This window comes from Etheostoma spectabile, chromosome 17 (genome assembly GCF_008692095.1).
Source record: "Etheostoma spectabile isolate EspeVRDwgs_2016 chromosome 17, UIUC_Espe_1.0, whole genome shotgun sequence".
NCBI classification, from domain to species: Eukaryota; Metazoa; Chordata; class Actinopteri; order Perciformes; family Percidae; genus Etheostoma; species Etheostoma spectabile.
Window position 1 is genome coordinate 24,214,949 of NC_045749.1, and position 144,179 is coordinate 24,359,127.

At 42.1% G+C, this 144,179-nt stretch overlaps 7 protein-coding genes and 1 long non-coding RNA gene across 11 annotated transcripts in view; 3 read left to right on the forward strand and 5 right to left on the reverse strand.

The window, feature by feature from the left end:
* atp6v1ba (ATPase, H+ transporting, lysosomal, V1 subunit B, member a) overlaps positions 1 to 493 on the reverse strand; it is a 34,367-nt gene extending 33,874 nt beyond the window's left edge. The window contains exon 1 of the mRNA XM_032542010.1: positions 226 to 493. Within this exon, the coding sequence (XP_032397901.1) occupies positions 226 to 334 (109 nt within the window). The 5' untranslated portion in view covers positions 335 to 493. The remainder of the gene's footprint in view (positions 1 to 225) is intronic.
* Positions 494 to 10,116: 9,623 nt separating this feature from the next.
* On the reverse strand, positions 10,117 to 17,400 carry vax1 (ventral anterior homeobox 1). Its single transcript, XM_032542027.1, has 3 exons — positions 16,125 to 17,400; positions 14,150 to 14,337; positions 10,117 to 11,233 (listed from the first exon to the last, which is right to left on the reverse strand). Exons 1-3 carry the CDS (start codon positions 16,336 to 16,338, stop codon positions 10,709 to 10,711), a joined length of 927 nt encoding a protein of 308 aa, XP_032397918.1. The 5' UTR covers positions 16,339 to 17,400; the 3' UTR covers positions 10,117 to 10,708.
* A 14,713-nt stretch (positions 17,401 to 32,113) lies between these two features.
* On the forward strand, positions 32,114 to 42,769 carry kcnk18 (potassium channel, subfamily K, member 18). The gene is made up of 3 exons (XM_032542016.1): positions 32,114 to 33,279; positions 33,460 to 33,603; positions 40,952 to 42,769. Exons 1-3 carry the CDS (start codon positions 33,051 to 33,053, stop codon positions 41,785 to 41,787), a joined length of 1,209 nt encoding a protein of 402 aa, XP_032397907.1. The 5' UTR covers positions 32,114 to 33,050; the 3' UTR covers positions 41,788 to 42,769.
* Positions 42,770 to 43,089: 320 nt separating this feature from the next.
* Positions 43,090 to 57,593, reverse strand: pla2g4f.1 (phospholipase A2, group IVF, tandem duplicate 1). Its single transcript, XM_032541961.1, has 21 exons — positions 57,442 to 57,593; positions 57,304 to 57,334; positions 55,848 to 55,920; positions 55,464 to 55,600; positions 54,238 to 54,369; positions 53,173 to 53,213; positions 53,022 to 53,064; positions 52,723 to 52,777; positions 51,968 to 52,092; positions 51,642 to 51,737; positions 51,311 to 51,345; positions 50,564 to 50,702; positions 49,864 to 50,000; positions 48,653 to 48,872; positions 48,409 to 48,526; positions 47,183 to 47,320; positions 46,982 to 47,089; positions 45,929 to 46,108; positions 45,055 to 45,227; positions 44,775 to 44,961; positions 43,090 to 43,721 (listed from the first exon to the last, which is right to left on the reverse strand). Exons 1-21 carry the CDS (start codon positions 57,462 to 57,464, stop codon positions 43,507 to 43,509), a joined length of 2,406 nt encoding a protein of 801 aa, XP_032397852.1. The 5' UTR covers positions 57,465 to 57,593; the 3' UTR covers positions 43,090 to 43,506.
* A 1,646-nt stretch (positions 57,594 to 59,239) lies between these two features.
* LOC116705684 (uncharacterized) lies at positions 59,240 to 75,646 on the reverse strand. The gene is made up of 3 exons (XR_004335993.1): positions 75,409 to 75,646; positions 66,185 to 66,190; positions 59,240 to 59,250 (listed from the first exon to the last, which is right to left on the reverse strand). It is a non-coding gene; the product is annotated as an uncharacterized LOC116705684 (long non-coding RNA).
* Positions 61,025 to 99,429, forward strand: LOC116705643 (synaptic vesicular amine transporter). Of its 4 annotated transcripts, XR_004335982.1 has the most exons (18): positions 61,026 to 61,142; positions 61,252 to 61,431; positions 62,990 to 63,326; positions 64,736 to 64,794; positions 64,894 to 64,977; positions 67,802 to 67,894; positions 68,222 to 68,311; positions 68,492 to 68,535; positions 70,402 to 70,462; positions 71,594 to 71,689; positions 72,820 to 72,898; positions 75,874 to 75,925; positions 77,567 to 77,630; positions 78,257 to 78,376; positions 78,600 to 78,733; positions 79,756 to 80,568; positions 83,076 to 83,079; positions 99,420 to 99,429. XR_004335982.1 is itself a non-coding variant. In XM_032542005.1 (16 exons), the coding sequence occupies exons 2-16, from the start codon at positions 61,299 to 61,301 to the stop codon at positions 79,780 to 79,782; spliced, it is 1,473 nt and encodes a 490-aa protein (XP_032397896.1). In that variant the 5' UTR covers positions 61,026 to 61,142; positions 61,252 to 61,298; the 3' UTR covers positions 79,783 to 81,407. The 4 variants fall into 4 exon arrangements, 3 of the variants coding, with proteins under 3 accessions (XP_032397894.1, XP_032397896.1, XP_032397895.1); XM_032542005.1 differs by lacking the exons at positions 83,076 to 83,079; positions 99,420 to 99,429 and having other exon boundaries at positions 79,756 to 81,407; XM_032542003.1 differs by lacking the exons at positions 79,756 to 80,568; positions 83,076 to 83,079; positions 99,420 to 99,429 and having other exon boundaries at positions 61,025 to 61,142; positions 78,600 to 78,971.
* Positions 93,850 to 119,806, forward strand: LOC116705646 (synaptic vesicular amine transporter). The gene is made up of 16 exons (XM_032542008.1): positions 93,850 to 93,952; positions 94,062 to 94,241; positions 100,262 to 100,598; positions 102,984 to 103,042; positions 103,142 to 103,225; positions 105,016 to 105,108; positions 105,550 to 105,639; positions 105,820 to 105,863; positions 108,106 to 108,166; positions 109,284 to 109,379; positions 111,406 to 111,484; positions 112,575 to 112,626; positions 116,480 to 116,543; positions 116,636 to 116,755; positions 117,320 to 117,453; positions 119,076 to 119,806. The coding sequence occupies exons 2-16, from the start codon at positions 94,109 to 94,111 to the stop codon at positions 119,181 to 119,183; spliced, it is 1,554 nt and encodes a 517-aa protein (XP_032397899.1). The 5' UTR covers positions 93,850 to 93,952; positions 94,062 to 94,108; the 3' UTR covers positions 119,184 to 119,806.
* Positions 119,807 to 130,847: 11,041 nt separating this feature from the next.
* Positions 130,848 to 144,179, reverse strand: part of pdzd8 (PDZ domain containing 8) — a 42,940-nt gene continuing 29,608 nt past the window's right edge. The window contains exons 4-5 of the mRNA XM_032541945.1: positions 135,797 to 135,959; positions 130,848 to 135,698 (exon numbers count right to left, since the gene is read on the reverse strand). Of these exons, the coding sequence (XP_032397836.1) occupies positions 133,339 to 135,698; positions 135,797 to 135,959 (2,523 nt within the window). The 3' untranslated portion in view covers positions 130,848 to 133,338. The remainder of the gene's footprint in view (positions 135,699 to 135,796; positions 135,960 to 144,179) is intronic.

Sequence of the window (144,179 nt, forward strand, 5' to 3'; positions counted from 1 at the left end):
TGCGCTCCTGTTCTGATCCAATATCAATTTTTCCCAACTGAAAAGTAAGAAGAATGGTGTTTTTTAGGTGCAAAGTACTATAAAAGCTTGGGATAACGTGGGAATTCTAAGAAGAGTGTGGTATTCCTCACCGTTCCCTTGTCACTGAATGCAGCACAACAACCTTGTTAGCAACTAGCTAGCTCCAGCTGCAGCTACCCTGAGCAGCCCGCTAACGTTACATACTCAGCCTGGGTTGAGAGATGTAATTTCGGGTCACAGCCTGTGTGTGTGTCCTCGCCGCTGCTGCCAAGCCGTTGACGTCCATCGCCCTGTTTGCCACCAGTGTTGCCATCGTTGGGTAAAGAACAGTGAACCTGGGGAAGCTAACGTCGGTCGATGTGCTGTTCTAGCCGGTGCTGATAAATGACAGCAGAGACCTAGTCACATGACACTGAGGAACCGGATGGAGCCATGGACGGTTAGAGAAAGGATGGAGCAGCCGACCGAGCGCTCGGCGGGCGCGCGTGTTGTGTACGCGCAAATATGGGTAAGCAATGCTTTTGGCATTAACGTAAGATTTTTTAACTATAAAACGTTGCCAAAGCATAGTGTGTAACCACAACATTGAACAATATCATTATTAAAAAGCACTTGCACATAGGTCGCAGTTATTAGATATTCTGCATTAAAAATGAAAAGTAATTTTGGATTCTTGGGGAAATAGTATCAATTATTAATTTGTTGACGTGATTTGCTTGCTGCATTTGAGAGCCATATATGTCTTTTTCACGTTTTGTCAACATCACAGCTTGTATTCTTTTGTAATTAATCACAATATGCCAGTTGGTACCGAATAAAAAATAATTAATGAATTAAGACATAATTAATATGTGATCTAATGCCTGTTACTATATGTTCCTAAAACCTGTCACTGAAATTAATATTACTGCAAAAGTAACATCAAACACGTAATGGAAAATGATTATGGAACCTATGTAACTTCTAGGCAGGACCTGCCCTTCAATAGCAGTCACACACTACTATTGGCCAGGCTCCATGTTTACGCAAGGCAACATAACTCAATTTGTTCCGGTCCTATCCTCTGACCAATCAGCAATCATATGGTTCATATATTCATCATATGCTCAGAGATTTGCAACTCTAAGAACTGGATAGCTCTACTGTAGCTTGTAGAGCTATATATGTGTTCCCTATGTGTTTGTCTCTCTCAGTCACACACACACACACACACACACACACACACACACACACACACACACACACACACACACACATTTACCAACACAACGTCATGGGGAGTGAACTGTAGAGTGACAGGTAAAATGACATGATTGCACACATTTTCCCCTTAAAAACTCGTAGTTTGCTGTTTTCTTGTTCTTTGAAGCTCTGATCCATTCCCATTTGACGCAGCATGCTCTGCACAATGGCTTGTAAGCGACTGTTGGAAGATGATTTTGAACCGTGCCCCCTGCACAACCAACACACTGGCAGTCACACATCGCACACAGACACGCACCGTACTCCGATGCTGGAAAAGCACTACAGACTCAAGTGGTAAGCACTGCCATGGTGAGGCTGACGGCAACCCCTAGAGAGCTCATCCAAACGTTTCAGGCCGCATGCAAAAAATAGCAAATTAATGCAAGTGAAGGGCTTCTGCCTACAGGAGCAGTAACCTCATTTTTCGAAATACCGTTTTTTTTTACCAGTCTTTTATGTTGAGTTCAAAGGGATATGATTTCCCTCAAACTCCTCAGATCCAGCCATCTAGGCAAATATGTATCATAATAGTCATGCATTCATTTTCTATGTCAGCTGTTGCTGTTGTTAAAGGGCTGACACAGTGTTCTAATGTATAAACTGTAGGTTAAATTCTACATTCATACTGAGTGATTCCACAGCGTATACTACATGTCCAGGTAATGTGTCCTTTAACAGATCTGAAAGGAAGGGTGTGTAGAACACCTGACCTTCATGCAGGAGACTGGAGATCACACCCAGTGCAGACAGGTCACTTTTATTTTTAAATCCAAATCTTTTCACAAATCAAGATTTTTCATTATGAGGGAAATGACTATAAATAATATAAAATTGTGATAGCTTTAGTCGTAATAGTCAACAAACAGTGTTGAGTTCCAGGAGTCATTCTATGGTGTTAGTTGAAATGTAGTTCATACTGACCACGTTACACTTCCAGGATTGTTCAGGTGCTGCAGGAAATTCCTTCCTCTTTCTTTCTGTTGGCGTTCTAAACTCCGGTGGGTTTATTTTATTACAGATTTTATTTTGGATATTATCATTTTTTTTAGGAAATACTCCTGTTGAAAGTCCAATGACCGATTTGATTACATATCTTATTAGTATTATGTCTGTCATCACACTTAGTAGATCCTTGGCTTGCACAATTCTTTACCGATGTTCAGGTTTCCGCGAGGTCTTTAAAAGTCTAGAAAATGTTTACAATTTCAATATCAAAATTTGAGACCCTAAAAAAAACTGTGCATTCTCAGATCTGCTGCCAACGCCTCCACGGCTCCTTGTAATCTCGCTCCTTGTAATCGGTTTCATTTAACTGTGTTGGTTTGTACAAACTGATAAATGATTACTCACATCGGTCATCACAATCCTACCTACTACTTTTCCATCCGTGGTATTTGCATAAATATTATCAACAACTTTATTTAATGTGTTTGTCTCTGTGTGCTTATGTGTTGTTGATGGGTTTTAATGTGTGTCTCTGTCCTTTTACCTGTGTCTAGTGCATATGCTCCCTGTCGCCAGCTGTCATGATCCGGATTAGTGTCATTTTACTTGTGTGTGCCTATGTGTTCCTATGTGTATGTGTTGTATTGTTGTCTCTATCTATTGTTTTAAGTCATCAACCTGCCAAGGGACGGCTGATGAAAATTAGCCTGTATGGCTAAATCTGGCACATTTACACGTTGGACTCGGCACTCATTTTGATTTATGTGCGTTGTCCCTTTCAAAAAAATAAAGAAAAAAATAAATAAAAAAACCTGTCTTGATTAATATCAAGCCTGACCAAACCAAGTTGTCCTTTAAATTGATACATTACCTCAACACATGAAGTACCATTACTGTGTTCTAGTAGATGTGGCCAGGCTTCAGAATGATTGGAGATGGAAACCGTCTGCTGCCCAGGAAGTTTAAGCCCATGGTTGCTAATGAAGGTTTGGCTGGGTATGTTAAGTTCAGTGACTTTTTGACTCTTTTTGTTTGAAGTATTGTTATGGTTTAACATTAAGACTTAAGAATACTTTGCACCTCTATTTTGCGAGGCAGGTGCATAGGAGGGGGATAAGTAGGTCAATACTGGCAACAGGTCTGTCTGTTACTGAATTGACACTAATAAATGCATATTTTCTAGTTAGGCAGTGTGGGGGAGTTTGTTTGCATGCTTGACATTAATAATTATCCCATAACCTTAACTTGTGGGCACAGTTCCTGTACAGATAAAGTTATGTAGAATAGTCGGAATTCCTCCATGCCTTGGAGTAATTTAGAGGATCCTCAACATAAGAACAATCCTTTGACGGATGTCGATGACGTAGCATCTTCCAAATTCTGGCTTCGGAGGATGCTTCCTTGGCATTGAGAAACGGCTATAGTCTAGCTTTAACCTTTTTGAATCACTTCCTATAATGATGTAGCCATGAGTGACAGCTACCTGCTGGTAACAGGAGCCTGCAGCTATCTATGCAGCCAGGAGTGCTTGGCTCTTACCATCTCTATACTACTGCTGGTGCAGCCTGAGTGGCCTTCCAGTGGGTCACGCTATGGCACTCGCTCCACTGACAGGGTGAGGGGAGCCAAAGGTGACCAGCACAGAAGGGGAAAGATTTGTCAAAATCTGGCTCTTGCACAGGGTCCAGGATGTCCAGTGCCTAGTCCAGCGAGTAGGTCCGACTGCGCTGGCCACTCTCTGCACTCATCAACTGATTTGAACCAAAGCAAACATAGTTTAGGTGTGAAAACACCCTTAACATCCAGCAGCTCCATGTTCCCAACGTTTTTATTTCTCTCAGCTGTAGGGACCCTAATATTTGCGACATCTATTTGACTCCTGTCCTCCAAGACGATGAACCCCAGGAATGCAAAGGAGACACGGCACTTGCACTTCTTAGCTTTTCCCCATGTTGATCCAAGCCTGTATCTCAGTGGTTAAAATGAATGTGTTACCCAGGATTAGTTTTGTGAGCTCTATGCTACCTCTCTCCCCTCCTTCTGGTTATTGGCATAAATTACAATCAGCTGCATTTAAATTAATCTGGAAAGGCAAGCGGCCGGGATTTAAGATGTCTACTCTACAGAGGAGGAGAGAGGATGGTGGCCTCTCAGTTCACTTTAAACATAATTTCTGTCCTTTGAATTGAGACCCATTCTCACCTGGTTTAACCCAGATGTGTCTGTCTGCTGGGGTACCTTAGAAAGTACTCTGACAGAGCCGCGGTCCCTCCATGATGTTCTTTTTGCCGATATCTCTAATAAACAGTGCCAGCTACGCTTTGGCCCCATTATCTCTCATCTTATCAAAACTTGGAGATTGGCTGAAACTACTGCCATATAGAAGGTAACTGGGACACTTTTTCTCCATTACTCTATAGTACAGCACTCCTGATTGGCGGGAGGCTGATGATAGCCCCACAATGGGAACAAAGGGGAGTTTGTCGTCTAAAAGACATTTTTGGTGAGGATGGCTTGTTACCCTTCTTTTTTCACTTCAATTTTCACTTACAAAATGCATTCAGTCTACCATGTTCCTCTTTTTCTTTTACCTTAAATTAAGTTAAGGTTACCAGTTAAGGTCAGGGCTCAAGGTGTACGGTGTCCCCTGGCAGAGGCCTATGTCCATCCATCCTATCCGGAAGTTATTTACTGTGCAGCCTAAAAACCATGGTATGGTATCCAGGCTTTATCAGTTCTTAGTGATATCAATATTGCATCCAAAATGTCTGCCTTGATTAAATTTACTGTACACATTACTGTCAGTGTTTTGACTTGTCTTGTGTCTGTCTGTGTGTGTGTGTGTGTGTGTGTGTCTGTTTATGTATGTGTTTGTTAATGTCTGTTTTTTGTATGTATAATTTTTAAGCTGTGGACGTCACTCTTTTTGTTGCGTTCTTTTTATGTTTCCCTCCTCCCAGTCTTTCCTCTCTGTCATTCTCGGCCCCGGGACACATTCTTATGTCCCAGTTTTTGCATATAATTGTTGTTGTTTTTTAAAATTAAATTTTTTTTAAAACTGCCTTGAGATTTCTAACCGATCATGTTTGTGGTACACATCATTATATTTTATAACTATCACACTACCCTAGAGAACTTCTCTGTCACTCAGGACCAGACCTGCTGACTGGCCTTTACTTCCTGTTCCAGGAGCTCATTCTCAACTTGGAAAAAGTTCTTTTAATTTTAGTTAAAATTAGTCTGGGTTAGAACATGAGAAACGGAAATCCAAATCCTAAAATTGAAACAAACCATATTTGGGTCAAGCCCTACACTATTCTATGTAAAATATGTCATAGTAATACAGTTAGTACAGTAATATCTGCCATGCAGTTGGCACTTCATCCCCTTTAGAAGCATTAAAGAATAACAAATATACTGTGATGTATATCATTAACGTCTTTGCTTCAAACTAGACTGAGGTGTACTATTTAGGCCATACTTCCATAGTGTGATCTATTGTTAACATGACAATATTGCCAGTGCTGCTTAAAATGGTTCCATAAGAAAATCAGTAGGTAAGAAGCCAGTAAATAACTAATCAATCTGCCTAATAGGGACGAGGCTAAATGACAATAGCTTTGCTGATTTTACTGCGCACTTCCACTGCAAATATTACTGCTAATTTGCCTGCGTCCTGGGATTTTGTGCTGCTTCTGTGTTGCCAGTGACAGCATTGGTGTAAGTATAAAAGCAACATGGAAATACCTTAATATGCTAAGCTGCAAACTATGTGCCAATATGGTACAGTAGCGAGGGTGCTGCAGATGTAATTAAACATTGTAGTATTTCAACACATTTGGTAATTACGGTGATTTCATGGCTTTATGCTAAGTGTTTTACAGAATACACAAGTGGAACCCTTGCTTTCGAGGGGTTTCCGCTCCCCTCACTCTTTGATTACTTAATGGGATTAATTATTCTGTGAAGAAGCAGAGGGACTAAGCTGTGCAGGTTTTTCACAACCTGTGGATCCGTAGCACTGCAGAGATTAAAGTTGCTGGATCAGTGTGCTAGAAGAGGGTCACTTCTTTAGTAAGACTTGTTATTGCATGTTGATCCCCACGTCCACTGTGTGGCACAAAAAGGACAAGACCAAAAACAAGACAGGATGTAGCCTTTCTTTCACCTCCTAAGACCTGAGCTTAGAGACTGGACCATGTGATGGGACAAAATGTGTTGGTGGTCTACAGTGCACACACACATACCCCCCTCCCCCCCCCCGAAACCCCCCCACTTACAAAAACCTCCCTGACCTTCCTGCTAATTGGACTTGGGGTGAAGGAAGAGAATGGGTGGAGGTGGCTGTGGGGGGGCGGAGAGGGGGAGGCCTTTTTTTCCTCCGGGGAGATTCCCAAGACACAGTGGGGAGGATTGGTTTCTTTGGCTCAGCTCACAAAAGAGCCTCAGTTTTCTCTGCTTCTGGACAGTCGCTGCATTTCTGCTGAGATAACTTTGCCAGAACAAAGAAGCACAACCAAACTCGGACTAGATCTGAATCATATTATATTGTCTAAATAATACAGACAGGCTTAAACGTATGGGAGCATTTTTGCAACCTATTGTGCGCCTGCTATGGAAGTCCATTTTTTTCAGTATTATCAGCAAAATGTATGTCACGTATACTACTGCATAGAGATAGACCGATTATCGGCCCTGGCTGGTTTTTTGGGCAGTTTGCAGATGATCTGTATCTGTGTTTTATTGGCCTCATAACCGATAAAGTTGGCTCGGCTTCAGCTCTGTGTCTGTCCCTCAGCCTCGGCTTCACTCACCACTGAGTCTGACTTAATGCCCCCCCCCCCCCCACACACACACACACACACACACACACACACACACACATACACACACACAACACTATCTGACTCACTGTTACTGGGTGTTGTGTTGAAAGTTGAAACCATTTATGAAACAGTTGCTGAAAGCATTTAAACAAAACTTAGTATTGGAGTTTGTAACGGTCCAAAAAACTTAATTTTGATTTAAAGATTTTCATTTTCACTGTAAATGCATTTTGGTTCCAAATCTGGGTTATCGGTTTAAAACTGAGCATATGGTTTATATGTCAAATCTTAATCTGCAAATGAAGTAGAGTTGTCAACATAATAATAGTAATATTTAGATTTTTGTCTCTTACATGTTGTGGAATTAAAGTATTGCATAAATTGAATCTGAAGTACCTCAAAATGGTATTTCCATTACTAGCAGCAGCAGACACCCCCCATAATGCACCATGGGACAGAACTACACCAGTCCAGATGTTCTTAATTGATTCCTTTGAATGATTCTATTCATCTGTTTCTTAGAGTATTTTACTGCTTGTGTCTTTCCATAACCAATGCAACTTGTTGGGTCAAAATTGAAAATGATAACTTTAGTCTTTTTTAGCTGGTCTGTTCCTCCCTACTTCCACCAGTATAGACACCACTAACACCAGCTTAGCATCACGAGTTTTACCCTGACCTTTGGAATTCATGGTCAATAAATCTCATTTACATGAAATTAGATTGCATTTTTAAGTTTAAAAAAAGCAAAAAATACTAACCATTTTGACTAATAAGATCAGAGGAATGCATGTTGATGGATAATCACAGAGGCCGAAGTTTAGTTTTAAAACCATTTCAATTTTTTTTCCAAATGCTGTAAAATTATATATAACGTCCAAAATTCAACAAAAGTGATGAACCTGTCCTACATTTTACTTGTGAAGAGATTTGAAGAAGACAATTTGGTTGAAGAAACACAAATTTCTGATATAGAAACTTTGAAAACAGGACAAATGACCCAGAGGACAACAAAAGGGTTAAGTCTTAGACTGGTCCGTAATGGTCCCCGTACATCCTCTCAGATCAGTCCTAGTCCAGGATTACGTGTGCATAGTTTGGCTGACTATGAATATGAAAATGCACACGCTGAGGGTTACAATTCATTAAAAAAATGTCTTTTTCCAGAACTTTCAACAACATTTCACAGTCTCCATCAGCGGATGGAAACTAATGACTAAGACCTAAAGATCGGAAAAAGCTAGCTATTTTTTTGTGTTTTCATCACTGTAATAAATTACACATTATGATGCAATTGGTATTTCTCATTATAAAAATCCTTGAAATATGTTCATAGACAGATTAACTACCAAGAAGAACTCTTCCTTAGCTGGTAAGGATGTTCACTAGCACGTCGGTTTTCAGAGAATATTAACTCAAATTAAAATAAAGACTATATGATCTTTGGACCCTAAAGCATTCCAGATGGCGGTACTCTACAGCCCCCCAGCGACCCAACCTGTAAATCTTTTAAATTTAATATTTTTCAGTTTTGGACTGACATTTGAAGATTGTAGCATGAAAATTGGTACAGGCGTTCTTCACAGTTTTTGGACATTTCATAGACTGTTGATGAATTAAATAATTAAAATCTTTTTCAAACGTCCCATTGATCACAATGTCGTGACTGCTAGTTAGGATTGGCCATCTCAATAATCCTGATTCCAGTGAAATCGTTTCTATATTGGAATCATTTGTTTTTAAATCCGATCATCGGTTCCTAATTTAGTGCACAAGTTTTGGTTTCCGTAGCGACCACCGTACTTCCAGGCACGTGTTGTGTCACAGTTCTAACGCGTGGCTTTATTTTATGTGGAAAAAGGTAAAACTGCAAACCACCGTTAACTAAAACCGTGACCAAACAATCGAAATAAAGAATCCAAATTTAAATCATAAATGTTAATATCCATGCGCTGCCCAGCCCTACTGTTAGGACTCCTGTAGCTGATGTTTGAAAGCTCTCATACCAAAGTATGATATTATTACAACTCAGACCTCTTACATATGGGCCCACCCTAGCCAAAGATTAGCCATGAGAACATAAGTAACGTGAGTCGCAGTGGAGGAAAAAACTTTCAGGAGCATACACGTGGTGTATGAGGTATAGCAGTCATGAAATTTATCATAACTTGATTCACAGCAACATGTATGAAAGAAAAATGAAAAACACAAGTGTCTTTGTCAGTAGCCATACATAATATATATGCACATTGGTACCACACGTTTCACAAAATATCAAGATATTTCACAACAACAGCACCAAAGAGCTTTTGATTGATTCATCAACCCTGCTAATACATTCATTCATTCATTCATTCATTCATTCATTATGTCCCAGATATACTAATAATCTATTAGATACAGAAGTGAATAATTTACAATAAAATAACAATTTTAAGGTACATTTCTTATTTCCCGTACTTTTATACTACAATAATTCCAGTCAGTCTCCACATGCATCAGTCTGGCTGAAGGCCTTCATGAAGGCTGTGGATTTTGAAATGTTCACACAGGAAGGAAAGGTAATTGTATTGTCTGAATGATTGCAACACCTGTTACCTTGTAGTGTTCAACAAAGCAAGCAGCCTGCTGCAGCTGAAAGGCTCTTTCTTCACAACTCCCCCTTCAGCAACCCATTCCTGTGCGTAGATCCTGCATGGAGTAGAAACTGTACACCAATACCTCAAACCAAAACCTCTGAAAACTCACAGTGATATTAAAAGCACAGACGAAAAGTAAGGTACTGCATGTTGAAGAAGGAAATGCAACAAAGTGAAGACTTTTGTTGTAAAATGGTAAAAGCCCTCACCAAACCATAGAGAAAAACAACACTGAACAACTGGACCATCATATGTCTGACACCTTCTCTGGATCGGTTTTTGGTTAGGTCCAAACCAACGCTAACCGATATGCAAACCATAGTTTTGTAAGCTGAATCTTTGCAAGGCGTCTGGGTTTCCAGCTGACACTGACCTTGCAGTGTTTTTTTTCTGTTTATGGCCCTTTTGTTTTCATTCATAATTCTACATTTATAATTTTTTTTGATTTGCTGATTGGATCACACAACCTGTTGCTCAGGTGGTTGACAACTCGCTGTCTTTCTCTACATCTACTCACTTCAGTGACATGCATCTACCCAACACAATCAATAAGAAAACACAATTCAGAAAGGTACCGTTACACTCTCTGTCCTTTCTGATAGACACTATGTACCACTTCTCTCACAGCCATCAAGCTTTTGTGGTATGAAGGAGACATATTCTCTGGGGCCCTGTGTGTATTGTTATTTTGGATTAATAGATAGGACTAAACATTAGTTACACGGAGGCCTGAAAGATCCCTCAGTAATCTCCTGAGATCTCTCTAGATCTCTGTAACAGTGTCCTATAGGAACATTTTGTGCAAATTCTTTCCACTGCCACCCTGTCTTTGTTAGATGAGCTTGTGTAGGTCTTTGTTTTCTTCCTTGTACAAAGCGCCAGATGTGCAACTGGAATACATGACTTGCTACAGAACATGACACAGACGGATGAAAGAGAATGAGGAAAAAACAAACAAAGACAGTAAGAGCCAAGACAACAACCAAGATGTGTTGAGAGGAAACAGGAATCCATCTATAGAAAAACAAAGCATCATTCCAGAATTTTCTTGTCCATAGATTCTTTGCCATTGGTCCGCGAATAAGGCTCAAAAGCAGAGGAGCTCAGGTAACGGGCAGAGAGTTCCTGCAGGTTTCCGGCCAGCGAGCCGGCCATGGACAGGGGGTTGGAGGGCATGCGGGAGGCGACGCCGCCCAGTAAGGAGGGCATGGGGAAGCTGAAGAGGCTGTGAGCCGCCGCTGAGCTCTGCAGGCCCGCCACGGTCCCTGAGCTGGTGACGGCAGGTAGAGGAGGGCTGCCCCCCGCTGTGCCGCCGCCGCCCCCATTGCTGCTGCTACTGCTGCCGTTGCTGCCCATGGCCACGGAGGGAGGGCGCAGGGCGGAGCCGCAGTGGGGCAGCAGGCCCGGCAGGCCCGGGGGTGTCAGCAGCCGGCCCTGCTCCAGGAGTCTGAGCACGCTGCAGGTCGCTGCTGTCTCTGACACCACAGAGCGCAGCTCCGAGTCCTTCCCCTGGTCCTTCTTCTGCTTAGTGCGCCGGTTCTGGAACCAGACCTTCACCTGATGACAGGGAGAGTATTTAGAGACACAAGCTAAATGTAATGTGTAACATAAAGTTAGTGATATTTCAGTTCAAGTACTACCATCAGGATTGTTTTGTGGTTCCCGGTGGTGAGCCCTCAGGGTTCAGTTCACAATCACAATCTTTTAAAGGTTTAAAGAGACTAACAAGGATATACAGTACATATTTTCTAATAATCGTTCTATTTAGTTTAGTTGAGGTGTAGAATGATAAGAGAGTCACAATGGGAGGAAGGGGAACAGGGTTTAGTATACAAATAAAATGGATGAGAACTTTCTTTAGAGTTCCCGCAGAATAGGATGTGAAATGTAACATGTTCACAACTATTATATATTGCCTTCATACTATAGGATATAGATGCACAAATAATTAATTGAAATATCTAAATACAGCATTGCTTTGAAAAACATGTATTAATGTCGGTTATATAGCAATAATTCATTCAGTAGTACTTGTGATTGGAAGCCTTGGTAGCTGAGATGCCACATAACTGCAACAATGCGGCTTTGATTCCAGCCGGGGACCTCTTTACATGCCATACCCCCCCCCCCGCCTGCCTCTTCACTGTCAACTGTTCAATAACGGCAAAGATGCCGAAAAATGATCTTTGAAAAAAAAAAGGCCGTTGATCATAGTGTTGCAATAATCTGATAATCTCAGTACTTGGAGATAATTGCACGGCGAGCTGGACAGCTGTCTGTGTCTTCACAGAGGACATTGATTGCTTTTACCCAACGCCTTTGTTCACAAATCTAAAGTAGCAAAGAGCCTGTCCCTCCCGACTCAATCACCACATGCACTTTCAAATACGCATTAATGCATTGGAGATATATATGTAGGGTCCCCCCCCACACACACAGGCCGCCAGGTAATGATTGATCAGAAGCTGCAGTGATTTCCTTCCCTCACTGGGAGGTTCATTCAGTCCCAACGTGCTCAGAGCTAGCCTTTCATATGGAAAACACTGCTCAACTGTCCCGGCCTCGTCCTACTACAAACAGTTCTGATCCAAATATTCAGCATCCATGGACATGGAACTGCCAAGACAAAACAAATACACTTCTAATATTTCCCATTGGTTACGTTCCTTATTGACATTATTACCTGAGAATGACAAGCAATCAATCAGCGATAACTTTGTTAATTATGCAGTTGTGTAAACAGATTATTAGGCAACAAATCCAAGCACTCGCTGGAGTCAGCTTCTCAATTGTGAGAATTTGAAGATGTCATGAACCTCACACAGAAATCTTACATTTCTTGCTCATTCTTCTTTATTCTTTCAGAAATGTTGCAAATGTTTCTCACAGTTTTGAGATTGAATTAGAAGTGTGTACAGCTAAATTCCCATACCTAAATAAAAAAAGTGATAATTTAACAATTGGATCAAGTCATTCATCAATTTAGATACCCTGACATGGCCATTGTTGAGTTTTACAAAACCTTAGTAATAAATGTCAAAACTGAAACAAATGTTCCAGGATGTGTACCTGTACGTCTACTGTAATCCCACCTGGCTGCTTCATGTGGAACTAAATGAAAACCAATCAGCAGCAAGCCACCATCTCCATCCTACTGCTGGGCCAATCACATTCCATTTAGTCCTCCTTCACTTCAGTGGGTGGTTTAACTCTTCACCATCTATTCACAACCATTTCACATGTAGAAGCCCCCCCACTCCACCCAGTATTCTCTGTTTGCCACGTAAAGACATGCTCAGACAGAAGATCTTGTTCATTTCAGAGGTTACATTCTTAGTGCATTGGAAACAAGGTGGAGCTGGTAGCCTCAAACAAAGACAATTAGGTGGGCACACAGCAAATGCTGCCATTCCTTAGAGCATCTACCAGTGAGTACCGGGGAACAAAATGTTCATTTCCCCATGTTGTCATTAAAAGGCATTTCATCAGGAGAAGAAGCAGACCCTGGAAGAAACCCCTTAAAGCCTTTGTCCTGTCTAAATAGAAGGCAGAGGCCATGTCCTGCTTTACCTTCACATGAGCAAAATAACGTCTTCAGACACTTTACTCACTAAAAACAAACAAAAAAAGGTGTTGGTCAAATGAAAAATAGATATGTTAAAACATCTAACATGTAAAAAGTTAAAGCAATCAACACACAGATTCCAGTCTCTGTGTGTGCTGTCATTTTGTGAGAAAGGTCGACACATCGCACCGAGACCAAGCCGATGGAACACCGGGGTTCCCTTAGGTCCGACCCATCCAGGGTGAGCGGGTGTCAAACAATAGGGTGTGGGTGCTGCTGGTCCACGGTGGAACCATGCTGACCCCGCACTCACCCCACACCCCACACATATAACATGAGGAGGAAGTCTCTGCTGTCATTTCAGCCGCTGCAGGTAAGAATGTCAAACCCTCCCTAGGCTCCGTTCGATTTATCAACAAGGACAACGCATTCACTTTCAGGGATACACACAATCAGAAATATTTCTGTGGGAAATCCTTAAAGGTTCCATCCAGATCTGTGAATACTGCAAAACAACTACAGGTTTTTAATGATCATTGGGCCCATTAAAGGTTTAGTTTTTGTAAAATGGGTGTATCTCGACTATAACTGTAATTATGTATATGTGAGTATACTCCTGGTATATGGACGAAAATTGATTGCACCTTTGTAATAAACAAAGCGCTTTGTCTGGAATGGACTTGATTGTTCATTTGCATCACGGCTTAGAAATGAAATGAAAGAAATATTACATTATGTTATATGTGGATTAATTCTCCTCCCCAATGGTCCTAATTATCTGCAGTCAAAATAGATGCTAGAATTTGGTGTAAAAAGACACAAAAAGGAAGTAACATCGCATTCACACTATCCATTAATGCTGTTTCAGTTCTAACAGAATCTCCCGTAGTAAATTCCCAGTGTCATACCTGAGTTTCGGACAGGTTGAGCTGCCGGGCCAGTTCTGTCCGTTCCCTCCCGACCACGTACTGGCACCTCTGAAACTCCATCTCTAGCCGGTAGAGCTGCTCTGCAGTGAAGGAGGTGCGGGTCCTCTTGGGCCGGTCCAGATCCAAACCCTTGGGCAGGATGATCTCCCGGATGGAGCCTTTAGCATCTGCAACAATCAGCACTTTGAGTTAACACCGCCCGGGCCAAGAGTAGAACCAAGCAACAACTATTAGAACAGATAAACGCAATGAGTTCCGACGTGTAGACTGCTTTCACATTCTTCATCACGTTAAACATTATAATTCTTTATTTCATTTTTTTTTTTGGCATTTTAGGCCTTTATTTGACAGGGCGGCCCAGACATGAAACGGGAGATGGGGGGGGGGGGGGGGGTGACATGCAGCAAAGGCCGCGGGTTGGAATTGAACGTGCAGCCGCTGAGGCGAGGACTGATCCTCTGTACAAGAGGCGCACGCTCTACCAGATGAGCTAGCCCCCAGAATTATTATTATACCTCATATTTATTATTACTATTATTACAGATGCAGTAGTGGTGGTAGTGAGAATTTATAGTAATGAGTCCAATTCATATTTTATTTATTATATTCAACAAAAGTGTATGTTGAGTAAATGTAACATGATGTACTGAGAGAAAAATATTGTTCTCTGATGAGTTATTAAATTTGAAATTATTTAGTCCAGATGGAATCTCTGAAATAAAATGCCGTTACTTGGTATCAATTTACTTCTTTTGCAAGGATACTTCTTGATGTATTTACAAATGTCTACACATTGAGTGAAGATGAAAATGATGTTTAATAAGAATGACAGAAATATGTTTTCACTTGACTATGTATTCCATATCTTTGTAGCCATAAAAGAGAAATTACAACAAAGGGTGTCGGGCAAAATGATAGCAGAATAAAAATGCATTTAGTAAGAAAATATTAAACTGAGTATAATTCCAAATACTGCTCAATAGATGTGGTTGCAATGCTGCAACAAATTCATTCATAATTCTTTTATTAACACAAATAATAATATTAAATGATTCATGTGCAGTAGAGTATTCCAAAGGAAAATGTTTCTCTATATTTTAGGTAGTGAGGCTGCTCCGTCTCGTTATGTCTCGTGTTATTAATCCACGGTTTTGGTGAAATTATATTTATAGTTTGTTTTCATACACCCTCAGTGTTGGGCCAACACTGCATGAAGGAAAATATAAATCCCTCTCTGGGCAACTGACACTCATATACACAATTCCATGGTACGATTTGTTTTTAAACATTAAACATTACATTAAACAGACATTAAATATTCATAAAAACAACGACCATCAGTTTCAATAATTCTAATCCTAATATTCAACACCCTGCAGAGTAATGCAGTACACGCAGTAGAAACCCTGTAGGCATTTTCCTACACACACACACACACACACATTTAAATGTACCCATTTAAATAATTCACATTTTACATTTTTTAATAATTTAACATTTGGTATTGTCTAAATATGCAATGTAAAGAAACAGCTCGTCATTGGCTTTATAAAAAGTCGGACAAAAAAAATAAATCAAATTTTTAAAAATCCTCCAGTGCATGCAGTAAGGAAAGCCTAGAATTCATGATCCATATCTTTAATAAAGAGTAGCTCTTTTTTTATAACAAATAATTAATATTTTTAAGTTCCTTTGAATTAAAAAAATGTACTTTTTTTCAAACTAAAAGTTTGGTTTAAGGGGATATTTTGCTTTTAATTAGTTTGTGTTCTCTCTACATATCAACAACCGCTGCTGCTGAGACGAAGGCTTCATTTTAGAACGAGTGGAAGGTGCTCTCTCATTTCACTGATTCCTAAAAGCAGTGGAGACAATGTTTCCTCCGATTAATCAGCGTGGGCTCTGAAGTACAACACTGCAAGTTCCGAAGAGAAAGAAAGAGCACAAGCCTTACCTCGGACTAGTATTCTCCGACAGTAGTCCGGGTCCCCCGTGCTCCCCCTGTTCTTCTCGCAGTTGTCCACTGTCCCGGATGGGGAAAAGGAGTCCTGCTGCTCCTTGAGGAAGCTTTTGGACATGCTGCCGTGGGAGTCCTTGTCATCTTTTCCCTTCTTTAGTCCATTCTTCAGTCCCATCCCGTCGGTCTCTTGATTGTACCTGACTTCCATGCTCAGTTTATCCTCTTGGACCTGTGGCTCGTCCGCCTCTTTTTTTTCCTTTGTCAGGTGAAAACAATGAGATTACGGAGAACGCGGTGCACCCGATCGCCTGGACAGTGTAGGGTTTAGTTTCAAAACAGCACCTTTCAGCAGGGCAGAGTCAGCTATCTAATGTTTGGTGAAATACTTCCGTCGGCCGACCAAGAAGCCCTATTATCACTGACCAAACTCCCTTGCCCAATGATCATGGACTTCTCAGTGAAACTCAACAGTGATTCAATGCCCCCCTTTCCTCGTTACATAGACATCAGGCTGATAGATGATCTCCAAATAATCAGAGCCATGGATGCACGCTCGCTGGTTCAATTGATTACGGTCATTTTGCTGCCTGCAAATTTGCGTAACCTCATGAATACACTAAATTGTTTGGGGAAATAGATCAGGTCTTGATAGAGGGGTTTGCTCGTCCCATCCCCCTCAGTTTGCCTGCTCTCAGCCCAGAGAATCAAGACAAATGATTGGTCTTGCCTCGCAACCAAGCCTTCGCGAACCCCACATGGACGCACACAATCACAGAGCTACGACTCTTCCAGACCTGAAAAAAGTTCCCGGGTGCTTCATTCTTCCATCCGCAGAACACAGCCAGACATTTTTCCCCTACTTTTCACTGCGCACCTGATTGCCGCAGCATGTCAGCGAACTTTGATCCTGCTTTTCCCTTTGACTCTCTAACCAATCAACGGAATTCTGCAATGTGAGGATCTCACCACTATGCTATTGTAGGCAAGAGAGAGCCAGAGAGAGGGAGTGAAAGCGACAGGTGAAAAAGATAACCAATAAATCCACGTCGAGCAAAGTGTATCGTTCAGTGACGACCCAGCCAGTTTGAGCACTGCAGCAACGCCGGGCTCTGCTAACAGGCATCGTGTTAAAGTTTCCTGTGTTCGTTCAGAGAGCTACGCAGAGCCACCCAGCGAGGTCCCGGCCGCTAACGCCACATCCTTTAGTATTCAAATGATTGCACCCTGAAAGCCATCTCCAGCACTCATAATCTTAACCTGCACATTTAAAAAAGACAAAAAGGGGAACAAAGCTTGTCATTAGTGTTTAGGCTGCCTACACTCTCTCGCACACACACACACACACACACACACTCACACACACACACACACACACACACACACACACACACGCATACCTCTGGAATGGCCCCTACATCTCTCCTCCACTCGCCTTCCAGCCCACTATCCACCCACCCACCCACCCATCCAACCACCAACTCTTAGCTATTTTCATTGTCAGTGCAACAATATCTCTGAACACAGCAGTGGCCAGTAATCCAATAAGACCATTGATTAGGCCACAATGATTCAATTCAAACCAATGGGTTAGTGCAAGGAGCATTCTCTGGCCCTTCTTGTCACCTTAGCTGGCCAGAAGCCCTCTTCAATCTGCCCCCCTCCCTGAGTGCTATTCATGCCTTTATGGGAAACAGAGAGGAAAAGGAGTGAAAGATGGCAATTATCTAATTGGACTATTAACAAACAATTCTGCGAGTGTGGCTGCCCGGCAGCAGTCTCGGGGTGGGTTTAAGGGCCACATGTTGGACTAACTTTATTCACTGAGTGTTTGGGGGCTGCTGCTTGGAAAAGGGCATGATTCATTGTTTGAGAAAGGTAAAAAGGAGGCTAAAAAGGGAGCGACTAAAGGGGACCTGGGCTTCTCAAGCTGTGGTGCAGAGCCCCAGCCTGGGAAATAGATTGAGGATGCAGCGTCTTGGCCTCTCAGCTACACACAATGGCTGAAGAGGAGAAAAGACTGATGCGTTCAATTACCACATCCCCAAAATATCACACACTCAGTGCAATGTGTGAAAAATACTGCATGTACATGTACATGCATATAAACCGTGTAGCAGCGTGTTGCATCTTCCAGAGCCAGATTTCCTTATGGAATTTCAATTTGTTGATTGGTAAAAATGTAAGAGAACATAATCATATTAGCCGTGTAAATGATTCACACCGACACAAACATTACAATGCAAGTTCTGTTGAAAATGAGAACAATATATAAAAAAACAGTTCCCAACGTACATTCTTTCCTTTGTTCTATTTTATCTTTATATTTTGAATGCTTGTTCTTGTTTTCTATCCTATTTATTATTTATTATAAACCACCACATTTCTATTGTACATTTCTGAGTTTTCACTTGTAGAGAAAGGTTTCCTGGTTTAATTCTGCTTGAAATTAGCAGTATGACTAACAGCATAAGCAGCCATTATGCTGAAATAAAGGTGTGCTGATGAGTGTTTGCCAGTGAGAGAGTGGATATGAAGCCCACAGCTTCATATCCACTCTCTCACTGGTTTGTGTGACCTTGTCATTGTGTTAACCAGCTGTTTCTGGAGCTGCTGTAGAGACGTTGCTTCAAAGAATTTGAACCAGGTTGATGTGATAGGTGATGATGATACATTGCACTTTATTTAAGCCTGATGTAGATGTGTGGTTAGACAAAATAGACTAAGAAATTAAGAAAATGCAGGGAGGAGGTGGAAAAAACAAAACCGTCAGCTAACTACAGAAGGCAAGGAGAAGGGTACTTCCCCCACCAGTTTTCTTTATTAAGTTCATTCATTTGCTGTAGTCAATCAGCTAACAGTAGCTAGTCAGAACTAATATGGGTTTGGTAATTGTTTGACTGACCCTTTCACATTGGAAAAAGCAGGGTTGCATGTTCCAACACAAAGGGTGGCGCACGCATTGTTCTACATTTTCTTATCCACAGCTCCACCATTGTCTGAAAGAAGACCGCGTATCAGAACACAGTGGTCTCAGTGAATACTTTACAGAATATTCCTAAAAGGTCACAACACTTAATCGTACGTCAACCACTGGCCTTATTTATGGAAAGGACTGCTAATGTCAGGGGACCTTTAATTGGGTTTGCTATATCATTTTAAACTCTGACTTAAGAATGATTACCAATATTTTTTAACATCTTCATTTAGTCCAGGGACGCCAACATAGAAAGAAAAGATTTCACGTATGGGCAGATGACCAAACCTACACCACATGGAGCGGACTGGTGCAGTACTGCAGATGCCTAAAATCTCATTTGTGCTTGAGGGTGGCCCATGATGGTGATTAGATTTAAAACAGACTCTTAGGCTAGGTGGACATCCACAACTGAGGCGCTAGAAATTATTATTAGATCTGAGGACATTGTGGTAATGCTCCATAATGAAAGCTTTGTTCCAAAACAAGCTGTTAAACATGATCACGCAATCATAGTAAAGATTTCTGGGGAGACCCTTCCTGGTTATGGCAGAAAGTATTAGAAACTCACTAAATGATGATGCAATGAGTCAATGCTCACTTTTGAAAAATTAAATTTGATTTGAATTTGTTTTAAATTTTTATTTGCTCCATGTACCCAGTAATTATGTATGGAACTATAAGTGAACTGTGAAGTCCCCTGTAGGAAAACCTCCGTTTTACACCGTATTACAACTGCTTTGTAAAATCTATTACGTGTTTACCAAAGACAATAATTAACATTAGGAGCAAACTCTGTCACAGGTGTAGATTTTTAAAATGAAACCAACTCTTTTGAGGTTTCCCTTTTTTATTGTTTCCAAATGTTTCTAAGTCTCAGCGCTGCTAATCTGTGTCGTCTGTGAATAAAGCTGTTCATTACATTTAATATCACAGAATCTTGATTTTAATTTTAATCATTTTTATTTAAGTTGTTGATTTAAACATACCATAGCTATTCTGAACATAGCTACTTAAATAGGAGTGTATAACCCTTCCAATGCCACGCCATGCCATTTTTAGATTCTCTAGTAGTAAACCCTGGTCAGAAATATGAACGTCATGTTTTATTAATACATAATACACCCACTGTAGGCCCATAGTCAATATTTTCTGTGGATTTTTAATCATATTTCCTTCACCAATTGCCAGCTAAGTAATCCTGCAAGTTCACAAACTATAATACTGTTCACAATAAACCAAGTAAAGCATAATGTAGAGTCATTATTGCAAATTAGAAGCCCAGCAGGTTGCGTTGGGTCCTGAATCAGCCTGAACCGGCTCGATTCACAATAAAGACCGGCTCGCTCTACGTTACCAGGCTTATTCCACAGCTGCTCATGCAGAGGTTACCGGCGGACGACGCCTGCGTCCCGGTCAGGACGGTCAACTTCACCGTGGGTGAGCACAGCGTTCAGCTTTAAGTTAACCTTGGAGCTGACTAATGCTCTGTTTGCATTGTAGCCATTAGCACTGTTAGCCACCCCTAAGGATTTCCTTCATTTAAAATGGGTCTGCCAGAGTCTATGATCAAAACTCAGTCCATGGCACTGGTCTGTTATACGGACATAGCAGAATACAGAATACTGGGATTGACCAATCAGAATCAAGTATAATTCATGATTTCTTCCCTTAAACATTCTCTCTAACCAAAACCCTTTTGCCTATTTCCTGTTTCAGGCTGGACTCCAAAGTATTGCCAGTTCAGATTTTGTACCATCCGCTGAAAAAGGATAATCACTTATCAACCAAGCATTATTTAATATTATTGAAGGAAATTGGCACTGCAAAGAACCCTCGATAATGTAATATACTTCCAAAATTGTACTGCATGAGACAGCAGTGTTTGACTAAACCTCAGCCTTGGTGAATGTGCCTGATGTGCGGTATAGCCTTGCCCATCGTCCAATCCAATTTAACACAAGGTGCCTTCAATTGGCCTTCAATTCTTCCTCAATCACACCACAGTCTGACATGAAATGAATGCAAAAGGTGAATCTATGAATATATATTCTATCATGTGTATTTATACTGGCAGGATCCAACTTTGCGGGCAAGTGTCCTCCCACACACACACTCACACTCAAACTCACACTCACACTCACACACACACACAGTAGTCAAATCCCTACAGGCCAGCGGTGAATCACCAGCATCATTATCATCACTATTACAGTCATCATTTTAACAAAACAAAGCTTCAGTGACACTCTTTACAATGCTGTAAAATGGGCATAGCGTGCGCTGGCTCTTCGCGGTCCTGTTATTAGGACCCAGAGCTACTTGGCACTTTGTGGCAAAGCCTTTTAGGTTCTCTAATACAAGGTAGGCTGCCGTGTTGAGCGCAGGCCTTGGAGAGCCTTGATGTCTGAACGGCAACATGGTAACTCAAGATGAATGGTTATATTCAATGCCCTGCTTTACATTTCTAAATGTGTTGATTATGCTCCACAGTAAGAGAGCAAGCTGTTCTTGAACCCTCCAGATAAAGAGCTCGTTTCCATCGATGGCTGGGGGCTACACTGGCAGCTGAGCTAAAAATGTGCTGAGGGTTTTTACTGCTTGCATGGCATTTTTGTCCTGTTTTTTCCTTGGTGCCTTGTAAATATCGAGGGCTTGTAGTTATTGTTGGTGTTGTGAAGAGAAACTTTCCTACCAATTAACCTTCGTCTGAGCTGTTGAAGTTTAGGTTTGAACTCTGAGCAGTTTTGACTACTGAGCTTAGAATTGGGATTAATTGCTATGTGGGAGAACCCTAATTTCTCTCTATTGTTAATGGGCACTGAGGGCTTCCAGATAATCTGCTCAGCTAATATTCTTTAGATATAAGACAGCCGTTGGTTGTATCAGTGCCGTAATGACTGGGGGAGAGGTTTCAGATGGACTGTATCAAGTCTATGTTGAAAAGAAAGCCCTTGAAGGTTAAAAACTGGTGTTTTCCTATATTTTTGTAATGTCATAAAATCCCATAAAAAACACTATAAACTATAAATGCAGAATTATGTGTGTATCCAAAGTGTGGTTGGCCAGTGCTGTCCTTCTCCAATACCTTTCCCAGAAATGTCCACTCTCCTTACATGACCCACAGAAATCAAAGGCATCGTATGTTCTCACTTGTTGGATTTGTGTGACACCGAGATTACCAAGGTCCCGGAGACTATAGAGGTAGCATGTGTCATCACCATCTGGCCTTCTAATAGGCTAAACAGCTGGATGTTATCCAGGTTGAAATCTTTTTTGCAAAGTTTTTGGAATGCATCAAGGCCGAGCGAAATTGTCTTATCTTATGACAGTACGATGGGAAATAATAACATTTAATGAATGTAGATAGAAAAGTGACTAACATGTAGCTCAGAGGTTGTTTGTATTTATAGTAGTATTGTAAAGACAGAGAATATATATATATATATATATATATATATATAAATATATATTTATATATATCAGTAATGATACACTAATCTGCTGTTGGCAACACACCATTTCAAGTGTGACATACCAGACAGCCTACAACCTGCAACAAAGCCTTGGCAGTAATTGATTTTGGTCTGTACATTCTCTGCGAGTAGTTTTGGATAACATTCTTTTGTCCTGCAGACAGCGCCTTGCTGTCGTAATTGTCCCAGGTGTAATTTGAGCAGTTCCTTTGTGTCTCTGCAACAGTTACATCCCCGTTGGCAGTCATGGTGTGTATCGAGACTACATCGGGAGGGGAACAATGAAAAGCATCATAAAAGCTTTGAAAATACATCATGTTTTTTCTTCCCCTCTTGCACCACTCAGCCCACCATTTGTCAGAACACAGATGGATTTTTTTTTCTTTATCAGGGCAAATCTTCTGGGAGTGTTTGGAAACACAGCGGGCTTGACTATGAGGCTGCGCTGCTCTCTGTTTAACCTCAGCTCAACTGTATTGGCTGATAAAGAATTAGAGCAGATTATTCCTGCGGGGAGCAGCAGTGATTAAGTTGCATTCAGCTGTTGAACAGTAAACTCGAAGAAAGCAACGTGTTGGAAGTGAGGCTCCGGGGCCCTCACACTCACACTCATCTATTTCTCTCTCTGTCCCCGCGACCAGCTCACACAATGACAGCCCTAAATGCTACAGGATACAGTAGAACTAGGGCAAAGATATTTGTTCTTACACCTGTTTAATAATAATACTATTAATAATAACAGTTCCAAATCCATTGGTCATACAAATCTTTAAAAACATGAATATATAAAATTTTAAATTCAATTTAAAAAAGGCTCAATCCTTTCCTGAAACAGCTGGTTGCTATAGTTTTCAGCAAATGAAGGCATTTATTGGGACCTATTTTCAGCAGCGGATTAATCCACATTTGGTGCTGTGTGAGTTAAACTAAAGTTTGTTTGTTCATAGTAATAGAAGGAACATGTCGCCCTTTTACCCTGAACCAAATTTATTTGTTGTTTGATAAAAATCTAAATTTATAATTGTGTAAAAAAAAAAAGTAATAGGACCGTCATTACTGACAGAAAAACGTCAGAGTTCTCCATAACACGCGGTCAGGTTGGCATCTGATGCTTTAGTGAAAGGTAAAATCAGGACGTGAGAGCAGATATTACTACCTGGGATAAAATGATTAGGATAGACACTTTAAAATTATTTTGAAAATTCAAAGAATTTCAGCCACTGTTGCCCTTTGCTAAGGCATGATAATTTAATCTGTTTGGCCACAAATCCCAAATGTTGCTCATAGCGGCAAATTTACAATCTGTCCAATATACAACAGCCCTTTCCTCCACATAACGGCCTCTAACGGGGGGACATGAAGAGAGCTCTGAAAGAGCGAAAGAGGAGGGATCCTTCCCCCAGGGTGGACAGACACGCAAAAGGTCCTGTGTTCAAAATAGACAAACAGCGGCATTATGCTACGGAGGCAAAGAATGACAATATTGGGTAGTTGGTGTGTAAACATGGATGAAGAATATCAGAGAAGACATGAAGAAACTTCCAGATGCCAAGAAAGACCAGGACCCACAAACCTTCTCTAACACAAAGACCTGGGACGGGGAGAGACTACAAACACAAGAGACTAAAGGACATCATTCAGAAGAGACAAGAGAGAAATAGGACAGAGCAGACAGACAAATGATGGGGGAGCAGTTCTAACAAAGACCCCGGCCGGGGACCCGGATCAGAGACATCTGGATGAAGCTTTGACTATTCATTTCTTCAGTGCCCTCTGCTGTTCCGTTAAGGGGTCTGGCTGCATATGTTGGAGGACGGATGTCTTTTTAATGCATCTGTTGCATGACTTAAGCGAAGAAGGTAAAGTCCACTTGGAAAAATACTTTAATAGTGCAAAATATTTTCTCCGGAGCAATAAGCTGTTGCAGACTTTACCTTCTTTGAACATTCACTTTTTTGTCATGGATAAGCACAACATTGTCTTTTTTGCAAATACAATGCATGGCAGCACTCCAGTTATCATATAATTTAAACAAAGACACATGCAAACAAATTAAAACCCATACTGGCTCTCCCATGTCATTTTACTCTGATGTGTCGGTAAGATAAAGAGATTCTTTTTTCTTTTCTACTTAATTAATGATGCTGCAATCTGAGGCTGCACGAGCACCAGCCCATAGAAAGTGCATAGAAACATGATCAGATGGAAGCGACAGACAGTCGGTCTCACTTGTGGCCAATCATTTCCTGCAGATGCTCCACATCCAAGCAGGAGGATCGATAAAGGTGTACAGCAGCACGTCGTCACGGAACAAAACCGAGCAGTCACATGCATCTACGATCAATCCCTGGTGAATGAAGGAGGTATCAGAAGAAAATTAGCCCTCCGTCTCTCCTGTTTTTGTATTTTTCGGGTTTTTGAGTGTTTTGCAAGATGGTTTTCATCAAAGGTGACAGCAGTCCCAGTCATCGGGGAAAACTGACATTGACTGTGAGCGTAGACGTAGACCACTTTCTAATCCTGTATACCAGTGCAACATGTTCCTCAACAGTGTTTACACATTCTCATGCTTCTCAAACAAAGGGACGAGAGGCAGTCTGGTAATATCTCGCCTCTTTAAAACATGCCTTTTATATTTCTTCGGTCCTTGGCGCCTCATTAATTTTCGTATTTAAGACATAAAATCAGCTTCATTGAATTGAAGTAACTCCATTACTTAAAAATGCTGTGAGTACATGTTTCCTTCAGACCTGTTAATAATCAATAATTAATAATCAGCATGTCCATACATGTGTGTTTAAGGCCAATTACAACATTCCAATAGAGAGGATAAGTCAATGAATCAATTACTTGATGGATAGGTTATATTTGTTGACAACTTATTAATCATCAGAATCAATTATCAAGCATTCCAAACATTTTGGATTTTAGATTCTGAAATGTGGAGATTAGCTTTCATATTTTATTTAGATGTAAATGGAATATTTTTGGGTGTGGTACTGCAGCATGTCTTTTTATTTTGTAATGTTTTATAGGCTAGAAGATTGATAATTCCAAAAATATTCTATAGATAACTCAATAATGATAATATCCCTGATTCAAAAACAATAGGGTATTGCATTATATATTGATTGAAAAAAAAAAATGAAATACAAATATTTTGTCTAAACAAACATTTGAATCAGCCTCTTTATTAAAATGCCTAAATTAAAAGAAAAATCCCCAGGAAGATTAAATCCAACCCTAACCCTGACGCTAACAGACTTTACATGTGTCATTAATGTATTTCAATAGGCCAGCAGACACCTGTCCACTCTCCAGTTATAATAGATATATATAACTCATCTACAAATGATCAAACATCTTTAATTCATATCTAATCATTTTCTGATTTGCTATTCTTCCAGCCCATAATCAAAGGTCCAATTTACTACTACAAATTATGATGCTGGAATACATGTCAGCCACAGATTTGCATATGGAGGCCGGGTTGCTGTGCCAAGTGCTGGTGAAGAGGAGGTTGAGGGGCACAGAAGCAGACCGCCGGCCACTGGGATGGCGCTGAGTGATGATTCCTGTTAGCTTCTGAGGCCCTCATGTGGCCTTGGAAGGTAACACTGGCCAGGTTATGGGCTATGGGTTAGGGGTTAGTCAAAGGCTCAGACCACCAAGCACAACATCTGTCATTGGTTTGACAATAAAGAAGAGAGAAGAAGAGATACTTGATAAATCAATTGTACATATATGAAGTCATGTAACGTTGTAACAAGACTGACCAAGACCGACTTTAAACCAGAAGATAAGTGTTCATGTCCCGTTTGACTGTTTGTCTGTTATTAGCTTACAAACGCAACGACTTTCTACTACTTTCTTCTCTTGGCCAATAACATTCCAAATGGCAAATGTGAGTACAAGGCATACCCCTAAAGAAAAATGATCTTAATACTTGTTTATGACTGTAGAGTTTGAAACTTACCAATGAGTGTGTGTTGCTGTTGTTTGGTTTTTAATCTACTTTTTATTGTGCTTAGTGTCTGCATCACTCAAGGCCAAAGTGAGTGTGGTTTGGAATGACCGACACTGTGGTGGAGACACACACCTGACTTCTTACATCAAGTGTGGATTTGAGGAAAGGCTTATGTTATGTTCAGAAATGAATGAAACAAGTAATATCTTCCAAAATGTCAGACTTTATTCCTTTGAGGCAGAGTTAGTATCTGTCCCATTCACTGAATATTAAAAAGACTAAGTTTTACAGCAGTTGCTGGCTAAGTCTTAGAAGTCCTGGCCCTGGTCGTGGCCCAGACAGGCATTGAGTGGTAAAAGAGAGAGAACATTATCACTGGAAATATCAGTCTGACTGGAGGAGAGGCACCGCCTTAAGACTTGGAATTAGATTGTCTTAATGGCTTTAGGGTGGGACTTGAACTTTATACGCCATCTGTGTCCAGATGGGATTGAATTGCTTGTACATTGCATCATGATTTAATTATTCCTTATACTTTTTCTGTTAATAGGAACAGCTAGTCTAGATTGTGTTACTGGTTGAAGATTACGGAAATGTTTTCTAAGTCATTCTTATTTCCCTAACTTGCACATGGACTTGACTGTTGAATTCAGTAAGATTTACTTGTTGGGGCAGTTGAACGTGACAATGCTCCAGACTGTAACTGAAGCTAGATGTAATAGGAGTCACATTCAGATCACCTAAAAAGGAGACAACAATGAATATGGGGGGGGGCACCAGGACAAAACCCACAGTTCTAACTATTAGGCCACCGTGCTGCCCAGCTATATACCTGGACACATGCAGAGACAGGTGATTTTACTAGATCACCTGCCTTCAACCAAAATGGATGGAGTCAGAGGAAGAGGGAGGGGGAAAGGGGTAATCCATATAGGAGGAGAAGGAGGTAGACGTAAAATAGAGGTAAAGGAAGAGGTGGAGGTAGAAGAAGAGGAAGAGGAAGACCTGGAGCAGGAGGAGAACCTGCTCAAAGATGAAGAGGACCAAATTCCTCAAAATGAAATGCACGCGACACTAGTAGCCCATGTCACGAGCCAAGGATTCAAGGATGGTAATTGTAATTGTACCTTGTACTGGATGCAGTGTTTCTGTCTGTCTGCAGTGTTGCTGAGCTGTTGTACACACTACTGGAGTAGCAGGATGAAAACTGGGACATGCTCAGTTGGGATTCTCCATGTTGACATGTTGACTGGTTTGGGAATATGGAGAGAAAGAAATGATATTTTCCTCAGTCTGCAGCATCGGTCTTGTGTTGTTTTTGGTGTGTCTCTGTGTACTTCATTTAGTAGTATAGAACAGTAGACATAATAAAAGAGATTTAGGTTAGCAGCAGCAGTGGTTACCTGGTTACAACAGAACTAAGTCATGTGAAACATGTGAGTGTTTATTTTGCAAAGGGTCTGAAGTCTTCTGCTGATTGTCCGTAGTTTTTTTTTGAAAAACCGGTCCCTGTTTTTAAAATGGTGCACAAGCAATTGAAAAAAAAAACTGTATATACAACAGTAATGTTTTGTCAAATAAATATTTTCTATTTCAACATTGCATCAGTGTTAACAGCATACATTTCAAGCCCTCTGCAGATAACCTTCACTCAAGAACATCCACTGGAAGTGTAGAAACAGAGCCAGAAAAAGACAAAAGAGTTTTAGATTCAGAACCACAGGGAGTACAGGTATATTCAAAACATGGACTATTATGAAAGAAGTGTTTGACGATTGATTCAAAGGCTTTACTATGAGAGGTTTTGAAGGAGAAACGAGGCATTTTGCATTTTTTGGTGTGCAGTTTGAGGAACTGTGGGCAGAGTTTTGAAAAAGGAGACATACTGGAGTTGAAAGTGTGAAAAACAGAGGAGTAAAAGATCTGCTCACACCCTGACTAAGAGGTTAAATTATTGGGTGGGCATGTTCAGGGGCGTAGTCCCCAGTCTGACGCCCCTGGACATATCAAGCATGGCTTGGACTGTTTTTCATCGTATCTCAATGACAGATGTCTCTATTGGGGACTTTGTGTCAGATGTGGTGTCCCACAGGGCTCACTTTTAAAATCTGCCCCCTTCATTATATGTTTCTACTTCTCTCTTCTTTTTTCTTATGTTAAACAGCCAATTTATATGTATATATGTTTCTGTATTCATTGTTTTTTTTCAAATTACTGTTCAATAAGTACACAGGACTGTCAACCAGGAGACCGGGGGTTGTGTCCCGCATGGCACCTTTCCTAAAGTCTCCTTCTTAGCAGCCCAGCACCCATACTATACTATAACTAGCACTGTTGGACCACCAGCACAGGGCTGTCAGCATGCTCCACATGTTGAACTGTCATGTGGGGTGGGCTTTAAAAATGTCCCTGAAATATAAACAGAGTCAACAGGGATTTAGCAGGCGGTGAGGTTTCCTCCAAGTCCATCTCCAATAAGTCACAGTAACACAAACACAGCCGACTCAGTTTGCCTTTAAAAGCGTTGTCTGGGGTGCGGGGGGCGGGGCCGGGGGGGGGACATCGCTGGCTTTCTTCTCTGAGTAGCTGCTCTGGTATGGTGTGGCTGTGAATGGGATGAGGAGGCTCTCTGGTGGGTGTTTATTCTGACCAGAATACCAGCCAAAATGTTTGTTCCACTGACGCTGAGCAGACATAAGAGCGAGTTAAAGTGATGAGTTTCAGGGACAGGAGCCAACATTCCCTGGATCTCCCCTGTGCTGGAGTCTGCCTGTCTTACACCCGTTTTGGTCCCCAGCAAGTACACCGCAGACTTAATCATCAACTTGAAATAGTCAAGCAAATCCATTCCAAATAATCAATACTAATCAATAAAAAATAATAATACACAATACAGGCAGCACGGTTGCTCAGTGGTTAGCCCTGCTGCCTTCCAGCAAGTAGCCCCTGCAGCGTTGGATCCCTGGTCCGGGCAGGGCCTGTCTGTGTGGAGTTCTCCCTGTGTCTGCGTGGGTTTCCTCTGGGTACCCTAGGCTCCTCCCACAATAAAGACATGCATGGTGGGTAACTAGGACTACAGCTGGAAATTAGCCAACTGGCTAACACTTATTCATCCTAATCGTCCTGATCAAATAAATCAATCTTACACACTGGCGTCAACTGGTTCTGAGCTTTAACAGGTTGAACAACTAAATTATGAATTTATGGGATGGTGCTCTACAATTTTGTTGATCAAATATCTTATTATAATCTTATGTATTCTAACCTTGTCACCACACTACCTTCTAAATGGAATCTACATCCACTTTAGTCAATTTGTTGATTCCAAAGAACGTAGAACTAAAAGTCCTGATGACTTTTTACGTCACCGTGAGAGTGACAGGTTTTACTTACTTTGACATGAGTATTTAATTACCATAAAGTTTGTAGATGTGAAATGCATTTTACAGTTTTTTTCTAAATGCTTTCACACGTTTTCAAAACTCCAGTATGTCTCCTTTTTCAAAACTCTACACACAGTTGCCAAAACTGCACACACACAATGCAAAATGCCTCATATCTCCTTTAAAAAGCACTGCATTAAAAATGCCATAAACACAACTCTCAATGGCAAACACTTCTTTCATGATAGTACACTTTGGGGTATACCATGTACAAACTGTTCTGAATGTAAAAGTATTTTGTCTTATGTCTACATTTACAATGTTCTACAGTGATAGTAGTCGGCAGAGAGGGGTCAAAGTACTCTGTAAACTCCAATGCAATGTTGAAACAGAAAATATTTATGTGGCAACATTACTGCTGTAGCAGTATCACAGTGGTGTTTACAGTAGCACCAAGCACAGGGAAACCAAGCCATTAGAGCAGGTTAATGTGACCTGTGACCCCTATCGGTTACACAACACTGAAGAGTTGGATAGAGGCCATACTTATTGGTCATTGCCCCCCCACCCCCCGCCATCTTCTTTCCTACTACAGTTTTTGCAGATTGCTCACACACTGAAATCCAAATATTACACAATTATCTAAACACTCATAGAGCAAAACGTTGACCCACATGTCAGCCTCACACCTATTACAAAACCATACACACATTTGTATACATTAGACACAGAAGCATATCATGATGTCACTTCCTTGCAATCCCAAAGCACTGCCTGTCACATGACCACAGCTATGAGTCAACCTGTAAACACAGGCATCAGGTACGTTACACATGATGGCTTCATTATAGAATCACCAATCAGGTTCAAGCACTATTAGAATGTAGCAGGTAAGTCTAGTATTTTCTGTACTGTATTTTCAGTATTTTCTTTACTGTAATTGTACCTTGTACTGGATGCAGTATTTCTGTCTGTCTGCAGTGTTGCTGAGCTGTGTACACACTACTGGAGTAGCAGGATGAAAACTGGGACATGCTCAGTTGGGATTCTCCATGTTGACATGTTTACTGGTTTGGGAATATGGAGAGAAAGAAATGATATTTTCCTCAGTCTGCAGCATCGGTTTGTGTAGTGTTTTTTAGAAATTATTGTATAGTTTTTATGTTTTTGAAAAATCGGTCCGTTTTCAAAGTAGTGCTTAAGCAATGAAAATAAATTGGACTGGGGGGGGCCCTGTGAGGAAGGCCATTTCTACATCTGACTTCTAGGGAGTAAAATGTGTAAGTTGAACTACTCTCTGGAACCCCGCCAAGGACCCCTCAGGGTCCCCTGACCCCACTTTGAGAGCCAATGAATCAGCCCTGAGGCCTGTTAGTTTAATGGTAGTACTTACAGAGCAGAGTCCCAGTTGTTCTAGGACTCACAAGCCCAGCATGGTTCCCTAAATATAGAATTCCTGCAGCACCTGTTGCCCCTGGTGCGTTCTAGAAGGCTAGACCATTTGTCATGACTTGAAACAGTTCTTCAGTACAGCATTCATAAGATTAATGCAGCGCTTTCTTCTCATGCCTCATACAGCAAAACCTCAACAAACGTCAGCTGACTGAGAAGGCCAGAGCCATAATCTCCTCTCCATATACCATAGTCTCCTGGTGGACTCCTAGCCTGGTCCAACAGGAGACAACACCCCCCCCCCCCACCAACGGCTCCCAGTCCGTCTTAGAGTGGATTCAACCAATGTATGATCACTTACATATTGGCTTGTAGGGGCTAGCTCCAAAGTACACACTGTTTAAAAAGTATTATTATTAATAAATAATAACTATAATAACTGGGTTAAACTAGCATTAGTACCGTTGTTAAGGTAACTTTATATTTTTACATTTCAGAAGTAAATGTTGTACATGTTACTTCACTACATTTTGTTCAACAGCTGTAGTTACTTTTCAGATTTCACAAACAAAGACCTGCTTGGTTTATTAAACGTCCTGCTAGACATAAACCAGCGGCTCTATACAGGCAGCCAGTTTGTGACCAGGAGGTGTCGGCTCAACCTCCAACCCCCCCCCCCCCCCCGCCCCGGCAGCTTCCAGGTATGAATATGTGTACTGTGTGACAGGGCGTTCCTGCAAAAGAAAGGCTCTCAGTGAACCTCCCCAGAATAAATACAGGTAGAAGGAAGTACCCCCTTGGTTGGGACAGTGTGTAGTACTATGAGCAGCTCCAGCGGTGACACTCCACTGAGATCTCAAGAGATCAAATATCCATTTAAAGCAACAACAAAGAAGAACTAATAATAGAGAAGAAGAAGAGGGGTACGGAAGAGGATTTGTTTTGGACATTATTCTCAAATTGCAAGTCAAATACATATTTCACATGTGGCCCTAATCCGGACGCGGACAGGTGCCTTTGTTGTTGTTATTGACGCTATATGTCTCCTTTAGTGTGATATCTATCTACATCGCGTCTCAGGACTATTGGCTGCTTTGACCCCGTAGAGACCCTTCTGACTGTTGGGTTCAGGAAAAGGTCGTGGGTGGGGTTACGGTTCTGGGACAACAGGGTAGAACGGGACAGTTCAAAAAGAAAGAGACTTTAGGAAAGGTGCCATGCGGGACACAATCCCCGGTCTCCTGGGTGACAGTCCTGTGTACATATTGAACAGTAATTTGAAATAAAAAATAAATACAAAAACACATATAAATATAAATTGGAAAGCAGAGAGAAAAAAGAGGCTCAAAGGATGGAGTAAGATACAGCAGGCCTAGTGCAATGAGCAGGTGTTCTGCTTACTACTGTTTTTGCTGGATTATAATAATCAGAATAGTCTTTGGTCTACTGCTGACGGTGGGGGTGTAAGACGAGAGTGGAGTAATAGACTACAGAGTCACTTACGGACTCCCGAGGGGGGCCAGTGATGCGGGTGCTGTGGGGGGGGGTGGGGTGTTCCCTGGCTCAGCAGCCTCCGTGGATAGTGCTGGAGCAGACCGCCGCGCTGCCAGACGCACGCGCTCTCTACGGGACTGTAGCTGCGCCGGGAGATCGGCGGAGGAAGAAGAAGAAGAAGAAGAAGAAGAAGAAAAGAAGAAGAAGAAGAAGAAGAAGAAGAAGAAGAAGAAGATGTCAGTGGCAGTGAAGAAAAAAAAAGGCGTTAAGGCCGAGTTAAGAAAGTGCGCGTGGCGCTCCTGGAGGCTCTTTCCTCACCTGCTGCTGTGTCTGTCTCTGGTCGCGTACGCGGCGCTGGGCGCGCTCATGTTCTGGTACATTGAAGGAAGGAACGCGAGCGGCAGCCCCCCAGAGTACCACCGCTTCCTGGCTCAGATCATCACCACCGTGCAGAACCTCACCAGTGAGTGGCCACTAACATCTGTTAAAACTCTTCCATCTCTAACTAAAATCCTTTCCTTTCTGATGCTGCGCATGGATTTGGACCTAGGCAAGACTGGAACCCTTCACCTTGCGTTAACCAACGGTGTCAATATTATTTAGCTTTCTTATAAATAAATAAATGTTGTTTTTTAATTTCCAGACAACGCCTCTAACACACAGCAAGACATCGTGGATGGCGTGGCGGCTCAGATGGATAACTTCCAGTCCATATGGCTCCAGAGACCTGACCGATGGGACTTCTTTGGCTCCATGTTCTTCTGCTGCACCGTATTCACCACCGTGGGTAAGTCACTCTGCGGGTTGGTGGCCGGGTGGAGCGTACAGAGGTGGAAGAACTATCACATCCACAAGAGAGGGAAATGCCAGAGTATGGGTAATGAGAGGGGAAACACCAGAGCAGGGGAAATGAGAGGGGAAACACCAGAGCAGGAGGAATGAGAGGGGGGAACACCAGAGCAGGAGGAATGAGAGGGGGAAACGCCAGAGCAGGGGGAATGAGAGGGGGTAACCCCAGAGCAGGGGGAATGAGAGGGGGTAACACCAGAGCAGGGGGAATGAGAGGGGGAAATGCCAGAGCAGGGGGAATGAGAGAGAGAAATGCCAGAGCAGGGGGAATGAGAGGGGGAAATGCCAGAGCAAGGGGGAATGAGAGAGGGAAACGCCAGAGCAGGTGGAATTAGAGGGGGTAACACCAGAGCAGGGGGAATGAGAGGGGGGAACACCAGAGCAGGGGGAATGAGAGGGGGTAACACCAGAGCAGGGGGAATGAGAGGGGGAAACACCAGAGCAGGGGGAATGAGAGGGGGAAACACCAGAGCAGGGGGAATGAGAGGGGGTAACACCAGAGCAGGAGGAATGAGAGGGGGTAACACCAGAGCAGGGGGAATGAGAGGAGGAATCACCAGAGCAGGATGAATGAGAGGGGGTAACACCAGAGCAGGGGGAATGAGAGGGGGTAACACCAGAGCAGGAGGAATGAGAGGGGGTAACACCAGAGCAGGGGGAATGAGAGGGGGAAACGCCAGAGCAGGGGGAATGAGAGGGGGAAATGCCAGAGTAGGGGGAATGAGAGGGGGTAACCCCAGAGCAGGGGGAATGAGAGGGGGAAATGCCAGAGGAGGGGGAATGAGAGGGGGTAACCCCAGAGCAGGGGGAATTAGAGGGGGTAACCCCAGAGCAGGGGAATGAGAGGGGGAAACCCCAGAGCAGGGGGAATGAGAGGGGGGACATAGCAGAAGACATTCCGTTTAAACCACAGCGTAGCGGTGTAAATGTAGCCTAACGATGGATCAGAGTAGTGTCACCTGGCTGCCTGTTCTGCCAACCCCAGACCATCTGATGTCTCCATGATGACTATCCAAAATTCTGATACTATTGGGGGGGGGGGGGGGGGGTGCGTCTAATGAACACATATATTACCAACCAAACCCAGCCAGGGCCTCAGTGAGGACAGTAAACTGTGGTACTGGTGGACGTAGGTGGACACGCCCAATCTTCTTTCATTTGCTGTGTTTTTATGAGGTCATAGGCCTCTTCCTTCCTGTAGCCCCTCCTCTAAGTGTGGATGTAACACCTGTTGATTCAGGATCTCCTCCATTTTTCTGTTCATTTAATCCCTAATTCATTTAAATTCCAAGCATTAGTATTTTACATTTAGTTTTATCTAGATTTAGTTGTGTCATTTATTTAAATTTTCCAATAAACCCCTCGACGTGTCCGGTTACATATTGTGTTCCCCCTCTTTTTTGGGATATCTATCTATCTATCTATCTATCTATCTATCTATCTATCTATCTATCTATCTATCTATCTAACGGCCTTGGGGAGTAGTTTCTTATTGGCTGCAGGGTGTTCACTACCAAGTAGTTTCAGGGAACAGAGTGTTCAGTCTTGTTTATTACCGCCCACCATAATAGACTGGAAGCCTTGATCAATCAGTAGATACGGTTAAACACACAGTTATATGTGTGATTTAAAAAGTAAAGTAAAGATTGTGCAGATATAGACCTGAAGTGTAAAAAGCATGGGGGTCATATATATATACATACCTGTGCTCTGTAAAGAATGCGTGGGTGACATCAAAAACACTTCTAAAAATCCCTCTCAGTTGTGGAGAGGGTGTAGAAATGACAGGTGGAGGCCAACATGTAATGTTTGAGGATGAAACATAATCTTTTGAGTCCTGTTTAAATAAGATGAGTAACACACTTTTGCTTTTGAAATAATATCTGTTGATTTCAAATTGTAGCAGCCAGCAGTAGCTCCTAGGCTCCTGGGCCGGTGTTTATGGTCTGGGTGTGAGTATATGCTATGTGGAGTTTAAACATGAATATGTTGTGTTTACAGGTTATAAACAGGAAAGTCGGACTTTGTAAAAGAGCCTGAGGTCAGATGACCAACCTGCACTGAAACATCCCTTGTTAGGCCGGTAGAAAGCAGCCTGTGGGATGTTAGACCTTTTCTCCATTGTGCTCTGTGTTCCTTGTGGTCCGGTGCAGTTAGTGCTAATGACTGTGTGCTCAGACCGTTGTGTTGACGTTGCCAGGCATACATATTACTGTGGCTGAGACAATGTGTGACAAGCAGTCAGCCATGTGTATACGGGTCTCAGAGTCTGGTTTTGCTCATAGAGGTCCTGTTCTTAACAACCTTGTGAACCTGGATCAAACCAGTAAGTAGGGCTGAACGATATTTGAAAATAATCTAATTGTGATTTTTTTTTCACCAATATTGCGATTGTGCTTTAATATACACACATACATACAACGGTATATTTATTTTTTTACACTCATAGCAGAAGTTCTTTCAGTTTAGAGCCATAAAGATCAACAGTCACTCACTTTTTTAAAAGATCTGTGATTTTCCCCATTTATTATCTCCATTGATGGTTCATTATAATAATAATAAGAAGAAGTAGAAGAAGAAGAAGAATACATTTTATTTAAAGGACACTGTACAGGGATACATAAGACATTTTTAAAACAGCAAAAAATAATTACAACAATAAGAACAAGAGAAAAGGGCAGAGCAATAGTTATTGAAGTGGAATAGGCAGTTTTATAGAGATGTGTTCTGAGATGTGATTTGAAAGGGGGGGGAATCAATGCTTCTTAGTTGGGGTGGTGATGAGTTCCAGAGACGGGGAGCCAAGCGGCTGAATGCTCTGCCCCCCATGGTGGTGAGACAGGTGGAGGGGACAGACAGGAAGAGGATCTGAGGGAGCGGGAGGGAGAAGGACGCTGGGGGAGATCAGGCAAATATGGGAGGGGGGGGGGGGGGGGGGTTGTGGATGGCCTTGAATGCAAACAGGAGCTTTTGGAGGACAGACACAACATTTGCAGATGAGACAGCCTACAGAGACAAGTGAACCGAATGGAGCCGTGACCAACCGGTCGCCAAGAATCACAAAGACCAAAGATCTCCTCGCTGATTTCAGCACCAGCCACTCCGAGTCAGGGTTGCTTTGCTGGGGTCTGAATCACTTGATGAGTTTTTAATCTTCTCCACCTCTGTTTCTATTTCGTTTCACACCTGGAAACATCCAGCGTACTTGTGCGAGAACGTTCACTCCTCTTATTGGTCGGATGTGTCTGGGGCGGGAGCAAGAAAGTCAATACAGGAAGAAGGTCCTGGGTGGACTAGTGCCTCTTTTTGCATCTCCATGGTAAAACCAGCTCATTTCATTTAAACAATCAGACTTTTTTGCGCGTGACGTTACTTGGTCTCCTTTGGTCACCGAGCCTTTTCTCTGCTCTGCGTCTGTCTCCAACTTTAGCGGCAGCGGTTTGATCGGAGACGCGAGTGATGGACACCACAACCATTTCAACAACATGAAATCACTTTATCCAACTCTTTTTACAACACTTTATACAAAAGCATTTTTCATCTGCATGTGCGAGTATGTGTATGTGTGTTTGACCAGAGTTAGTGGGGACAGTTTTCTCTGATGAGACACAGAAAAATGTCGATGTGAAGCCATTCAGTCATGGATCCATAAAACAAAGCCTAAAACCAAGCGGACCAGTCAAAAGATGAATGGTGACCAAAAAATTTGATTCGGATAACAAGGACATTTTGAAAACAGCAAAAAAGGCAAAGGAACAAGACTATCACTCATCACGCTTGAGAGGCGTGGGGGAAGTTAACATCTCCATGGTAACAGCGAGCTCCAATAATCAAAGACGCCACTGTTACAGTGTTGTTCCATTCATTTTAGGGTGGACAACCCTCGGACGGGGCAGGTCCTGATCAGTTTGTATGTACCTTAGTCTGTGGTGTGACATTCCATATACTCATTTTAATAGCCAATTGACTAAAGTCAAACATCAAAGTTGTTCAGGTATGAGGATGTGTTGAACAAGCCGATACCCTAAAAAAAGATCATGGCTGCCTTTTTTCCTTGTGGTGTGTGTCATTATCAAATGGCAGCTGTTTTTGGATAGTTGGAATATCTGAGGACTGACAGGCATGTGGCTGCTGCATGGTGGTCCCTGTGGGCAGTACAGTGCCTTGCATGTAGCTATGTGTTTGTGGAAGCAGTAAATAACAGCAACACAGGTGGCACTAAAAAGGGATACGTTCCTATTCATGGACTTATTACTTGTCTTGAAGAATCCCGAGTACAAAGTGCTCCCTGACATTGTGTCTGTGGCCAATGATTGAGGCATATGAGGCAGCCAGGCGTTTCTCAGGTGACCACTGGGCCTGTTCTAGTCTTCTGACCAAGCACGCTTCATCACTAGTTTTGTTTTAAGGGAAGAAAGTTACTTTAGAAAAAAAGCATGTAGTGCTGGACTCGGTCGAGACCAAGTGTAACATTTGGCAAGTCCAATGGCCGACAAATACGAGTGCAAATACGAGTCTGAGACCGGACTCAAGTACTACAGTGATACCCCTTCAGTTATTGTTCAGGGGTAGGTCTTGAAATAAAATCCAGAGTTCTCTTTGTCTGAAACTATGACAAGCCGAAGAATAAAATGCGTTTGATTCTTAAGACGAGACCAAGACCTTCGAAAGGTGGTCTTGAAACCAAAAGCGATCTTGATCAACATGGCTTTTTCTAGAGCTACCCTTCAGGACTAGCACTGCAGTTAACACACTGAGGATATCATAATCTTTTTATTCAAAGATATTACCACATATTTAACCATTGGGTTGTTTCTTTGGGTCAGTTGGTCAGTCAAGAAGTTTTTACGTATCCATGTCCTTCTCATGATAAATTGTAATGCTAACATCTAGCTAGCTCAAAGTAGCACAGTGCTTAAGTGGAGCCTCACAGACTCACAAACTGTAGACTCTTGTGTGTGCTTGGAGCCTCAAACCAACTAGCTATAAAATATCTTAAGATGGTCGGTAAATGTGTTAACATTTCTTTTGTTAACGATTAATTTGTAAATTCTTTGTCCTTATGTTTAATATAATTTGTTAATGAAGACTTCATCCATCTGAAGCATGATTTGATGAGTAAGAACATTGTGAAGATACATTAGTAAGTCTTACATTTAGATACATTATAAGTGGTGAATGGAAGCCATCAAACGTCTAATGGCTTAGCAGCAACAGGAAGCCCACAACCCACTGAGGAGAGGGCACTCTCAGAACTCAGTGCTTTCCCCTCACCACAAAAAGCTATTAGAGGTTGTCAGAGGTTGTTAGAGGTTGTTAGAGGTTAGAGGCCCATTGTCTTCCGTGTTGGGAACTTTGTTTATCTCCTCACAACTAGCATGATGAGGGTTTACGACAACGCACACTGTAGCTCCATTGTTGTCTGCCATTGTGCCCTCCACTGCAATTGTTTAAATGTATATTGTTTGAAAAAGTAGCATTTATTGATTATTTTAAAGGCATGTGTTTTGGGACCTACATGGCTTGCGTTGCCTTTTAGCCTGCTGTTATTGGGTTGGGGGAAGATTCCTATGGAAACTCAGTATTAGTGTTAAATCTATTTTCATATAATCATGATAAATCTACTGAGCCCTCTGACAGGCACACCCATTCTCTAACCCTGACCTAAAGAACCTTTCACCTGCCATCACTTATCACTGTCACCTAATCAAAGAGCAGACACTCTGCAGCTACTGTATACATACATAGTATCTGCTTAGACTTTCTCCAAAGTGCTACAGAGGAAGGTCTGGCTAGTCCGCACACATTCCAGGATTGGAAAGATATGTGCTGTGGTTTATTGACATTTCTTTAAACCAATCATAATTGTCTTGCTAAGCACCGCACGGAGCAGCGGGACCTCTGCAAAATAGTATCTGAAAGGAACTTGTTTTGATGGAACATGTGCACGTAGGGAGGAAAGCTCTGGAATTAAAACGGCTGTCGAGTGTGTGATGAGAATTTTACTCTAAAAAAAAGAAATATAATTTGGTTGTCAGTTCTAGCTCGGAGGATGGTTCCTGAATCAACCAGAGTTTAGAACGCCAACACAAAGAAGAGTTTTGTATGCACTGAGATCCAACAGAACAGTGACTTTTCCAATATGTGTATTTAATAAGATGTCATTCATTATTTTTATAAGAGCAGTCTCAGTGCTGTGATGATTTTTCCTAGAAATGGGAGGCTTTAATAGAGGCCTATATTTCTGCATTTATTAGGTTTCTTAGGCTTGATCACTGCTGCTCTCACAAACTCAACAACAAGTTCCAAGTTCTGTTGATGGGTACTGCCTGGTACGGAAGCCTGTCCGTGACAAGCTAAACTGCATTGTTATATGTCATCATGCCATGAATGGACCATTGCAGTCAATTATAACGCCTAAAGGGAAAAATAGCCCCGCCCTCAATCACGTTGGCAAGGACAGTGTACTTTACCAACAGATATTGTGCTTGTAGATTGACAATAGAGTGATAAAATGCTATAAATTTAGATTTTACTGGACATGTAAGATTTTCTAAATTCAATGTCTAAACTCTTGATCTACTTATTATGAAGAATGAATAAAACATATTTAGTTTTATCTCCAGGTCCAGTACAACAGTGGTTCGTAAGCCCCAAGGAGTTATAAAGGGAGAGAGCCTAGCAAAGCTGAATATAAATAAATAATGCATGTTAGCAAAGCATAGACAAGTTTGTGAAAGAACTGCTGGGTAATCATAAAGCAGATGATGAAGCAAAACCCAACACTACAACTACCAAACCAAAGGCAAGGAGACACAATTTAAGGAGCCGACTGCCAATCTCCCGGTGGGATCACATTGGGTCTCGTTGGCTAACCCTTAATGGAAAACAGCAGATTGTTCTCTCTCTCTCTCTCTCTCTCTCTCTCTCTCTCTCTCTCTCTCTCACACACTATTTCTCACACCTCGCTCTCCCCTTTACAAAGAAACAGCTAATCTTAATTCAATTTGAAGGGGCAAAATGGAGAAAACAATAATCTACAACAGTTATACACAGAGCTATGTAACATTCTTATCCAGTAGATACATGAACATGGGTAAAGTAGAAGTAATATAAAAATAACTAATGTATATGTATCTGTCTCTCCTGACGGGGGTTACAAAAGGGTAAAAGTTTGGGAACCACTGCCCTAAAACAACTTGAGCGACGCCACAGATGTCTTAAACTCCTCCAGTTGCCCATGTTTCATGTTGCCTAAATGTCCATTTTCTCCATTGTTGTTGCAGGGTATGGGGAGATCTATCCGGTTACCTTGAATGGTAAGGTGGTGTGTGTCTTGTACGCCATGGTGGGCATCCCTTTAATGCTTCTGGTCATCCTCGATGTGGGTGATTTCCTCGCTATGCTGATGTCCAGAGCCTACGTGCGCATTTATACCCTCTGCAAAAACCTCCAATCCCACACCTGGTCTCCGTGGAAGACTCGGAAGAGCACAAGGGACTCAAGCAACATGGCTCTGGAGAACGGGAACTTTTCTTTCAGCCATGAGGTTGTGGTCCATGCACCCCTCGACATCCGGCACGTACTGTACAGCCAGGCGGATGTACGGCACAACTCCATCCTGCTCCAAAACAACAAAGAGATCTTTGAGAAGATTCTTGCCAGGGAGAATTTACTTAGAAAGAGCCCACTGCTCAGGTGCGTCTCTTGCCCTGAGCTAGACCGACTGCCACCATCACCCAAAGTATATGCCCTTTGGGACTTCACAGGGTTAGGGGATGGAATGGAAACGCTGGATGTACCCTTTGTACTGATTCTTTTCATCGTGTTTGCCTACATTTTTTTAGGAGGTTGGATTCTGCCACTGTGGGAAACAGAATTCCAAGGCTTTGACCCCTACTACTTCTGCTTTATCACACTCACTACTATTGGTTTTGGTGACATTGTACCAAATCACCCTAGGTACTTCATGCTTACCTCACTCTTCATCATTGTTGGCATGGCCATCATGTCCATGGCTTTCAAGCTAAGCCAAACACGAATTGTAAGCTTTTACCGCCAATGCATCAAGTTCATCAGCAGAGGACATATGGAGACTTTCAAAGATCAAGAGAATGACTAAGTCACCAAGAGAATCTCTGCCCTAAGGTCCATGAGTTGTACAAGCTCACAGTCTGTGGGAACTTGTCCAGTGCATTATTTGTGCTGGCTGTTCGGTTATAAGCATGAGCAAAGTAAAAAGTGTGCATGTGACAAATGCTTTTCCCCAGATAAGACGGGTGGTATTGAAATTGTTGCCTAACAAGAATGACATCAAATTCTGCATATAGCTGTAGTAGCTGTAGTATCTTGAGTACTAGCAATTGTACTGCCTTACATGAGAATACAGCGTCTTCCTCGCTGCTTTTCAATAGAGCTGTGCGCCTTATGTGCCGGAGCGCCCTATACGCCTCGAGTTGAAAAAACATCTACTCAGAGCGGAAGAAAAGGGCTAAGGACAGGTGATTCAATGGTGTCCTTAGCAAGACCAACAAAAAAGATGCCACTGGTCTGATCAGGGCATCGTTAACAAAAAGGCAGTGCAGTGTGTCATACGCTTTGCAGCATGCAAACGTGTCTGATCACGGGCCAACGACACTACAGAGGATGGGCACAATAGGGTTGCATTTGATTACAAGTCACAACTCTGGATTCCCTACTTACATGTAGGAAATCTAAATGAATTTCAAATTCATTCATTTATACTCTATGTCAAACATGCTGCCAACATGCTCAGACGTTTTGCTGATTATATCACCGACAATGATTGTTTTCCTAATTTGAACTTGGAGTAAATGATCAGAAGTGGTTACACCTGCAGGTAATAATGCTATGCACTACGATACGTCTTCAATAAATTAGAATAAAGAATGATAAAAAGTGTGTGGAGTAATAGGGGCACTTTTTGTTGAAGCACCGTTTCAAAGCTTGTATTTCCTTGATATTATTATTATCATTAATTCTCTTTACAATTTATACATTTTTTTATTTTCCCCCTATGCCTTGCTGCTGCAACATTGTGAATTTCCCCACTGTGGGGTCAATAAAGGATTGCAAAACTTGAATATATATTTCAAGCTTCGTTTTGTGGGTACAGCAGCACCGGTTCAGGCTGCACTTTGACACTGTCTGGCACTGTGTTTACATAAATGGGAAAACCCTCATAACCTGGGCCTCATTTATTAAAGCATACATAGAACCGTAGGAACGCTATGAACCTATTTTACATCCACGTGCTTGTGCGTGTATAAGCTCACTTGAATACAGACCCACTCTAGAAGGGAAAACATGGTCAATTCATCCTTTTGAAAGTCCTTGGATTCTTTTTTTGTCATTAAAGTATTTATTTATTTTTTAACAAAAATTAACAACTTACAAATGACAACAAAACGAAAAGAAAAACCCCAAAAGTCAAAAAGTCAGTAATAACTAACCTTAAAGGACAATTGTTTGTGATTATATCATCTGCGATGTGTTTCAACACATGCCTAATGTAACAAGCCCTTAATATATGAAAAGAAATAGTCCCACACTAAATGGAACTTCCCTCTGACATTGTTACTCCTGGCAATCAAAGACTGGTCGGATGCAGTCTCCCTCACCAGTTGAGTCCAGTCTGGGAGCCCCGGCGTGTATGTGCTCTTCCAGTTCCTCAATATCAGCCTTGCTGTTGTGATGAGGCCTGCGGTTATTAGCGGATTAACAAAATGATGTGCACCATAAGCTACATTTCTGCTTTAAAAGAGGTGTTGCAATTACCATAAGTGACATCATGAGGGAACATAAATGATGCTGTTGCAGTTTATTTCTTCATGTTGGATGACTTCCTGTCCATGGCCTTTCTCAAGGCTTGCAGGATGCTCTTCTTGTTGTTTGACACGTTGTAAGCGGTCAGCTCCACGAGAGCCTCATAATCCTCTTTTGAGTAGGTTAAGTTCTGGGTGGTGTACGGAGAGTTGCTGCTGCTCACATCCACCTCCCCAGCTTTCATTTCTTTCTTAGACTCCCGCTTCACGCCTGTAAAGACACATATGATACATATGCAAATGGTTAAATCATGTTTTATAAATCACAATACTTTACAAACACAAATATATTGTTCATTATATGTACTGTATATGTATATATATGCCGCCGCTAGTTGGTTTAGCATAGTGAATGGAATCCTATGTTGCCAGTTAGCATGTTGTGAGTAAAAGTGAGTCAATAAAAAAAAAAAAAAACCTAATTCCTTCTTTTGGCCTGCGTATTCACAACGATTGGGTGGGAGCACAGCCAAAGCACTGCTGCATGGACGCAAAGATCAGGCAGCACTTTAAACCCCCCCAACTTCAGTCAACACACCCGGCGTTAATAGTGGTCTAATTTTCCTACAGTAGACGTGAATGGTGATGAACATGGCGGGTTTTGTGAGAGATAAAGATGAAGACTTCTCAGACAGTCAAGATCCAGAAGCATCCCTCGATGAACCAGAGTCCTAGACTTTTGTCTTGGTGTGATAAGCAATGCTACCACCTGTTTCTGTTTGATGTTTTAAAAAAACTAATACATGTGCTAATACATGCCAAATGGCCAGAGAAAAAGATGAGTTAAGCAATAGATTGCTACGATAACTCTTGCTGCGCTAAGCTCAATAAACAAAGCAGTTTTGTAGACTTTCATGGAGAATCCCACCTAATTATCAGTCATTCAGCAGGTGATTAATAATTTAGAGGTTTTGAAGTTCTCCGGTGGACGGCTGGAACAGAAACTGAAGGACAAAGAATGTCAGCGTGGAAAGGTTTTGATTGACGCTGTCTCTCACACCAACCTAACGCTACTGTTGAGCTGCCGATTAGCACGTGAATTTAAGTTGGGCTTTTATTGTGAAAGTTAAAAACTGAAGTAGTGACACTGTAATGCCCGGGATTTACAATGTGGAAAGAGTCGTTGCTGTCTTGGGCTTCGGTGGTTCAGATTACAAAGCCTCCTGGCTACAGTACAGTAATGCATCCTGGTAGAACATACAAATAAAATAAAGTAAAAGTAGCAACATTGTTGAAGTGATTTAGCCACTTAAAATGGCCGTACCAGGGCGCTTGTAGTGTTTGAATGAGGCATTGACTAGTGGGAAATAAACCACTATCGGGGCCCTGGGATTCTCTATGTCCTCGAAGATGTAGACCTCCTTCTCAGGCTCTTTTTCCAGACTGGCAAAATCAACCCGGGGAAACGGGATGTCATGGTCTTTACAGTAGGCAGCCGTCTTCTCCATGACCTGATTGATTAAACATGATCATAGAAAGTAATGTTAGTGTTATGGAATAAACGTTCGGTTTCTTCCCAGATGATGCCTCCTCCTCCTGTTTACATTGAAGATGTGTTCTGGGTCCCATGAGTAACTCAGAGTGATGATGAGATCCACATCTCTCTCTGGCCGCAGGACAGGCACACAGCCAATATTGATGGCATGACCAGCATCAACCAAACCCAGGGTGGAGTCACTGGGAGTCAGTTGGTTTGGGAAGGCATCTGGATGTGCATCTGGCCAGAAAACAGAGAAAGACAATGAATCAATTGTCAACCCGTTGCAAGAACAGGTAGTTGACTAGGAAATGAAATGCTCAACACACTTTTGTTCTGTGTTCTCTGTCCTCAGTTAGTCTTGCATTGCATTGCACTACACCACAGATGCCTTCTGGGATAGGAGAAATGCTCTGGTTTATTAGCATTTCTTTAAACCAATCACAATGGTCCTGGGCGCAGTGACGGTTGCTCTGCAAAATAGTCTCAGGAAGGAACATCAGCTATTTCAATTAGCTGGATACATGGTCAACCCTCTTTGCCCCCCACCAGCCCGGAACTGCGGTGTCCTTTCAGAGACTCTGCACACTAATACCAGAATGATACTTCTGGTTAAAGCTCATTAGCTCTTACCAATGTATCCCACCAATCGGTCACAAAACATCCCAGTCAGAGAGGAAGTTCCGTAAGCATATGTTTTGTAAATCTGTATAATTATTCCCCTCAGCAGCCTGGGACATGGGACACTTGAAAACTGAAGCCTCTAGTTCCTACACATTCTTCTAATATCTCAAAACTGTAGCTCTCCTCGGCTCTGATGGCTCTCTCTACCCTACATGCATTGCAGCAAGAAGCTTAGTATTGATCTAAAGTTGTGGATGAAAGTGCACTGTGCAAGCAACATATCAGAATATCATATCAACAGAACAGAGAGCGCCTACCTTTCCAGGCAACAAAGTTGCTGTGCTTATTGTAGTTCCAGTGCAGGAAAAGTCCACGCATGAAATTGTACATTTCAGCAATGACTGGTCGACTTTTGAAGAAATCCGTCACTATTCTGGTGATATCTGTGATTGGATTTATGACATGTGTGTCCAGAGTTGATGGTTCAGAGTCAACTTCTGAAAAAAAAGAACCCAGAATACAGAATACATTACATAACTTGCATTTAGTATGTTCTTAGCTAAACTCTCTGGTTGGGAGCTTTCTTAACAGCTATCCAGATATAAACAGTTGGGCACCAACACATGACTGGATCTATGGGGTAACGTTGCATATAGTTTTAAATTAGGCTATAGACTAACAATATGCTAATCTAGCCATCAACATAGTATAAACATTAAAACAGTCCGTGGTCAACACGGACTAGGATTGCAACTATTTGTTATGAATCGACCTGTGATTAGGATGATATGGTACCACAGTGTCAGTCAGTTGTACCAGCAAGGATAAAGTGGTGTAAATAATCTTCATGGTTATCATGGTTATGGTTATCATTGATCGCCTGGCGTTAACTCGCTGGACATTGTCTGCCTGCCAATTCACATCAGAAGCACTGAGAAATGTTTTCAGAAGGAACCAATGGGCTTGACACTGAGTAGTGATGGCCCGAATGAAGCTAGGTGAACCAGTGTCTTTATTTTCTGAGCCCACTAAATGGCACTGTTGGTTTAAAGAGAAAGGCTTAAGGTGTTGCAATTCAGTGTAGTGTCAACCTTTTGTTGAATAGAGTGCGCCATCTAGTGGGCTCAGAAAATAAAGACACTGGTTCACAAAGCTTTATTTGACCATCACTGATGCTGAGTACTGATAGGGAAGGAAAGTCAGAGCATTGAGAGACAGAATCACACATTGTCACCTTGGGTTTAATTGGTTAGCCTTTCAATAGGATTTGCTTACAAGAGATTTGTAGAAACTATAGCCTTATTCTTTAATTTATATAAAGTCTAATTATGTGTTTTTGTGCACTATAAAATCAGGTACTGCAGCTGTACCTGTTCTGCTGACATCTGGTCCAAGATAAGGGCTCCACGAAGGCTTGCACCCGGTAACTTGTGACCATAGCTGGGTGATGTTAATAGAAAATATACTGCTCCATATTCCTGATAAGGTTAAGAGAAACAAAAGATTGGACTACTTCATGCTTAATACTGTAATACTTGGCAATGACACTGCAACAGCAACAGGGGTCTTACCCATCAGATAAGGGATGCGGACTTCTGGGAGTTTCTTGATGATATGACCAATGAAGAACTGACTCCCGAAATCTTCAGTTTGGACAAACGCCCCATACTTCGGGATGCCTACCTCGTAGGGGGTAAACTCACACCACTCTGTCAACAAAAAGGGCTCTTTTACTAAGCCCTATTAGAACGGGTCAAGTATAACCTGGGGACCTAGACATTTGTAATTATTGTGGCTGTACCCATGTGTCATTTGTCAAGTGAAAATTCCATCGTAAACTACCGACCACATTTCACCTAACACAGATGTTGTTTGATAAGATTAGTTCCATGCGAATCGGCATCTTTGTTATCCAGAGTTGTATTGGCTGTGTTGCCAATTGTAAATGTAAGTTTTGATGTATGTGGGGGATAATGTTGGTAAAGCTTAGATTGGGCCCATGAAATCAAGCCCGACCCTACCCGAGCCTGTGCACGTTGTGTCCCAGCCCGGCCATTAACTGTGACTATAAGCCCAAGCTTGATTTAAACCCGGCATTTTATCATACTTGGGCCGTTATAAGTGATGTTCTCCACCACAACTCGGAGTTGTTAGAACCACAGAAATGTGTTCTGAATGATCTTAATGAACAATGCACCAAGGATGGAGCATGGAAACTGCTGTTTGTTTATTCAGAATGGAACGGATTACAAATGGATCCAAATGAAAAAAAGTAAAAAATTAAAACTTGACGCGTCACTCCCTCAGCCGAATAGTGTGGGTAACAGATCAAGGCAGCAGCATAATCACAGCCCTGGACCCATATAGGAGACGTTCTTGTCTTGATCATCTAATAATTATTATTATGCCGTGTGATTGCACCACACAAAATAATATATACTATTACCATGTAAAAAGGCCTGAAACATAATCAATCATTCTTTCACAATTCTTTTTATTTTCAGTTATAGTCATTTAAGGGATGTGTAGGATTGTCCTGAATCTTTAATTTTGTCACCAGCCTGGTGGTAATTAATATTATCATATCCCAACAGTTTGATAATGACCTTAATAGATATCTATCAATTTGGCATTCAAAGGTTCAGTTTCACATGATCAAACGTGCAGTTGTGTAGATATTGAATATGCTGTACTGTAAATGTTCTTAATCTTCAGTCACCTTGCACAATATTTTCAGGATTACATGGTCAGCTATTAAAATAATTGAAATACAAATAAAAACTTCCTAAATATTTACCAGCTTCAGATTCACAGCCCTTTAATTCATTCTTCATATTGACAGCCGTGTATATGGGCAGAGGGTTTTGGCCGTCCTTCACTGCTCTCTGCTGCGCAGACAGGGTACTGGTGATTTTCTGGGATTTTAACCACATGCAAGAAATATTATTGGAAAAATTTAAAAAACAAAAACAAAAAAAACAATTAAGATGCAAAAAGTTGTCAAAGTGGTATACAGTATAATTAAGTGTTCAGCTGCTAACCTTCCCAAAGACAAGGTGCTCGAAAATCAGGCCCGCCATGTCGATGAGGGACACAATGTAACCGGCTTTCGCTTTCTCAGCCATCTCTTCACTGTAGTACCTCAGTTTCTCAAGAGAGAAGGCACTCATGATGCTCTTGGTCATTTGTGTCTTTGTTGCTTTGATGATACTGTCTATGTCCTGTGACCAGTTAGCTTCCTGATACAGAGTAGACATAGCCCTGTTCACATGGGGAACATAGTGTTTACAAGGGTACAATGATTTAGGGCGTTTTCACACCAACAGCCTTTGGTTGAATTGAACTAGAGTTTGTTTGCCCCGCTGGTGCGGTTACTTTGGGCAGGTAAGAATGCAGCAATCAAACTCTGGTGCCCATCAAAAGAGGACCAAAGAAGCGTACCAAGACCTGCTTGATGAGGTGGTCTCGGTACGCTGTCAATCCAACTCTGGAGCGGTTCTGGAGCGGAGCAGCAAACTGTAGCAGCGTGAAGTGTTTCTTTCACAGAGACACACGGTGGTCAAGCTAATCGTCCATCACTCGTATCTCCATGGTCAAACCAGCTGCTGCTAAAGTTGGAGACAGACCCCGGCAGAGCAGAGAGACCAGAGCAGAGTGAAGTCTCGGGGACCAGACCAGAGCCAAGTCTTAGGGACCAGAGCAGACATAGTAACGTCTCTTTCGAAAGTAGAACACAGGACCAGAACACAGGACCTTCTCCCTGTATTTACTTTCTTGCTCCCGCCCCCAGACATTTCCAACCAATGAGAGGACTGGACGTTCTTGTTTGATTTGTAATGACGCAATATGGTACGCATGGATTTTTCCAGGTGTGAAACCAAACAAACCAACCGACGGAAAATCACTCCAAGTTTACTAACTCACCAACTGATTCAGAGCAAAAGTAACAGGTGTGAAATGTGAAAACACCCTAAAAGCAATTCATAAACCCGGCATACTTATAAGTACCAAGACACAACATCTAGACAGGATAGGTTTTGCCAGCAGTTGCTTCACAGGTGTGGCTTGTATGACAGCGGTAGAACATAAACAGGTCATGCATTTTATTCCCAGCCCCACTACCCTGTTTCCTAGTACTTCATTATGTACTTCATATGGAGCAGGAACAGCCTAAAACGTAGGGGACTGTCTGTCTCAAGCAGATTGAAATCAGGATACTGTGACTGGTGTGACACTTGACGGGTTCACTCACCATGTGGATCCTGAAACACCAGTGATGTAACTGGCAGCATCAAGGACCCCTATATCCTTCAGGCCTCTCAGACCACCCAGCAGGCCTACCATCGCTCTGGCCCCTCCCCCAGAAGCCACCACTGCAACGGTTGGCACCTGAACAGAGAATGCAGAGGTTTTGTTCTAGCAGCTCTGTGAGGCTGTACTGCATATAATCCTACATCCACACTAATACATTTTGGTTTTAAATATCTATCCCAGGACCGTTGTCTCGGACTTGTCTCGGTCTCGGCCACTGGTCTGGCCAGATATGGCTTTTTGTCGATTATTGATTGACTGATTATGTTTATGTTTAGAGTAATATTGGAGGGAAAGTGAAACACTGGCCACCTGATGACCAATCACACACTAAATCATCGTTGCACACCCTGCATCTGTGTGCCTTGCTAACGTTATTTCCATTCATTTTCATTGATTCACACACACTGCAACAAACGAAGATGTCCACCAATTCTGCCATAATCAAATTTGGTTATAGAAATCACCAGGAATTTCTCAACACTGCATTTAACAAGAAACACAGGGCAGACTGGAAATTCTGCAAGCCGGTTGGCATTAAAGCCCACATGTATATATATATTTTGTATTTATTAGCAAATTATTTTGCTAATTGATATTCGATAAGGGGTGGAAAACTGTGCAAAAGTAATGGACTTTACCTTTTTAGTGTTAGGTGGAGAGCCAAGGCCTAAAATCTTCTGCAGAGCCTGTGCCACTATAACTTTTCTCTTCTTCAGAAACTCTTTCTCCTGAGGGGGGATGTCAGCGTCCAGACGAACTGCAAGACGTTCCTCCTCGCTATGGATTGAGGTAAAAGCAAGTGTAACATTACACAAAGCTAAAAAGCAGTCTTTCACTGACCTCTTCTGGTAGAGAGGTGTTGCACCCCTGAGCACTCCCAGCATCCATGTCTTATGTATTTTTAATATGGTCTGGGGTTGTTATTATGGTAGGGTCCAGGCTTGTCTGTTGTGTGAAACTGCTGGCTGTAAATCAAATTGCCCCTCGGAGATAATAAAATGTCCTCCACCTTGAGGCCCCTTGGTTTCAGTTAGGGAAATGTTAATGCCTAATCACACAATTACATTTTTGACAAAGGTTTTTTCAAACTTTGTTGGAACCATTTGGCTTTACTGGTTTATATTGGTGTACTGGTTTTCCATTTAGGTGTGGATGAATTTGACTGTCCCCCACAGAGACCTGACCTCAGCCCCATTCAACACCTTTGGGATGAACTGGACCAACATCTGTGCTGGACCTCACTAATGCTTTTGCAGCGGTATAGTAGCCAGTCCCCAGAGCCAGGTCCCATTATCTTTGGAATCAACAAGCCCAATGTATGTGTAATTATTGGGTGTCCACATGCTTTTGGTTGTACTGTAAAGTGGAAGTAGGAAAGCCCTTACCCTTTATATGTTTCCATGTCTAAATCCACTGTGTCCTGTGAAGGGGAAATACCACACACTATGTAAAATAGGACTGGACGTACTTAACATAGACACTTAGAAAGCTTTGAAGACTGGGTGCTGAATCAACTTGCATGCATGTTGTTAATGTGTTGTGTGCCATTTGCATTTTGCAGTGCAGTGGCCGCTCAGGGCCACCGTACTGACAGCATGTGGGAACAATCGAGACAATGAATCAAACACAGTCCTCGCATCATCTTCCCGCCACACAGGAGTCCCCCGTGGACGAAGAAGAAAAGGGACCAGTTAATCACACAAACTAAGTTCCTACCTGATTAATAACGAGGGACACTTTGCGTGCTTGTTTATCTGGTAGTGGCTGGAGTTTTATCGATGTTTCCAATGGAGCAAAGGTTTGCTCAGAGGGCTGAAAGACAGTTTTACATTCTTTAAGATTCGGATGAGGCCTGTTAACTTGCAGCAGTTATTGTAGAAGAAAGCTATGAATTCTATAAAATTGAATAACATAAGGGTGAATGCTTCATGCTTCCCTTTTCTTATTTGATTCCCTCCTCCCTTCCCTAAGTAGTCTTTTAAGAACAACGTCCACTGATAAATATGTGGCATGTCTCTGTCCAACAAAATAAAAAAACTCACTGCCACTCCTAGTTCTGTCTCCAAGTCTCTGTTGATGTAGAAACGCAGTTTTGGAGTTTCCTCTGCATTAAGCGTGTAATTCTCCTTATAGGCACCCCTCAGTTTCAGCACTTTGTCCCTAGTATCTGGTGAGAATAATGTCATTTGCAAGAGAAATATTCATGTTAATCTGTGAAAACGATAATGAATACCAATTCTGCTGTTGCTTGATGAGTTGTAATACGCAGGTAACAGTTGTGTCCTGATGATTCTTGATTTCTGTTGTTTGTTGTCTGTCCCTTGGTTAGACTGTTTTCTTTCATCGGCGGGTGGAGCTTACAACAAATGTGAGGCTCTATAAATTTGAAAAAGACTAAATAGCCACACCTAGGCTGCAACACTCTCTCTGAGTGCAGGTAAAGCTGTAGTGCATAGTCTCTGTCTCCCCCCATGAGGAGTTCTAAGTAATGACAACCACAATGGCAGTGTGTCCACATGATACAAGCCTTCCGTTGTCCATCACCTGCATGGACAACAGCGCAACTTCCAACAGCATGTAGAACAATAACATGGACCTTACAATTGAGATGACATACTCGTTGGCAATCATTGGATTTTTTTTCATCCAGCAGCTCTGAGGCAATATTAGTACTCAATTAGTTATTTTTTCTTTTATATCTGTGAAGGTGGTCTGAAACCATCTTTCAAATTACTGAAAGTGAAAGTTGAAAGTCATTTATGGACTTATGGGATGGACAGAGTAGAAGGCTGCATACGGTTGTTGCTGCGTAGCTTGTTAACATCAATGTCCAGTGCGGAGAATGGGGCAGCCTGGAAGACACAAACAGAGATCACTTCCTTTTGTTAGGGTCATCAAAATACAAAATGACTATTTGGCCAAACTTATTGCTGTAGTGTGTGGAGTGGCCGGACCTCCGACATGGATTCTCATATTCCAATATTCAATTTTGATCTTCCAAACTCTGTCAGGGTTTCAGCCAACATGGAGGATGGAGTAGTGAGGTAACACTGTAATTATCAGATGTACATGCTGATACTGTGTCCGATATCTTACCACAAGGATGCCATTAGTGAGATATTCACAGGGGGGGTCCTTACTACAAAGAGACACACAGTGTTTATTTAGAAGCAGATCAGACGTTATATGAATTAGAGCAAATGTCTGTAAATATTTTCTAAGGTAAAAAAAAGCTATATACGGTTACCTCTGAAGAAGCTCAAACGCTACAAGAAGTTTTTCATCCTTCTGTAAAAGAGTGGACAAGGTACACTTACTGATATTGTACTCTACTGTAATACAACTTTGAGGTACTTACCTTGACTAGAGTTTTTTTTCCATTTTCTACTTAAAGTTGTACTATACTACAATTCAAATATTGCATTTCTTACAATGCATTTATTGAATCCCTTTAGTTACTTTGCAGATTCAGATAAGTCACGTCAAATACAATCCGCCAATGAATGATGAAGTTTAATCATGGATTAACTTAATATTTAATTGATCCATTGGTGAAATTCAAACCAGTATTTATATTCAAAAATACCAGCTGCAACATTAACTTTACAGTCATATTTATGAATACATCATTAGAATTCAATAATATAACATGCATTATTCAGAAATGGGTGATTCTGCATACTGAGTACTTTTTCTACTTTACGTATGTTTTGATGCTAATACTTTTGTGCTTATACTTAAGATGTTTGTATTTGTATGTGCATTTATTATTCATATATGTATTTTATGTAAATGTGCCAAATGTAGCCATACAGGCTAATTTTAATAAGCACAAACATAAGCACAAAGACACATTGTCTTTCTCACTTTGAAAAATAAACAGCAGTCTGGAGAAATTGCAGAGAAACATTTTGAAGAGTTGTCTCTTCTATACAGAGTCACAGCTGTGAGGAAAGCCCAAGTACTGAGTACTTTTTGTATATTTGGATGCTAATACTTTTGTACTTCAACTTGCCACTGTCGCACTGTTGCTTGCTCTGGAGGAAACTACTGGAACTGTTGGGTCCTTGTGGATTCTGGAGTGTGGTCTAGACCTGCTCTATCTGTAAAGTGTCTTGAGATAACTCTTGTTGTGATTTGATACTATAAATAAAATTGAATTGAAATTGAATTGAATGCAGGGCATTTTCTTTCTACACTGCTGTATTATTACTTTAACTCAAGTAAAAAGTGATGTGACTTCTTCTGCCACCATTGAATGGAATAACCTTTGGACACTGGTCCTAGCCCTGGATGAGCTGTTAGCTCTCACCTCAGGTTTCACGTTGAAGACCTTGGTCTCCTTCTTCCCGACTGTAAGGTTCCTGACGTCAAACAGAAGAGTGGAGATCAGGTCATCCCGGGCCATGGTGTCCTCATCATACAGCTGCATCTCTAGAATGTTCTGGTAGGAAGAGCAGAGGAGCTCACGGCCAGCTACACTTCTGCATTTCACAATTTACATCACTTACATCATTTATGTTACATTTGTTTTTGTTTTTTTATTGCTAAACGACACGTGGGCACAACTGAAGACACATGGACAAAACTCAGACTACAGTCTGACTATCAACAGTCACCACCTCACTGAGACCCACACACACACACACACACACACACACACACACACAGTCATTCACAATATTCCTCACTGACACACACACACACACACTGTCATTCACAATAGTCCTCACTGAGATACACACACACACACACACACACCAAATTACAAACTGTTCATCTTCACGATAGTTTATTTAAGATTTTATTTTTATTTTTATTTTATAACATACCAGATTTTTTGGTGAATGAATTAGCAGTTTGCTTCAATAGATCTGCATCATCATCATCTCTAAACCCTAATGAATGTGGTGTTTATGTGCCCTGTTTTCCACCTTTGTTACAGCTGTGTGTATAACCCAGACATCTTGTCAGGACATGTTGGCATCTTTGCTCTTTTACCTGTTTCTCTCAAATGGTACAATGAATACCTGCTTCATTCTTACTTCTTGTTGTGTATATAGGCTTTCCCTATACTGTAAACATTCAGCATATGTTCACTAAGTAGTCTAAAACAAGACACCTGCTTAGGCTTTCAGCTGAAATTCCTATCAGCAGCGTTTGATAGGCACCAGACTGAGATCTGTTCTGTCTCAGTGTGATGTTACCAGGTCTGACGGCAGTGTGTTAGCATCTGAACACAGTGCTGTGCACGTTGTGGTTAGTCATGGGGTTAGTGTGTACAGAGTTTTGCACATGTGACTTCAGTTGTGCCAACTTTCGTTTAGCAATCAGTAAACTGCAAAAAACAACTGTAACTGTTGGCTGTTACAAATGTAGGAAAAGGGACAGCGTGTATATTATATTTGACTTTTAAAGTACTTGCTACAGCAGTGAGGATAGATTGTATTGGTATTTAAATATTAAAGGAGGGAGTGGGAGTAGTGGTTCTGTCGAGGGGTGAACTGAACCGCAGCCATGCAGTCTGCATTGACTCACTTTGACGTTCCTGGGGACCCTGAAGGTAAAGGTTTCATTCCACTCCGGGTTTTTAGTGTTTGACACAGTTGCTGTGCGGTAGGTTATTGCCGTTGCCGTGGGGAGAGAGAGAATGACATAGCAGTCCGATTCAGACCCTGAAACATGGAGACAGGAACATGTAACCATTTCAGCCATGCAATGCTTAATGGGAAACCTTTAAAGGTGCCCTGCCACACAAAACCATTTCTACTTGTTTTGAAATCTGCTGGTCAGTCTGAGCTCTTAATATTCATGAGCTGGGTAAAGGAGGCTGATAGCCACGCTCTCATTGGCTAGCTGTCATTCCGAAACATTCACAGCACAATTTCCTTGTAAAGCATGTGAAGTGAAAGCAGTACTTACAGTAATCTCTGGACTGATGTGTTTCAGCTCTCAGTATGGTGACATATAAGGTCCAGTAGGAGACCACCTCCTTCTGTTGAATAAGCAAAAAATCAATCAATCATAACAAGACTCAGGCGTTTATTTATACATTATTTTAACACTGACCTATCGCCAGTAGACTGCTGCTGACTCACTTCACATGAACAACAAAGATTTAGAAAATGTCAGTGAGTGTTTAAAATGTAAGATCCTGTAAAACAGAAGCATTCACAATAGAAAGTGATGACATTTAGAGGAGGCTTAAAAAAAACATTTAAATGTCTGATCTGCAAACGGCTGATGTAATCAAATTCTGTTATCCTGTTCTGCTGTGCACATGCCCAGTCTGATCTGGGGCTTGCAGTTACCTCTCGGGATCCCACTGATTCAGAGATTCTGTGTTGGCGTTCTAACCTCTGGTGGATTTCTGAGGACTATGGTTACCTGGTCCTCAGATCTCTGCAGGGTAAATCCAGACAGCTAGCTAGACTATCTGTCCAATCTGAGGACTATGGTTACCTGGTCCTCAGATCTCTGCAGGGTAAATCCAGACAGCTAGCTAGACTATCTGTCCAATCTGAGGACTATGGTTACCTGGTCCTCAGATCTCTGCAGGGTAAATCCAGACAGCTAGCTAGACTATCTGTCCAATCTGAGGACTATGGTTACCTGGTCCTCAGATCTCTGCAGGGTAAATCCAGACAGCTAGCTAGACTATCTGTCCAATCTGAGGACTATGGTTACCTGGTCCTCAGATCTCTGCAGGGTAAATCCAGACAGCTAGCTAGACTATCTGTCCAATCAGAGTTTTCTGTTGACGACTAAAACTACTTCTGAATGTACACATGGTCCACCAAAACAAGCAGAGGCACGTCCTTGTGTCCAGCCGCCCAAGGCTTGCTGTGATTGGTTTAAAGGAAAGCCAATAAACCAGAGCTGGTTGTTCTCCAATCCAGGAATGCTGTGTGGACTAGCATGGACATGCAAGATCACCTGTCTGGATCTGGTAGAGTTTAGCTGCAGTTCAGCTGAACCTTTGGCTGTTTGGACCTGTCACATGGACCAGCTGCATATTAAACCACAAAAAGCAAGTTGGGGGGGGGACCAAAGTGTGCCTGCTCTGCGTTGTGACAGGAGCAGCACTTGATAGCACAAACAGACACAGACGGTCAGGTCGCTTCTTTGATGAAACCGCAGCGCTGCATACTGCAGAGAAACTGAAACTAAAGTATCCCTCTCATTGATCAATATTAATACCAACGTCGGTATGGATATTATTGATATTTGGATCACTATGCCCACCACTACAACACCCCCCTTCATGTTAAATGTGAAATTGCATATTGTGCATTTAGTGGTGTGACCTAACAAGTAAACCCTTATTAGTATAGCCTTGTCTAGCCAATAAGACTTGGCGTGTATGCAGAGACCTTACCTTTTGGAGGGGACTGACACCTTTCCTCTCACTACAAAAAAACAGAAACGATTTCTAATTACCTTAGAGGCTACATATTTCAAATAAAATCAAATAAATAAAAGCACTGAACGTGATGAAAAACTAATAGTTAGTTACCTGTCCAGCAGCTTGAAAGCCATCTAGAGTCTACCCTCTGACCACACAGGAGAGGGAAGGAAAGTATGTGAGGACGTGAAACAAAGTACTGCTGCTGCAAGATTGTAATGATAAATCATGCCCAGGTTGCAAACTCGCTGCAGTTTGTAGTGAACCAATCAGGACCTGATCCCTGTGTGAAGGCAGCCCCGCCTGTGTGCGTCACCTCATCTTACACAAGACTCAACACGCCTTCCCTCCCAACCGGTGGTTTCAGTGGCCACAATGTTACACTTACATATAACAAGCGAAAGTGCTACATGTTCATGACACTGAGAAGGCTCTACTATGAAGGTCTAGTACTAGGGGTTCTTTCTTACAGAAGATTAGAAATGTTGAGCCATGTTGTAACCACTGGAGATCAATGCATAACCACATGTAGAGAAATGAAAATGTAAAAGACGGCCTTTTATATTCAATTCAAAGTTAAATTTGTTCATTAAAATGTTGGAAATGAGTTCATTTCATTTGTTTTAAATTCAACAAGTAATGTGTAGTATTTTAGCAGACTAAAGAAAGCAGCAGAACTGCAACTGAGTAAACTTTAATATCTGTTCATTTATTGCAAGTAATGTGTTTTTTTCGATGAACTGTAACTCCCATTTCTTTAAAATCCGGCCTGAAGACTTTTCTGATTGAGGCTGCCTTTCTTTAAATACCTGTTAATTTCTTATACTGCACTGCCACTTTTGTCACATATTATCTGTTTTTACATTTGTAATTGTTTTTATTGCTTTTTAATGTTTAATATTAAGCTCTTTGAATTGCATTGTTGCTGAAATATTGTGCAGCCCTAATTTTTACTTTGTGCTGGGCGTTGGTTACATTTCCAGGACAGCCCGGTGGTGCAGTGTTTAGAAGTACTAATAATACTACTAATACTAACTACTATCACAGCACACACGCACAAGCTTTCAAGCTGAATGGTTGTCTGTTTATGTGCAAACCCTGTGGTTGTCAGGCGACCTGTCCAAGTGTACCTGCCTCTCGCCCAGTGTCAGCTGGGATGGGCTCCAACTGCTTGTGACTCTCTAACAGGATAAACAGGTACCGATGATGGGTCGGTGTACTGTACATTTAAAGATATCTACTACTGCAAACCTCTTCTTCTAACTGGTTTTCAGTGTCTCCCTTTAAGTACGTTACTGTGTTACCATGCACATGTAGTGTTTAGGGATTTTTTGTCATGTGCGTCCTTGAAAAACCTTTTTAACAAGGTTTAAGGTATCTCCATTATTTCTTTTACTATTAAATGTTTTCTATTTATCTATCTCACTGGTTAGATATTCTAAAAGTAGACAGTCACCATCAAGCATATAGAAATATAATAACACTGACTTTCTAGAGTAACGCTTCAAACATGAAAGATAAGGGCACATTTTGTGATTAATTTAGGAAAAAAAACACAACTTTAAACTCCTTTAATAGTCATAGGTACAGAACATGTTAGAACTGCACATGTAGTATATTGGTCACTGTGTTATATGTACTGTATAATGTTAAACTAAGCTAAATAAAGACAATGGAACTATGACTAGAAATAGTAATAGTAGTAGTAGTAGTAGTAGTAGTAGTTCATGTAGCTGGGCAGTGCAGGGCATTACTGGGCATAGCAGGACGTAGCAGGGTGTAGGGGGGCATAGCAGGGTATAGCAGGGTGTAGGGGGGCATAGCAGGACATCACAACAGCAACAGTTTTCACAATGGCTTTACAAGGGACAGAGCGGCCCGTCTGGTGTAGCAGGACCGAAGATGCCTGTGGATTTGTAGCTGACAGCTCAGTATTTACTAAGAGAGTCGTTTTTTGCTACAGAGCAAACTTTTTCTATGTTTGAAAAGGTTAATTCCATGCAAATCTTTTCCAGTTAATTCAAACAAACAGAAGTAGACCAAACGGTATAGCCAACAATGCCTTCAGGGACAGAGGGACAACTCAGACACTTTAACTGGAAGGGCCTGTTTTTTACAGCGAGTGCTTGGTTTGAAAGGTCCATGAAAATCTTTTGGATTATCGTAATTTTGAAATGAAGGTCAGCTGGGTAGCTGAAGTTCAGGGCATACATTAGTCCAAACAGTATACCAACTGCTAATGCTACATTATCAAGACCTTGCAACACCTTAATGCCTTCTAGGACAATTCCAATGTCCTCTGGTTCATCACTTGAAGCATGTTCTTCTCCGGGTTCCCTCCCTGGTCTTGTGTTTGTGTCTCGTTCCTCCCTGGTCTTGTGTTTGTGTCTCGTTCCTCCCTGGTCTGGTGTTCCCCTGAGTGTGTGTTTGTTCTGTTCCTGTTTTATTTTGAAGTCTGTTTTTTGTCTCGTCCTGTCTTTAGTTTTACTTCCTGTGTCTTCCCGCTCTTGTGATTACCTGATGTTTTCCACCTGCTTCCCTGCCCTATTGTCACCTGCCCCTCGTTACCTCGTTACCTTGTTACCTCGTTACCTTGTTACCTTGTTACCTCGTTACCTCGTTACCTCGTGTATTTAATGTCTATGCTTCCCTCGTCTCTTGTCAGATCGCTCTGGTTCGTCTGCCTGTCAGTTCCTCGGCCTGCTGTCGTTCCTGTTTCTGCCTCTGGCGTGTAAATGTTCCGTCTTTCTGTCTTGTCTGCTCCTCCTGGAAATTGCTGCACTGTTTTCAGGCTGCAAGGAATTATTTGGTGTCAAATATAAAGTAACCTCGCACTAACCATCTTCACAGTATAACAATAAGAGCACATACATACTTCAAAACATCAAGTCAAACATTCAAATTGTTTTCATAATGGCTTTATAAGGGACAGAGCGGTCCGTCTGGTGTAGCAGGACCGAAGATGCCTGTGGATTTGTCGCTGCCAGCTCAGTATTTACTAAGAGAGTCGTTTTTTGCTACAGAGCAAACTTTTTCTTTGTTTGAAAAGGTTAATTCCATGCAAATCTTTTCCAGTTAATTCAAACCAACAGAACTAGACCAAACGGTATAGCCAACAATGCCTTCAGGGACAGAGGGACAACTCAGACACTTTAACTGGAAGGGCCTGCTTTTTTACAGCTTTGTTGGAAAGTTCCATGAAAATCTTTTGGATTATTATAATTTTGATTATAAAGTGTAATGAAGGTCAGCTGGGTAGCTGAAGTTCAGGTCATACATTACATCTACATGATTGCACCTTGTTCTTGAAAGGAATATAAATGTGTAGCATATTCTAAATTTATTTCTATAAATTCAAAGACCTGCGATTTCCCATTTTTTTCAGTGTAGTCTCATATTGCCAGCTATTCCTCCACAGCATGATGCCTGATCTTTGTGGTCTTTTGTGATCTTTGTTATGGAATATAGGGATAGTGGTTTAAGTGTGGATTAAACCAAGTGGATTAAAGTGGATTAAAATTGAATTTTCAAGTGTGTAAATTTTGAAACACATAGGCGCAGCCTCCATCTATATTCGATTTTACATGCAGACCTGTTAGGTAATAACTGGGCTTTGGCCAATTATTGAAATCTTTAATGAAAATGTACAAAACAGTATTATTCTTGGTTGTTGGTTTGAATGTGTGAAGGTAGGTCTGACGGGGCCCCGCACACATAAAGGTGGAGTGACGTCAGAGGAGGCTCCAGTCAGTAGAAAGACAGCACCCCGTCCTCCCAGCGCGCTGCTGCTGTTGGCCCCCTGCGCGTCCCAGGTAAGATGCATGCTCTGCAGCGCTCTGCCTCCCATTCTCAGCAGGGTACAGACTGGGGGGGATAGTTGTTCAAGTTACTGACCAATCATTGGCGCTTGTCTCTCTCCAGGAGCTTCCGTCGTCCGTTCCATTGCCCTGCTCTTTTCGGGACTAACCATGGGGGGACTGGATGCGCTTCGGCAGTTTAGTTTGATCAAATGGCTCCGAGAGGAGAGACAGTCCAGGAAACTGAGTCTCTTCATTGTTTTCGTCGCTCTTCTCTTGGATAACATGCTGCTGACTGTAGTCGGTAGGTACACCCCTGCTTTTCTCCCCTCGGATATCTCTGCAAAGTGTTTTCTTTTCTTCTCGGTGCAACAGGTAGTCCCGGTCCCCAGGTCTGTCCAGAGATGCCCAGGGTCTGTGGAGCTCCAGTCAGTCAGTCAGCCAGCAGATCAGCGATGTGTTATTAATAATAATAATAAATTGAATTTGTATAGCGCTTTTCCCAAGCTCAAAGTCGCTTAACAGAGTGTTGGGACTCAACCCCCCATCAGACCCTCATATTCATGAGTCCATTTTATATGTCGACAAAAGAGCAAGTGGCAGGTTACCAAAGGGACAATTATTTTTTTTATTATTATTAGGCTACATTTAACTTTCAAATCGAACGTCATCCCCAATATGAGAAACGGAAAAGTGTCCCCTTCAATATTTGTTATTATCATATCAAATTCCTCGAAGAGCCAAAAGAAAGCTCAGTGTCAGTTAAAGCGGCTCCAAAGCTCTCGATGCTCACTGAAGCAGCTGTCCGCGTGCACGTTCACAGCTCATCACTCACGGGTCAATCACAGCTCAAACACTCGGTCTCATGTTCAATTTATACTGTAACAGTGTGTGTGTGTGTGTGTGTGTGTGTGTGTGTGTGTGTGTGTGTGTGTGTGTGTGTGTGTGTGTCTTTATCATCCCAATCATTTCCACTGCACCCTTTGAAATACTTTTATTCATTTCTAAAACACACCATATCATATATTAGGTATTTTGATTATGTAAAAACTGTCAAGTGAGAACATACAACATGTTTCTGTGAAAAATCAAAAAGGTAGATATTTCTTTATTACCAGTTCCCTCTACCTGGTTAGTCTCCCTGAATCCCTCTGAAGGGTCTTGCTGTCCAGATGTCTTTATTTTGTGTTACCAGCAGCATCATTGGCCCGTGAGTGTGTTCCTGCATCCCGTCATGATTAGTGCTATATTACCCCCTCCTACATAAAGTTCCACTCAGCAGTATATAGTCAGGGTGTGGGGTTGCCCCGGGGCCTTGGGGTTATGAAACGCAAACCGAGAACCTTTGTTGCATGTTGCTCTGAGCTTCTTCCTCCTCTCATTTGCTGTCACTTCTCTGGAGCAGCATGACCATGTAGGAAAGTCTGTTTCATTGACGTAGACAAATCCAGGGAATTTAAAGAACCCACTGAGACAAGCTGCCTGCAGGGCTCACGTCTAAATGCATTTACCTAATTATTTGGTATTGTTTAACATCACTATACAACATAATAACATTTATAGGTCAGAAAAGACGAAAAACACAGTGTGGTCTAGACCTACTCTATCTGTAAAGTGTCTTGAGATGACTGCCTTTATTATTTAACACTATAAAAAAAGTTGAAAATATATATTCTTTTTCTTGAGAGTAATTTGTGGTGATGTCGTCATGGAGGTCTCTTTCTTCCTTTAGGATAGTGCTTGGGATCAGCCCTCTTCAGCTGACATACAGTATGATGGAACAGCATCATGCTAGTGAATCAGTCAGTGGTCGTGTCATATTTCATTGCACCGAGCTCCTCTAACCTCTCTTTGGCCTCTAGTTCCCATCATCCCCAGCTACCTGTACAATCTGGATGAGTCAACAGACGTAGTGTTGAAGAACATCACTGCGTCCCAGCCGGCAGCTCCAGGAACCTTCCACAGCATTGTGTCCTTATACGACAACACTGTGAGGTCTGCAGGTTTCAACGCCACAGCCTGGTCCCCGGACCTGGTTCCTACGGCCACTGCTGCCACAGAGCTGCCACACAACTCCTCTGACTGCCCCCAGTCTGCCAGCAGGCTGCTCAGTGAGAACGTCAAAGTAGGACTGCTGTTCGCCTCCAAGGCCACCGTACAGCTGATTACCAACCCCTTCATAGGCCTACTCACAAACAGGTAGGCTGTTCTCTTGTGTCTCTGTGTAGATACATTTAGTATGTAGCAAATCTTTACTGGTCCAATCAGAGGGAGTGGCTGAGAACGATGACGTTGAGGTTTGGTAACCTTTGGGGAGTTCCAATAATGGCGTCGGAGAAAGTTGTGGTCCGTTGTGGCAAATCCAGATGTTAAAGCCTGAGTGCCAATGGACGCAAGTCTGGTAGGAGTGGGCCAATGGACGCGGGTCTGGTAGGACCGGGCCAATGGACGCGGGTCTGGTAGGACCGGGCCAATGGACGCGGGTCTGGTAGGACCTGGCCAATGGACGCGGGTCTGGTAGGACCGGGCCAATGGATGCGGGTCTGGTAGAAGTGGGCCAATGGACGCGGGTCTGGTAGGACTGGACCAATGGGCCCGAGTCTGGATGGACCAGTATATCATAGAAGACCAATGTAGCTTCAATAGTACAGCGCGGTTAAATGCTGACTCTTTTGGACTAAACATTGCAAGGGTGAGCCATTATCGTGGATTTTAGGATTGATTTGTACTTCTTCACATTTTCATTTTTCTGCAAGTATGGTGTCACCTAAAATCTAGAGGACAACTTATTAACAATGGGTCAAGGATTTTTTGAGAAGAATAGCTACCAGAAAAAGGCCAGTCCGAAGATTTGAGCAGAATGTGAGCTAAATGTTGAGTGGCGAGGGAGAAGAGTGGATGCTCCAACATTATTGGTTCTCACCTCAAAAGCAATATTTAGTGTCTCCGATGGGCACTCAGATGCTGTAATTGAGGCAAGGAACATTACCTGTTGTTAGTCACCTTCCCTCCTGACAGAGGACAATACAAGGCAAGTCAAGCATGTCCAGGATCTATGGGGGATACAACAGCTCGGCTTTTAGCATTTTAATGAAAGATGTTGTCTTAGTCCTCCTGTTAAAATGTCAGGCTAACAACGTGTCATGCAAAAACAGAATTTCTACAAATGCTTTGTGTCTATGGCATTAAAAAGACATTTATTTATTTGTGGAGTTTATTTGAATAAGTTTGGCTCTCAGGTAATGAATCCGTACTGGTTCTGCCTTCCTTTTGGAAACTTCATACACAGTTGGAGACAATCTACGTCCTCCATACCAGCAATAATGAAATTAATAATGTATTCAAACTGACAGCGGATTTTAAACGTGATTTGTATGCATATGTACAGCAATATCAACCTCACCATTTAAATAATTACCAGTCCTCCATAACTTCTAACATTGAATCCTTATAGGTCTCACTGTTTTAGAAAGGAACAATATGCTGAAAAGAAAGAATTTCCCATTTCAATGAAGCCATTTATTTAACCTACGTGCAGTATCTGTGTGTGTAGACACCTCAAACTAATTATTAGCTTAAATGTAGTATTTTTCTCTTCGTCCCTTTAGAATTGGATACCAGCTTCCTCTATTTGCTGGCTTCTGTATCATGTTCCTCTCTACAATCAGTAAGTTCCTATCACTGCTTCGTCATTGTCAGAAATATGAATGCTTGCAGCATGCCTGATGTTTCTGTCTGTATTTCTCTTCTTCCTGCTGCTGTGAAGTGTTTGCCTTCTCATCGAGCTACGCTCTGCTGTTTGTGGCCAGATCCCTGCAGGGTGTGGGCTCGTCCTGCTCCTCTGTTGCTGGTAAGACACCCACACCCCCACACTCTCTAATTCTTGCTCATATCCAGTCTGTCATCTGTTCAGCTATTCAGCTCAACTGAATACATTCATGGTAAATAAAATACTGTAGACATTGAGTAAATATATTGTGTTATTGAGTGAGCCTGTTATTTAAATTAGTGTTGCATCATGGGTTTTTTAGAGCCTAAATGTTGCCAAGCTAGACAGAGGTGAAGATCCCCGTCCGGTCATCGGATGGAAAGAGTGCCGGGCAGGGGCCAACCCTATAATTCCCTCGATAAACAAGCAGACACAAGTGGCTTTCTTGCTACGTGGAGTGGACCTTCAATGAGCTGGGAAGGCATAGACTCAGAGAAACAGGGTTAATGGCGTTTGATATGGGAAAAAGGCCCACAAACCTTGGGGTCAACTTCATGGAATGGATGTGAAGAGGCAAATCCTTGGTAGCAACCCACATCCTCTGGCTTGGCCTGTAGGAAGGAGCTGGTTGTCTGCCCAAATCGGACGACAGGGGACCGTGCATTGCTTCTTATTGGCCGGGAACAGGGGATGCTGGTAGCCATTGGCGCACTGGAAAGGAAAGAGGCCTGTGGCAGCCGAGGGAAGAGTATTGAGTGAATATTCCTCCCAGGTGAGATGGTCCCCCCAGGTGACCTAATTCTGGGAAATAAGGCTTCAGAGGCAGGTCTCAAGCTCCTGGTTGAAGGGTTAAGCCTGACCATTGGACCAGTGGTAGCCAGAGGACATGCTGACGGTGGTGGTGCCGAGGAGATAGCAAATCTCTTTGCTAAAACGTAAGACGAACTGTGGTCTCCTGTCTGATACAATATCACTGGGTAACCTATGGATCAACCACATGGGTTAGTGGAAGGATTGTCTCCGGTTCCTCTGCAATATGTTCAGGGTCTTAAAGGCGTGACAGAGCATCTGGTTTTGCATTTTGTGAGCCTGGATGAAAAGAAAGCGTGAAGTTGAACCTGTTAAAGAACAGGGTCCATTTAGATACTTAGCCGCATTAAAGTCACACTTTTCAGCTTTGACATAAAGTTGATTCTCCAACAGCTTCAGAAAAACTTGGCATACATGAACCTCGTGAGTTACAGTATCTGGTGAGAAGTACACAAAAAACATTCAAATACTCCCTCCAAACATCATTCACAAATGTTTGAAAGAGAGCTGGAGCATTACAAAGTCCAAAAGGCATGACAAGGTACTCATGTATTCCATTCATCTCCATCTTTGATCTTGATGAGGTGATAGGCATTTCTAAGATCTAACTTTGTGAAGACTGTGGCTGTTTGGCTTAGTTCAAAAGCAGAGGAAATTAATGGGAGTAGATAACGTTTTTTTACTGTAATGTCAACAATAAGAACTACAGTCAATGCGTAGTCTGAGAAAGCCATCCTTTTTACCCACAAAAAAGAAACCAAACCAGCTGGATAGGAGGACGGACGGACTATTCCCAACTTCAGAGATGAGGGGATGTACTTTTCCATGGCTCCCCTCTCCAGTCTAGAGATGGAGTACAGATGCCCCTTAGGAACAAGCATGGCAGTTAACAGGTCAATGGCACAGTCAAAAGGTCGATGAGAGGGAAGTGACATGGCTTTTGTTTTGTTAAAGACTTATTTTAAGACATGATAACATGAGGGTACCTTAGATAAGTTTGGGTAGTAGCTGCCTGAGAGTAGTTCAGTCACTGGAGTCTCGAATGAGACTCCCTATTCCATAGCCTGTTGTCTATTAAAGCCGGAGGATTCCATCCCCTATCTGCGGTTATAGTGCAGAATTCAAAGGCATAATCTACCACTTGACAGTGGCGCTGCATGATCTGCATTAGGACCCTAGAGGCTTCACTGGCAGGTGATGTATGATCAAATATCTTGCTCACGGTTTCTTGGAAAACCGAAAGTGACTGGCAAATGTTAGAGTTTCTGGACCATTCAGCAGTGGCCCAAGCAGCGTCTCTGCCAGTTAAATGGGGCACAATGAACGCCACTTTAGCCTGGTCTGACACAAAAGCTGCCAGGTTATGCCTAAAGTGCAGGTCACACAGGACTAAACAATTTTCACAGTCACCTGAGTCCCCTGAACACAAATGCAAATACAAAGGAGCAGCATGATTTCTGGTTGATGCATCTGCAAGATTGTCAGCAGGTGGTGTGTCCAAAGGTGCAGGCACCAGGTAAGTGAGGACTTGGTTTAGTTGACCTGCCAGGTGGTTTATGTGAGTGGTGACTGAGGTTTGGAACTCCCCCTGACACTCGGTGAGGTCTTTCCCCCCACAGTGTCTCCTCCTGGGAGATCTTGGTGCCCTGTGCAGAGAGGGCAGTTTGGAGGTTCTTTGGCTCGATTGAGTCCATACTGTGGGCCAGTTGGTGCACTCGACTCAAAAACAGTAGAAAGTTTAACAAAAATGTGTTGTTTGAAAAGTTCAAACAACAAAAAGCGCTCACTAGGAGCATCTAACAATGTCACAAACCCTGGTTCCATGAAGTTCTGGCTAGAACACTTCAGGACACTAACACATGGACAGGATCCAATATACTATGCATCCTGACAAAGTTCTTTTTGCCTTTGGAATTAAAATAGCCCCCCATCTTAACCTACCCTTCACCATACATAGAGACCATCTATAATTTCCATAAGATTATCTCTCAATGCAAGTCAAACCAGCTATTAAGCTAACTGAAATAACGCCATGCCAATCTTTAGTTATGGTGAACTCTTATATGACTTACTGTATCAGTAATGGTTTTGTTGTATAAAATCTGCTTGAACCAGTGATAAGTGGTGCAGGATCTTTTCATATGTGTGTTTTCAGGGATGGGAATGCTCGCGAGTGTGTATACAGACGATGAGGAGAGAGGCCGCGCCATAGGAATCGCCCTGGGGGGGCTGGCATTGGGAGTGTTAGGTATGTAAACAAGCGTAGTCCAACCATCTTCTATGAAATATCAATCAAAACTTCAAGAAACCATAAAGCTGTGACCAAGGACATACACACTCATCATTCTACAACCAGGCAAAGTCTAAGCTAGTAGAAATGGTTGAGGCTTAAGGGGGCCATTTCATTTTTAGTACACAAGTGAAAACATATATTCCATGGTTTTAGTAAACTTCTCATTGTTAAATGTTTTTGCAATGTGAGCTGTCTTAATGAACTAGGTTGCAACGCTGCATTAACTGTAGTGATATTAAAGTTGATCTCTCCACCACTGACCATGCCGTGTTCTGTCCACAGTGGGACCCCCCTTCGGCAGTGTGATGTATGAGTTTGTTGGGAAGACGGCTCCTTTCCTTATTCTGGCGTTCCTGGCTTTGTTTGATGGAGGTACAGTTACATTGTCTCTTACTGTACATCCACACCAAGAATAGTCACTGTAGAAGGAATGTTAAAGATAAAGTGTGAGCTCAACATTGTTGAACACAATGCCATACATTTTTGAATTACTATGTATTCTCATAGATATCAAAGTCTTACATTAAATTAATTCAGTGTGGGTCTTTACAGCTCTGCAGCTCTTTGTTCTTCAGCCCACCAAGGTGGAACCTGAGGTGAGTTTGTTTGCTTGATCATTCATTTCCTAAAGCTCATCTTACTTCATTAAGATGACCTTTACAGCTGCAGAATATTTCAAATAATTCTTTATGGCAGTTATTTCTTAATTGGATCATACATACAGAAAAAATGTGGATAAACAGAAGGTGGAGGACATGCAACAAAACATCCATGGCCTTTGGTAAATGTAACATGGACAACACTTACTGTATATAAAACCTTTAACTTGACACTAGTGCATGCTGCTTTACAGTGCCTGACATTCAGCCAAGCAAAGTGTCCTTACTCAGGGACAATCTAACATTCAGGATCCAACCTTTGATTCTGCAATCCATTTTAAGCTAAAGTTAAAATGACTGACTTAAAACTGTATAAGCCCACCGAGCCTGAATGAGAGGGAACTGGAAGTAATTAAAATAATCTTTCGTCAGTACCGGCTCTATTCTTTGATCTGTGGAGTTGATATGTGTCTTTAACTGACAAGTGGGACAATAATGGGAGAGTTAGGTTTATGTAACAATGGTGGGTTGGGGTTAAAAATGTACGTGTCAGTGAGTATGTATCCAGCAAAGCTGGAAGAGTTAGAAATGAGTACTGGACTGACACCCTCCACTGTGGATGCCATGCTCTTTACTCTGCGATGCTTTGTAAGAGACCAGGCTTCTGGCTGCAGAGTTGATTTGTTCAGATTGTATTGCCCGTTCTGCACTGCGTTGCGACCAGCAGCAGCCTGCCTCCGCTTGTCAAAAATGCTTTGTCACAACAGTGGTGATAACCAACGTTGAAACTAACATTGTCATAAGTGTTTTATATCAATGGATTTTATTATAAGGCAAGTCAAGTGTTGATTCGAGAGGCTAAATCGATCAAACATTTTCTCAGCTCTCTGTTAGCCGTTGGCTGCTTGCACGTCTCTTTAAAACATAACCAAGGCTAAGGGCTGAGCATCTCGGACCAGGGCCGGGCTAGGGTCTAGATTTTAAACCCCTGCAGGGCTCTATCATTAGGTACCGGCACCATGTTTCATATACCGGTTAAAATGTGAACTGTACCAACGTCAGTCCTATTAGGCTCAGATAGTGTTATTCTGATTATATTTAGCAGTATATCTCATTCACTGTTTTACATGTTTGACTTTTCATTTTCTCCAAATAACATGCCAGTTCTTTAAAGTTAAAATCCGGAAGATCTCCGTTCACCTATGATGCTAGGCGGGAATTGTAGGTGTCACCTGTGTGACGTCAGTCAGTTACCAGCCTACCCTCTGGAACGACCTAAAGCCTTTTTACATACTGTACCTTTATAGTGCATAGAATACTAAGTTATTTGAATAGCCCAATCATTGTTGGCATGATTTCATGAATCATGTTTTGATGGTAAACATACTCATGTCGCAGAGAATCCTCAGGATGACCTGGAACTGGATGGCCTTAGTGACTACCTTACCTATTGGCCAGTAGTCCGGAGCTTAGCACCGCCCAAGATGATTGTGATTGGTTTAAAGAAATTCCAATAAACCAGAGCAGGGTTTTCTCCTATCCAGAAATGCTGTGTGGACTAGCCAGACCTTCCTCTGCAGAGCTGCACAGGAAGATCTGGCAAAGCAAAGCTATCTTAAAGGTGATGTTGGCATTGTGTGCAAACATACAAAGGAAGCATAACAACTATTTTATCACTGAGATTGGTAACCTGAGTCTTGTACAAGTGGGTTTGGTTGAGGGATATCCATCCATCCATCTTCATCCGCTTATCCGGTATCGGGTCGCGGGGGCAGCAGCTCCAGTAGGTGGAGGTTGAGGGATATGGTGTAAGCTTTATGTATTTAATAGATAATGTTGTTCTAATGCCTTTGTCCTTCACAGAGTCAGAAGGGGACCCCGCTGTTGACGCTGATGAAGGATCCATACATTCTGATCGCAGCCGGTAAGAAAATAATCACAGCACTTAGGAGAAGCATCAGTGGAATGTTTCCTTTTATAAAGGCGAGCAGCGAGAGATATTAACCTGCATATTTTTTATGTTTAAAGCACTTTATTCATCTTGGACTTGTGTTGTGAAGTGAGTTTTGCATGTTAAAAAGAGTCATCTATCCATCAGAAAAACGCTGTGAACAACACTGTGCGCTCTGCGTGTGTGTGTGTGGGGGGGGGGGTCCAATTTGTAGAACTAGCGTAAGGAATTAAACAACTACTACAGAAAACCATAAGCACCATTTAGTTGTAACTATATTATTCATTGATAATGTTCTTTGTCACACATATTAGTCATTTTAGTGCCATCCATCCACTCTTCGTGGCCCCTCAAGCTTTTTCCAAAGGGACCCCAACGGGTCCCCTGGCCAGATGGGATACATACTCCCTTCAGTGGGGTTTGTGCCCACCACGTGGGTCTTGTCCTAACTGGGCGTGCCAAGAACCCATCCACAATTAGGCATCCTGGAGATGGGGGGGGGGCATCCTTATCAGATACCAGTGGCTCAAATGCCTTTTCCTGTTCCTAAGGTGGAGTAAATTAATAGTTTAGTTTGAATAACAGACATGAGAATAAACAAAGAAACTTACAAGACACAAAAGTATTTCACTGTAGAAGAATATGCAAAATAAATAAATACTCTTAAATAATTATTTTGGCCAAAAGGGAGTAGGATAATCAAAAAGCTTTTTGGGTTCTACCCTTTTTTAAATGAACACACATTTACATCTTTAATCATAAAATAATCCTCAGGGATCAGGAGGGGACGGGGAGGGTCATCCAACTTTTTTTAGTCAACCTTTGTATTCATTAAAACAGCAAAATTTCAAAGTGGCTTGTTTGGTGCATATTTTTCCACGTAGCTCTGTCAGTCTCGCCCCCCCCCCCCCCCCCATCGCTAGCAGATGGGTCCCTCCCTGTTTGACAGTTTGAGCTGTAGCTTTGCAGAGAACCGTGGTGAACGTTTGCTGCTACAGATTTCCAGGGCTGGAGGTTGGAAGGAAAAGGGAACAAATAGGGAGAAAGAACAAAAACAGAGTATAATTGACACTTTGTCCACTTATGTCCAATCTTCCTGCCCAGGTGCCATTTGTTTTGGAAATATGGCCATTGCCGTGTTGGAGCCAACGCTGCCGATCTGGATGATGGAGACCATGTGTTCCAGTGAATGGCAGTTAGGTATTTACAGCGCTCTCTTCAGGACTCACTGAGAAAAGACACAGTATGCACACACAGTATACTGTATAATTTCTTTTTAACATTTAGCACCTAAATGATAAAATAAAAATCAGTCAGTACTTCAAAAATGCACACACAAATGGTATTTATTTGTTGACATTGTCAGAAATGTGTCAATTCTAATTAATTCTGTGTTTTACTGAGCTCATAGCTACAGGTGTCGCTTGACACTAGTGTAATTCTGTGTTTCTAAGTTTTGGTCCTTTCCATTTACACAGATGAGGGGGCCAGATTATTAGAAACACCTGTGACTATGATGCCGTCCAGAACACCACCCCCACTATGACCTATATGCTAAACATATGATTTCATTTACACCTCTATGACAGTGTGACAGTGAACATTAAAGGGCTGTAAAAGTGTTTAGCTTCTATTATGAAATCATGTGTACTTTACATTACTGGAAACCATTTTCCAAAGCATGGTGTTTCAGAATTTCTAAGATGTTTCCATCCCTTCTAGACAAGTGATTTCCATTCATTTCAAAATCCACCTGGGAAGACTTGAAGAAAAAAAACATTTTTTTAAATTTCAGTAACATCAGAGTTTTCGAATGTATTCAAAAACCCATAATGCAACAACACATTGCTAGGAGTGATACTCACTTTCTCTGGTTACTATTTTTTTATATTTTAACAAAATAATATCATGCGTCATTGCTCCACATGTTCTAATTTACATTATATACAGTACATGCATCTTTTACTTCAAGACTTGCCATAGTGCAAAGGTGTGTCTCCTCTGTCCTGCTAGATATTAACTATCCACAGGCTTTCTGCAGTCTTTGGTGTTATTAGTATGTTCCAGTGGGTTGTGTATGGAGTCTGGGTCAGATAAAAAGGATGAGTGGGGAACAGGATATTAGGGTGTCATGTGCTGGCAGGTGGAAAGCACAAGTCTTTATTACAGACAATGGAAGATGTACGGAGGCTCAGTGATGAGGCGCTGATAGAGATCTGCTTATCTTAGAAAGGCTGCCCACACCTCCAGTCTCTCATCTCTCTCTCTCTCTCTCTCTCTCTCTCCTCTCTCTCTCTCTCTCTCTCTCTATGTGTCTGTCTGTTTCCCAGGCGTGGCTTTCTTACCAGCGTCCATCTCCTACCTTATTGGAACCTACATCTTCGGCACGTTGGCGCACAAGATGGGAAGGTAAGGAGAGAAATTATCCATATCTCTCTCTCTCTCTCTCTCTCTCTCTCTCTCTCTTGCTCTCTGTTGATGTGGTATCTGTTTCCACCCCTCTAAATGAGTTTTCAGTGTTTTTTATTGTTTGAGAGGCTGGCTGTATTGAGGCCTTGATGATCCAGCGCTGGGGGGGTTGTGTCTGTATAACGAAGGTGTCTTGTGAGAGAGAGGGAAGACTGTATGAATGCATAGTACTGATTCCTGTGAAGGTGAGGCGATCTCACACTTTCTGGGACACAAAGCGCCAGGTGGGTGCACACAGTTGTCTTTTTTAATTTGTGGTGTGGTTTGTATTTTGAGTCACTTTATGATATGTTGTTTAAGAGTTATATGTATAAGAATAAGCATTTGTTTAATTTCTAGATGCTGCTTTTCTGTGTGTACAAAGTGCCTGCATGCTAGAAACTCTGCAGGGTGCCCAAAACTTTTGCAGACGCCAATTTTTAGTTTTCTGTTATTTTGAAAGTGTAAATGATGGAAATAAATCTAATTTTTGTGACACTTCATTTGATGCCTTTTGGAGACTTTTCTATCTTTTCTTGGCTTCTTTATGCACATCGATAAAAAATTTTTACCTGGGGTGCCCAAAACTTTCAAACCCCACTGTACACTAAATTAGAACTCGTTTGAAAGCCTTGTTCTTAATCTTCAACATCCATCATGGAAAACATTACAGCCAGTTATATTTGTTGTTATTTACCGAGCTCCAGGACCAGATTCAGAATTTTTATCTGAATTCTCAGTTTTTATGAGGTGTAGTCCTTAAGTCAAACAAAGTACTTATTATAGGTGATTTTAATATCCATGTAGACATTGACATCAATAGCCTTAGTACTGCTTACATCTCACTACTAGAGTCAGCTGGTTTCAGTCAGAGTGCATAAGGCCACTCACTTTTTGACCCCACCCCCGACCTCGTGCTGACATACAGCATCACAATTGAAGATTTAATCGTATTTACACAGAATCCTTTATTATCAGACCATTTTCTTATAACTTTTGAATTCTTACTACCCGACTATGCTAAAGTAAATGAAAGCTTCTACACTAGACGCCTATCTGACAGGGCTATAGCTAAATTTAACAAAGATATTCCGACAGCATTTACTTTAATACTGTTCCTTAATATAATAAACAGAGGACCTTTAGGTTAACTTTAGTCCTTAATAGACCAGAGGACCTTTATGTTAACTTTAGTCCTTAATGTACCAGAGGACCTTTATGTTAACTTTAGTCCTTAATAGCCCAGAGGACCTTTATGTTAACTTTAGTCATTAATAGACCAGAGGACCTGTATGTTAACTTTAGTCCTTAATGTACCAGAGGACCTTTATGTTAACTTTAGTCCTTAATAGCCCAGAGGACCTTTATGTTAACTTTAGTCATTAATAGACCAGAGGACCTGTATGTTAACTTTAGTCCTTAATGTACCAGAGGACCTTTATGTTAACTTTAGTCCTTAATAGCCCAGAGGACCTTTATGTTAACTTTAGTCCTTAATAGCCCAGAGGACCTTTATGTTAACTTTAGTCCTTAATAGCCCAGAGGACCTTTATGTTAACTTTAGTCATTAATAGACCAGAGGACCTTTATGTTAACTTTAGTCCTTAATAGACCAGAGGACCTTTATGTTAACTTTAGTCCTTAATAGACCAGAGGACCTTTATGTTAACTTTAGTCCTTAATGTACCAGAGGACCTTTATGTTAACTTTAGTCCTTAATAGACCAGAGGACCTTTATGTTAACTTTAGTCCTTAATAGACCAGCGGACCTTTATGTTAACTTTAGTCCTTAATAGACCAGAGGACCTTTATGTTAACTTTAGTCCTTAATGTACCTGAGGACCTTAGGTTAACTTTAGTCCTTAATAGACCAGAGGACCTTTATGTTAACTTTAGTCCTTAATCGACCAGAGGACCTATATGTTAACTTTAGTCCTTAATGTACCAGAGGACCTGTATGTTAACTTTAGTCCTTAATAGACCAGAGGACCTTTATGTTAACTTTAGTCCTTAATAGACCAGAGGACCTTTGGGTTAACATTAGTCCTTAATAGACCAGAGGACCTTTATGTTAACTTTAGTCCCTAATGTACCAGAGGACCTTTATTTTAACTTTAGTCCTTAATAGACCAGAGGACCTGTATGTTAACTTTAGTCCTTAATGTACCAGAGGACCTGTATGTTAACTTTAGTCCTTAATAGACCAGAGGACCTTTATGTTAACTTTAGTCCTTAATAGACCAGAGGACCTTTATGTTAACTTTAGTCCTTAATAGACCAGAGGACCTTTATGTTAACTTTAGTCCTTAATAGACCAGAGGACCTTTATGTTAACTTTAGTCCTTAATAGACCAGAGTACCTTTATGTTAACTTTAGTCCTTAATAGACCAGAGGACCTTTATGTTAACTTTAGTCCTTAATAGACCAGAGGACCTTTATGTTAACTTTAGTCCTTAATAGACCAGAGAACCTACGACCTGCCTACAGACGACTTTAGACTTTGTTGCATCTCTAAAAAAGAAGATGATGACGCAAAGGAAACTAGCACCTTGGTATAACTCCCGAACTCGCAAATTGAAACAAACCTCGTGAAAACTTGAAAGTAAATGGCGTTCCACCAAACTCGAAGAATCTCGTTTAAATTGGCAAGACAGTCTGAAAATGTATAGGAAGGCCCTCAGAAATGCCAGATCAGACTATTACTCATCACTAATAGAAGAAAATAAGAACAAGGCAACCTTAGCGTACTTGGAGGATTTACCGTTAACATTAACAATTGAGTAATGGTCAAATATAATGTTAATCATATGTATGTACATATGTGTTATATGCATGAAAAACATCTTTTCTAACTTTAAGCAAAGACTATTGTGGTTGATCTTTGTCAAAGTGGTTTGATTCTGATAACACTGACCCTGGCTTCTCTCCCTGACAGATGGCTTTGTGCTCTCATTGGAATAGTGCTGGTTGGAGTCAGTGTAATCTGTGTAAGTATGAGGCTGACAACTACACCATTAGTGGGTCTTCAGATATCAGATATTTGAGCACTGGAGGGTCACTGAAGAGTTTAGGGAATGGAGCAGAGATGTTGCTGCTTTAAATCAACTGAATTCTAAGGAGGATTTGTGTGGTGGGCATTTACCTTGGAACTCTGAAGCAGAAACTGGGAATGACGTCACAGTCAAGTTAGTCTCACCAAAGCCTGTCTACGGAAAGCCTGTTCACTCCCTATTAACATCCAGCCGAAAAGACTCCATTTACAAGTCTGAGTTTCACTGTTTTCATTCGCTCTAGCCAGGTCAGCCAGTGTTAGCATTGCAAGTTCATAACAACGCATCAGGCATTTTTTGTGCATACAAACAGCGTAGCAACAAGTCCACAGATTGACGTTGGACAGGACTGTGTGTACAACTGATTTAGTGAGACATAAATAAGACAGAAGTTCTCATAACTGTATATTACCACAGACTTCACAACTGATGATTTTTTAGTCTAGGCTCGAGGCTGTCCAGGTTCCGAGCCCGGAAGTTTGAGGTGAGGGGCCATGTTTCCGAATTTGACATTGGAAAATCTGACTTCCAAGTACAAATGGAACACACTATAATATTACACGACAGGGTGAGCTTTACCGTCGTCATTGGCAACTGGCCGCATCACTGAAGGGCCAATGATGGTAAAGCTCACCCTGTTATATAATATTGCTATTATACAATGGTTACCAACAGAATAAAAGCTATTAATGAAACCATGTTTACTACTCCAGCAATTAAGCCGACCCAAACAACCTAGCAACAGAGACGATGTCTAGACCCTGCAGAGTCAGCCAACTTGAGCTAATATTAACACTTTGTAGAGAGATTGTACATGTGATATCTGTTTCCGCCCCTCTAAAGGAGTTTTCAGTGTTTTTAGTGTTTGAGAGGCTGGCTCTATTGAGGCCATGATGATCCCAGCCTGGGGGAGTTGTGTCTGTATAACAAAGGTGTCTTGTGGGAGAGAGCAAAGAATGTATGAATGCATAGTACGTTAATAGGTTAAAAAATCCTTGACCTTATTGCTTTAAAGCTATTGTACTTTTTACTAATACTTTCTGTCTCCCCCATGAGGAATTCTAAGTAATGACAACAAAACCTATGGCGTGTCCGCATGTTCCAAGTCTTCCATGACCATGACATCATATTACGAGTTCTGACATATTATCAGTTCTGACATGTTTTACATTCCTCAGCCAGTAGAAACACAATAGTTGATCCACTACATGCAGAATGTAAAGTCTTATATGTACACTAAGTCTACAAGGTTTGTATTCTCAAAGCCAGGTTAGGAGTTTAATGTACAAAACAGCATTGAGGAGGTTGGAACTGTTGTTTGATAGAACAACAGCCAGGCTCTCCAAGTGATCCAGATTATCCACCAGTTCTATATCTCATGACTCTCCAAATTCATTCATCCCTCATTCTGCCAATGCGAGTCTGAATTCAGGGATTTTAATGTTAATATCAAAAAGCAGCCAGCATCGCTCCCACATGGAAAATGTTTGTCGTTACATATGAATACATACTCACAAATGCATGAATTCAAATTAAATTAACATAAATATACATTTTTGTAAATCTGTTCTGCTCTAGGTTCCATTTGCCAAAAACATCTATGGTCTGATTGTTCCCAACTTTGGTGTGGGTTTTGCTCTTGGTAAGTCAGACATGTAATACTATGCTTATCAAGTACAGGGTTTTCCTGCAGCAAATGTGTAAGTTAAAGGAGTAGGGGGGAGTTTGCTGTCAGACCGGGAGGGGGGGGGGTCGACAGGCATGTCGTATCAAACCTGTTGAAATGGTGCTTGTGTGTCAGAAGTGGGCATGATGAAGATGGTCGGCTATCCAAATGCCAGATGAACGTCTTCCCCCAAAATATTTTTCTTTTTCTTTTTTCTTGGATAAAGAATGTTGTAGAATGTTTGGTCGAACAATGATCAGTAGCGCGATGACATTGGACCACCAGATGCGGCTGTTTGGACGCATCACGCGATTCGGGGGGCTTATCACATATTTAAAGATTGTAAAAATTCCAATGCATGGCGCTTTTTTTTTTAATGCATTCTGCAGAGAAGGGAGACTGGCGTTGGTCACGGTTTAGAATGAAAGGGAGAAAACAGGACAGATCAACACGGTGGAAATCGCTCATATACTAATTTTTTTAGTTAAGGCGGCAGGCATGTGTTGTTTAGGCGGCCACCTTAACTGCAAAGTGCTGCAGGAAACCCTGAAGTACTGAAGTGTTGAGTGTGTGAGAGCTGTATGGTCTGTGCTGTGTTACAGGCATGGTGGACTCGTCTATGATGCCTATCATGGGTGACCTGGTGGACCTGCGCCATGTGTCTGTTTATGGAAGTGTGTATGCCATTGCTGATGTGGCTTTATGCTTAGGATTTGCTTTAGGTAAGAAGGAACCATGAAACCTTAGCAATATTATAGACTATTATGATACCTCTAAAGTGACTTTGAATTTGAAAAGCAACAGAAAGTGTAAGTGTATGTATTTACCCTAACTGAACCTGTTGCTAACCATATGTCTGTAGAGAGTTGGAGTGCAAAGTGCTGCTCTAATCCAAAAAGCCAAACTAAAGAAGTGTTGTGTGTGATGTGTCCCTGACTGATCCAGGTCCATCCATCGGAGGACCAATAGCTGAGAGTATTGGCTTCCCCTGGCTGATGACCATCATTGGAATAGTGGATATTATTTTTGCTCCTCTTTGCATCTTCCTCAGGAGTCCACCGGGACAAGAAGAGAAAATTGTAAGATTCAAAGCACACATACATACAGTCAATGAAATCCTCTATGAACATAAAGAAATATGGAAGCCCTGGAAGGCAAAGTCAACAAAATGTTACACCTCACAAATCAAAAATGACCGATGTGGACTAACAGGTGCCGCTATAATCAAAGTAGACCGGTTTACATGGTTACACATCGCACATTTAATAACCTTCCACTTCCACTTTCTTGAATTAAGCTGAATCACATGACATAGGATTCGCCCGAACTCATCCTGTGGTGTTCACCTGATTTGCCTGGAACTTTGCATGTCACATCTTCAGATATACAACAAAAAAACCTTTTCAAAAAAAGTGCTGAACTGTTCAAAAGGTACCAGCATGTTCTATTTCTAACCATGTCTGCTTTTAAGACGTTAGAACTGTGTCCACGTCACAGGCTGACCTAGGACATGGGACACTGAAGGATGGACCAACATGGCTAATCTGTTAACAGTTTCTTATTCCATTTGAATTTTATTGATTTTGTCATAACCTAACAGGAGTTATCTCAGGACACGTTACAGATAAGAGTAGGGTCTAGACCCGACTCTATAATTTACAAAGACCCAACACTTTCCCCCCAAGAGCAATATAAGCTATGGTGTTCTACTGAAGTAGAGAGACACAGCTTTAATAGGTTAGGGAAAAGTTAAATGTGTTTTGCCATTTGACACTATTGTCCATTTAGCATCATTTTGCTCAGTTCCATAACCAGCCAAACCCATTGTTCATGCATTGATGTTACTAGTTGTTGTTGAGCTTGCCTTATTTATTTCTGCTTTACTATGAATATTGAGGTAAACCCCCGTTGCACTGTTGGAACTCCTGAGTAAATGATTTTTTATTCCAAAGGCAATGAAAGAAAAAAGAGCTTCCATAAGGTTCATATGTGTATCTTACACAACACGTGCAAATACCTCTTATAAAGGTGTTGCCAGTTTGTCATTTCCACATTTCTGTTTAGAGCTTTACAGAAACACATACTCTCTCATGTTTTACAGACTTTATTGGAGGGAGAAAAACCATGAATAACCATCACTGGACATCAGTCGGCTGCATGCGTGTCTCCATCGGCCTTCGTGTCCATTTGTTTGTCCCCATGCAGCGTCTGCCAGCCTGCTCCACCTCTCTCATTGCATTCTGTCTGGATTCACCACCATGTGTTCATCTTTTCGGTCATTTTACCTCCATCAGTGTTTGCCTCTTTTAACTTTTTACCAGGGATGCGCCGTCAGTTGCATTGGGATAGGCCCGATTCTGACCCTATTGAGTAAATTAAGGATTTATCCACATTAAATACTTTATGGGGGCATATCATGAAAACATGTCATTTAACAAGCCATTCAGATTTGGCTTCTCTTCAATTGTCACATGCAGGCTCATTAGAATACTCCCTTAAGTTGCTCTCAAATTTTTTCATTAATGTGCCCATTTTAAAATACTTTTTTAGTCAGGAAGCTCCTGAGCAGCACAACCCATTTCATGCAGACATGACAGTGGTGAAGCATCAGTTTAACGCTAATTCAAAGGTTTAGAATCCATCTCTTCATCACTATTATGGAACAATTATTTTAGGAATTATGCATGCCCAATATTTACTTTTTATTAATTTTTTTGTTTGTCACACGAGTTTAAGCAGCCTGGCGCTGTTAACCGTGGGGGGGGGGGTCAAAGGTTATACTGAGAGGCGACCCAAAGGACACGCCTCTATGTTGTCGTTTAGAACGACAGACTTCTCTGGGTTTGAACATCTTTGGAAACATTTGGGATAATGTAAGTACACAACTCAACAAAATATATAACATAGTCATTTTGTATTATATATTTACATATATATCTAAGTAAAGGGACAATCAGGGTATATTATGTCTGTATATTTAATGTTCTGACTAATAAAAACCAATTGTTTCTAGCAAAATAGTGTTCTTGGTGGAGTAGGAAAGCCACTATTTTTCATAGGCAGTCATGCTCATTTGTAGCATTATAATTGAATCATATTGCATTCTCTGCTCTCTGTCTCTCATATGGGAGGACACATGTTTACTAAAATACCAATATGGTCGCTGGTTGCCTCCTGTTCTCAGAGATGCTACGTACACTGCACTAATCCATACAGCTTCTTTCTTCTTAATGTTAAACAGCTTTATTGTTGGTATTTGTTTCTGTATTTATTGTTTCATATTAATGTTTCAAATTGGTATGGACCAACCACAAAGGCAAATTCCTTGTAAGTGTTACTTCTGATTCCGACTAAATACCTGACAACACAGACTCTTTCCACCAATCACCTTCTCTGTTTGGGCCACTGATGAGTAGAAGCAGGAGTGGCTTGTGGCCTGGGGGTAAAATGTTTGCCCCACAACCACAGGACATCAGGACACTTTGACATTTCTGTCCCGGGGCTGACTGGGACAAAGATCCAGCCCTGGCACTGTAGCCAGACCAGCCCACATTACCACGGCCATGCAGCCCCACCCACGGACATGTGCATCCACTAATTACATTTGTGTACAGATGATGAAATAATATTAGCAGTACCTTATGTAACAGATTTTAAAACATTTAATGTAAGTAACTGTTAAACAATGCTTCCTACTTTTTATAACAAATTGTGGACACCGGACCTATTGTCTGTCTGCACCCCCATCTCTAACTCTGCAATAAAATATGTTTTTATGGCTGTCTGTGATTATACGTCATGGTTTCTCTAATACTACTACTTCTACTACTACTACTACTATTACTACTCAATCTACTGAGTCTCTGTTGGAAACATTCCCAAACATAGGAACTGTATGTGTGCATGTCAGTGTGGGATCCTTCTGTCACACCCTCAATCTACAGTTTTTTAGTTCTAATGAAATATCAGTTGCTACATTACACGGTATGAGTAGGAGTGTTGAGTACTTGTACACCACGGCTGCAGAGGCGTTACCAGAGCACAAGATGGCGCTGCTGTAAAGCAGTGAGGAAGTGAGGGAGCCGGACACGGTTAGTGAAGGAGGGCTAAGTGGTGGCAGCAGCTCAGTCCGTAGGGAGTGGGGCAAAAACACATGGACACATGAAGAATGCATAAAGAATGGCAATACTTCTTCCACCACTGGTATTGGGATTTTCTTTTCATTCTTTAACAAAACACAAGGTTGATTAACACACTTCTAGAGACAATAGGATATGAGGCATTTCTAAAAACAGTTTTGTAAGAAAAATGCACATCAGGCATCAGTCAGTGAGTCTCAATGTATTTACTTTGTAAAGAAGAACATAAGAGATTGTCCTGTCAGCTCTGTTCTGCTGGAAGAAGATCTGATGTAGTCGCCGTCAGCAATTCCTTATGAACAGAAAACATTAAGGTCAATCATTGGGAAAATGAAAACTAGAAAATGGCAATTCTAGGCAAAGGAAGCCATTTTTAAAATTATGTCAATAAACAATAATGCCCTACATGCCTCAGCCCTACTTTCCACAAAGGTTTTTTTTTAATTTTTTTTAATGTAGTGACAGGTTGTACACCTCACCGAGTCTCTGTGGGCGGACTCGTCCCCTCCCCAGAGGAGTCCCACCCCTGGCCTGTTATCAGCCAATGGAGTCCCAGAGTAGTGGGAGGTCAGGTGGGAGTCACTGGTGGGCTCAGCACGCCGCCTTGGGGGGAGCCAGTGCTGAGGGGGAGGGGGCAAGGCACCAATGGTATTAAGTAAAAGTACTAATACCACACTGTAAAAATACTCTATTACAAGGAAAGGTCCTGCATTGAAAATGTTACTTCAGTACAGGTGTGTAAGTCTCATCAGGAAAATGTAGATAAAGCATTAACCCTTGTGTTGTCTTGCCGTAAAAATTCAAAATCAGTTGTTTGTTGATTTTTATTGATCCTTTTAACTTTTTCTTACATTTTTGTCCCTTTTTAACTCTTTTAATGCTTTTTTCAATGTTTCAATGTCACTTTTTATGTTTTTAACACTACGTAACACTAACTTATTAACTTTAGCTTTACAGTTATTTTTGGAAATTATTGTCAATAAACATAAAAAAAAGTTTGGGGAATTAAAACGAACATTGATATATGAAAACGGGTCAATCTATCTGAAAAGTATTTTTAGAAAGTGTAAAGGATCCACCCAGCTGTGTGTTTAATGACATCATCATCTCAGCTGGACCTGGAGCCGTTATATTGTTGCTAGGTAACTTTATAATAAAATTTCAGATTATATAAACCACGTGTTTAGTGTGCATGAATCTTAATGTGGAAAGTAACTAGTAACTAAAGCTGTAACAGATGAATGTAGTGGAGTAACTAAAGTAAGTGTACAGTACAGTACAGTAGAGTCCAGTAGAGTCCAGTAGAGTACAGTACAGTAGAGTACAGTAGAGTACAGTGCAGTTGAGTACAGTAGAGTCCAGTAGAGTACAGTACAGTAGAGTACAGTAGAGTAGAGTACAGTATAGCACAGTAAAGTACAGTTGAGTCCAGTAGAGTGCAGTAGAGTACAGTAGAGTACAGTACAGTAGAGTAGAGTACAGTATAGCACAGTAAAGTACAGTTGAGTCCAGTAGAGTACATTCCACCATTGGCAGACACCAATGGGAATGTATATTAAACTCTAGGGTAGTGGTTCCCATCGTAGGGTCTGAGGTCCCCCAGGGGTCCTTGTGGAGGTTCCAGGGGGTCCCCAGCAAAAAGGGGGAGAAAAATATTTTACTTTACCTTTCACTGTAATTCTATTCAAAAGTAGCACAATGACAGAATGTATGACTGTTATGGTCATGGGTTTCAAAAACATCTATAAGCAAACACTCTATCAGATGGGGGACCCTGGGGAAAAATCTTATCAAGGGGGGGGGGGGGGGGTCCTTTTAGGGGTCCTTTGAGTGAAAATGTTTGGGAACCACTGTCATAGGGGATGTGCAAAGATTCACAGTCTTGAGAATAAATTAGGAATTATGCAATGGACAGACATAATAGTCCATAAAGACATGTGTTTATGTAAACAGGTCTAATAGTATACTGAACTGAGCACCACAGTTAGTGGTGGATGTCAGGTTCATAACACTTTACCTTACTAAATAATGACGGTCAAGCAAGAAAACGAGACTCAGGCGGCAAATGAGCAGTTAATTGACAGTTGCAAAAGGGAAGCCACCACCAGAGCAGCCTTTCCGCAGCGCAGCTCTAGTGGGAACTTCAACAATTTCTCTGCAGCTCTGTCCCTTTATTCAAACACACACACACAGAAGATTCACAGGTGTTGATGTAAGGAGGGGTCTAATGCCTACGCCAGAAACCCTGGGCTGGCATGTACTCTAACTGACCTCGGATCTAAGGCTCTTGTTATCTTCTGTGATATGCAACAGTGGGACATTTATTGCCTTTTGTTTAGGCAGCAGCGACTGAAGAAACACAGACACGGCTTGAAAGAAACATAGTATTGTTAAATGTGCATATAATAATAAGCATGAAAGTTATACTAATTAGGAAAGTTATACTAATTAAGAAACAGCTACAAAGAAATAAGCAATAAAAGACTTTATAAAAATGAATTCTCTATCATTTCCCTCCTGTTGTACATTTAACAAACATCAGTAATTATCTCTCCAGTTGGCTTTCATTAATCACATCATCACATGTACTCACAGGAAGGTTGTATACCCATCATGGAGAAGGCGAAAACCTTTCTGTTGAAAGGGGAAATTCCTTCTCGACCCTCTCTTAGGAGCGGCCGCCCTTTTGGCCAAGATAAGTTCAAAAGTATTGTTTACAGGTGGTTTAATACATCATCGTGTGGGCTTGGGACACATTTGTTATATTGATCAGATTTAGCAGAGAGCTGCTGGTATTGAACATGTGCATAGTTGGTCAATGCTTGAGACATAGTACGTTGTATCAGAGTATGAACACAAGGCATTACACATCCTAGCACTATGAAAATTATTACCAGTACTGTTACAAGGGGAGTAACAATTTTAAGCAATAATCCATACCATGGTCCTGAAGTCAACCAGGAGAGGAAATCTCCTTTAACCACATTATCTGCCTCAGCAGCATCTCTAAGAGCAGTCAAATTGAGGATGGCTTGCTGAATGATTCCAGCATCTTTGTCCTTATCTGGGATAAAAGTGCAACACGTAGTACCAATAATCGTGCACACATCGCCTTGTGACGCCGTCAACTGGTCCAGCACTAGCCTATCATATCTGTTTAAAAAATGCACCCCCACAACCACAGACAGAAAACAGAAAACAAGAATACATTTGTCTCATACACCATGTCTTTCCCTTCCTGTGTTCTTCCATCGTCACAGCGAGTGCTGTGCCCTGCAGGAAAGTGCTGTGTGCGTGTGTGGGGCTGGGCGATGCAGTACCGGGCTGTGGTTACAGGCGGTCTTGCCTCTGGTGTTGTGGATTTCTTCTGGTGTCAGAGGTTCGTCCACTAGCACGTCACACACCGTCGGAGTCAGTCTTTACCACTGCCTCATTTGAGGTGTGTGTTGTGTTGCAACGTTGGTGACACAGAACGTCTCATGTCAGATTTCCGGGCGTCTGGCGGGCCTGGCTTGTCCTCTGGTCTTGAAACCCTCTTGCAGTGTGATGCGTAGACCCACGTTGCCCTCTCAGCAACCTTCACTGCTGTGGGTGACCAGAAGAACCTGGAAGGGACCTTGCCAGTGTTTCGATTGTCAGTTTCTCCTCCTGAAGTTTCTTACGATCACAAAATCCCCTGGCTGCAGCGTGTGGAGCGGTCCTTCTGCTGGGTGGGGCAGGGCAGCAGAAACCTGGATTCTTATGTCAGAAAGACAGTTGTACACCCTACTCTAACATATCATGCTCACACAGAGCCGTGGAGGGAAGGAGGCTCTAGAAGCTTCTAACCCCCACACTGGGTGGTCTGCCAAAAAGGATCTCACACGGAGGTTACTGTGCGTCCTTACCCTCATTCGCACGTACGTAGTTTTGTTCTTAACATGCTGTCATCGCTTGACAACCGACTTGATATTCCCCATCTGGGATTGCTTTCTGTCATTAGAGCTTATGCTAACACTGAAGAAGTTTGTTTTGAAGTGGAAACACCTCACCAAACAACGCTTTTTCCCCTCTGACGGTGTGAGATCAACAAATTTCATCATATGTTCAAATGTTGTGAAGACCATGTTGTCGTTAACAATAATAGCACTCGCCCCTTTATTAATATTACCCATTTAGATCACACATTTCCCTGTGGATTATGTCTGCAACAGATAATGCAACCCCTAAAAAAATGTGTTGTAAGTAAGAATTGAAACCTTTGAAGGTGTGAAACACCACCTGCGACATCATTCCCCCCTCATGAGACATGGCTCCTCATGGCTCATCACAGCCACATATGATACAAGTATTCTGTTAAGCAGGGCTTGTCAGCTCTCTGATAGGGATTGGACTCTGTGGTTCTTCCTGAGCCGCTAAGTGTTCTGAACTTACAGCTGCTCTCTGCAACTCTGCAAAATGTGGGAAAAATGGCGTGGAAGGCAAGGTTTTTATCTGGCCCCTGCCAGACACCCTTATTAAAGGTGCACCCTGCACTGTCCACTGAACTCTGCAGCTACTGAAGCTGGAAGTGAAAAATCAGTCAGATGCACTGGGTGTGTGCAGACAGATCTCTACCATGTATTATGTTAGCTAAAGGCCGAACTAATCGAGCATAATGTGGGATTAAAACACGACAATAGGAACACATTCCTAGAAATGACATAATTTGTGCAGGTTTTGGGAGGGAAAGTATCTCCTCAATCTGAGATGAGGACAATGTTTTCCCTGACGCTGAAATGTCACAACCCAAAAAAATGCACTTCTTTTTCACAAATTGCAGTTAGTTAAACTAGCTTTGTGCCCCCCTGCTGCCAGGTGACACCAAAAATGCAATAGTGCAATAGTTAGACTCTCAAGGCTCTCTCTCAGAGCTTCGTTGTGGACGGTTGGGCTGTCACAAATCCTTGTCCTAAACGTGTGAATGTGTATGCCTTACCATCCAACAGGTATGCAACCCAGAATGTGCTGTCTTTGTCCACTGGAACGCTAAACAAACAAACGTTAGACAAACAAACAACAGAAAAATATTGTGCCCACCCCTGGAATTCCTTGAAGAACAACGTACGGTTTGGTACGGTGGGTGCACGTGCGTGGACCGCTGCATTTACTGCTTTGAGGTCCTGAACAAAACGCCATTTGACCGGTTCCCCCTACTCACGAATTTTCTTGACAGGGAAAATAGGCGTGCGACATGGAACTAACTCCTGCTTTCAATAGAGAGTTAAAGACCGGTCGGATTCCATCTTGTTTCAGTGGCTACTGATAATTTTTTTGGGCCTGAAGTCTGAGAGCGGCGTGATGACATCAGGCTGACAATTTTTACGAGATTTTCCACATTTATGCGCTCCCCACAGGTGTGTCGGCTCGTGGGACAGCAATGGTGAGATCTCTGTGGGGGAAACATTCACAGCATTATAAAAAAAAATTAATGTGTGTGTGCGTGTCGCTTCTTTCCGCTGGAACACACTGCGCGCGGCGGTCACATCGTGTGACAAGAGTTTCCAATAAACTCCCGTGGAAAGGGAGGTGTAAACGTCCCCATCCACGGTTTCAGTCCAGTCAGTCAGCTGGTCACAGTCTAGGACAAAGTGTCCCAAGTTTCTCCACTGATCTGTGGAAGGTTAGACAGAAGAGAGATATGAGCTTATGAGTGCTGGACTCTGAGAAACATTCTCTGCTTATCAGTCAAGGTTTGCCAGTATGTGTAAGCACACTCAAGCTCATCCGTTGTTTCCCTGAAAATTCTTCAACAAACATGTCCTCTCTTTCTGATGAGACAAAATAAGTGGAATGTAGTTTAGTTCTGACCTGAAGTCAGCAAGGGTTAAATCACATCTCTGGCCTCATGCAGCGGCTGGCAGCCTGACCCAGAGACAGATATACCACTGAAAAATCAGCTAAAATGTGTGTGTGTGTACGTGAAAACAGAGTCAGACTGGCTGTGACCTCTTCTAATCTCATAACCTTGAGACCTGTAGGAGCTCGAGATAACTCCTACGCCCCAAACATTAGACCTCTACCTAACTAAATCACAGAACACAGGAGAGAGCAAAAACCATTTTGCCCTTCTCTCCTGCTCCGAATCATCTAACCCTATGTCCACACATCCATGGGAGATAATAAAAAAAAAAGAATTCTGGGACAATTGCTCCACTTGCACTCCTTTCAAGAACTACTCTACTAGAAAGCTTTTGATTTGCAAAAAAAGATGTTTTGGACATAATTTATTGCACCTAAATAAACCAAAAACTCTACCTCCCTTCCCTACACCTTTAAGATCGTAGTAGCCAATTCATACACCTCAGATAAATACATTGCATAAGTAGGAAAACCTTCTACATGTTTTTTTTTTTTTTCTTTTCCTAGGTGACAATATTGCGTCTAGACTTTTCCCTATCGTGTGAGGAAGAGTGAGATGTTTATGGGCTGTAGCGTGTAAAAGCAGTTACTTCATTGCAAGCAGATTAGTTAGTGTGTGTTAATTGCATTTTCACTTCCCTTCTCCGGTGCAGACTGGCTCAGACTCTCCACCACTCCCGTTCCCCTCCTCCCTTTCATCCGCCCTTTGCTGGCTGTAGGTGCGATCCCCTGCTGGTGGACCCCTCTGTTGTCGTTCCCCTTCATGTTTTTGGGGATGGGCATTTGTCCGCCCAGTGACCTCTTCCTCCACAGTTGAAGCATGTGTCTCGGTCCACTGTTGGCCTCGGCCCTCCACCTCGCCCTCTGCCTCTCTGCCTTTTCCTCTCGCTTTGCCTTTGCTTGTGCCCCCCCCTCTCCAGCCAACGTTGACACTGTCCAAGTGATTTTTCTTCTTTTCAGCTTGTTCAGCTGACTTGTAAAAATTCTTTGCAGTACCTGGTGCTGCTGTTATTGTCAGATGTAGAGGGGAGAGGCCGTGGCTGCTTGTAGGGAGAGAGCTTGTAGTGAGGTGGGTGCTGTGTGGGATCTGGTCTGCTCCTGTTTCTAGCCTCTGGGGGAGACACGGACAGTGTTTCTCCCCTCAGCCTGGTTGTTGGAGGAGGGTGGGTGGTGGTGGGTCGAGCAGCTGATCGCCATCTTTAAGACTCGGATAGAGGGAAAATGCATTAGTGACGGGGTTCATATCTCCTTTCTGTGTTTCAACAGCATAATCTGTTCCCTCCTTAGTTACTAGTTTTTTTTAATCTGTTTTCTTTCCCTATGAGTGGCTTCTTCCATCCACTGACTAAAACATTATTTTGCTTTTCTTCTATTTGAATCAGATTTTGGGTGCTAATCGTTTGTCCCCCTCTCTATAATTTTTCTTTTTCTTCTACATCCTGTTTTAGCACTCTAAGTTTATCTGTAACTTAAAAAACCATTATCAGGAAACCTGTTTTTTGTTTCACCTAATAAACCAAGCATTTTAAAGCCTGCGGACCATGGTTTGTCATCATTCCATCCAATACCGGCGCTGAAGAACGTGTGATTTTGTGCTCTTGTTATCCATTTCCAAAAATAGTCAACAAGCAGCCGAAGTACTTATTTTACGTATAATCGTCACTATACGGCCCAGTTTAGTTCTCGGTAAACTTTGCGTGAAAACCTGCAAATAGCTGTAACTTCATTTAAGCTACAATGACTGTTTATCTGTGATAGATTTATTTTTGATGAAAATCCTGATAAGCAGCCCTGATGACTGTTTATCTGTATGATTTTGAAATCTATTCGTCACCCCCTTCTAGTCCGTACTGGATGAAATGATGTTAATTAGCTCTTTTTATCTGTCATACCAAAATTTCCCAAAACAAAGGATAGACTTTCACCGAATACCCTCAGTGGAACCACGGTCAGCATCTGTCTCACAGTGTCTCAATATCCAATTCAAATTATGTGAAACTTCAACTGAAATGAAACTTCAACTTTGTTTGAAATTGCTCCCTTTTTGTTTGGATTTCAGAGTGGGATCAGCAAGCCCTCCGTGGTTCCTGAGCCTTTTTTAATTAAGACCTTCTGTTCTCTTACCCCCTTCTCTCCCACGGTCTCTGCCAAATGGTTTAGATCAAAAGACAATTAACATATAGACACCGTTTGCTCCAAAAGAAAGAAGAAACTTCCTGTCTCCCACTACCTGGTGTCTCAGACCGAGATAAGACACTGGAATGCTGATTCACTGTACTCTGCCAGACTTTCTCACTAACATGATAATTACCTTTTGATCTGTGTGTGAAAACAACCCCAAATGGGAGAGAGCATATTCCCAATTTGGACCCAAACTTAACACAAACAAATAGCAAATGGTCACAAACAACACAATAACCCGCTATGAATCAACACACATAGCGTAACAGCAAAAACACAAAACAGTAACCCGCTATGAATCAACGCACATAGCGTACACAAGACAGTAACTTCAACAAGACAAAAGATAGCGCTATCAATAAAGCATGTGATCACCCTGCCGAACTTCTGAAATTAATCAGAATGGCTTCAAGACATTTAACCGGTTTCCCCGCTCGGGGAAAAATGTCGCTTTGGAAATATCAACTGATATTTCCCTGTTATCACCTCAGCTGTGTCCCAGACCGAAAATAAACACCAACTTTACACTTACTTCAAGCTTTATATCTGGCCCCAGGCAACAGAATATATTACTCAATATAGTCCCAGACAGTAAGAATAAACATCAATGATACTTTCACCTAGCTTAGCAATAACGGGACCCCAGGCCCCCCGTGCACCTTTCCTGCAGTAGAACGTGTGTCCACTCAGAAGCATAAAAACTGCATCACTTACCCCTGTCTGTTCGCTGCTTGACCGTGGGACTCGTCACCGAGAGGTGCCAGGGCAGCACCGGATCAACCTATGGCCCCGTCCCGCAAGGGTGGACGGCTGTATACAGATTTTTCGGCCTTGATCTGGAGCGGTCCTGGACTTTCTCAGCTGTTGAGTCCCGGGTTTCGGCACCAGAAAATGTCAGGTTCATAACACTTTACCTTACTAAATAATGACGGTCAAGCAAGAAAACGAGACTCAGGCGGCAAATGAGCAGTTAATTGACAGTTGCAAAAGGGAAGCCACCACCAGAGCAGCCTTTCCGCAGCGCAGCTCTAGTGGGAACTTCAACAATTTCTCTGCAGCTCTGTCCCTTTATTCAAACACACACACACAGAAGATTCACAGGTGTTGATGTAAGGAGGGGTCTAATGCCTACGCCAGAAACCCTGGGCTGGCATGTACTCTAACTGACCTCGGATCTAAGGCTCTTGTTATCTTCTGTGATATGCAACAGTGGGACATTTATTGCCTTTTGTTTAGGCAGCAGCGACTGAAGAAACACAGACACGGCTTGAAAGAAACATAGTATTGTTAAATGTGCATATAATAATAAGCATGAAAGTTATACTAATTAGGAAAGTTATACTAATTAAGAAACAGCTACAAAGAAATAAGCAATAAAAGACTTTATAAAAATGAATTCTCTATCAGTGGACTCCACCCCGGATCCACCCCTTTAACAGTTTGAACCAGAACTTAACTGAGCCCACCCTTTATGCCACTGATTTCCCACCTGGACACAGTGTTGAGGTTTTCATGTTGTATTCTGACTCTCTGTTGGGATTTGATCCTCCCGTCCAGTGCCATCCCATTGCTCGCCCAAGAGAGGGCACCATCTGGACAGCATCAAACCTTGAAACAGTGAACCGTCTCCAGCACATCCAAGTTGATTCCTGACATACTCAACATAAGTCTACATTGTGCAGTAAGAAAGCTTTGTTGGCCCCTCCTCCACTATGCTCAACATAAATAACAACATATCAAGAACGAAATATAAACAGCAAAAGATAGACAATTGTGTATGGTGCAAATATTAGAGGGAAGGTTGGAGAAACATCAGAGGTGTAGATTATCAGGATCTGTCCACGTTTAATTTTATTTAAAGAATCATTTCACAAAACGTTTTCAGAATATTTTAGGACACTTTACAAATTGAGTAGGTCTAGACCTCACTCTCTAACCTCAGGAAGAACCTGGCTCTTGGGGGGTAGCCACCTGCGGCTGCCGGTTGGGACACAAACACTGATACACATATGCAGTTATACAGAAATTTGAATCATAATAATTATGACAGCTGGCATGATGCACAGTGGCAATTAAATTATTTCAAATTTGACTGTGTTACTGCTAACCTTTTAGAGCGCAACCATGAGAGGAGGTAGCCAGAGGCGATGATGATGATGATGATGATGATGATGATGGTGTGCACCTGCACTGTGCTTTGCCTCTGCCTGCACACTGCTCTGGGCCTCACCGCAACGGTTTACCTCACGTTATGTTTAGGTTGTTGGACTATGGTAGAGCTTCCCTTACAACACTTGGGACAGCCATTGTCAGATGACTGTCATGCTTCTTGATGTATCTTTGGTCCTGCACCGCCGGCTGTGAAGGGCTGCAGGCTTGGGAGAATGCAGCTTTAAGGCCCCCAGTCACTTTGGCTTCACTTTTCATACCTGGAAGCTTTGTCCTTGATTTTATAGTTATGGTTCTAACGCGTCTAAAAACATTAATGCAGCTTTAACGTAATTTGTTAAAGTCCTTAATCAAATATTCATGGCTTTACTTTTGATTTGGCATGGATCTATTTCAGCAGTTTTACCCAATGACACTGATTTCATGCACTGTTCACCTTAAATAGTGTGAGTTGTCCTAAAGGGGGACACTGCCTAGTCTAGCTTTTCCAGACCATCATTAACGGTGCAGCAGAGGAAGGTAACTAGCTACTGAGAGTAGCAGCGGACCTGCAGGTTTCTGAGAGTTTGTTCCAGATATGAGGAGCATGGAAACGATGCTTCCCTCCCCCATTTAGTTCTGATTCTGGGGTAAGAAAGCACACCTGTCCCAGATGACCTGAGAGGTCTGGGGGGGGTCATGGTGTATTAGTTCAGAAATACAAAAATATATTTTGACCTTAAACCATTTAGGGATTTGTAAACCAGCAAAAGTATTTTGAAATCAACTCTTTGAGGAACAGGAAGCCAGTGTAAAGACTTCAGAACTGGAGTGATGTGATCCTCTTTCTCGGTCTTAGTGAGAACTGGAGCAGCAGTGTTCTGGATCAGCTGCAGCTGTCTGATTGATTTTTAGGGAGAGCCTTAAAGACCCCTTTACAGTAGTCAGGACTAGTTTTTCCTAATCCTGTTGACACATGAGTCCTTTAACTCTTCATGTATTCTTTAGGTGATAGTAGGCTGACTTTGTAATTGTCTTAATGTGGCTGTTAAAATCCAGATCAGAGTCCATGACTACACCAAGATTTCTGGCTTTGTCTGTTGTTTTTAACATTGTTGTTTGAAGCTGAGCGCAGACTTTTAATTGGTCCTCTTTTGCTCCAAAAACAACCACTTCAGTTTTTTAAATTTATTTTAAGAAAGTTTTGGCACATTCAGTCGTTAATTTGTTCAATGCACTTTATTTATTTTATTTTTTTTGGACTATAGTCCCCAGGCATTACGGTTATATAAATGTGTGTGTCATCCACATAACTATGGTACTTGATCTTGTTCTTTTATTTAATCTGAGCCAGTGGAAGCATGTAGATGTTAAACAGAAGGGGCCCCAAAACGGAGCCTTGGGGAACTCCACACGTCATATTTGTACGCTCAGATGCATAATTACCTATAGACACAAAGTAGTCCCTATTCTTCCTAGGATTCAAACCAGTTTAGTACTGAGCCAGAAAGGCCACATGTGTAAATTGTGAAACACATAGACCCAGCCTCCATCTATATTTGATCTTACATGCAAACCTGTTAGGTAATGACTGGGCTTTCGGTAATTATTGAAACATTTAATGAAAATGTACAAAACAGTATTATAGTTGTCTGTTCTGATTCTTTATGGGTTTTAAAATGATGTTGTTAATAAGAAGACTTTCTGATCATGGCAGCAGTGTGACAGGTGCCATCAGCCCAGTATTGAGCCAACAGCATTACTTTGTGTGTGTGGTCCATTATTTGGGCAGATCTAATCAAGCTGCGGTTTGAATGTGTGAAGGTAGGTCTGACGCCCCGCACACATAAAGGTGGAGTGACGTCAGAGGAGGCTCCAGTCAGTAGAAAGACAGCACCCCGTCCTCCCAGCGCGCTGCTGCCGCTGCTGTTGGCCCCCTGCGCGTCCCAGGTAAGATGCATGCTCTGCAGCGCTCTGCCTCCCATTCTCAGCAGGGTACAGACTGGGGGGGATAGTTGTTCAAGTTACTGACCAATCATTGGCGCTTGTCTCTCTCCAGGAGCTTCCGTCGTCCGTTCCATTGCCCTGCTCTTTTCGGGACTAACCATGGGGGGACTGGATGCGCTTCGGCAGTTTAGTTTGATCAAATGGCTCCGAGAGGAGAGACAGTCCAGGAAACTGAGTCTCTTCATTGTTTTCGTCGCTCTTCTCTTGGATAACATGCTGCTGACTGTAGTCGGTAGGTACACCCCTGCTTTTCTCCCCTCGGATATCTCTGCAAAGTGTTTTCTTTTCTTCTCGGTGCAACAGGTAGTCCCGGTCCCCAGGTCTGTCCAGAGATGCCCCGGGTCTGTGGAGCTCCAGTCAGTCAGTCAGTAGATAAGCGCCGGGTTGGGACTCAACCCCCCATCAGACCCTCATAGTCTTGAGTCCATTTTATATGTCGACAAAAGAGAGCAAGAGGCAGGTTACCAAAGGGACACTTTTTTTTTATTTTTTTTTATTATTATTAGGCGACATTTAACTTTCAAATATCCGCTTGACATAACCAGATGAGAGCTCAGGTTATATATCTATTACTCTAACCTGCATCTGACGCTGGCAGAGAGGTAACATCCCATAATATTATTCAAATACAGTGTATTGGTCTTATTTTCCTAAACTCATACTTGTATAGGCTGCAAGCGCGTGATCGCCGCCGGGGACGGGCTCACGTCATCCCCAATATGAAAAATGGAAAAGCGTCCCCTTCAATATTTGTTATTATCATATCAAATTCCTCGAAGAGCCAAAAGAAAGCTCAGTGTCAGTTAAAGCGGCTCCAAAGCTCTCGATGCTCACTGAAGCAGCTGTCCGCGTGCACGTTCACAGCTGATCACTCACGGGTCAATCACAGCTCAAACACTCGGTCTCATGTTCAATTTATACTGTAACAGTGTGTGTGTGTGTGTGTGCGTGTGTGTGTGTGTGTGTGTGTGTGTGTGTGTGTGTGTGTGTGTGTGTGTGCGTGTGTGTGTGTGTGTGTGTGTGTGTGGGGCACCTTTTAAAATACCTTTCATTCTTTTCTAAAACACACCATATCATATATTAGGTATTTTGATTATATAAAATGCATCTATTACATAATGAACATTTCTATTGATTCTTCCTTTAAAACATAGTTTACACCATTACTAATGGTTATACAATAAAAGTTTAAAGGTCAGAGTTAATGAGTGAGAGCAGTTGTTGTTTTAGGTCTGTAGCCAATCAGAGACGTCTGTGTTGGACCAGGGAGTCAGACCTGCAGCTTCCATACTGCATCTGGTTCTGACAGCTGGAACCATTCTCATCTATTCACAGAATTTTATAGAGACAATATCTTGAATTAAGGCTGTTACAGCAGATCACTCCACTATGAAGCAGACCTTGGCACGTGATGCACAATTATTAAAAATGGTTGAATCGAATCATTGACCGTAACATAAAGACAGAATATGTACATGCATCCTTTAAAGTCTAAATCAAATGAATGTTCAATCAATGATGAATTCAAAATCCTCGATCACATTTCATGTCCACTATCACAATTCATTATATGAATATATTATTCATGATTTTTGTAATTCCTTTCTTTATATTACAAAATTTAAAATGTCATTTATTTATCATTTTATTTTTGTAGCTTTAGTTTTAGTTCTTTAGCCAAAGCCAACAATTTCCGTCTGGTTAATACTTTAATATCTCAAAGCTTAACTCTTTTATTAACCAATCACAAACTCCACTGTTGAAGAGAGGGTTAGCTACGTGCTGATTGACAGTAGTTTGAGGGTGTTGCATCATGAAGAGGGCGAAGAGCCAAACTGACAACGCTGTTCAGGAGCAGCAGCAGAACACAACGGGCTCTTGTCGAAAGGTTTTAATTCAGCGTTTGTCAAGTGAGAACATACAACATGTTTCTGTGAAAAATCAAAAAGGTAGATATTTCTTTATTACCAGTTCCCTCTACCTGGTTAGTCTCCCTGAATCCCTCTGAAGGGTCTTGCTGTCCAGATGTCTTTATTTTGTGTTACCAGCAGCATCATTGGCCCGTGAGTGTGTTCCTGCATCCCGTCATGATTAGTGCTATATTACCCCCTCCTACATAAAGTTCCACTCAGCAGTATAATAGGATGTCAGGGTGTGGGGTCACCCCGGGGCCTTGGGGTTTTGGGTGCTGACCATGAAACGCAAACCGAGAACCTTTGTTGCATGTTGCTCTGAGCTTCTTCCTCCTCTCATTTGCTGTCACTTCTCTGCTTAAAACTCGCTTAGAAAGCCATACAATCCACAAAAATGCCATAAAAACAGAGTTCCAGCTTATTGCACAGTAGAAGATAAATCTATGAAACATGTTAGGTTGAAGCACTGAATGATCAACCCTATGGCTACACTCATGGCCACACCCTACCATATAAAGGAAAAGATTTAGATATAATCTGTATTGTTTCCCCCAAATTCAGCCTGAACTTCTGAAACGTCTCCCACCCCCAATACAGTGGAGGTGAACTGAATCTTCTGTGGTAGTCAGAGCTGTGAAATGTCACATTCTTTTTACCATCAACACAATCCACCGGGCTCCCTGTCCACAGTTCCTATGATGACGGTGAACACCAAGGATGATTGTCTAGAGGAGGCGGGACATTGTTTCTGGAAAGGCATGATGTTTGTCTGCATCAGGGCTGCCAACTCTCACGCATTGGCCGTGAGACACACGCATTTGACAGGTTTCACACGCGCACACGCCACACCCCCGATTTCTCACGCTGAAGTGTCAGCCCGGTGTTTCGGTTTAACTGGTTTTTAAGTTAACTGGTGATAGAGGCAGATGTGGTGTAGGTGTGCCATGAGAAACTCCGCAGAAATGATTACGTAGGTAGCTGATGCCTGTTTGAAATACTGCAAACGTCAATAAATCGTCAAAATGTTCATGCTGTCATTATTTGTGTCATAATTGTGTTTAAAGTGTTGGTAATGACGTTTATTTAAACCTTCTGAAGTGTTTGCTGACTCTGCAGATGGAACACAAATAAAGACCGCTGAAATAAGCAGAACAGCGCTCAGTGCGCTCCGATTAACTTGTGTCACAACAAGTACTAGCATCGGTCATAGGCTCATATCGATTCATTTACACTTACAAATACCTAATATTTAACATGGGCAACACAACAGCTGTGTTGTAGAAAATAAAACCAAAGTTTCCACACGTCAACATGGTGCACAAATTCAAACTCAATATGCAATGTAAGATTTAGGTCGTGTTAAAGGAAATACATTGACTCAATGCTAAACGTCATTACCATTACTTTAAACACAATTATGACACAAATAATGACAGCATGAACATTTTGTCGATTTATTGACGTTTGCAGTATTTCAAACAGGCATCACTGCAGCTACCTACGTTGTGGTCTTCGTTCTTGCAACGGCATCACAAGTTAATTTAATAACAGTAGGCCTACTACAACATGGATTACGTGTTTGATATCTGTTACATTTCAATACAGCCTGTAAGTAAAACATAAGCTACATATGAGGTTTACACCCAGCTGAATGCAGATGTGGCAACATGTGCATCCGCTCAGATTACGTTGTGATACATAGGCATTTATAGGCTAGATGTAATTATATTTATGTAGGCTACGATGGGTTATGTTAAGTTGCAACCTTACAATCACGTTCCTTAATGTACAGAATGCCTACTCATTCATCCAGATACAAATGATACCTCTCGCTTATTGAAACGCATATTGCATATAGCACAGTGGGTCAAAGAGAAACGTATTTTTTATTGCTCTGGGTGTCTGGCACATATTGTAGAATTGACTTGAAGTGCCGGAGTTCGAGCAAGTGTTGGTTGTAGAAAGTCAATCTTATGAATGTCTGAATAGTTGCAACATTATAGTTAGGAAACAATGCAATTTCAGATATGTACAATCCAATTGTTAATAGTTATTTTAAGTTTAGATATCCATAATTACAAAAACATTCCAGATAGTGTAATTTAAAATATCCAAAACTTCACTATGCCTTAAATATTACATACATCATGCTATGAATGATATCTGAAGTTGAGTTGAGTCAGTAGGCCTATATGAAAAAATCCCATTTCGAAACATAGAAGTGATAGGGTCAAATAAATAACAGATAACATGAAACGTCCCCCGCTAACATACATCGACACATTTATCATTCCAACAGTATGCCTATATAATACACCAGTTTGCTTACATTTCAGAAACAGTGCTTTAACGGTGAAGTGTTATAGTCACAAGTCGATCGGGGTGTACCGTGACGTGCAGTAAGAGACACAGTCGCCAGACAACGGATGATAGTTCGTAACGACAACGGCAAGTGTTTGCATAAATGTCTGTCGGGGCAGGAATTAATGCTCAGCAACTCGTTTTTATCGTAAAGTTTCACAAGACACTGACAAATAAATGTGAAATAGAAGGAAAGCGATAATAATGTTTATTTCCTGGTTAGTCGGGAATGGGTCCTGAGAGACCACGCCTACACCACATCTGCCTCTATCACCAGTTAACTCAAAAACCAGTTAAACCGAAACACCGGTCGGTCAAATTTATGAAAGAGGAGTTTATCTATGTTTTTAACTGTTGAGCCACTTGTGATAGACTAGTTGTGCTTTCAGAGACTGTGAGTGGGTTCAAGAGCGCTCCCTGTATGTGGAATTTTCAAATTGTCGCAAAATGAGAACATTTTTTTCACGAGCCATCCCAGGTGCATTTCCCCGGCTTCAGGTATGAGCTCTGATTATCACAGACCCGTCCGTTGCTTCAGGTATGAGCTCTGATTATCACAGACCCGTCCGTCGCTTCGTGTCCACTCTCTCTGTAAAGATAGAGGTGAGCAGCGCGGCTGGTAGTGGAGCAACTTCAGTTCATTGTAGTGGACTTGCTCTGCTGGGGGCAGTGACGCGTTGCATCCATGCGTAGACCTCCGATAAAGAGCAGCGTACGGACACCTCTAAACTCTGTCAGAGACCAGAGACCCAAATGGGCCTCTGCGTCTGTCAGACGGTCTGAATGAGATCCATCATATCAGCAGAGGAATGACATGCACAGCAGACTATATTACAACTCTCCACATCTCGGACAACAGAGATGGGAGGAGTTATATTTTGAATGTGCACAAAGTTGTAAATATGAGCAGAAATCTGGTGAAACGCATCTGAGCTATACTATATATACTGCAACGTTGGGCCACTATTGTGCATCTCTAACCTCTGCATCTCTAAATGTAACTGTAAATAATTAATTTGATGTTTTTTAAAATGAACAAATAGTCTTTATTTTCACAAAAAAGTAAAAACAGTAAGTGGGGCCAGAGGATGACAGCCAAACATTACTGAACATTGGCACAAAGGTTAAAGGATTAGAATTTATGCAACTCAGTGGTTCTCATTCTTTAGAATTTCAGTGGTCTTAGTTGATCCCTCAACATTAATTTAACTTTGGGTCCCTGGTCCCTACACCAGGGACTCCTGGACCTGTTCCCCACAGACCCAAATCTTCTCAGCTGTTGCTGACATATGCTACCGTCTCTTCATGTGGTTCATTATGTTTGGCACATTGTGTGGGTCAGTTCTTATATCATAAGAAGTTAATAATGTAAATGCTGAATGCCCTAAAACCTGTTGATACTACAACAACACAAAGGCTCTTAACCCTACAGTTTTGCACATATCATGTAAGACTTGATTTCTCCATTTTTTTTGCAAAAAAACTCTCCAGAAAGTGCCATTTAATGGTTTATTTTTCAAATTTTTTTCCTGGGGGGGCATACCCCCAGACCCCCTAGGGAGAGCCCCATCTCCCCACATATAACAAATCCCAATTTAAACCCTAAAGGATAAAGACCCAAAGAAATTGCTTTGTACGCGGCAAAATATGGGTTGGCCCCCCCAAATCTCACTCCAAGGTTTTTGGAAAAGTTGGCAGCCCTGCTGCATTCATTCAAATGTTAAAGAGCAGCTGTTATACAGCTTTTCTGGTCTGAGTTTTTGGTTCAGACTCCTATAGAGCAGCCTGTCACAATTCACCACACAACAAACTTGGTAGATTGTCGCAAAACTCTTACCGTCATCTGCAGCTCCTCTTAAAGCTTGGCTTAGGTTTCTCATCCCCCTTGCCCTTGGAATAGCATCATGCTAGTGAATCAGTCAGTGGTCGTGTCATATTTCATTGCACCAACCTCCTCTAACCTCTCTTTGGCCTCTAGTTCCCATCATCCCCAGCTACCTGTACAATCTGGATGAGTCAACAGACGTAGTGTTGAAGAACATCACTGCGTCCCAGCCGGCAGCTCCAGGAACCTTCCACAGCATTGTGTCCTTATACGACAACACTGTGAGGTCTTCAGGTTTCAACGCCACAGCCTGGTCCCCGGACCTGGTTCCTACGGTCACTGCTGCCACAGAGCTGCCACACAACTCCTCTGACTGCCCCCAGTCTGCCAGCAGGCTGCTCAGTGAGAATGTCAAAGTGGGAATGCTGTTCGCCTCCAAGGCCACCGTACAGCTAATTACCAACCCCTTCATAGGCCCACTCACAAACAGGTAGGCTGTTCTCTTGTGTCTCTGTGTGGATACATTTATTATTTAGCATTTACAGCTGGGGAAATAGCTGGTTATGGGTTTTCACAGGCAACCCGGAACATTATTGTTGCTTTTGTAGCAGCCTGGAAATTAGTCACAAAATCATTAGACGCAATCCAAATTCATGTAGTTGTCACATAATGATCAGAACGCCAAATTGCCGTTCATCCTAGAATATAATTCCCCTTACTTACTTAATCATTCAGTCCCAACCAACATGAGGATAGATCTGGCTTTCTGGTTCGTACTGGACTCTGTTGCTGTCACCGTATCATGTGTTAAACACTGACTTTGTAGTAACCACCATCACACTTTGTCCTACTGGTCACTTAAGAAATTGGCAATTGTAACAAATGCAATGTGTCTACAGTATATAACAGCAGTGATTAGGTCCTTTAAATACATGTTTAGAACATATTTACAATAACTACACTGCTGTATGTGGCATTTTCTGACATGATGCAAGAACTCAACACACACAAAACAATTAACAAATGACAGAGCCGGACCATCACAGTATGACAGCTTTCCTTTCAGGCCGCAGAGGCTTCCTGCTAGCCCAGGGCCAAATTGCCCTTTGTGTTTTGGAAAGGCCGCCAGAGAGCAACATGCTCTTCTCTAATTCAACATCCAACAGAAATTGAAGAGAAAGAGCAGCAACAGACTCCCTTTTCAGGTTTTAGAGAGGGAAATCAGTTTAATGTCATGTTGGTGTGTGATTGCATGTGTATGCTTGTGTATTGTCTGTTTTCTTGCATGGATAGCTGGATGAGTTACTCAAATGTCAGGCAGCCAGGCAACAAATTGCCTCCAAAATGATGCGTCTCAAAGCCTTACACTCCATTAAGGAGTACACTACTCTCATGATCACCACCAATGCAGACATTATATATCAAATATGTTATTGAGACCACAACAGAGCTAAAATGTGAATAATGGACTTTCTTTTGTAAAGCTTCCAGAAACATGACTTCAAATGACAGCTAATGTCTAAATTGGTAAGTGTTTGTATCACGTCAGCCATAACAACTTTATTCAAATATGTCAGGTAATATGTTGGTTTATTGCCACCCAATGGCCACCTCTTTTAAACAATAATGGCTTTGCTTTAATGAACTACCTGTCAGCATCTGTTAGCCATGCAGGCAGCAGCTTAGAGACTGCTGCCATCATAGAAGGCCAATGTAGCTTCAATAGTACTGTTGTAGTACTAGAATGTGAGAATGTGCTGTAGTAGAATGTGAGCTAAATGTTGAGTGGTGAGGGAGAAGCGTGGATGCTCCAACATTATTGGTTCTCACCTCAAAAGCAATATTTAGTGTCTCCGATGGGCACTCAGATGCTGTAATTGAGGCAAGGAACATTACCTGTTGTTAGTCACCTTCCCTCCTGACAGAGGACGATACAAGGCAAGTCAAGCATGTCCAGGATCTATGGGGGATACAACAGCTCGGCTTTTAGCATTTTAATGAAAGATGTTGTCTTAGTCCTCCTGTTAAAATGTCAGGCTAACAACGTGTCATGCAAAAACAGAATTTCTGCAAATGCTTTGTGTCTATGGTAGGGGTGTCACAATAACAAAAATTCAGTATTTGGTGCCAATACCAGTAAAATAACACGGTTCTCAATGCCGATTTCGATACCACGGTAAAAAAAGTTTTTTCTAAAATTCCATGCATTTAACTTGAAATTAGAACTTCTTTATTAATTATTTGAAAAATATGAAAATGTCATAACAAGACATACAAAATATGTGCAATAGAGCATAGAACAAAATAATAAAGTGCAATTAATGGTAATAGTGCAACCACTAATGTCCCCAGTCACGTTACAGCCCCCCCCCCGGGTCAATATTGGAGATGGATTTGAAAGATGGAGACAGCTTAGAGCCCATAAGAATGCTGGGTTGGCTAATTTCACCTTGAACATGTAGCTAAGCATTAGCTTCATCTAATTATCACATTAGGTACATTTCAACATTTGTGTTCTTCTTCACATTGAATTCTATAGCTAGAGTACCCGAGTTGGTTACTCGCAAAAATACTTGAGACACTGCCAGTAATGTGATCCCGACTGGTCCTGGCTAATTGTGGCTAATGTCACCATGCTAACCCTGCTAACGGCTAATGTTATCGGAGGAGCAGGCAAGTGGCAATGGTGAGTTATTTGAAGCCAATGGGGGGGCTGTATGTTGAAAAGAGAGAACCGTGAGTTTGAGTGAATATGTTGTTTTTTAGGTTTATTTCAATGAAGCCATTTATTTAACCTACGTGCAGTATCTGTGTGCGTAGACACCTAAAACTAATTATTAGCTTAAATGTAGTATTTTTCTCTTTGTCCCTTTAGAATTGGATACCAGCTTCCTCTATTTGCTGGCTTCTGTATCATGTTCCTCTCTACAATCAGTAAGTTCCTATCACTGCTTCGTCATTGTCAGAAATATGAATGCTTGCAGCATGCCTGATGTTTCTGTCTGTATTTCTCTTCTTCCTGCTGCTGTGAAGTGTTTGCCTTCTCATCGAGCTACGCTCTGCTGTTTGTGGCCAGATCCCTGCAGGGTGTGGGCTCGTCCTGCTCCTCTGTTGCTGGTAAGACACCCACACCCACCCTATGATGCTCATATCCAGTCTGTCATCTGTCCAGCTATTCAGCTCATCTGAATGCATTCATATTAAATAAAATACTGTAGACATTGAATAAATATTGGTTTGAGTTATTGAGTCAGTCTGTTATTTAAATTAGTGTTGCATTATGGGTTGTTTGTAGCCTAAATGTTGCAATGCTAGACAGGGGATGAAGACCCCCATCCTTGCTATTTTGAACATCTCTCCAAATCTACCGTGAAAACTCTGTTTAGAAACATTAGCTTAATATTAGTCTTGAATTGCCAGACCTTCCTCCACAGCGCTGCAAAGGAAGGTCTGTCTAGTCCACACTGTATTCCTGGATGGGAGAAAAACGTGCTCTGGTTTATTGGCATTTCTTTAAACCAATTACAATCCTCATGGGCGTGGCTAAGCTACAGACACAGCCACGGTGCCCCATAGTCCTCAGATTGGACAGATAGTCTAGCTAGTGGTCTGGATTTACCCTGCAGAGATCTGAGGACCAGGTAACCATAGTTCTCAGATTGGACAGATAGTCTAGCTAGCTGTCTGGATTTACCCTGCCGAGACCTGAGGACCAGGTAACCATAGTCCTCAGATTGGACAGATAGTCTAGCTAGCTGTCTGGATTTACCCTGCAGAGATCTGAGGACCAGGTAACCATAGTCCTCAGATTGCAGAGATCTGAGGACCAGGTAACCATAGTCCTCAGATTGGACAGATAGTCTAGCTAGCTGTCTGGATTTACCCTGCAGAGATCTAAGAACCAGGTAACCATAGTCCTCAGATTGGACAGATAGTCTAGCTAGCTGTCTGGTTTTACCCTGCAGAGATCTGAGGACCAGGTAACCATAGTCCTCAGATTGGACAGATAGTCTAGCTAGCTGTCTGGATTTACCCTGCAGAGATCTGAGGACCAGGTAACCATAGTCCTCAGATTGGACAGATAGTCTAGCTAGCTGTCTGGTTTTACCCTGCAGAGATCTGAGGACCAGGTAACCATGGTCCTCAGATTGGACAGATAGTCTAGCTAGCTGTCTGGATTTACCCTGCAGAGATCTGAGGACCAACTAACCATAGTCCTTAGAAATCAGCCGCAGGTTAGAGCTCCAACACAGAGACAGAGGACGGGGACGGAGGTTAGAACACCAACACAGAGAAAGACATCTGGCCTGAAAGTCATCCACCGGTATTTCCGGTGGCACCAGAGCAATCCCGGAAGTGGAACATTGTTGATATAGACTAGCTTCATATGGACATAGAATAACATGCACAGCATGTAGATTGACATTAACCAAAGTAAAATATAGACATACAGTACCTAGTTGGCTGCATGCTGCAAACAAGGGAATAATCTTAAGAGGTTTCCTAATCGCTGACATCCATTGTAACAATTGTAAAGCTTCTCATCAGAGCATTAAATTATCTGTGCTTTCTGGAAGCTTACTGGGACTCTCTCACGTGTGCGCATCCCAACAAACCTTGCATGGAGATCTCAAAGAATTAGACATTATTATAATGTAATTGCAACCATTACTGGCCCCCTAGCTGAAAGAGAAACAGAGGAGGAACCCCCTACTATATACACTGTATACAATTGAGGTTCATATAATAAGAAAGTCATCATCATTATGGAACTAGCTACAGTAGCACTCATATCAATCACACAGTATTTCTTGTATATCTCTTATAGGACTTGCTGTCTCAGTAATGGTTATTCTGCTTGATCCAGTGATACGTGGTGCAGGATCTTTTCATATGTGTGTTTTCAGGGATGGGAATGCTCGCGAGTGTGTATACAGACGATGAGGAGAGAGGCCACGCCATTGGAATCGCCCTGGGGGGGCTGGCATTGGGAGTGTTAGGTATGTAACGTAGTCCAACCAGGAGACATTTCTTTAAATGTGACAACAGACCAAACATGGAGCGCATGTACCATTAATACTGTGTCCTCATTAAGACATTTTTGGAAGAAAAAGAAAACACAGCCATGAAAACATTCTCATCCTCTATGAAACATCAATCAAAACTTCAAGAAACCATAAAGCTGTGACCAAGGACATACACACTCATCATTCTACAACCAGTCAAAGTCTAAGCTAGTAGAAATGGTTGAGGCTTAAGGGGGCCATTTCATTTTTAATACACAAGTGAAAACATATATTCCATGGTTTTAGTAAACTTCTCATTGTTAAATGTTTTTGCAATGTGAGCTGTCTTAATGAACTAGGTTGCAACGCTGCATTAACTGTAGTGATATTAAAGTTGATCTCTCCACCACTGACCATGCCGTGTTCTGTCCACAGTGGGACCCCCCTTCGGCAGTGTGATGTATGAGTTTGTTGGGAAGACGGCTCCTTTCCTTATTCTGGCGTTCCTGGCTTTGTTTGATGGAGGTACAGTTACATTGTCTCTTACTGTACATCCACACCAAGAATAGTCACTGTAGAAGGAATGTTAAAGATAAAGTGTGAGCTCAACATTGTTGAACACAATGCCATACATTTTTGAATTACTATGTATTCTCATAGATATCAAAGTCTTACATTAAATTAATTCAGTGTGGGTCTTTACAGCTCTGCAGCTCTTTGTTCTTCAGCCCACCAAGGTGGAACCTGAGGTGAGTTTGTTTGCTTGATCATTCATTTCCTAAAGCTCATCTTACTTCATTAAGATGACCTTTACAGCTGCAGAATATTTTGATTTAATTGGATCATAAATACAGGAAGTGTGGAGAGAGACAGAGAAGGTGGAGGACATGCAACAAAACCTCCATGGCCTTTGGTAAATGTAACATGGACAACACTTACTGTATATAAAACCTTTAACCTGACACTAGTGCATACTACTTTACAGCAGGGCTGTAGTCAAGACCACCTTAGTCAAGTCCAAGACAAGTCCAAGACCAGGACTAGTCGAGTCTAAGTCAAGACCGAGTCCAAAGAGGTTTGAGTCCAAGACAAGACCGTATCCAAAAAGGTTTAAGTCCGAGTCAAGACCGAGTCCAGGACAGAAAAAAAATTCTTATGCATGACAGTATTGAGACAATCATTTTGTGTTTCACTTTCCCTCCAATATTATTATCAACATAATAAAGACACCTGTACTCGGTCGAGACGAAAAGCTATATTTGGCAAGACCAGTGGCCGAGACCAAGACAAGTCCGAGTCCAAATACTAGCGAGTCAGAGTCCATAGAAAAACGGTCTTGAGTCCGGACTCCAGTCCAAGACCGGACTCAAGTACTACAGCCCTGCTTTACAGTGCCTGACATTCAGCCAAGCAAAGTGTCCTTACTCAGGGACAATCTAACATTCAGGATCCAACCTTCGATTCTGCAATCCATTTCAAGCTAAAGTTAAAATGACTGACTTAAAACTGTATAAGCCCACATAGCCTGAATGAGAGGGAACTGGAAGTAATTAAAATAATCTTTTGTCAGTACCGGCTCTATTCTTTGATCTACGGAGTTGATATGTGTCTTTAACAAAGGCTGCCAAGAGGCACCAGGCAACAGCCAATTAGAAGGCTCTTTGAAATAAAAGTACAAGGAAAGGAGTAGTGATGTAACGGCTCATAGTTGATGTGTGGTCTGCATGAATAAACACTCACGATTCAGAGTGAACTGTGAATTAACTGCTAAATTTAACCAAAATAATAGTGTAAAATACATTTTTGCTGTTGTGAGGGTTGTCGTGAAAAGATGCAGGCAACGCAATTTTCTGTTAAAGTGAATGGAGCATGTTTAAAGCAGTTGACGGAGACGGTCATGGCTACTGGACGAGTGGAAGAGCTCAAGAAGTCATGACGCTGGCTACAGAGCTCCATCGTATCAGCGGCAGCTGGTAGTCTAGTCACCAGAGAATAGAGGCTAATAGGGGGCTTTGAGCAGGGTACAGGGCACTAAGAGATGTTCCCGGCTGATGTTTTAGCGGACACTACGGTTGAGTTCAGGTGACAAAAAGTAAGCGCCATGTGGCATCGACCGTTTAGGCACAAAAACGACTCAGTTGTTTAAGTAATTAATGGAAAGCATTTCAAAATATACATTGTCACATCTTTTTTGGTGGTAATCGGAAAATGTATCGATCCGTGACTCAAGGCTGATTTAACAATGGAAGAGCCCATTGATGTCAGTCATGTTTGTCTGCTTCTCCATGCTTATTCCTCTGCATGGAGATTTCATTGTAATTGTAGCTAGGTGATTGGGACAGGGTGGATACTATGGGGCTATTAGGAAATAAAGAGAGTGAAAAGCACCTCACAGTGGCTACAATGAACTCATTAGACATAGTTTTTGAACACTAATTAATGAAACAAGAGAGAATGCTCTGCTGCTTCTTTTCAGGATGACACATGATCTGATATATTAGCGGAGATACTAGCCAAACAGATCTGCTGATGGAAGCAAAGTTTACGAGATAATCTGTTTGGGGTCATTAGCAGATGCTTTCACCTTTTCAGTATTCTTTATCTAATGCATTTCTAAAAAATGATTAGACATTTCAATTAGGTTCCACAGAGGCAGGCAGCAATGCACAATAGAGGTGTGTACCAAATGTGGTACTTTTTAGAGTACCAACCTGCATGTTCAACACATTTTTACTCCCAGAGCGTCAAAAGCAACGCTTGGTCAGGGACCTTTGGCGTTTGTTAGTCCTCTGGCGTGAGATGTCCATCCAAAGCGAGACTATCTTAAAGGTGATTTTGGCAGTGTGTGCAAACATACAAAGGAAGTATAAAAAATCTTTCTATAACTGAGATTGGTAACCTGAGTCTTGTAAAGTGGGTTGAGGGATATGGTGTAAGCTTTTTGTACTTAATATACAATGTTGTTCGTTCTTATGCCTTTGTCCTTCACAGAGTCAGAAGGGGACCCCGCTGTTGACACTGATGAAGGATCCATACATTCTGATCGCAGCTGGTAAGAAAATAATAGCAGCACTTAGGAGAAGCATCAGTGGAACATTTCCTTTTATAAAGGGGCTGGGAAAAGAGCAGCGAGAGAAATTAACCTGCATCTTTTTTTTTAAGAATATTTCTTGGGCTTTTCTGCCTTCACTTTTTGTCAGGACAGTGAGGTGCGAAAGGGGGAAGACATGCACAAAATCATCACAGGTTGGATTCTAATCTTGGACCTCTGCATCAAGGCATAAGCCTCAAAGTACATGTGCGCCTGCTCCACCACTGATCCAACCCAGCCATACATTGACTTACATCTTGTTTTTTGTCTAAAGAGTCATCTATCCATCAGAAAAACGCTGTGAACAACACTGCGTTCGGTGTGTGTGTGTGTGTGTGTGTGTATGCACGGAATGTGTGAAAAGTGTGGCCACCAAGGAAAACAATGCCAAAGTAAAGTCAATGAGAACATGACGTAACATTAAGAGCGGCAATGGCAGCAAGTAGTATGAAAGCCCGAAAATCGTGGTTTGGGCGGTTGATTGGGGGGGTGGATGGGTCAAACAACACAGGACATTCCCCCAAGAGACAGGAGATTGTGTCCCGCCTGTCACAATTCCTAAACCCAACCATTGCTTTCTTGTTTTCCTAAACCCAACCCATCCACTGTATACGGCCGTCCTGTTCTTCTTTTCCTAAACGCTCGCCCACAACCTTTTCCTAACATTAACACGAATGTACTCACTCTCCCTGCAGAGGCTTACATCCATGACTTGCCACAAAGACTGTCTCAGATCACCTGAAGGACAGAATCACAAGATTTAAGAAGTGCCTTTTTCTGGGTATGGCTAGGAATTAGAGAAAACGTGTGGTCACCACATGGTTCTCACAAGAAGCGTAATACAAACATATGTGGCAGGAAAATTGCATTTGTGTGCGAGTTAGCCTTTCCCATCACGTCAATTACTGTGACAACACAGCAACAAAGAGAGCAGGATGGTGTGTGTGTGTGTGCGCGCGTGAACATGAGTGTGTGTGTGTGTGTGTGTGTGTAGTGGTAGGAGGAACAAATAGGGACCAAGAACAAAAACAGAGTATAATTGACACTTTGTCCACTTATGTCCAATCTTCCTCCCCAGGTGCCATTTGTTTTGGAAATATGGCCATTGCCATGATGGAGCCAACGCTGCCGATCTGGATGATGGAGACCATGTGTGCCAGGAAATGGCAGTTAGGTATTTACAACGCTCTCTTCAGGACTCACTGAGAAAATACACATTATGCACACACAGCAGACTGTCTGTCTTTGTAGCACTTAAATGCACACACAAATGGGGGTGCTTAACATGGCACAAGTAGATGTAATCTTGAATGAACTGTAAGGGCCGTCGCTCTCTCACTCACTCTACCACACACACACACACACACACACACACACACACACACACACACACACACACACACACACACAAGAGATCCTAAACGCACCAACACATAAGTACAAACTTCAGGACACTGACGTAGGCTGCAGAGAAAGCTCTGTGTGGAGCCTCCGCCGGGCTGTAAATCAGCCTCAACTAATGATATTGTGGGAGGGTTGGGGGTGCTGGACCTTCCCCATCTCAGGGTTTCCCCCTTAAAATATTATTACAAACCATGCTGTGTGTTGTAAATAATAATCGTACATATTATTATAATACATTCAATTATTTAAAAATAATTGTGTAAGCAGTCACACTGATAAGTTCCAATGTCGTTGTATTTTGGTGGTTTGATTTTAAACTTCAAAAACACTGCAACTAATAGATTAATGGTTTTTAAAAGATTAGTTTAGTCAAGTAACTTTTCCATTGAATCAGAGAGAGTCTTTGAGAAGAAGGATGATGGCACGATCTCCATGCTTCACTAATAACACAAATCCTATACTAGTACAATTTTGGTTGCATTATCTTTGTCCCCTTCAAAAAATACTCTTTTGACTAGTAAATAGTGTACACATCAACATCCAGGCCATAACTCCACCAACTTTTCTAAGAGTACCAACTTGTCCGACATGGGACTTAATGATACATAAGTGCCAAAAAAAATTAAAAAGAATGGATAAAGTTTGTCATTCAATGTAATGGATATAATAATATATTGTCAATGCACAATCTTTTTACCCCCACTCAACCAGCTCTTTAATCACACAATCTCGAGTTGCCCCACAATGTGAACACTCGCACGTCGTATACATGGGAATCTTTGCCATCACTACCATACATCCCATATTATGTGAACCACACTTAAGCCTGCACTTGTGAAGGTTTGGGCTTAAAGACTTGTTGACCTGACAACAGTTCTAATAAAGCAAACTCAGTTACAGGGCCCTGAATCTGAGGATCAACAGTTAGCCAGAGGCTTCTTTTCTGCCACCCAGGCATAAGCCTTCAAGAGAAGGCTGAGCAGTGTGACATCATCATATTTGACACCTTCCATTCCCCCACCCATGTGACAGTCCGCAGTGCTCTACCAGCATGTGGCATTGAAAATGCATCCAAGGCCAGACAGTACAGCCAGGTTCAGGCGTTCCTCAAACTGGTCTTTGGCTTGCCCAGCTTAGCCGGGGTCAACAGATCTCCTTCAATGCAAAAAGCCTTGTTCTACCCTCACTAAATAATAGTCATGATTTTGAAAAGACAAAATGCTTCACCTCACTTCACCTTTCTGAAGAATGTATTCAAAAAACTGTAATGCAAAAACACATTGCTAGGAGTGATACTCACTTTCTCTGGTTATTATTTTTTTATATTTTAACAAAATAATATCATCCGTCATTGCTCCACATGTTCTAATTTACATTATATACAGTACATGCATCTTTTACTTCAAGACTTGCCATAGTGCAAAGGTGTGTCTCCTCTATCCTGCTAGATATTAACTATCCACAGGCTTTCTGCAGTCTTTGGTGTTATTAGTTTGTTCCAGTGGGTTGTGTATGGAGTCTGGGTCAGATAAAAAGGATGAGTGGGGAACAGGATATTAGGGTGTCATGTGCTGGCAGGTGGAAAGCACAAGTCTTTATTACAGACAATGGAAGATGTACGGAGGCTCAGTGATGAGGCGCTGATAGAGATCTGCTTATCTTAGAAAGGCTGCCCACACCTCCAGTCTCTCATCTCTCTCTCTCTCTCTCTCTCTCTCTCTCTCTCTCTCTCTCTCTCTCTCTCTCTCTCTCTCTCTCTCTCTCGCTCTCTCTCTATGTGTCTGTCTGTTTCCCAGGCGTGGCTTTCTTACCAGCGTCCATCTCCTACCTTATTGGAACCTACATCTTCGGCACATTGGCGCACAAGATGGGAAGGTAAGGAGAGAAATTATCCTTATCTCTCTCTCTCTCTCTCTCTCTTGCTCTCTCTTGCTCTCTGTTGATGTGGTATCTGTTTCCACCCCTCTAAATGAGTTTTCAGTGTTTTTTGTGTTTGAGAGGCTGGCTGTATTGAGGCCTTGATGATCCAGCGCTGGGGGGGTTGTGTACGGAAGAGGAAGCGAGAATGTATGAATGCTTAGTACGTGAATAGGTTCAAAGACCATCAAATAGAATAAATGATCTAATTGCTTTAAAGCTATAGTACATAGATACTGCTGTCCCCAGGAGTAATTCTAAGTAATGACGGCAAAAAACATGATAATCCTTTAAGAAGAAGTCATTATTTTCACTCAAGTGTCCGCGAGGGAAAGTCACATGTCCAGAAGATTGGGGTGGCCAATCTTCTGGACATACTCCTACTGAGAAATCCAGAGAGAGTTGTGTGGAGCTCATTTGGCAATGGTTGGAGCGGCCCCCAGTGGGACCAATAGTTTTAAGCCCCCAAAGCCTTCTGGAAATACACTATGTGCTACGTCACAAATTGTTTTGAAGTAGAATTCTGGCTGTATTACCTGAAAGAAAAAGGGGAATGTTTTGAATGGGGGGGACTTCAGTAATATCTTCTGGTAAGTCATAATGGTGATTTCCTGTTACATTAGAACCTTATCTATCTATTTCCTTCTTCCTCTTAAAAATATTACGCCCCTTCCACATTACCCCCATGGAAAAAATAAGTCCATTTGCCATGGGCTGCCAATAAAAACTACTGGCCGAAATAATAAATACACATGCTTATAGAGATGCGTCACCTACACTGTTCATTCCCAGCTTTTAAGCAACCTCTGTGGTATATTGATGATATTGGGCGGTATATAACTCTGTCAAGAAAAAGTGATTTATTTTATGAGTTATGTTTATGTAAACTAAGTAATGAGATAAAATATAATGTTAACCATATGCATGTACATATGTGTTACATGCATGAAAAAAATCTTTAATAACTTTAAGCAAAGACTGTTGTGGTTGATCTTTGTCAAAGTGGTTTGATTCTGATAACACTGACCCTGGCTTCTCTCCCTGACAGATGGCTTTGTGCTCTCATTGGAATAGTGCTGGTTGGAGTCAGTGTAATCTGTGTAAGTATGAGGCTGACAACTACACCATTAGTGGGTCTTCAGATATCAGATATTTGAGCACTGGAGGGTCACTGAAGAGTTTAGGGAATGGAGCAGAGATGTTGCTGCTTTAAATCAACTGAATTCTAAGGAGGATTTGTGTTGTGGGCATTTACCTCGGAACTCTGAAGCCAAATAGTTGTGTTATATGGTTCCAACTTTGATATTTTACCACTGTGTGCTCATCAGAATGACTTAAAACAGAATGGAAAACAAGGGCAGAGTGCCACGCAGCGATACTGATGTCATTGCAGAGGCAGTACTGGAGGAACAGAAGAGCTACTTCAAACCACGCTTCTCTGAGATTCAACAGGTGGAAGTCGAGAAGCACGTCGAGAAGCTAACTGCTATTCATGCTCAGCTAGCATCTCTGGCAGTAAGCCTTGGCTCTATCAGATCTGACATGAACAATCTAAAACACTCAAGTGTTCATGACAGCCATGTCCAGGCTTTACAAGAGATGGAGGTGAAGCTGGCAGACATGGAGGACAGAAACCAAAAAGGAGGGTTGGACGGCTCCAATGCCCGTCACTATCTCTCGCGCTTTCTGCCTAAATGGCTCTCGGATCTGGTAGTTGTTCAGATTTAGATAATGAGAGCCCACCGGATTTACAGTGATCACCCAAAGAAGAACAGCACTACTACTCGCACGCTGATTTTCAATGTGCTTCGCTACAGAACCAGCCAAGCTATTCTTCAGCCCGATGTCTCTGGCAGTAAAATACGCTTTTCCCTGGACTACATCAACTTCACGGTCAAGCGTCGCCAAGCCTTCTACCAAGCCATGGATTCAGCACGAGTCAAGGGTCTGGATTTTCTCCTGTTTTAACCAGTAACCAGTCAAGGAAGGTAGTTTATACAGAGCTTTCACCCCCGCCAAGGCTGCCGATGAGTACATGGAGCGGGCTGCATCCACGGAGGCAGCTTATGCCTCGTATCTTACCATGGAGAACACCGTGGAAGAAGACCAAGATTAAAACAACTGCCCAAACCCTTTTGATTTGTCTTAATCTCTTAATGTGTCCTAGTTTTACTGCACTGTTATCTGATATGATTACAGAAACTGTGTTTTTGGATGGCATCTCTGTGGCCGCTTAGCCAACAGATTTTATCCCACGGTTGCATCCTCCTCTGCAAGCTCAAAAACAAAAGGAGGGGCCATTGTTGTTAAACAGAATCTTCTGCTTAAAGTTTTGTCCTATTGGTCAGATACAGGCAGAATTGTGATTTCTACAGTGGAATATAGTTCTAAGAAAATTGCACTTTGGTCAGTTTATGCACCTAATGTTTGTGAAGGCAATTTCTTTGGTACGCTCACCAATCAAATGCTGGAGTTGACCGGTTGTTCTTTTGTTGTTGATGCGGACTTCAATGCTGTATGGGACATAAATATTGATCGGTCAAGGCAAAGGCCACTGGGGTTCAGACTCAAGCCACAAATGCTCTGAAATCATGGGCAAGCAGTTTGGGTCCTATAGATATTTGGTGTGCAGTTAATCCCACCTGTCAGGATTATTCCTTTTTCTCAGCTAGACATACAACTTTTTATGGCATCCCCTAAATTATTTAATTCAATTAATAAAGCTTCCAATGGCACTCTCCGACCATAAGGGAGTTCTCTACGTCACCACCCTAGACCGTCTGCCTCAACGTGCTGTTAGATGGCGCTTTAATACTTCTTTACTAAAAAATGAATTCTATATCACTCAATTTATAGCAGAATTTCAGATATTTGCAGACATTAATGTTGCTTCTGTAGAAGACCCCAGGATATTGTGAGAGATGATAAAAGGTTTTATTAGGAGCAACATCATAATATTCTGGTCTAATGCATTCAAGTTAAGTCACTGAAGCTGCAAAACCTTGAAGCTGAGTTCACCAGGTTATACTCATTGTTGCAAACTAATTTTACTGATATAATAACTTTAGAACAATCACTAGTCAAGAAAGAGATAAACAACATTCTGAAACAGAAATCTGATGGTAAAGTTAGAACTGAACCTGTGAAAATAAATACATCTTTCAGACATTTTATTCCAATCTGCATGCATCTGAGGTTTCTTTGGCTAAATCCCACTCTGACAGCTGGTTGAATCAGCTTGACTTGCCTATTATTTGTCATTTCTCTATAGCCTCAGGCTCAAGCCATTTGTCAATTGATTATGGTGTCATTCATATGCATTTGTAATGCTCAGCATTGTCTTTAGCATTTTTTTAGAAAACCCCTCTCAGTCTCTTCCTCACTGTCATATATCATATATATCATTATGCCAGGAGTATGAAAGCTTATCATGCTTTAAATTAACTGGTCAAAGTCGGCACTATTTCATATAAATGACTCTGTCTGCAACTTAACCCTCTCTGCCGACATCCCCATTGTTAAGCAGTTTAAATATTTAGGTATTGAGGTCTTCCTCTGCTTAAACCAGATTGTTAAACATAACTATTCTGTTGTTCTGACGTACGTTTTAAAAGATATGGGAAATGGATGTGTCTGCTCATGTCGATTCAAGCCGGTACTTAAGTGGTCAAAATTCAGTGTTTTATCCAGGATTAGTTTTGTGAGCTCTATGCCACCTCTCTCCCCTCCTTCTGGTTATTGGCATAAATTACAATCAGCTGTATTAAAATGTATCTAGAAAGGCAAGCGGCCGGGACTTAAGATATCTACTCTACAGAGGAGGAGAGAGGAGGGTGGCCTCTCAGTTCCCAACTTTAAACATTATTTCTGGTCCTTTGTGTTGAGACCCATTCTCACCTGGTTTAACCCAGATATGACATTCTTTTTGCCAATGTTTCTAACAAACAATGCCAGCTACGCTTTGGTCCCATTACCACTCATCTTATCAAAACTTGGAGATTGGCTGAAACATATTGCTACATAGATAGCATTATTCAATAATTCAGCACTCTTGATTGGCTGGAGGCCAATAAAAGCCCCACAATGGGAACAAAGGGGAGTTCATCATCAAAAGACATTTTTAATGAGGATGGCAGATCATCAGCAGATTCACTACAATTTCATTCAGAGGACATATCTCACCCCCGTGAAAATGCACCACATTAAAATTATTAACAGCCCTTTATGCACTTTCTGCCCACTAAAAGCTCAAGGTACATATCTCCACATGGTCTGGGAGTGCTCTCCTGTTGGTCAATTCTGGAACAATATTCAAAACTTTCTCCGTGGTTAATCTTACTATACCTGTTGTTATCACTGTTTTGCTTCTTAACGATTTGACAGCCCTCCAGATTTCTAAACCTCAAAAACGTGAGGTATTTAAAATGATTGCAATACAATGAAAACTACTTCTTGTCTCTTTGTACATGGACCATTTCCTCTTTGGATGTTGTGTACATGGAGCTCTCTACGTGAGGGGAGCTCCAGAAAGGACTCTGGACACTTGGCCTGGCATTTGAGCTCCATGCTACAGACTTGTGCTACAGCCTGACCTTCTGTTTGAGCATGTGATTGGTCCGCTGTCTTGTGTTTGTCTGTGTATATGTCTGTTTCTGCATGAATTATTTGTAAGCTGTGGACGTCACTCTTTCTGTTGTGTTTTTTTTATGTTTCCCTCTTTCCCGTCTTTCCACTCTGTATTTTTTTTGGCCCTGTAATTGTTCTTAATTTCTAAATAAAAATTTGATCACGAAATTTTACATTTACAATATTTTAAATTTGTCAGCCAGTAGATCAACTACATGGAGAATGCAACGTTCCCAAATGGAAAATGTTAGTAATTTATACTCAAAATGGAAAAATTCAAATTGAATGAACATAAATATACATTTTTGTAAATCTGTTCTGCTCTAGGTTCCATTTGCCCGAAACATCTATGGTCTGATTGTTCCAAACTTTGGTGTTGGTTTTGCCATTGGTAAGTCATACATGTAATACTATGCTTATGAAGTACTGAAGTGTTCCCATGGCTGAGTGTGTGAGAGCTGTATGGTCTGTGCTGTGTTACAGGCATGGTGGACTCGTCTATGATGCCCATCATGGGTTACCTGGTGGACCTGCGCCATGTGTCTGTTTATGGAAGTGTGTATGCCATTGCTGATGTGGCCTTCTGCATGGGATTTGCTTTAGGTAAGAAGGAACCATGAAATGATGATTATTTGAATTTGAGAAGCAACAAAAAGTGTCCAATCTCTAGAAATCATTGGCTCATCTTGATTTTGACCTGACTCATCAGTTATTATAAGGACATGACCATATGTGTTTCCAGCTAATGCTTGTGTTACGTGGTGTCTAGGTTAAAGGAATGTAACCACGACATTAAATAGAAACAGTTGGTTATGCATCTTCTAGCACTCATTTGTGATTATTGCACAGCAAGTACAATATGTGTTTCCATGTAACAAATCACAGCATTTAACCTAGAATGTTGACTCAGAATATTTGGAATATTTAACAAAATGTATATCTATCCCAGATTCAGATTAGCCCAAATACAACTGTGTCAAATCGCAAAGATTTTAAAATTCCATTATTCCATTTTTATATACACAAGGTCAAGGGGCACATGTATTTACCCTAACTGAACCTGTTGCTAACCATATGTCTGTAGAGAGTTGGAGTGCAAAGTGCTGCTCTAATCCAACAAGCCAAACTAAAGAAGTGTTGTGTGTGATGTGTCCCTGACTGATCCAGGTCCATCCATCGGAGGATCAATAGCTGAGAGTATTGGCTTCCCCTGGCTGATGACCATCATTGGAATAGTGGATATTATTTTTGCTCCTCTTTGCATCTTCCTCAGGAGTCCACCGGGACAAGAAGAGAAAATTGTAAGATTCAAAGCACACATGCATACAGTCAATGAACTCCTCTATGAACATAAAGAAATATGGAAGCCCTGGAAGGCAAAGTCAACAAAATGTTACACCTCACAAATCAAAAATGACCCATGTGGACTAACAGGTGCCGCTATAATCAAAGTAGACCGGTTTACACGGTTACACATCGCACATTTAATAACCTTACATCAAGCTGGATCACATGACATAAGATATGCCCTATACACCTACTTTTTCGAACTCTTCCTGTGGTTTTCACCTGATCGGCCTGTAACTTTGCATATAGCATCTTCAGACATACAACAAAAACAAAAAAATATCAAAAAAAGTTTGCTCAGTTCAAAAATGCACAAATTACCAACAAACAAATCTTTGTAGCTACCATCAAAAACACAAACGTTTGCATATTTTGTCCAAAATAAATGCTATCAACGTAAAACTCAAGATTGTTAGTCATGTGACTCTTAGGCTCTGGACCAGATTTGCCTCTGCCATTGTTGGGCACTAAAAATATGAACATTGAATTATATGAAATTTGGAGGTCATGATCTAGGGCCATGCCTACAATTGTGTACTGATTGGTCAAAATGGCCATGCCCTACTACCCCCCAAAAAATGCATTACTGCTGTTAGAATGATTGTATAAAACAAATTTAAGTTAAAGTTTGCCGCCGTGCTTTGGGTTTGAGGTAGGCGGGCTCCGCGGGTCATCAGAGGGACTCCCGTGGACAGCTCGGACCCAGTTAGAACTGGTGCAGTTCTAGTTTTACCTGCATTATTTTTAGGTCTGAATGCCATGTAGCTCCACAACCAAGCGTTAAAACAGATGCGTTAAACATCCCAAAGTCCATATTCTATACAATAAATGGCATATCCATTCTATTGAAGTAGAGATATTGCATTTTTTTTTTCTTCATAACTGCATACCTGGCTAGAAGTGAGTTACAGTATCCTGCTTATGCCATGACAATGAAACAATCAAAGTTAAGCATTATATTTAGATTTGGGCCAACATCTCTGCTATGTAGCCAGGAGATGTGTATAAAATACACGGGAGCCCACTCTCAAAAGCTTTAGTGGTCAAAGTCCAAGCCAGACAGACCCACCAGGAGCCAAAGTCTGTCCCAGGTTTCTGCCCATCATGGCTACCTGTCTTAAAGGGGCTGTCCACATGGCTACCTGTCTTAAAGGGGCTGTCCACATGGCTACCTGTCTTAAAGGGGAAGGGTCGGACGGTTAGGATCATGTAAAAGGAGAACAATGAAAGTTTACTTTTCTACAGTATCAAGCAGCAAAAAAGTTTCAGCGTCCACATCGCAACGTCCTGCGATGTGACAATCGCCCATGCGCACATCGTGATGTTGATGCTAAAACACAATATCGTTCAGCCCAAATTCATTTTGAAGTACCCTGAATGAACCTTGTCCCACACATACTGTATATATGTAATATAACTGGATAATACGTGACTGTAAAACCCTGAAACTCCCCAAATATGGATCATGTGCTGAAGTAAGCGCAACATGTGCTTCTGGGTTTTACTGCATAACAAAAAGGTATTTCACTCACCTTTGACACATTTTGTGACAGTTTTCCTACAATTGTCTTTCCAGGCTATTTTGATGGACACCAACTGTTCAATGAAGACGAGGTCCTACTCCACACAGGGGACGTACTACCAGGGGGAAAACATGGATCCAGAATATGACGATTATGATTAACAGGACAGCAGCCATGCAGGTTAACCCTTTAGAGGATCTATTTTGTTGTAAAAAAAAAAAAAAAAAAGGAACACAGAAGAAAAAAAACAAGATATTTCATGTGAATGTCCCGCATTCAGTTTTCACTGTTCTGTGTCTTCTTAGCAGTTGTACTGGAGCAAACCAAAGTTGTTCTTGATCTGTGGTTGCGAGCGCATTGTGTGAGAGATATTTTTTTAGCCAACAGCCTTATTCAGTAGAAAGATGTGTCAAAAAGCACTTTAAGGTAGTAGGAGGGTGCTGAGCAACAAGTACGCTTTAGTGGTTTATTTTGGATACAAATCTGTCTTCATTCATTCGTCGGCCATTAAAAATCTCATTTCTATCTACTGTAAGTCCATGATGCTGTCTAGACTATTATTACCAGACCTTGTGCACGTTGCTATTATATTGGGTAATTGTGTGGTATGTCAAGAAACTGTTGTTTGTTATAGAAGAGGATGAGGAATGTATTCTAAAACACAACATAGATACATGCTCTCTTCATAAGAACAGAACCTTGCAGTATGGCAACTTTAGAGAAAAAGATCATTTAAATCTGCTGTTCGTACTGTTTTTATTGAATAAATCATTAATACTGTAAATTCTCAACCAGTGGCCTTTATTTCCCTGTGTAGTAGGGAGAAGCAGGCCCAGAACAGAGCCTGGCTGCATCCCCCCCCCCCCCCCCGCCCCTGACCTCATGCTGCTCTCAGTTTCTCCTCTTACCTGAACGACTGTTTAAATGCACTCGTTAATTCTAGACACTTCCCCTTTGACATTTTCTAAATTATTGTTAATCTACAGCAAATTCAACTCAACACTTCCTGCTAAATGTTCACAATAAAAGACATCCAGCCTTCTCTTTATTGTTGGGCTTTAGTGTGAAGAGTTTTGATCAATCTGGTTTCATTCACAGAAGTTTAACATTGAAGTTTGGAAAGTGAAAAGACTGGTGATATCCACTGGAAATCCAATCCGAGGACTCTGGTTACCTGGTCCTCAGATCTCTGCAGGGTAAATCAAGACAGCTAGCTAGACTATCTGTCCAATCTGAGGACTATGGTTACCTGGTCCTCAGATCTCTGCAGGGTAAATCCAGACAGCTAGCTAGACTATCTGTCCAATCTGAGGACTATGGTTACCCGGTCCTCAGATCTCTGCAGGGTAAATCCAGACAGCTAGCTAGACTACCTGTCCAATCTGAGGACTATAGTTACCTGGTCCTCAGATCTCTGCAGGGTAAATCCAGACAGCTAGCTAGACTATCTGTCCAATCTGAGGACTATGGTTACCTGGTCCTCAGATCTCTGCAGGGTAAATCCAGACAGCTAGCTAGACTATCTGTCCAATCTGAGGACTATGGTTACCTGGTCCTCAGATCTCTGCAGGGTAAATCCAGACAGCTAGCTAGACTACCTGTCCAATCTGAGTTTTCTGTTGACGACTAAAACTACTTCTGAACGTACACGTTCCACCAAAACAACTTCCTTCCTGAGACTATTTAGCAGCGGCACCGTGGCTCCGTCCAGAGCTTAGCCCCGCCCAAGATGATTGGTTTAAAGAAATACCAATAAACCAGAGCAGGTTTTTCTCAGAGCTGTTTTGGAATTTCCTGCTCTCCAGTCCCCCATAGGTCAGGACTGTCAAGGCTGCTTGCTATTGGTCAATGAAGCTAATTTGTGTGTCAACGTTAACAAAAATCAAGCTTGAAACAAAAGATTTGCACAGATTCCATTTGTCTCTGTGAAAGGTTCCAATAACTGCAGTGAGTTTATTAAATGAATTGGGTTTTCTACAACATGTAGCCGTATGTACTGTAGTTCTGCTCTGGTTCTGATAGGCTAGAGAACTGCTTTTACACAGCTGTCGATTTAAACTCTTGGCCACACGTTAATAAGTGATGTCACTGCAGGTAATTTAATCAGCTGTCAGAGAGACAACACCTGCTGGGACATTACTAATGCTTCTGCTTCTAGTCCTGCCCCCAGTCATTCAGGGTTAAAGGTTCTGAGTACCTAGCAGGGCTTATAGGTCTGACAAATGGATGCAACTACAGGCAGCTCGAATCCCACCAGTTTGATGGATGAATGGTTTCCAATTGTAACTCAGAGTAAGTAGAAAAAGAGCCTCTCTGAAGTAGAACACACTTTTCCTCTGTCCATCAGCTGCTTGCTATGTTCCTCACACTTATGTTTTACAAAATATGCCAAATATGGCTAAATACACACATAGCTCCTTACAATAGACCTTTTGCATTTCGACATGTCGACTGCATTACGCTGAGCTGATCCAGTATTGGGCACACTGCAGAGGACACTCAGACAGAAACACAGGGACAAGCAGCTAGACGTCTGTTTTCTGTGCTGGTTTGGATTCAAATAGAAATAGGTTGGAAGTTTAACAAGATTGCACAATGAACTGCAGTTTTATCTATGCTACACACACACACACAGAGGCATAAACAAATATCCAAATGTATTTCATTAGAATGGAATAAAACAATAAAATAGGCAAAACATAAGATTCAAAATAAGATAGCAACGAGTGTATGGTATGGTACTGAACAAAAGTAAGAAAGATTCCCAGTTTTAGTGCAGCGGGAGGGGGAGCTGGGGGGGGGGGGGGGGGCACAGCTCTGCAGCCCTGGTGGTAGAAGGCTGCGGGGACTAACCAGACCTTCCTCGGCAGCGCTGTGGAGGAAGGTCTGGCGTACAGATAAGGAGCTCAGGGACGTGCACAGACGTTTTGGGCTCAAGGAAAAAAAGCCAAATAGAGCTCAACAGCTACAATAGAATCTGAGTCTAATAAGGTCAACATAAATAATCCAATGTTAAAAATATTAACACAACTCTGACTACCTAACCAATGTATCTTATTTCCCTTACACACACAGTTTAACAGCTTTCAAAAATAATCAGTTCACATAGAGACTTTTAGTATTCAACAGGTTAATCCCAAAAAGGGGACTGTGCATATATATATATATATATATGTAGATTTAAATATATATATATATATATATATATATATATATATATATTTAAATCTATATTTATATCTATATATATATATAGATGTGTATATCTATATATATATCTTTAGGAGAAGTGACGGCACATAGGAGACGGGCACAGTCAAGAATTATTATTTTGCAAATGGCATTACATCATCATTAAATCTGTTATTGGAATAAATAACACTTCACATCTTTTTGAAAAATCTCAACAGAAATCTTCACATTAAACAGTTTAGTTATTTTACAGTAAAAAAACACCTTTGATTATGAGGAGCCTACAATCATAATGACAAAGTTATTGTTTAATGCAGGACACTTCCATGTCTTCTTGGAAATAAAACTAAATACATATTTAGATGTATTTGTGTCAGGGTGCATCTGGAGCCATCTTCTAAATGAATCTCCATATTTAAACCTAATATTTAACTCTGGGGACGTTCTGCGTTGACATGTTTTAATTAGTTTGGTTACCCTGGTCAGATATATGCATATTAGCACACTGTAATTAGTTGGCGCCTAATATGTGTATCCATGTGGACGTGATGACGTAATTAGACACAGACTCTACTGTAGCTCCTTACCTGGGGTGTCTCCATATGGTGCAGTACATTAGCCTGCAGGACCATGATGCCTCAGCTAAACCATAGCTAACTTTACATAAAGCTACATACATTACATAAGCTAGTAGCTCATGCATGTTAGCAACAGACACAAATTAACTATATTTGTTTGGTCCTTTGGCTAATTAGATCTGATGTTTAGATTTTTTAATTGAATAAATACTATTGATAGAGAAGCTGTGTACAAACAGTAATATATACTGGAGCCTCCAGAACCAAGTGCACTGTCTCTCCAGGGACCCGAGTCACGTTTGATGTGTATGTGTGTGTATGGGCCTGGTTGAGCTCATCTGGCAACACACAAGATCTGAAAAGAGAAGATTTCAATAACTTTATTGTCCCATAGGCATTTTGTCTAAGGCAAGAAGCGCTGACAAACACATGCATAAGTTATCATTCCACACGGACAGTACAGTACATGACAAAATGTTACAATACAACAATATACCCAATGTGCCCTATTTTAAAAAGAATGACAGAAATGGAATTGCACTAATAAAAGAATGCACATTGGTGATATAAGAGCTCTAAATGACACAGGTTACAGCCCAGCATTCTAGGGATGAGGACTGGACGGGTTGCTGGTTCAGCAGTGCCATTAAAGCTTTGCACCTACCGGCTCTATAGCATCTGGCAGATAGGAGGAGAGTGTGTGAGGCTGCTGCTGGAGGCTGCTGCTGGAGGCTGCTGCTGGAGGCTGCAGCTGGAGGCGGCTGTTGGAGGCTGCTGCTGGAGGTCGGCTGCCGGAGGCTGCAGCTGGAGGCTGCTGCTGGAGGCAGCTGCTGGAGGTCTGGTGTTGGAGGCTGCTGCTGGAGGCGGCTGTTGGAGGCTGCTGTGTGAGGCTGCTGCTGGAGGTCGGCTGCCGGAGGCTGCAGCTGGAGGCTGCTGCTGGAGGCAGCTGCTGGAGGTCTGGTGTTGGAGGCTGCTGCTGGAGGCTGCTGTGTGAGGCTGCTATTGGAGGTCTGGGGCTGGAGGCTGCTGCTAGAGGTCTGGTGTTGGAGGCTGCAGCTGAAGGCTGCTGCTGGAGACTGCTGCTGGAGGCTGCTGCATGAGGTCTGGTGTTGGAGGCTGTAGCTGGAGGCTGCTGCTAGAGGTCTGGTGTTGGAGGCTGAAGCTGGAGGCTGCAGCTGGAGGCTGCTGCTAGAGGTCTGGTGTTAGAGGCTGCTGCTGGAGGCTGCCGCTAGAGGTCTGGTGTTGGAGGCTGCTGCTGGAGGCTGCTGTGTGAAGCTGCTGTTGGAGGTCTGGTGTTGGAGGCTGCTGCTGGAGGCTGCTGTGTGAAGCTGCTGTTGGAGGTCTGGTGTTGGAGGCTGCTGCTGGAGGCTGCTGTGTGACGCTGCTGTTGGAGGTCTGGTGTTAGAGGCTACTGCTGGAGGCTGCGGCTTGAGGCTGCAGCTGGAGGCTGCAGCTGGAGGCTGCTGCTAGAGGTCTGGTTTTGGAGGCTGCAGCTGGAGGCTGCAGCTGGAGGCTGTTGCTGGAGACTGCTGCTGGAGGCTGCTGCTAGAGGTCTGGTTTCGGAGGCTGCCGCTGGAGGCTGCTGCTGGAGACTGCTGCTGGAGGCTGCTGCATTAGGGCTGGTGTTGGAGGCTGCAGCTGGAGGCTGCAGCTGGAGGCTGCTGCTAGAGGTCTGGTGTTGGAGGCTGCAGCTGGAGGCTGCTGCTGGAGGTCTGGTGTTGGAGGTCTGGTGTTGGAGGCTGCTGTTGGAAGCTGCTGCTGGAGGTCTGGTGTCGCTGGTGGGGAGCTCTCTCTCCAGACTCGGGGCTGCATCCCATGTCCCTTCCTTGATTGCTCTTCAGGACTCAACTGAACCGGATACTGGAGCCTGAACGTTGCTTTGGCCCCCCTCTCTTCATCAACACCTTTCCCCAACCTACCTGCTTTCTCACTTTGTCTTTCATGATCTGTTTCTTCCCCTTCACAGACACAACAGACACACCAGACACAACAGACACACCAGACAACAAGGTGAGTTCATTAGCAGTAGAAGTCTATAAATGTTAAGGATACTATTACAATGTGAAGAGTGGTTGTTGACGAAATAGTGTACAAAGTTACCAGAAATCCTATTTGTAATCACTCCTATTCACACACACACACACAAACACACACACACACACACACACACACACACACACACACACACACACACACACACACACACACACAGAGAGCAAACCTCGACTCACTCCGACTCTTTAGCACATACACACACTTGATAAGTGATTCCACATAATAAATAATAAATATCTGGTCCTAACCTCTTTATCAGGACTTTGTGGGGGGGGCAGTAGTGTAAACAGCCACTTCCCTTCGCCTTTCTCCATCCCTTTGTCTTTAACCTTTGACCTCTCTTGTCTAGATGTCCAGTTCCTGTCTTCTTCTCTGCTACATGTCCTGAGGTCCCTGTCCCTCCGTTGTGGATCAGTTCTTCTTCTTGCCTCTCTTGTCCTCTCTTTGCCGTCCTGCTGCTGTTTCTGCCGTTGGGGGTTAAGGTCGAGTCAATGCCCTGCCTGCTCTCCCAGAATAATTACTGCATCCTTTCAATCACCATGGAGTAAAATGAACATGAACTTATAGATAAAACTCATAAATATGTCAATAGGCACGGGAGACAGAACAAGGTCAACAATCAGTCACATCAACAACAAAATCTCTTTGGTATTAAGCAATATACGTGAAATATTGCTAAGATTTATTCAAGCACGTAGCTTAGCGTGATAGGGTTGGAGATGTCGTGCTAATCTGTTGCTACTTCGGGATGCTAGCAGCTACCAGTGTGCCATATGGCCAAATTCAATTTAGACAAAGTTATATTTCATTGTGAGGGGGGGACTTGTTATTTCATTGTTACGGGGTTGAAAGAAATACAAGGACAGGGGTAAAAGCCTAAATGTTTATAAAAATAAAATGTATTTTCCTGAGAAAATGCATTATGCATGAAAAGGGGGCAAATACAATAATTTTACAAAAACAATAGTGTTTACTCAAAATGAGTCTGGCTATTTGCGTGATGGAATTCTTAATATTCTTAAGAAGAAAAGCAAACATAACTGTACTCCATGTTGCTCCATGCTTAAACTGCCTTTTGATTGACAGGTTGATGGATGAACCCACCAGCAGTTGGGGGGTGGGGGGTGGGGGGGGGCTCTTCCTGTGTGCGTCTGCCCTGAGCCATCATTAATGTCATTTTTTTTTCCTTTTACAGTTCCATTTGCATATTTTCCCAACTATGATGTGATACAAACAATCATACAACAGTTTGGCATCCTACTTAAAAAATTACATGAATATAGACATAGGCATTTCCTTTTATGAGCATGACAATGTTACGTAATGATGACATAACAAAAGTAAACTTAAGAAGAAGGTACTTTAATACAAAGTAAGAAAACTAAATAAGTAAATATTAGAATTATGTATGTGCAGTATAAGAATTGAACACACTACAGTCCCTGACAAAAGTCTTGTTGCTTATCTATTTAGTAGAAACACCTGCTATTAACCTGACTTTTAATTAATCAATTGGTGTAAGAAATAGCTCATATGAAAAGCTAAAACCCTCCCAAATGATGTTCAATGCCCTGAAATAAATTAGTTTCACTAAATAAAGATTTATTATTTAAACAAGACAGAAAGGTCAAATTTTGGCAAGACAAAAGTCTTGTCGCCTATACATAAATTGAACAAATTTACTACAAATACTAAAATATGTCAGCAGATTAAATAGTGGTGCTGTGAGATCCAAATGTAATATCTTGTATGACTTCCATGAGCTTGAAGGACTGGACCCATGCGGTTTGGCGAGGATCCAGACCATGTGTTGATGAAGTCATCAGGAATAGCTAGGAAAGCAGTCCTGCTGCCTCCCAGAGTTCATCAATATTCTTTGGTTTGGTCTTCCATGCTTCCTCTTTCATCCTACCCCACATCTGCTCCATGATGTTCATGTCTGGTGACTGGGCCGGCCAATCCTGGACCATCTGGATCTTCTTCGCCTTGAGGAACTTTGAAGTGGAGATGGAAGTATGCGATGGAGCACCATCCTGCTGGAGAATTTGGCCTCTTTTATGGTTGGGAATATAAGAGGTAGCTAAGATGTCTTGGTATTTGAGACTATTGATGTGGCCTTCCACCCTGCAGATCTCTCGCACACCCCCATACTGGACGTAACCCCAGACCAGGATTTTTCCGCCACCAAACTTCACTGTTTTCTGGGTGAATCTTGGATCCATGCGGGCTCCAGTAGGTCTCCTGCAATATTTGCGGCAACTGTGGTGTAATTCAACAGAAGATTCATCTGAAAAATCCACTTTCTTCCACTTCTCCAGCGTCCATCCTTTTAGCAGGCTGTGGGCCTTGGCACATGCCACACGGTTTTTCAATTGTCTTTTGTTTAGTGCCGGCTTCTGGGCACTGATTCGACCATGGAGGCCATTTCGAGACAGAATCCGACAAACCGTTCTGGTTGACACAGGGACTTCAGGGGACCAGGTCTCGTGGAGCTCTGCTGGGCTGGCCTTGGATTTTCGAGCCAACAAACGGTCCTCTCAAGCAGTTGTCTTGCGGGGTCTACCTGACCTGGGCTTGTCAAAAACATCTCCAGTGTCTTCAAATGTTTTTTTAATCCTCTGTACTTGACGCTGAGACACATTGAAGGTGTCTGCCACATCAGCAGTGGATCTGGTCTTCAGCCTCTTGATAATCCAAACTTTAGTCTCAGGGTGAATCTTAGGCATGTTTGCAGAGGTCTAGTTGCAGTTGATGTGAAGGTCTAGTGTACTGGGGTTGTTTTTATACACACCTGAGACCTAATGGATCCATTATTAGTCCCAGGTGAAGCTCATATGACAAGGAGACAACACTTATGTCTTTGCAAAAATTGACTCAATGGGCTTTACCAAGCTGTGAATATTAGAATACTTTCTGACAGGTTCGTTTTGCACTGAAACATTATTACAAAAGCTGTTCGGATTAAAATGAGCCATTTCTTGTAGATAAATCTTGATTAGAAATATATTTCAGCGGCACTTCACGTCAATTTGTACACAAGCGACGAGACTCGTGTCAGGGACTGTATATGTGTGTGTGCAAACCAACACTCACACCTGATAAGTGATTCTACATAATAAATAATATCTTGTTAAATATTGTAACAGCCACTTCCCTTCGCCTTTCTCCATCCCATTGTCCTCCACCTTTGGCCTATCTTGTCTAGATAGGCCACATCCCATTTATTAATAATATTTTCTCAGATGTGTCTAAATGTCAGCTGTGGAAAAGCTTTTTAAAATGTAAACATTGCATCATTTCTTGTCAGTAACTAAAACAGTAACATACATTTCCTCTTATTATATAATAACCATTCAACATATGTTAACTAATATTTGGGCTCTGTTTGTGTCTAGTTAGATAGTCAATGCCTGGGTACCTGGGTACCTGACCTGGTGGAGCACGCACCCACATAGAGAGGCTCAGTCCCTAACGCGGCGGCCAAAGGTTCGACTCCGACCGGCGACCTTTGCCACATGTCCTTCCCCCTCTTTCTCCCCTTTCATGTCTTCATAATAAACATGCCACACAAAAATCTGTAAAAAGATAGCCAATGCCTATTAGGCTCCGCCCCCTGGGCTTTAACTCAACCAATGAGATTACTCCTCCGGGATAAACATTACTGGATGAACGGTAGGATGTTGGTGCCTCTGGTGCAGCTCTGCGTCTCACAACCCTTTGGACATCATTCTTCTGTTTGATGAAGATTCCTGTCATGTGTCTTATGTTAATTTATGTTTAATATGCAGTACTGTAATATTCAAAATGTTGTCACATGTAGTGGTTTGGATTTCCTCAGAAACTTGCTAATGGGCTGTGGAAACTGTTCTGGACTGTATTGGATTTTAATAAAGTGGTGACATAATATAATGATATACAAAATCATAGTCAACAGACTGGCTGGTCTGAGTTGAGCCACCAAATACTACTACTACTACTCTGTTGGAGTAGTCTCCGTTGGACACGTTCCCAAACATAGGGACATGCCAGTGTGGGATCTCTTTGATTTCATGTTCTCCCGTTATTGACATGATGTTTGGAGTGAACAGAGGAGGAACACGCAGTTTCTCCAGCTTTATGGAAGACGTAGGGGAGTGAGTGTGGCGGGGGGGGGTTAGGTGTCCTTCCTCAAGAAAATATGACATACTAAAAAGTGGTAGTGTCTCTTTGTGGGATTTTGCCTCTTTTGTCTTTCTTATGTTTGTTTTTTTGCATCAGCAGTTGTCTTGTGTCTCCTTTTCGTCATCTGTGCTTTCTGTGGGGGTGTTCTGGTCTCTTTGTAGTCAGGTTGTCTCTTTCTCACATCATTTTGGACTGTTACCATATGTGTGTCTAAAACATTGGAAAAGATAGAACAGATAATAAATCAATAACAGTCAAAAAAGCTAAAGGACAACATTTCCTAAGACGTCCATGTACAGAACAATGATTAGATGTGTCTTTGAGTTCCATTCATTCGGTTCAGGTGGTGCAGGGTAAACCCTGGCGTGTACAGGACCTGCTGGAAATATCCACCAGATAAGAACGTGTTTGCTGATGCTGACTGCTTGCGCTGGTTGGCTGTTGACAGCAGAATGAGTTGCCATGACGGGGAAATGTAGGAGCAGACACTGTAATCAGCCTGTCCTTAGGGCTTCAATTACTTTGCAGATGCTCACACAATACCTTCCCTTCTTTCCCTCGCCACGGACAACCCGATCTGGATCTTATAGCAACAGGCAGCGCCACCAGAATCACTGAAGGGAAATATGATGTATTCTGATGTAATGTACTCAAATATATGAAGTATAATGCTAGACATTTTCAACAATTTGTTGAGCTAGGAGTGCGGGGGGGGGGGGGGGCTGCAGTGCCAAGTAGGAAAATGGGACATGACATCATTTAAAGTGTAATTCTGGCCAAATTGCAACCTTTGGGTCTTTTTGTGAATGTAACGAGTCAAACTGTCATTAAAAAGCATAATTAGGACGGATCGCCACTTTTAAGATTTACCATATTTTCGATTTTGGGTCAAATGGCCTTTTGAATGGAAGTGCTAAGGGCGCTACTATAATAGCATCAAAATCACCATTTTTAAAACACTAAGAAGACTCGACATAACATGAGACTTTGCTCCAGGTCTCACCAGGGGCTCTACACATGAACCCAGCATGGAGAACACTGCTTGTGTTGATCTCTGAATCCAACGTGACCGAGAGGAGAGGAAAGATCCTAGAGCTTTGTTACCTATAAATGCATGGATAATTTGTTGTTTTGTCTCATATAGAAAAATACCGTATCGGCGCCTATGGCACTGAGCAATCAGACCAAAAAATCCAAAATCCAAAAATTTTGAAAGAAAAATGCAGGTTTCCTTTGGATCTCAGATTGTTCTTCTGTGTGCGCTGAATAGACCACAAAGTAGAGGGACGGGAAGTTATTTAAGCTTGTTTATTAGGTTATGTACAATAAAGCTTCATCACATGAGCCTTTTGAAAACTGTGTACAACACCCCTCACATACACAGAACACAAGAAACCAACAGCATGTCGGCCTGCTGAAAGCCACGGTGTGCAGACGTATGGTAGGTCTGGGGCTGAGACTAGGAGTTGGTAGCAGCAGCAGCAGCAGCGCTCTCAGACCAACCCCCCCCCCCAGGTTCTCATTGGTCACCAAGAACCCTCAGGTTACACTACAAGGCGGATGGGAACACAGACTACAAGAAAAAAGAACCAAAATCACAGACAGGGGGATTCATTCCTGATTATCAGCTTCATTTCCTACAAAAATATTGCACAAAAAATCTGAATATACAGAGACAGAGAGATTGACAAGTATAGCAGCCAGCAAGCCATGATCTACAGGAGCAACATGTCTTACACAGAGAACAGGAAACAGGAAATGGGTCCTTGCTTCCTCGGACTTGGGCTGATTACTTCTATGTCTCCATTAGCTCGGGCTAGTCCTTTTGGAGCTGTGTTACATTGAAGGAAAAATGCATTTTGGGTGACGTCTTTTTATTTTTGTACGTGTTGAATCTTCCATCAGCTTGTACTTGTATGCAGGAATATCTAAAGATGTCTGAATAAAAGTGGAATCCTAGCCCTGATGCAGTGGATCCTAACGCCCGGTACATGGGACGCTGTGAGCGAAACATGATACTGCAAATATAAAAACTATTTAGACTACATTACAGGCTATTATGTTTTGAAAGTGTTTTTACTTCAGTCCCTTCCATGTTCACAACAGCAGATTTAGAAGTGAAGGAGGTCATCCGTGTACACACTCATACGTTCATCACCATCACCATACCACCGGGATCTCCAGGAGGACTGGAGAACAGGTTCCAACTTGTTTCAAAAATGATAATTTTTTTCTTTTTTAAACTGGAATCTTTTGGACAATTTGGTTTCGAACCCGATCATCTGTTCCATCTTGAACATGCGTAAGTTTTGTTTCCAACCACCACTGTGTTGCAGCCGTGGAGCACGGTATGAGTATAAATCAGACTTGAATTGAAATAAAACAACGATCTGTTAAATAAGCACTCCAGCCGTCAGAGAATGAAACTGGAGAATGTCTTGAATCCGAATTCTAAATCCAATTTTAAAATTCAAAACGATGCCCAACACTAATCTCCAAGTACGAGCTAGCTATAATGAGTCAAACGCAAAAACATTGCGTTGCTATGTAAAGTGGTGCTGTCGGATTGTCGGTAACAGTTGGAGAAATGGATGGACACCCCCCCATGGCGCTGTGGGGCCTTCCTGGTAGATTACTCTAACATCAACAGCATATTTCTGTGTTGGACCAAAGATAAAATGATTGCTTTTGAGATAACCGTCCTGCTTTTTGGTATCCTTCCTTGTAGTATTCCCGCTGTGTTGCCTTCTACGGTCTGATAAGCCTTCCAACTCAGCGACCTATTACTCCAACTGGACCTGCTGGGTCCCGTTTTATGATATAATCTACTCTACCTTAACTCTGGCCTGTACTGGTACGTCTGTTAACGGCGTTCCCCTGTCTGCATGCTGAATGTCCCCAAGCTGCTGACTGCTGTTGATAGTTTTAAAAGCCCTCAATCTCACCGAGTACACACTAACAAACTCATTTGGATTTGTGCTGGAAATATGTGATGTGGCACCAACTGGCTAAATACCAATCACAATCAACAAAGAAAAGGACATCACCACCTATATAGGGTTAGAAAATGTTTGGTGTTTTCAGGTAGATTTTTCATAACATATGTAAGGGAGATAATCTCTTGACAATTAAAGATAGAAAGATGTTCCCGCCTCACAAACCATTTTGTCCAGTGGCTCTCTGAGGGTCTAACAGATAGCATAGCATTTTGGCTGAGTAGCTGGTTATGATAGGATCAATGTAACAGGCTACAGTAATGCTCGATGTGTAGCGAGGAAATGGAGGAAGGCCGTGCAAAACAGCTGGACACACCAACAACTCAGAGGGGCGGGACATACATTCATCTGGGCATGGAAACAACTCATAAAGGCAAATGACCTGCAATAAATTAAATCATAACTCCTTGAAGCATGGAAATCATTTACACACACACACCGAAGACGGTAACATAAGAGGGTAGGGGAATAAGAGTCTGTACAAATATAATGGGAAGAAACTGCCCATTAAATGAATTATTAATGACACACACACACAGAGAGAGAGAGAGAGAGAGAGAGAGAGAGAGAACAATTACCTTGGAACACACTCTCAGGGAATTGAAAACGTTGGGTTAAATGATAAAACATGTTTGACCTAACCAATAACTAATAAACCAAAAGAACGGGGCAAACTATATCGAAGACTCCACTGCTGAAGTCCCAAAAGAGTGCTGTGAGCAACGGGTCATTACTTAAATCCAATTATATTACTGTAAAAAAGTGCTGAAAACTAAAGATACATATGACCGCTTGCTTTGTTTTGACACCATTATTGACTCTATTATTTCACCCGATATGGGCTTCTTGCTCGCAGCAAAACATATACTGAAAAATGATTTTCCTTCCCCAAAGTTAAGATGAATTAGACAAGTAGACCACAGAAATGTGCACATTTTCTTAAGTCCTTATGTTAAAGCAGTTACAGACAAGAAAGCAAACTGAATTAAATGCTTACAATGACATTATGAAGCCACAGAAAAACAGAACTGGAGGATACACATGCAGCACTAATGAGGCCAGATAATATCGAAGCTCTCAAGCTTCCCTTTGAAAACCAAGAGCATGGAAACGGCATCACATTGTGCAAATTAAACATCAATAACATGAATCCTTAGGGAGGACATTCCATCACCCATTCTTTCTTTTTCATGTAAAAATTTAAAAACATGTGAATTCAACACTGGACCCCAACATACCCATTATTTTTAAATGGACTGCTGAAATTCCCCGTTCTCAAAAACAAACTATTTTGTTGGGAGCCTTGAGCCCAAACCACATGTTCCTCATTTTATTCAGTGGAGCGCCTCCACACAGATCTGCTCCTCCGTGATGTCATCCAGCAGTTGCACCTCCACAGGGCTACATATGTCACTGTCATAGACCTCTGCCCCCATCAGGGCCTCTTCCTCAAGGCCTTCTCCTTTGCCTTTAAAGCCTTGCTGCTCTGAAGGAGAAGTGCTCTCCACAGACTCCAGGTCCTCAATGCCTGCCCGGTAGTGGATCATCAGCAGGGTGAGGGCCTGGAGTCTCTCCCCAGACTTGGCCAGGGCAGTACTAATTAGGGCCTTGCGCCGGACATCTGTGGCCTCCCTCTCCTCCAGCAGAAGAGCGTTATTGTGCTCCAACTCCTGATCAATTTCCTGCTGCAGCTTGTCCAGCATCAACTCAAGCTTCTGGGAGCGCTCATCTGTGGGCAGCCCCCGGTACAGGTCACGGCCTATCTCCTTCACAGCAATGAACACACTGTCATCCAAACCACCTTCCTTACGTACAAGTTTACTGCTGCCACCAGTGCCGATGGGCTGCTTTGAGGGGCTGGCGCCACTGGTGTAGGTCTCAGTGTCGCTGCTCTCATTGTCTGAAGTGTTGGGGGTATGCTTGGGTGAGGGCTCCACCGCTCCAGGCACCACGTCAGCCACCTGCTCAACCAGCCGAGTTTTGGGCACCTGGCGGAGGTTAAGCAGGCGGGAGCTGGTGTTGATGATATGCCGAGTTAGGCCAGTGGTGGCCCGGTTAATGGTCGATTTGGCCTCAGGGTCGGCTCCGCGACGTTCAGTTGCTGCCACACAGAAGGGATTTTCAGTGAGGCACTTGTCCTGGCACTTTTTGTGGCAAACGTAGGCGCAGATCATACATTGAGAGGCTGCCTTGGTCCAAACCTTCTTCTTGCAGTATTCACACCACGTGGGGTTTTGGAACTGGGTGTCCTGAAAGTTGTGACGAACCTCCACCAACTGCAAGGTTCCGTAGGCCAAGTCATCCCGCTGTGCAGTGGGGATGTGCTCCCTCTCCCTTAGATCCTCATCATGAAGACTGCCCTCCCGCTCTTTTTCTGCCAGCCCTCCTTGATACTCTAACTCACCCTCAGCTAAGTAACAGAAGTTGAGAGTAACATCTCCATAACACAGCTTCTCATTAAAGCCCTTGTGGGTGCCGAGGCTGCGTAGAGCAGTGCGGCTGACATTAGCTCTGGGCTCTGGAGGCCCTAACCTAAAGGTGCTCTGGTACTCTGCTGAAGATGTGGCCATGCATTCCAGGGCTACATGCTCCAGCTGGAGGCTGACATGGCCCAGGCACAACAAGCTGCCCAGCTTAAAGGGATCTTTGCACCAAAGGGCCACATTAAGGTACTTATGGTTGCTCTCCACCTCGAACACAACAGAGGCCTTGGGCCAACGTGCTGTCTTGTTACGAAACATGGTTTCTGGGGATTCCCAGAGAGAGTGGTCCTCTAGACTGTCCCGTGTGTTGCAGGAGCTCTCTGAAGCCTTTTCCTTAGCTTGATCGGCTTTGCTGCTGCTGGTCACAGTTGACGGGTGAGGCAGGTCTTCACTGGACTCTGCCGGCCTGGTAGACTGCTTCGCCTCAGTCTGTTTGACACATATCTTCTCAGTGCCGGCTTTGTCCTCGTTGGCTCCAGGGAAAGGATATTTTTCTGGAGATTTTTCAGACGCACTGACGGTGGTAGTCACGGTAGGAAGCACCACAGTGGTATTGGTAGTTGTAACAGAATCAACGCCTTCCAAAAGACTGGTTTCTGATGAGGCTGATGTCAACCTTATCTGAGGTCTTGGTGGCACTGGGGGGCGAGAAGGTGGAGGTGGGGGAGGGACAGTGGGGCGTTGCAGAACCTCCACTGAATCACTACAGGTCTTATGTGGTGAGGGCTTTGGTGATTCTTTGGGATGGGGCTTTAGTGGTGACTGGAGACCCACCAGGTTTAACTTGCGGTTAAGAATGGGGGATATGGTACCAAGGGGCTTAGAGGCCAAGTTGGCCACAGTCCTTTTGGGGCTTTGGTTTACTGTAAGTAAGGAATCCTCCTTAGTATCACTGGTATTTGTGGTGCTGCTGTTAGGGCCACTAGCCTGGCTCTGTTTGGAGTCCACAATCAACTCTTCAAACTCAGAGTCCATGTCTTTGCTGTCGGGTGTGTCAGAAAGGGTGGTGATGGGGGCTGGGTCTTCTTCATAACCCCCTGGCTGAGGAATAAAACCAGTTTCCTCTAGCGGCCCAAACCCTTCCTGAAGAGTTCCAAGGCTTCCAAAAGAGGGAGTCTGGTGACGAACCGGTCTCTCATAGAGTACCACCACTCTGTCTCCAGCCTGTTTCAACAGTTTGGGCACTTGGACTGAGGATGTCACTTTGACACCTTTCAAAAGTAAAGAACAGAAAAAGGTTTTCAATCAGTAATGCAAATAACTGACAGTTTCAAAATTTTCTGCTGAACAATAATTAAACACATCAAACCTCCAATGGCGATGAGCCGATCCCCCCTCTGCAGGTCTGCCAAGGCAGCAGGGGAGTTGGGGGTGACTGTCTCAATGCTGACGTGCACTGCATCCCCCTCGCTGGCGGGGACGTGCCGGAACGTCATCCCCACACTCCCACAAGGCCCCTTGATAACCTCCGTCTGATGAAAACATGCAACAAGAAAAAATGTATGACATCATGCAGTGGAAGGACTGTAGTGTGCAAGAACATCATCCATGATCTAAAGGTTAAATGATCTTCAGAGGAGAGCTTTCAGTAAATCTCCCTTTTTTACTAAAAAGCAGCAAATTCTGTAACTTTTTTCTGAGCGTTTCTTACTTCTATTTCTTATATTTATGGATAATCCTATGAGTATTTTAGACATTAAAAGATAAAAGAGATTTGAGCATACTGTGTTTTGAAAGACTATTTGGTAGAGAGGACTTTTAAAGGGTGGTTGTAATATTGTATGATTAATATCATCACAGTCATTTATATAATTATTGCATTTTGAAAAACGTAATATGGTAATGTTTATAAAAGTATTATCTATGGTTATCTATAAGATGGTCCAAATCGTTTGAGTTGTTACACCAGGGTTACCACAACAACCAGGATAAAATGAAAACACCACAGGAACAAAGATTTAAAAAGTGATTGACAAGGAGAAGTATTCAGAAAGGCAGGCGGGCACTTACAACACTTCTTCACACACACACACACACACACACACACACACACACACACACACACACACACACACACACACACACACACACACACACACACACACACACACACACACACACACACACACACACACACACACACACACACACACACACGTACTAAATAGATCAGTTTAAAAATTCAAGTCTAAGTATAAAGTATAGTATTTCTTCATGTTGAAGGTAGAGAACATGAAGAACTAACAGGTACTGCCAATCTTTACAGTCCAGAATAGGAACAATGAGAATAGACCGTAAACTGACAAATGCTTCAACACTGACATCTGCCTTCAGCCCTTTGATGAGAGACTCAAACTGAAAGTGGCAATTCTGTGGCAAGAGAGAGAGCTGCAATTAAGCCCCCCCCCCCCCATGGCTGCTGTAATAACAGCCACACAGTCCAAGTCACATACCCCACAGCACACCTGTTGTGATGCAGTGGTGACCTGTTTTAAGCCTGACAGGTCGTCTATCAAATGACAAGAGCATTTACAGAACCGAGAGACTCGGGTCACCTGTGCTGATAATCAGCGGTGTAGGCAAACCCGTGCACTTCAAACTGAATGGTGGAGATTGTAAGCTTACCAGATACATACGTACATGGTAGATATTTCCTGGTACAGAGAAAAGGCTAGTCCAAAGGAGGTGGAGGAGGAAGAGGAGGAGATGAAAAAGGATGAAGATGGTACAGGTGTAATGGTTTAACAGAAAGAGGAGGGCTGACATGACATGGATAGACGGAGACGAATGACTGTAATTTCCCCGGCTGCCATTTGTTACGGTTCTGGAGGAAGGCAGTAATTGAGTTAGGGCTGGCCAAGAACAAGCAGATGATCTATACAAGCTGGCACTGGGGTGGGGGGGCGGGGGGCCCTGATCCCCTAATCCTCTACACCTATGTATATTAACAATGATGTACAGCTCATTCATGTAGTTTTTTTGTTTTCTGCACTCTGGTACAGTACAAGAAACAAAATGAATGCTTAACTAAACAAAGCTGCCGTGTTAATGTACAGATTAAAGCACGTCGGAAATTAGATAAATCATAAAATAATGACAAATATACCCTCTATAATGCTTTCGACCCTGTGTGAATTGACTTAGACTTAGACTTAGCTTTATTAATCCCTTTGGGATGACTCCCGCAAGGAAATTACAGTTACCAGCATCCGATACAGCATATGAAGGAGAAAAAATAAGAATACAATAAACACAAAGTAATACAATGATGCACAGGACAACACACAGTACATGTGGTTACATGAAGGGATTATTTGAGGTGACTGGGGTGGGGGGTTAAGAAACACAAAAAGAAGGTCCCCGAGGCAGTCAGTTTGGAGGCGGGTGGGGATAGGGACGGGGTGTGTATGTGAGTATGTGTGTGTGTGTGTGTGTGTGTGTGTGTGTGTGTGTGTGTGTGTGATAAGGTGTGAGGCGGCAGACTGTCTGTGTTGTTGTTACAGGAGTTCAGTTCAGTTTGGCCTTGTCCTTGGGAGAGATAAAGACAGCACAGGAGGAGAGGCCAGCTGCAGGTTGTTTTCCCGGACGGGTGAAGGGGTGGGGGGGGGGGGGGGGGGGGGGGGACAAAAAAAGACAGTCAGTTTAAATCCAATTTAGGTCGATTCGGTGGTGTTTGTCCGAATCTGTGTCCATCAAATTTTCTCATCCTCAGCGTCATCCGTGCATCCAATTCATGTATTGTTTTCGACAGTTCCCCTATCTTCATTGTCAGTCCGGTGGTTGCACAAAGCAGGTCCACTGACTGAGCCCCGATGGCATCCATCCATCTCTGCGCTTCCACAGCCCGGTCTGAGATGTTATGAGACAGTTCACCGGTCTGATCAGTCCTCTGATGTAAAACCTTCAGCTCCTCGTCCAATACATTCAACCCTTTTTTAATTCCCCAGACAGCATTGAGGCAAATTTAGTGGCTGCTGCCCTACCAATTTCACGATGATTTAGGGAGATTCCAAGTCCCATGGCTAAAAAAACCTCCCAGCAGAATTCCAATTATCCACAAATCTTCTACAGCTCCCACGTTCAGAACATCCAAGCAGACCGCTCGCCAATTCTCCCAAGAATCGCGAGTGTAGCCCGCAGCGTATGTTCCACCCGGTGAAGCACACTTGGGTGAGAAAAACTTTCCAATAGCGCTGAGTGACCGCATGATCAATTCCATTTCGAAAGTTTCCCAGGAAAACAGCAGGCAGGTGGGAGAGAGAAAGAAAGTCTCCACACAACAAAGTAGACAAAAATAGGAGATAGTAGGGGAGAGTAGGAGAGAGACTGCACTCGAATAAGTAAAAAAGAGCTAGAAAACCGGAGAGCTACTGGAGAGGCAGCCGTCTTCCACAGCGCCTACATGGTTGGATTGGCTGATTAGATATTTGCATTAAAAAGCAGTCGCTGAGTGTACTGAATGGAAGTCTGCCAAGCTTTCTCCCCACTGCATAATCTCAAACTTTATTGCACTGCATGAAATCATCAGTCTCTCTAAATACTGGTAAGATTGTATATTATGTTCTATATTTTTGTCAGCCCTCATTCAGGAGACACCATATTTAATCTCAGTCGTAGTTTTTACAGTTGAAATGACGTCAAATGTTAAATTTAACAAAACTTTGGAACTCACAAAAAGCATCGTTACACAGCAATTCTGAAGATAAATACAGGACAAATTACCTGTGAGTATTTCACCCAGATAATCTTCATAATTAGTAAAATGTGTAAACCACGCAAACAACTACATGAGTAGCCTTCAAAACATGTTCAGTTTCAGAAATCACACTGGAGATATTAACATGCTTTTTATAGTATAAAACACAAAAACGAAATAGATGATAGATTTTTACATATGCCACTTTTATATTCTTAAAACATTCTTACATGTTTTCATTAAATGAAAAACCCTAGAGCAAGCCCTTCTGGCGCATGTGCCCTTGTTCTTGGCAATTAGAGTTATAAGATTCAAAACAATTGGTCAATAAAGCAATAATCAATTTTGATAATCAACTGATTCTACATTAAATTACCAAACATCTGTTGTTAACAGCAGAAGAAACCATCTGTAACATTAGGATTAGCAACACAAGAAGCCATTCAGTAACTGGTTTGGACAGTCCTATCCAAACCTTTCTAGAAATAACATCCCGACATACACACAGACAGACAGACAGACAGACATCCACACATACATCCAGACATACACACAGACAAACATACATACAGACAGACATAAAAACATCCAGACATACAAACATACACACATCCAGACAGACAGACATACAGACATACAAACACACAGACAGACATACATCCAGACATACAGACATACACACAGACAGACATCCATCCAGACAGACATGCAGACATACAGACAGACATCCAGACATACAAACATAAAAACATACAGACAGACATACATCCGGACATACACACAGACAGACAGACAGACAGACAGACATACAGACAGACATACAAACATAAAAACATACAGACAGACATACATCCGGACATACACACAGACAGACAGACAGACAGACATACACACATACACACATGCAGACATACAGACAGACATACAGACATACATCCAGACATACATACAGACAGACTAACATACAGACATACACACACACACATCCAGACAGACATAAAAACATACAAACATCCAGACATCCAAACATCCAAACACACACACATCCAGACAGACATAAAAACATACACACATCCAGACATCCAGAAATCCAGACAGTCCATTTGGACTCAGGTAAATTGTGATGTTAAATGTGCTGTTATTCTTAATGAAAATAGTTCTTATCAACACAAATAGTGGCCATATTGTCAAGTTGGTCATGTGGATCCAAGAATGGTAGAGTTTGGTTTTCTATTTACAAAAGCATTGAGGGACACGGATGGATTAAACAACAATAATAACTTATTTCAAAACCATTTCTGAAAAAAACATTAATATGTAAGTCCAATGTCCCATGCTACTGTCTGAAAAAGCTACCAACCAGAGTTGATCGCCCTGCATATTTACAGTTGTTCTTATACCAATATCAACAATATCATATCACGTATATATTAGAACATCTCTACTTATTTATCCATTCAATATTTCACTGGCATTTGGAACATGGCAGGTGGGAACTTCAGATCCTGATGCCAGTGCTAAGTGGGCCAGCTTCTGCCGGGCTACTTAAGATCCCCAGACAGACCGTCAGGGCAGCTGTAGTCTGCCCTCTGAGTAAGAACTGCTGAAAGGTGAATGCAGATGCTGAACGTCCCTAACCTGAGCTGTGTGTGTACAGCTGCACCAGTGGCTGCAATGTGTCCATTGTGCCTACAATAGATTTACAAAAGGTGAGCATGCGAGTCTATTCTTCTGAAGTGCAAATAGTGGCAATCTCCCTTTTACACAAATTTGCCCAGCACTATATGCACAGTCACAGACACTCATGTGTTCCTAATTATATGTCAGCGCATTCAAAACTCAAGTGATAGGACTACTTTTCTTTGAACAACAACCTGGGTTTTACATTAACGTCTTGGCTATCATTACCATCAGTTAAAACAGAATTTCATTTACCATTTTGCATGAGACAACAAAGCCTGTTTAAGAAATTTCTTTAGTTCAACAATCAACTCCAAGGCATTTAACAGATTGTAAAACACTATGTATAAAAGGTAGACACTGAAACTCTTTCATGAACTGGAGAATAGAACATGACATCTTACAGCCTGAAATATACTTCTTCTAGAACCTGCTCTACTGAACTCAAGAGACGGGTCGGACGGTCGGTCTCTCTCTCTCCCTCCCTCTCTCCCTCTCTCCCTCTCCTTTTAGGGGAAGGTGACAGGATGTCATCACTTCAAATCATGTGGATGGCTCCTTTAGGGGTCAAGTATATTCTCGCACACATTTCTGAATATTTTTTGACTGGAATCAAGAAAAAAAACTTTCACTGTTGAATCAAATTGCCAAATTAAAGAATCAAATTGGGGTTAGGTCAGTGATTAAAACCCCCAACCCAGACTACAGTACACTTTATGAAACTGGTTGTTTTATGAACCGGGGGGCTGTGGTTAATGAAATAATATCCCGTCTGAAACTATTGTTTACAATTATGATGTTGTTTGGTGCTTAAACACACTAATAAAAAGTGAGCTATGACTCCTTTCTTCCCTTCCCCGAGACTTGTTGTGTCGAGGAGCCTTCCCTCCGAGCAGAGCAGCAGTAACTGGACTAACCTTGTTAATGACAACCAGCAGCTCTGCTTCCTCGTCTCGGAGCAGAAAAGACAAACAAAGAACATAGCAACCCCGACCGGCCAGATGTAAATGGAGCAATTCACTTTCTATTTCAGCAAATCCATTCTCTCTTATCTGCACTGCCACCGAGGACAAATGAAAGGTTAATATGTTCTAATGGCACTGCTTTAAAGTTCTCTCTTTTACCTCCAAGACCAAAACAAGTCTTCCTTTGATCCCTGAATTATGATAAAAGACATTATTATAGCTGTTAACTTTGACATAGCATGGGCTTCCTCACAAATGGGGTACCACACACAAAAATCTACTCGATGAAACAGATTCATGTACTTCCTCAAAACATTTTACTTTGTCCTTGTAAATCTGGATTTCAAATTGAAATAGCTGGTGTGTTTGAATGTGTACCAAGCTGGAGAGAGGCTCCATCCAGATACTGTGCAAGCATTTAGACTTTAAAACATATCCCTGTTCTTCTCTAGAAATCTAAAATCAGTTTGCATAAAGGAGGTGCTCTAACAAAATTCAAATTTAAAGTATGAAATGTATGCTATAGCGCCCTTAAAACATTCCAGACTCAATGTACTGCTCTTTATATAGGAAACTACTTAGTGTTTATTGTACAAGGAATGGTGAATGAGTGAAAACAGACAATATCAGCTAAAAAGAAAATGGGGGGCCAACTGCACAAACCGTATCAGCAAAGCGCCCTAGCAATACTTTTCTAAACCACATTCAGATATGGTTGGAGTGTTGCTGACTGAGCGGAGTGCGTGCCTGACAGGAGCTGTGGGTTACTACATCCTCATATAACATCGCCTCACCTTGTCTGCTGCAGCTCTGAGCTTACAGGAGGTCATCTTTCCACCAACTGTAATTTACATTGCGATTTAGAACAACTAATGTTGTCTATTAATTCTGCCATACTTGTTAACGTGCACATACATTTGAGTGGGATGGGTTAAACTGGCCTCCATGGGAGAAGTCATCAGAGGGCTATGTGTATACTGAACCCGATTTACAGGGAGGTGGCTAGCTGCAGGCTGGTTTTAAAGCCCAGCTTGGATGGAGCAGCATCTCCTGTTGCTTGGCTGAACATCCCTCTGCTCTCCAGCAGGTCTGGGAGGGTGTGTGAGACAGAGAGGTGGGGGGTTGAGCAAATCCTTTTCCCTGTCACTGCGCTGCTTGGTAATTTAATCTAATACCACATGTCAGATCGATTTGTGTATGGTTATAGGGTACAAGTCGCTGCGAGGCAAGTGCGCAGCAATTCCCTGCCACATCCAATTAGCAGCCCCGGTGGTGATGGGGGGGGGAGTGGGCTGAGGGGTGGGGTGCATGGCCAGTACATGCTCAGGTGTTTACATGGGTACTTATTACGCTGGTTAACCATGACGCACAGTCTGTAGTACGTGTTCTCAAACACAATGTCACAGTTTCTGTTAGAGGTTTGAGTGTAAGAATTAATTAGCAATTATAATAAAGAAAAATAAGATTTTGAATGCCATATCATTGAATATTTGGGTCAAGCTCTCAATCCCAAACTGCTTTCTGGTTAGTTACGATTGGGGTGCTGTGGGTGTTAAGGCCATATTTTAATTAGTCGTTCAGATTTTCTAGTCTTTGAGGGCTCGATCAGGATCAATCAGCCAGGGAAGATCATTTGATTTTTCTTTCCTACTTTTAAATGTTGCAATTTGGTGGAGGATGGACAGGCACTGATCTTTAAGTGAATTTCCCAGTGCATCTGGATTTAGAGGAGATATAGGGGAATTGCAGGATGCTGAAATAAAAGCAGCAGAGAATTTAACTTCAGAGCCAGCGCTGTATGAGCTGCATAAACAACCGCTACATGTTCAGTTCCAGGCATATCTACCAAACTGAGCACCACGTTGAATAAAATTAAGATCTGCAAAATGAGAAGTGAGGGGATTGGACAACGTACTGTACATGAATATTAAAATCACCAAGAATAAGCACCCCGTCATATTAAGGCATGACAATGGTGCAGATGTACTGTATTTAATTCATTTAATTGTATTTTATTTACTTTATTTGTTACTTGCTAGTTACATTTTGTTTTACAGAGTTAGAAAAAGGATGTTAAAGTCCAGCCTGGTGTTTTCTCTGCACGTTCAGACCCCAGGGAGCTCCCCCCAGCGAGGCATACGGCGTATTACTGAAACACTGGTGTCAGATTGGTGCTCGGTATGGGCCGATCCCTAAAGCCCAGGTAGCAGTATCCCTAATTAAGGTGATACACATAGTGATGTGATTAGATAAGAGTATTGAAGCATTATGTTTTTTTAATGTCCAGTAGCGATAGTATCCAACCGCTACCCAGCTAGAACATACAGGGCTAGAAAATCCAACGCACACTG

Excerpts from the sequence above, each read along its gene's own strand:
- pla2g4f.1 (XM_032541961.1), bottom strand. The coding sequence starts at position 57,464 with ATGGCTTTCAAGCTGCTGGACAG. Across the intron at positions 55,921-57,303 it reads GTGTCAGTCCCCTCCAAAAG|AAGGAGGTGGTCTCCTACTG; the intron begins GTAAGGTCTCTG and ends CTTATTCAACAG. Across the intron at positions 45,228-45,928 it reads CAACTTTGTTGCCTGGAAAG|ATGCACATCCAGATGCCTTC; the intron begins GTAGGCGCTCTC and ends TTTTCTGGCCAG.
- LOC116705646 (XM_032542008.1), top strand. The coding sequence starts at position 94,109 with ATGGGGGGACTGGATGCGCTTCGGCAGTTTAGTTTGATCAAATGGCTC. Across the intron at positions 103,043-103,141 it reads CATGTTCCTCTCTACAATCA|TGTTTGCCTTCTCATCGAGC; the intron begins GTAAGTTCCTAT and ends GCTGCTGTGAAG. Across the intron at positions 109,380-111,405 it reads TGCCAGGAAATGGCAGTTAG|GCGTGGCTTTCTTACCAGCG; the intron begins GTATTTACAACG and ends TCTGTTTCCCAG.
- LOC116705643 (XM_032542003.1), top strand. The coding sequence starts at position 61,299 with ATGGGGGGACTGGATGCGCTTCGGCAGTTTAGTTTGATCAAATGGCTC. Across the intron at positions 64,978-67,801 it reads GTCCTGCTCCTCTGTTGCTG|GGATGGGAATGCTCGCGAGT; the intron begins GTAAGACACCCA and ends GTGTGTTTTCAG. Across the intron at positions 75,926-77,566 it reads TTGGAGTCAGTGTAATCTGT|GTTCCATTTGCCAAAAACAT; the intron begins GTAAGTATGAGG and ends GTTCTGCTCTAG.
- kcnk18 (XM_032542016.1), top strand. The coding sequence starts at position 33,051 with ATGTCAGTGGCAGTGAAGAAAAAAAAAGGCGTTAAGGCCGAGTTAAGA. Across the intron at positions 33,280-33,459 it reads CACCGTGCAGAACCTCACCA|ACAACGCCTCTAACACACAG; the intron begins GTGAGTGGCCAC and ends TTTAATTTCCAG. Across the intron at positions 33,604-40,951 it reads CACCGTATTCACCACCGTGG|GGTATGGGGAGATCTATCCG; the intron begins GTAAGTCACTCT and ends TTGTTGTTGCAG.
- vax1 (XM_032542027.1), bottom strand. The coding sequence starts at position 16,338 with ATGGAAGTCAGGTACAATCAAGAGACCGACGGGATGGGACTGAAGAAT. Across the intron at positions 14,338-16,124 it reads TCGGAGAATACTAGTCCGAG|ATGCTAAAGGCTCCATCCGG; the intron begins GTAAGGCTTGTG and ends TGATTGTTGCAG. Across the intron at positions 11,234-14,149 it reads TCAACCTGTCCGAAACTCAG|GTGAAGGTCTGGTTCCAGAA; the intron begins GTATGACACTGG and ends CCCTGTCATCAG.